The sequence below is a fragment of the Salvelinus namaycush genome, chromosome 4 (genome assembly GCF_016432855.1).
Source record: "Salvelinus namaycush isolate Seneca chromosome 4, SaNama_1.0, whole genome shotgun sequence".
Classification (NCBI taxonomy): domain Eukaryota; kingdom Metazoa; phylum Chordata; class Actinopteri; order Salmoniformes; family Salmonidae; genus Salvelinus; species Salvelinus namaycush.
The window spans coordinates 12,692,508-12,830,435 of NC_052310.1; the positions used below are offsets into that span (position 1 = coordinate 12,692,508).

Genomic DNA, 137,928 nt, shown 5'->3' on the forward strand with positions numbered 1-137,928 from the left:
GTAAACAAGGAACAGGTGTAACTAATAAGACAAAACCAACAGAAAAGGGAAAAGGGATGGTGGCAGCTAGTAGACCGGTGACTACGACCGGCGAGCACCTCCCGAACAGGAAGAGGAGCCACCTTCGGTAGGAGTCGTGACAAGTTGAAACATTTTAGCTAACCCTAACCCTTTTCCTAACCTTAACCTAATTCTCCTAACGTGCTACCATAAGTATCCTAACCTGCTGCGTAAATTATTCTAACCTGCTACATAAATTGTAATCTGACAAAAGCTGTATCCCATTTAGTCGCAATGAGAGTGGTAATAGCAACAAACACAAAACCAGAGTTAGGCTCACAGCACCCTTGGAAATGATGCATTGTGGGAGAGAAACTCTTCAAAGACCATTGCAAGCATCTGTCATTTAAAGTGCATTAGGATTTTAGGGTATTCGATCAATCCATTACAAACAGCACATGGAAGTGATTATATTTGCTTTTGGATTCCAGTACGATGCCATGGAATGGATGAGCATTCCAGAATACTGACGTAGACATTAGGGTTCTCAGAATCATGCAATAACATTAATGGACATAACATACTGTAGGCGTATGCCTGGCCCTTACCCAGACCCAGACCATCAACAAATCAAGGACTGCAACCCCAAATCTTTAAACTGAACTATGATAACCTTTGCTTTCACTTCATCACTTTCCCGGCTGTAAATTCAACTTCTGAGGATCCTATTAAAAACAATTACACTGCACCAAGCATCTATAGTGGCTTTTGTTTTACGTAACCAGATTGTTGAACATTGATAGTCTGGCAAAGGAAAAATCAATGATCAAAGAGCATGCAATTGCTTTGGGCATCTTTGAATTTCCACAACAATTATTAGGCCTAGTCCAGTGCAGTACTTAAATCTATACAACTCAGTTATATGCAGTGGAAATGAATGGGTAGGCGATGCTACTATAAGAGCAAAAGTGTATTTCCATTTTTTCTTTGAGCAACTGAATGAAGCAATGTATGATCAGTTTGAAATGAACTCAGGGTACATTCTGATGCTCTGACATAGCCTCAGTAACAGGGCGGGTGGAGGAGGCATATGTACTGAACCCTCTGCACGTCAGTAGAGCCCACCCATCCCCTGTCTTGTTTATATTGCTACAACGTGTTGTTGCCTTTATAAACTCTGCAACATCACAGAGGGAGTTACAGCAGCTTTGTTGTCTGACAGCAGTAGACTAACGAAGCACAGTTTAGTGAAAAGCAACTGACATTTATTTTCACATTTATGCAACGTTTATTATTTATGCAGATAAAACATTTTTGTAGAAACGTTTGAAAATTCGTTTTTTGACAACATTGCATTTTTTTTCAATTTAATATTTAACAATGTTTTGGTCGGTCATCTGCGCAACTTTTCTCCTTGCTCCTTTAGTTTGCGAGGCAAGAACCAAGCGATATGTCATCGGCTGTCCAGATAAATGTGACAAATCTCTATGTCCCCCGATCCCTGCGGACTGCATGGCCGGCGACATACTTGACCAATGCGACTGTTGTCCGGTCTGTGCGTCCGAAGAGGGTGAGGCATGCGGCGGCACAGGGAGATTAGGGGACCCGGAGTGCGGAGAGGGCATGGAATGCTCGATAACGGACGGAATTGGGGTGTCCGCCACAGTGAGGCGTCGGGGCAAAAGCGGTGTGTGCGTCTGCAAAGGTTCGGACCCGGTGTGCGGCAGTGACGGGGTGTCCTACCAAAACATCTGCGAACTGAAGAGAGTGAGTAATCGGGCTCTGAAGCTGCAGCAGCCACCGATCATCTTCATACAGAGAGGAACCTGTGGCAAAGGTATTGGAATTCAACACAATGTATAACAAATTACTGGTTGTCTTGTTTAAAAGCCTCAGCAAGTGCAATATTGTGCGTAAACCCATAATGTATAAAAGGTGTAGACCAAATAGAAATAATATTATCCATTGAATTGGTCTGCGTTGAAATGTCATAATTGTTTGCTCATTAAAACATCCCATCTCCCGAAATAACATGTTACCGAGTTCAAATGGATCGGTTTTACTGTAGCCTAGCACAGTGGCACAGCCAGTATGTCCCAACATGTATAACAATCACACCCAACACATTTACCAGTAGCCTACGGTTAAACCAGATAGAGATTTTGTGTCATACATGTTTATCACAAGGATACCATATTTAACAAATATCTTAATTTGTTGGTTAATAACACATTTTACTTGCAGTTTGATTGACATTTCAATGGTGTGCCTTCGTGGCTGTTTAGGTTTTCTTCCCTGTCCATGTTATTTTGACTAATCAACCGGTATGGGCTTCACATGCCGACCTGGACATAGTAAACATACATTTGGGTCACTCCAATTAGTATGATATGTTACATTTCGTATAGTATGTATTAATATGTGGACGTCCATCATCCATGTCGTATGATATGTTACGAATTGCAATTCTTACAATATGTTACACATTTGCAAAATGTAGGATATGTTGCTAATTCTAACTTGTTGTAGCTAACGTTATCTAGGTGGCTAAGTGGCTAACGTTATCTATCTATTGGTTAACGTTAACTAGGTTAGGAATTAGGTTAAGGGTTAGCCAACATGTTTGTTGCAAAGTAGTAAGTAGTTGCAAAGTTGCTAATTAGCTAAAATTGTCCTTACGAGATTTGAACACGGAACCCTTGGGATGCAAGACGTTTACGTTACACGCCTACCCATCCACCCCAACCAACTGCCCTACTTTAGTTTTTGCGTGCAAGGCTTTCAAGGCTTTCTTGGGAACTTGGTGTATGCAGTGTTAAATAAATACGGTCTTTCTGCTTCTGGGATGTGTATAGTTGTGATGCTTGGCCTCAAGGTACACATTGAAAACACACACACTCACACAGCTATGAACACACCATTCACACCTGGGTCATTCTGTGCCAGCCAGCTTTCTGCTACAGTACACTCTTGGAAATAAGGTGCTATCTAGAACCAAAAAGGGTTCCATCGGCTGTTCCAATAGGAGAACCCATTGAATAACCCCTTTTGGTTCCAGGTAGAACCCTTTTGAGTATCCAACTCCTGCTACCCACTCATCACTCCCTCATTCTTCTCCTCCTCCTCCTCCCCCCTCTCCCAACTTTTGAACACAAAACTCCCTTCCAGATTTTGGGACTCTGTTTAGCACCTTCAGATCAGAGGACTGGCTTACCTTGATACCTTAAAAATAGCTGTTTCACTCAATAACTGAGGACAGGATCGTTCAGCACTGAGTGAGGTTTCCAGGAGTTTCAGCCAAGCCAAAGATATGGTAGAACTCTCAGTCATAAAGCCATTACATGAGCTGCTCTCACCTATGATAGCATAGCATCTGTAGCTCATGAAGTCAGTCGATTGTATAACTTCTAAACAGATCAAGATCTAGGTCAAATTCTACAGTCGTTGAGCCATGTTTTGTAGACCCGTTTCGTCATGAGGTGACTTGTTCCATATGTACTGTATATGTGTGATTGACAGGCATGGATATAAAATCAACTAAACTCTGTCAGTAGAAAGTAAATGGAATGGTGTCTTAATACCTTTTGAATGGAAAGAAGTGTGAATGGAATCTCTAACAATAAGATGTTTTGTTGCTGGAGAGGTTCAAATCAAATTTGAGACATGTTTAGTTAATTGGTAGCTAAGTTAGTTAATACTATGTTAATACCTGTTTATTTATTTGCTCTTGATGATGCTCAGCTCTCTGTATGAGTGACATGATGGAGAGTGCTGTGACGAACTGCTCCACAGCTGACAGTGACAGACAGTGACAGAGCACAAGCTGTTCCAGACGACTGTGTGATCTCGCTCTCTGTAGCCGATGTGAGTAAGACCTTTAAACAGGTTAACATAAGACCTTTGAACAGGTTAACATTCGCAAGGCCACAGGGCCAGATGGATTACCAGGATGTGTACTCAGAGCATGCGTTGATCAGCGGGCAAGTGTTTTCACTGACATTTTCAACCTCTCCCTGACCTAGTCTGTAACACCTACATGTTTCAAGCAGACCACCATATTCCCTGTGCCCAAGAACGCCAAGGTAACCTGTCTAAATGACTATCACCCCGTAGCACTTGCATCTGTAGCCATGAAATGCTTTGAAAGCCTGGTCATGGCTCATGTCGACACCATCATCCCAGACACTCTGGACCCACTCCAATTCTCATACCCCCCCAACAGATCTACAGTTGACGCAATCTCTATTGCACTCCACACTGCCCTCTCCCACCTGGATAAGAGGAACACTTATGTGAGAATGCTGTTCATTGACTACAGCTCAGAGTTCAACAGTTCAGAGTGCCCTCCAAGCTCACCACTAAGCTCAGGACCCTGGGACTGAACACAACTTCCTCTGCAATTGGATCCTGGACTTCCTGACGGGCCGCCACCAGGTGGTGAGGGTAGACAAGAAAACATCCGCCACACTGACCCACAACACGGGGGCCCCTCAGGGGTGTGTGCTTAGTCCCCTCCTGTATTCCCTGTTCACCCACGTTTGTGTGGCCGCGCACAACTCCAACACCATTTGCACGATGGTGGTAGGCCTGATCACCGACTACGATGAGACAGCATACAGGGAGAAGGCCTGAGACTGGGCAGTGTGGTGCCAGGACAACAACTTCTTCCTCAACGTTAGCAAGACAAAGCAACTGATCGTGGAGTACAGGAAATGGAGGACCGAGCATGCCCCCATCCATATCAACAGGGCTCGGTGTTCCTCGGTGTCACTAAGGAACTAACATGCTCCACACACACCAACGCCTCTTTCCCCTCAGGAGGCTGAAAAGATTTGCCGTTGTCCCTCAGATCCTCAAAAAGTTATACTGCTGCACAATTGAGTGCATCTCGACTGGCTGCATCACCGCCTGGTATGGCAACTGATTGGCATCCGACCACAGGGCGATACGGAGGGTAGTCCATACGGCCAAGTACATCATTGGGGCCAAGCTTCCTGCCATCCAGGACCTCTATACCAGAGCACCGTCTAGGTCCAAAAGGCTCCTTAACAGCTTCTACCCCCAAGCCATAAGACTGCTGAACAATTAATCAAATGGCTGCCCGGACTATCTGCATTGACCCCTCCCTTTGCACTAACTATTCTGACTCATCACATACGCTGCTGCTACTGCTTATTATCTATCTTGTTGCCTAGTCACTTTATTCATACCTGTATGTAGTTATCTACCTCAATTACCTCGTGCCCCTGCACATAGACTCGGTACTGGTATCCTTGTGTATATAGCCAAGTTATCATTACTCATTCCTTGTGTTATTATCATTCTATTATTTTAAAGATTTTCTCTCTGTATTGTTGAAATGCCTGTAAGTAGGCATTTACAGTTAGTCTACACCTGTTGTTTACATGATTGGATTTGACCATCGCTCAGACAAGTGCAAACATTGCTTCGAAGCTTGTTTTTTCCATACCCTTTCAAATGTAAGGAGCTCACAGCAGGTTAAACATTAGTTTAGTGGTGAGCATGGCAGCCAAGGTGCACAAGCACACTCACATAAACTCACTTGAAGTCTGGGGTTGAGCTTTGGCAACGTCAAGACGTCCAACATCATATTGGATGAGACAGAGTCAATGTGTGTGTGTGTGTGTGTGTGTGTGGGGGGGTGTGGGTGTGGGTGTGGGTGTGGGTGCGCGTGTGTGGTAGTCAGAGGGTCCAGCCTGCAACCCATTGCCACCCAGTGCCTTCAATAGCGGGAGAGGGGGTAGCATGGAAGAACTCCTAAGTAACTGATGTCAACAGCACCATGGGAATAACAGCGGATGCTTGATTAAAATACCCATGGGCAAACATGGACACTCTTGTCACATGAGTGGGGAGGGCTGGGTGGTTGACAGACATTGTTGCTATGACCAGGGCACTAGCCCACCAGAGGTTGTGGTCTATTCTGAAACGTGATAGCCTGGTCTAAATCCTCAGGTATTTAAATGGACTCACAGATTCTGCAAGAAACCCCTCAATCATGCAAAACTGTTGCTGTAGTCAAATAAAGAAGAACCTATCGAGGAAGATCTATTCCACAGTTGTCTTTGACCATGTTTACAGTATTAAGACATAACACTTCCTGCCAGCCTCTGTGTCTCTCTCTCTATGTACTCACTTCAGATTGTGAGAGGGGCCAAAGCAGCCTGACAGACAGTCAAGCCAAGCACCCCTTGTCATATAGCTGATGGACTCATCAGGAAACCATCAGTGGGTAAGAATAGACAGACAGGCCATGGCATGCCCCATAATCAGGAGATCCACTTGGCAGAGAAACCCACATCTGTAAGGTTAGAGGGCTATTATTTTCTTGCTCCACGTGATACAATTTCAATTGGGGTGTGTGTTTGTTTGTGTGTGTGTGTATTTGTGCGTGCATGTGTGTGTGCCTGTGTGTGCCTGTATCTGTTCAATCATGCTATAGGCTTTCAGTGCACAAAATAGATGGTGTGACTGATAGTGATTAAGAAAGATAGAGAGTCCTCAATTTATAACTGATCTTTTGACCTTTTATCAAAGCAGAAGTATTTGTATGTGATTTGATTGAAAGACATTTTACATGGCGTGCCTGAGTGCATGTCTCTGTATGCAGGTCAGGTCGAGTGAACTCTCTCCTCTCTCTTACTCTTTTCGGCAACATGATGAAAGAATTATTACATAGAAGTTGACTAGTCATGATGGTGGAGGCTGGATCTGGAAATATATAGACTGCTATGCCACTTCTCTGGGTGGTTTGAGGTCTGTGAAAGTCCTTATAGCCTTAGATAATATTAATGAAACAAACACAGACTAGGCTGTCATAACCTGTTGAATTGATGTTGCCAGAATCTAATATGCCAATCTATACTGAACAAAAATATAAATGCAACATGTAAAGTGTTGGTCCCATGTTTCATAAGGTGAAATAAAATATCCCAGACATTTTCCATACACACAAAAAGCTTATTTAGCAACAATTATTTGTACAAATTTGTTTACATCCCTGTTAGTGAGCATTTCTTCTTCGCCAAGATAATCCGTCCACCTGACAGGTGTGGCGTATCAAGAAGCTGATTTAACAGCATGATCATTACACAGGTGCAACCTTGTGCTGGGCACAATAAAAGGCCACTCTAAAATTGTCACACAACACAATGCCACAGATGTCTCAAGTTTTGAGGGAGCGTGCAATTGGCATGCTGACTGCAGGAATGTCCACCAGATCTTTTGCCAGAGAATATAATGTTAATTTCTCTACCATAAGCCGAGGCACATACATCAGCTGTATGTGACCAGGCGAAAAAACCTTTCCAAGCAAAACCATATCATAACCGCTACACACAGCCTACATCGTTGTCACCATATTAGCTAAAGTAACATCATAGTCAGCATAGCTAATAGAACTAACGCGTTAGTAACTCTGCTACAATCATGCAGTAACGTTAGTGAACAGTCAGTAAGCAGTTACCCTGGCGGGCCCCAGGGACGATACATTTGTCAAACCAAAAGCTTACCTTGACTTGGAAGAGTTCCAGTGTTGTGTTGGAAAGTCATAGCCAGCTAGTTAACATAGCATCCCTCTGTTTGAGAAGGGTGTTTCACTAGGCTACACTAGCTAGCTGCATTTTCTAGCTAAGTAAGTGAATATGAAAGTTTAAAAAATATGACAATCTCTCTCACTCTCTATTTCTCTCTTGCTTCTCTTTCATTTTGGAAGTAATTAACTTCGTCAAAACTGTTCAACTACTGTCTTTCTTTCTCTTTGAATCAACTACTCACCACATTGTATGTACTGCAGTGCTAGCTAGCTGTAGTGTATGCTTTCAGTACTAGATTAATTCTCTGATCCTTTGATTGGGTGGACAACATTGCAGTTCATGCTGCAAGAGCTCTGATAGATTGGAGGACGTCCCCTGGAAGTTCTCATAATTATTGTGTAAGTCTATGGAAGGGGGTGAGAACCATGAGCCTCCTAGGTTTTGTATTGAAGTCAATGTACCCAGAGGAGGAAGGAAGCTAGCTGGCCTCCGGCTACACCATGGTGCTACCCTACAGAGTGTTGTTGAGACTACTGTAGACCTTTGCAAAATTGTGTGTCTTAATCAATTATTTGATGACATGAATATATTTAGTATAGTTTTATCTAAAAATGATAACTTTTTAAATGTTTTACAATTTTTATTTGTATGAAATTCACTGAGGAGGATAGTCCTTCCCTTCCTCCTCTGAGGAGCCTCCACGGGTCTCATTGTGAATGTCCATGATGTTGTGGTTGGGGTGATTGGGAGTGCTCAGCCCAGTTCAGCAGCCCATCTGCAGTGCATTATTGTTGGAATGTAAGATAAAAGGGGGAAACACCAGTTATTGTTTTGCCTATCATAGGTTGTGTGAGACCAAACCACACAACCTATGAGAACTCTTTTGTCAGTTTGCGAGGTGGGTTGGAAAGATGCTATTTATAGAGGGAGGAGATGGAGGATAGGCCTAGGGATATTCTTTGACTGGACCGACACAGACCCAAAGGGAGGAGGTGAAGGCGTAATTGCACATGTTTTGCACGCACTGCAGCTGTTCCATAACCAAAGGTTGCGCAAGGTAAAGATCAAGTGTTATGGTTATAAAACTTCAGATTTGAGTCACTTCCTGAGTTTCATAAGCTCAGTGAGGAGATCAGAAGATCTTCAGCTGGACTGACCATGCAGTACAATACGGAGCCTCAAAGCAGATGTTCCAATTTCCCTTTTTTAGATTCAGCTGAGTTCTGTCCCTCGCACTACCGATCTGGATGTTATCAATAGAGAATATGCTTATGTTTATACAGTATAGTGATGATAGGAGGTCCCCTGCGCTCTTTAAAGCTCCTTTATAAGAGTATAGTGTAGAGCAGTGGTTCCCAAACTTTTTATAGTCCCGTACCCCTTCAAACATTCAACCTCCAGCAGCGTACCCCCTCTAGCACCAGGGTCAGTGCACTCTCAAATGTTGTTTTTTTCCATCATTGTAAGTCTGCCACACACACACTATATGATACATTTATTAAACATAAGAATGAGTGTGAGTTTTTGTCATAACCCGGCTTGTGGGAAGTGACAAAGAGCTCTTATAGAACCAGGGCACAAGTAATAATATAATAATAATCAATAATTTTAACTTTATTTAACCATCTTACATATAAAACCTTTTGTTCATTGAAAACGGTGAATAACTGTATCGGCTGTCATATTCGTTCTCCTCCTCAGACGAGGAGGAGCATGGATCGGACCAACACGCAGCGAGGTATGTAGACATAATGATTTATTAAATGAAGACGAACACGAAAAAAACACTTGGAAAATTACAAAACAAAAAACGACGTAGACCGACCTGAACATAAGAACTACATAAACACGAAGAACGCACGAACAGGTACAGACTAGCACAAACGATACAGTCCCGTGTGGTAACAAACACTAACACGGAAGACAATCACCCACAAACAAACAGTGAGAACAGCCTACCTTAATATGGTTCTCAATCAGAGGAAACGTCAAACACCTGCCCCTAATTGAGAACCATATCAGGCAACACATTTAACCCAACATAGAAACACATAACATAGACTACCCACCCAGCTCACGTCCTGACCAACTAAACAAAGTTAAACAAAGGAAAATAAGGTCAGGAACGTGACAATAACTCACCACAGGTTAATGAGAAGGGTGTGCTTGAAAGGATGCACATAACTCTGCAATGTTGGGTTGTGTTGGAGAGAGTCTCAGTCTTGAATAATTTTCCACACACAATGTGCCTGTATTTAATTTTCCTGCTAGTGAGGGCCGAGAATCCACTCTCACATAGGTACAGTGGGGAGAAGAAGTATTTGATACACTGCCGATTTTGCAGGTTTTCCTACTTACAAAGCATGTAGAGGTCTGTAATTTCTATCATAGGTACACTTCAACTGTGAGAGACGGAATCTAAAACAAAAATCCAGAAAATCACATTGTATGATTTTTAAGTAAATAATTTGCATTTTATTGCATGACATAAGTATTTGATACATCAGAAAAGCAGAACTTAATATTTGGTACAGAAACCTTTGTTTGCAATTACAGAGATCATACGTTTCCTGTAGTTCTTGACCAGGTTTGCACACACTGCAGCAGGGATTTTGGCCCACTCCTCCATACAGACCTTCTCCAGATCCTTCAGGTTTCGGGGCTGTCGCTGGGCAATGCAGACTTTCAGCTCCCTCCAAAGATTTTCTATTGGGTTCAGGTCTGGAGACTGGCTAGGCCACTCCAGGAACTTGAGATGCTTCTTACAGAGCCACTCCTTAGTTGCCCTGGCTGTGTGTTTCGGGTCGTTGTCATGCTGGAAGACCCAGCCACAACCCATCTTCAATGCTCTTACTGAGGGAAGGAGGTTGTTGGCCAAGATCTCGCGATACATGGCCTCATCCATCCTCCCCTCAATACGGTGCAGTCGTCCTGTCCCCTTTGCAGAAAAGCATCCCCAAAAAATGATGTTTCCACCTCCATGCTTCACGGTTGGGATGGTGTTCTTGGGGTTGTACTCATCCTTCTTCTTCCTCCAAACACGGCAAGTGGAGTTTAGACCAAAAACCTCTATTTTTGTCTCATCAGACCACATGACCTCCTCCCATTCCTCCTCTGGATCATCCAGATGGTCATTGGCAAACTTCAGACGGGCCTGGCCATGCGCTGGCTTGAGCAGGGGGACCTTGCGTGCGCTGCAGGATTTTAATCCATGACGGCGTAGTGTGTTACTAATGGTTTTCTTTGAGACTGTGGTCCCAGCTCTCTTCAGGTCATTGACCAGGTCCTGCCGTGTAGTTCTGGGCTGATCCCTCACCTTCCTCATGATCATTGATGCCCCAGGTGAGATCTTGCATGGAGCCCCAGACCGAGGGTGATTGACCGTCATCTTGAACTTCTTCCATTTTCTAATAATTGCGCCAACAGTTGTTGCCTTCTCACCAAGCTGCTTGCCTATTGTCCTGTAGCCCATCCCAGCCTTGTGCAGGTCTACAATTTTATCCCTGATATCCTTACACAGCTCTCTGGTCTTGGCCATTGTGGAGAGGTTGGAGTCTGTTTGATTGAGTGTGTGGACAGGTGTCTTTTATACAGGTAACGAGTTCAAACAGGTGCAGTTAATACAGGTAATGAGTGGAGAACAGGAGGGCTTCTTAAAGAAAAACTAACAGGTCTGTGAGAGCCGGAATTCTTACTGGTTGGTAGGTGATCAAATACTTATGTCATGCAATAAAATGCAAATGAATTACTTAAAAATCATACAATGTGGTTTTCCGGATTTTTGTTTTAGATTCTGTCTCTCACAGTTGAAGTGTACCTATGATGAAAAATTACAGACCTCTACATGCTTTGTAAGTAGGAAAACCTGCAAAATCGGCAGTGTATCAAATACTTGTTCTCCCCACTGTATGTGGTTGCAAAGGGCATCAGTCTTAACAGCGTGATTTGCCAAGGCAGGATACTCTGAGCGCAGCCTAATCCAGAAACCTGGCAGTGGCTTCTGATTAAATTCAATTTTCACAGAACCGCTTGTTGCAATTTGGATGAGGCTCTCTTGTTCAGATATCGGTAAGTGGACTGGAGGCAGGGCATGAAAGGGATAACGAATCCAGTTGTTTGTGTCGTCCGTTTCAGGAAAGTACCTGCATAATTGTGCACCCAACTCACTCAGGTGCTTCTCTATATCACATTTGACATTGTCCGTAAGCTTGAGTTCATTTGCACACAAAAAATCATACAATTATGGAAAGACCTGTGTGTTCTCCTTGTTAATGCAGACAGAGAAGAGCTCCAACTTCTTAATCATAGCCTCAATTTTGTCCCGCACATTGAATATAGTTGCGGAGAGTCCCTGTAATCCTAGATTCAGATCATTCAGGCAAGAAAAAAACATCACCCAGATAGGCCAGTTGTGTGAGAAATTTGTCATCAAGTGAAAATGATGGTCAGTAAAGAAAACTTTAAGCTTGTCTCTCAATTTAAAAAAACATGTCAATACATTACCCCTTGATAACCAGCGTACTTCTGTATGTTGTAAAAGCGTTACATGGTCGCTGCCCATATCATTGCATAGTGCGGAAAATACACAAGAGTTCAGGGGCCTTGCTTTAACAAAGTTAACCATTTTCACTGTAGTGTCCAAAACGTCTTTCAAGCTGCCAGGCATTCCCTTGGCAGCAAGAGCCTCTCCGTGGATGCTGTAGTGTACCCAAGTGGCGTCGGGAGCAACTGCTTGCACGCGCGTTACCACTCCACTATGTCTCCCTGTCATGGCTTTTGCGACATCAGTACAGATACCAACATGAGCAGCAGCTACGTTTAGCTACATACGGTCCGTTAATGGAATTCCCGCGAGAAAGTAACAGTTAATATGATTGGATGTTAATTATTTGACTAGGCTACCTATATTTGACATTGTGTTGTTATTTTGCTGAACACTAGATGGTTTAATTTTATTTTTGGCAATGAAACAAGGCTGCTCAGGCGAGAGAAAAAAACTCACCCAAATGTATAGCCCAGTTGGAAAATATAAATGGATTGCATTGCGCGTACCCCTGGGAGTTTGGGACTTTACAGAGTGTAATATATATATGTACATGCACAGTATAGTGCTTAGACTTTGAGCAAACATTTTATACAGATAGATATGCCCACTGTTCCAGTCCAAGCCAAAATAATCCTTTTCCTACCCAGAAGTATTTGGAAATATTTCGGGGCTTGTGGCAAATATATAACTGTAACGGTTGTCCTCCTCCTCTTCGGAAGAAGAGGAGGAGTAGGGATTGGACCAAAGCGCAGCGTTGTTATACGACATGATGATATTTATTAAAGTAAAGACGAAACACGAAAATACTTCAACAAACTACAAAAACAAATAAACGAACGTAGACAGACCTGAACTAGAGAACTTACATATACACGAAGAACGCATGAACAGGTACAGACTACACAACGAACGAACAAACTAAACAGTCCCGTGTGGTGCACAGACACAAACACGGAAGACAACCACCCACAAACAAACAGTGTGAACAACCTACCTTAATATGGTTCTCAATCAGAGGAAACGTAAAACACCTGTCCCTGATTGAGAACCATATCAGGCTAAATGACAATGAACCTAAACATAGAAACACATAACATAGAATGCCCACCCCAACTCACGCCCTGACCAACTAAACACATACAAAAACAAGAGAAAACAGGTCAGGAACGTGACATAACCCCCCCCTCAAGGTGCGAACTCCGGACGCACCACCAAAAGTCTAGGGGAGGGTCTGGGTGGGCATCTGTCCACGGTGGCGGCTCCGGCTCCGGACGCTGTCCCCACACCACCATAGTCACTCCCTGCTTCCGTATCCCCCTCTCAATGACCACCCTCCAAATAAACCCACCTAAATTAAGGGGCTTCACCGGGATAAGGGGCAGCACCGGGATAAGGGGCAGCTCCGGACTGAGGGACGACTGCTCCGGACTGAGGGACGGCAGCTCCGGACTGAGGGACGGCAGCTCCGGACTGAGGGACGGCAGCTCCGGACTCGCTGACGGCTCTGGCTGGTCATGGCTCGCTGACGGCTCTGGCTGGTCCTGTCTGGCGGAAGGCTCTGGCTGATCCTGTCTGGCGGAAGGCTCTGGCTGATCCTGTCTGGCGGAAGGCTCTGGCTGATCCTGTCTGGCGGAAGGCTCTGGCTGATCCTGTCTGGCGGAAGGCTTTGGCTGCTCCTGTCTGGCGGAAGGCTCTGGCGGCTCCTGTCTGGCGGAAGGCTCTAGCGGCTCCTGTCTGGCGGACGGCTCTGAAGGCTCATGGCAGACGGGCGGCTTTGCAGGCTCAGTACAGACGGGCGGCTTTGAAGGCTCAGTACAGACGGGCAGTTCATGCGGCGCTTGGCAGACGGACAGTTCAGACGGCGTTGGGCAGGCGGGCAGTTCAGGCGCCGTTGGGCAGACGGGCAGTTCAGGCGCCGCTGGGCAGTTCAGGCGCCGCTGGGCAGACGGCAGACTCTGGCCGGCTGAGACGCACTGTAGGCCTGGTGCGTGGTGCCGGAACTGGAGGTACCGGGCTAAAGACACGCACCTTCAGGCTAGTCCGGGGAACAACAACAGGGCACACTGGACTCTCAAGGCGTACTATAGGCCTGGTGCGTGGTACCGGCACTGGTGGTACCGGGCTGAGGGCACGCACATCAGGGCGAGTACGGGGAGAAGGAACAGTGCGTACAGGGCTCTGGAGACGCACAGGAGGCTTGATGCGTGGTGCCGGAACTGGAGGCACTGGGCTGGAGACACGCACCACAGGAAGAGTGCGTGGAGGAGGAACAGGGCTCTGGAGACGGACTGGAAGCCTGGTGCGTGGTGTAGGCACTGGTGGTACTGGCCTGGAGCGGGGAGGTGGCGCCGGAAATATCGGACCGTGCAGGCGTACTGGCTCCCTTGAGCACTGAGCCTGCCCAACCTTACCTGGTTGTATGCTCCTCGTCGCCCGACCAGTGCGGGGAGGTGGAATAACCCGCACCGGGCTATGTAGGCGAACCGGGGACACCATGCGTAAGGCTGGTGCCATGTAAGCCGGCCCGAGGAGACGCACTGGTGGCCAGATATGTAGAGCCGGCTTCATGGCACTTGGCTCAATGCTCAATCTGGCCCGGCCGATACGAGGAGCTGGTATGTACCGCACCGGGCTATGCACACGTACAGGAGACACCATGCGCTCTACTGCGTAACACGGTGTCTGCCCGTACTCTCGCTCTCCACGGTAAGTACAGGGAGTAGGCGCAGGTCTCCTACCTGACTTCGCCACTCTCCCTTTTAGCCCCCCCCCCCAAGAAATTTTTGGGGTTTACTTTCGGGTTTCCAGCCACGTCTCCTACCTGTCTCCTCATACCACCGATCCTGGTCTTTCGCTGACTCCATCGCCTCCCGAGAGCGGCGATTCTCTCCCACCTTAGCCCAGGGTCCTTCTCCGTTAAATATTTCCTCCCAAGTCCACGAGTCCTGGTTTTTTGGCCGCTGCTGCTGGTTCCTCTCACGCTGCTTGATCCTTGTGAGGTGGGTGGTTCTGTAACGGTTGTCCTCCTCCTCTTCGGAAGAAGAGGAGGAGTAGGGATTGGACCAAAGCGCAGCGTTGTTATACGACATGATGATATTTATTAAAGTAAAGACGAAACACGAAAATACTTCAACAAACTACAAAAACAAATAAACGAACGTAGACAGACCTGAACTAGAGAACTTACATATACACGAAGAACGCATGAACAGGTACAGACTACACAAACGAACGAACAAACGAAACAGTCCCGTGTGGTGCACAGACACAAACACGGAAGACAACCACCCACAAACAAACAGTGTGAACAACCTACCTTAATATGGTTCTCAATCAGAGGAAACGTAAAACACCTGTCCCTGATTGAGAACCATATCAGGCTAAATGACAATGAACCTAAACATAGAAACACATAACATAGAATGCCCACCCCAACTCACGCCCTGACCAACTAAACACATACAAAAACAAGAGAAAACAGGTCAGGAACGTGACAATAACCCTGTATGTATTTGATGTTTCCCAGGCCAGGAGAATCCAGACAGTCTGCGCCACAGATACAACTTTATTGCTGACGTGGTTGAGAAGATTGCTCCTGCTGTGGTTCATATTGAACTCTACCGCAAGTAAGAACCTCTCTTCTCTGCATCACATTCACACACACGCACACACACACAAAACAACACACACACACACACACAAACCAACACACAGAAATATCGAACATGAAAAAATACTACAGTGTATACTGTAATATTTACTGTAGTATACTGTAGTATTTCCAGTTTACTATAGTATACATACTGTAGTAAAAAAAGAGCAGTATATACTGTAGTTTTACTGTCATGTTTTTGCAGACTGTAGTATGGTATACTGTAGTATTTACTGTAGTGTTTTTGCGGACTGTAGTATGGTATACTGTAGTATTTACTGTAGTGTTTTTGCGGACTGTAGTATGGTATACTGTAGTATTTACTGTAGTGTTTTTGTGGACTGTAGTACGGTATACTGTAGTATTTACTGTAGTGTTTTTGCGGACTGTAGTATGGTATACTGTAGTATTTACTGTAGTGTTTTTGCGGACTGTAGTATGGTATACTGTAGTATTTACTGTAGTGTTTTTGAGGACTGTAGTACGGTATACTGTAGTATTTACTGTAGTGTTTTTGCGGACTGTAGTACGGTATACTGTAGTATTTACTGTAGTGTTTTTGTGGACAGTTGTTTACTGTAGTGTTTTTGTGGACTGTAGTACGGTATACTGTAGTATTTACTGTAGTGTTTTTGCGGACAGTTGTTTACTGTAGTGTTTACTGTAGTCTTTTTGGGGACATTACTGTACTGTTTGCTAAAGTGGTTTTGTTTTATTATCTTTGACATAGAGGTGTGGTCTTTCTCCTACTGGAGAAGTACTAAAAGAGCTAATGTGCCATAACCTGTAGGTAGGACTGGGTTCTGAACGGAGAGGTCAGAGCTTCTGCTCTTTTCTATATCCTTTAGGGAACACAATATATGGTGTATACTTGGCATAAAGGTTTCACACTTATGGCACAAATTAGGGTTGTGTTTTTGTCGACTGTAGTGTTTTTGTTGACTTTTCTGTAGTATTCACTACAGTGTTTTTTATTGTGGATACTACTGTAGTATTTACTATAGTACTCTACAGTATACTACCAAATGCTATATTACGTACTACACATGATCGAGGGATACAACAGTGTGTAGTATACTATTCTACAGTATACTACAGTTTACTACAGAATTCTATAGTAAGTGCTGTAGTATTCTATAGTAAACTGTATTTTTGTTTGTGGGATGGCCAGGTTTGACAGACCAAGCACACACACACACACACACACACACACACACACACACACACACACACACACACACACACACACACACACACACACACACACACACACACACACACTCACACTGACCACAGTAGAACAGGTACTGTATCTCATGCGGTTTTTCCCAGTAAAAGTTAAAGAAAGTGACCAATTTCACTCTAAGGTATATAGGAGTGGATGGAGTGTTAGACAAGTAACGTTATAGACCTATATTAAACACTGTAGATCTCCCACCAGATCTCCTGCCTGTCACAGCTGTGTACATAGTTGTCTGCCTGACTCAGGACCTTGTATAAATTGTTTACAAAGTTGATCCTGCTGTTGCTATGAGGACACAAACAATCTCCCGCCCTACTGTTGATAAACACATCATCAGGTTATTCATTCAAGGGATCTTTAAGAGGGGCTTTGAGCTAAATGGTATACAGTATGTTTTGCAGTACCATCTGGTCTTCTGCTCATGGACGTGGATTTACAGATATTGCAGAACATATGCTTTGGCCGATTTTCTGAAATTCTTCTACTACAGGACATCACAGAGCTTGGTTGCAGGCACTTCAAACAGTCTTAGGTGGAACAGTTTTAGGTGAAAACCAATGAAGGATGTTTCCCCGTTTCCCTGTCTCGCTATCTTTCACCCTGTCTCTCTGTCTCGCACCTTTGTCACCCTGTCTTTCTGTCTCACCCTCTGCCTCCCTGTCTCACCCTCTGTCTCCTGTCTCTGTCCTCTGTCTCCTGTCTCTGTCCTCTTCCCAGGATGGTATTCTCTAAGCGGGAGGTGGCGGTGGCCAGTGGTTCTGGCTTTGTAGTGTCAGAGGACGGCCTGATCGTGACCAACGCCCACGTGGTGGCCAATAAGCACCGGGTGAAGGTGGAGCTGAAGAGTGGCGCTACCTTCGACGCCAAGATCAAAGACGTGGACGAGAAGGCCGACATCGCCCTCATCAAGATCGACGTCCCGGTAAGCCCTGTTACCTCTCTCCAAGCCTCTCTTCTTCAGCAGTCTCTGAATGCACTGGTGCTTCTGTTTACCTCAACCTCCCTTTTCTCTCTCTTTTTCACTCCCTCCTTCCCTATCTCTCTTTCACTCTTGTTCTCTCTCTCTCTCTCTCGCCCTCACTATCTCTCTCCCCCTCTCTCTCTCTCTCTCTCTCTCGCTTTCTCTCTGAGATGATACCAGAGAACAGGAATGTGATGGAGAGATTTTAACAGTGGCTCTGAATGGTCAAGACAAATAACATCAGTCTTTCACAGATTGTCATTCATCTGCTCACACAGACTGGATTAATTTATGGCTGACAAATCCCTGCATGAAAATACTTTTTCATATCATTCTTGGTGCCGGCTAGGTTTAATTTGAGCTAGGTCAGATCGTTGAAATAGGACACCTCAGCAACAAACATGATGAATTGTGAGAATGTGTATCTGTGATAATAGGGTCGTTTTTTTGGTATGATTTAGATTGAATGAACAGTTTTTCATCTTTGGTCCAGTTTGTTCTAATAACTAGGGGTCAACATTATGTTTTATATGGCTGCTTCTCCCTACTATTACCAAAAGAGTAATCACCCAGTTGAGGGTTAGAGCTGTTTGGGTGTCAAGGAGGAAAATGTTCCTCTGTGTGTGTGAACCAGTCCCAGGCTTAGTTCCAATGAACTAGTCCCAGAAGACTGAAGACTGGAGGAAGTGTGTGTGTGTGTGTGTGTGTGTGTGTGTGTGTGTGTGTGTGTGTGTGTGTGTGTGCGTGCGTGCGTGCGTGCGTGCGTGCGTGCGTGCGTGCGTGCGTGCGTGCGTGCGTGCGTGCGTGCGTGCGTGCGTGCGTGCGTGCGTGCGTGTGTGTTTGAAGGGGTGTATCTAGAGCATAGGGTGTCTAACTCCCCTACACTGGCCAGCTCCTGTGCCACGTTACTGTGAGTCCTCCCAGACAAGCCTCTGGCTGACTCCTGGATGCTGCTCAATAGCGTGTCACGTTTTATGTGATTTGCAACTGAAAGTGTCAACATTATAAATCCACTTCTGAAAGGTTTTATTGTTTGTCTCTGAGCATAGACAGTGTATTTTTACTTCCATAATGACTTCAAGTCATTATAAGTTAGAAACCTAAATTGTCGAAAGTCATTAAACCGACAATTACACTGTAATAACCTCACCAAAAACACAAAGAGAACCCTTAGGAGGGAATCCAAGGACTGACGGACCCCTTCCAGACAGAGTGGTCAAACTCCCTGACCCTGTCTTGGAGTGTGAGGTGGAACGATTACACTGCGTTGGTGTAATGGCGGAGGACCGTCCTCAAAGCGGAGTGGGAGCAACACTGATGTACTCCTGCGAGGCATATAGCTGCATGTGCTGTGGCTCGCTCGCTGCTCTGTTTCCATTGCGTCAAAGGATGAGTCTGTACAGGCTTTGACAGACAGTGAAGAGAAATGGTCTCCTGTTGGCAACAAAGACAGGATTCTGTTTCTCTGTTTCTCTCCCCGCTCAGTGACTTGGAGCCCAGGAAATCTTAAGTCTTATTACATACAACCGGGAAGAACTATTGGATATAAGTTCAACGTCCGAAGTGGATCCTCTGTTCGGACCACCACCCAGGACAATGGATCTAATTCCAGTAGGCGATCCAAAACAACTACGCCGCAGAAGGGGCAGACGAAGCGGTCATCTAGTCAGGCTCCGTAGACGTGCACATCGCACACCGCTCACGAGAATACTACTAGCCAATGTCCAGTCTCTTGACAACAAGGTAGACGAGCAAGGGTTGCCTTCCAGAGAGACATCTGAGATTGTAACATTCTTTGTTTCACGGAAACATGGCACTCTCGGGATATGTTGTTGGAATCGGTTCAGCCACCGGGCTTCTCCATGCATTGCGCCGACAGAGATAAACACTTCTCTGGGAACAGGAAGGGCGGGGGTGTATGCTTTATGATTAACAACTCATGGTGTAATTATAACAACATACAGGAACTCAAGTCCTTTTGCTCACCCGATCTAGAATTCCTTACAATCAAGTGCCAGCCATTTGACCTACCAAGATAATTTTCGTCAGTTATAGTCACAGCTGTGTACATTCCCCCTCAAGCAGACACCAAGACGGCCATCAAGGAACTTCACTGGACTATATGCAAACTGGAAACCATACATCCTGAGCCTGCAGTTATTGTAGCTGGGGAAATCCACAAATCCGAACACGACGCCATCTTGCTCCTTCCGTCTTATAGGGAGAAACTCAAACATGATGTACCATTGACGAGAACCACTCAACGCTGGTCCAACCAATCGGAAGCCACTCTTCAATATTGTTTTGATCACGCGGACTGGAATATGTTCCCGTCAGCCTCAGAGAACAACATCAACCTATACGTTGACTCGGTGAGTGCGTTTATAAAGAAGTGCATTGGAGATGTTGTACCCACTGTGACTATTAAAACCTACCCTAACCAGAAATCGTGGATGGATGGACGCAAAACTGAAAGTGCAATCCACCGCATTTAACCATGGAAATAGGTCTGGGAAAATGTCTGAATATAAACAGTGTAGCTATTCCCTCCACAAGGCAAACAAATAAGCGAAATGCCAGTACAGAGACAAGGTGGAGTCGCAATTCATCAGCTCAGACATGAGACGTATGTGGCAGGGTCTACAGGAAATTACGGACTACAAAAAGAAATCCAGCCACGTCACGGACACCGACGTCACGCTTCCAGACAAACTAAACACCTTCTTTGCCCGCTTTGAGGATAATACAGTGCCACCGTCGCAGCCCACTAACAAGGACTGCGCCCCCCCCCCCCCCCCCCCCCCCCTCCTTCTCCGTGGCTGACGTGAGTAAAACATTTAAACGTGTTAACCCGCGCAAGGCTGCTTGCCCAGACGGCTTCCCTAGCCTCGTTCTCAAAGCATGCTCAGACCAGCTGACTGGTGTGTTTACGGACATATTCAATCGCTCCCTATCCCAGTCTGTTGTCCCCACAAGCTTCAAGATGGCTACCATTGTTCCTGTACCCAAGAAGGCAAAGATAACTTATCTAAATGATCTGCAATCGCCATCACACTGCACACTGCCCTATCCCATCTGGACAAAAGGAATACCTATGTAAGAATGCTGTTCATTAACTACAGCTCAGCATTCAACACCATAGTACCTTCCAAGCTCATCATCAAGCTGGAGGCCCTGGGTCTCAACCCCGCCCTGTGCAATTGGGTCCTGGACTTTCTGACGGGCCGCCCCCAGGTAGTGAAGGTAGTAAACAACATCTCCACTTCGCTGACCCTCAACACTGGGGCCCTACAACAGTGCATGCTCAGCCCCTTCCTATACTCCCTGTTCACCCATGAATGTGTGGCCATGCACGCCTCCAACTCAATCATCAAGTTTGCAGACGACACAACAGTAGTGGGCTTGATTACCAACAATGACGAGACAGTCTACAGGGAGAAGGTGAGGGCACTCGGAGTGTGGTGTCAGGAAAACAACCTTTCACGCAACATCAACAGAGGATCATGGACTTCAGGAAACAGCAGAGGGAGCACCCCCTATCCACATTGAAGGGACAGCAGTGAAGAAGGTGGAAAGTTTTAAGTTCCTCTGCGTACACATCACAGACAAACTGAAATGATCCACCCACACAGACAGCGTGGTGAAGAAGGCGCAACAGCGCCTCTTCAACCTCAGGAGGCTGAAGAAATTTGGCTTGTCACCCAAAACCCTGAAAAACTTTTACAGATGCACAATCGAGAGCATCCTGTCGGGCTGTATCACCGCCTGGTACGGCAACTGCACCGCCCTCAACCGCAAGGCTCTCCAGAGAATAATGCGGTCTGCACAACACATCCCCGGGGGCAATCTACCTGCCCTCCATGACACCTATAGCACCCGATGTCACAGGAAGGCCAAAAAGATCATCAAGGACATCAACCACCCAAGCCACTGCCTGTTCACACCGCTACCATCCAGAAGGCAAGGTCAGTACAGGTGCATCAAAGCTGGAACTGAGAGACTGAAAAACAGCTTCTATCTCAAGGCCATCAGGCTGCTAAACAGCAATCACTAACTCAGAGAGGCTGCTGCCCACATTGAGACCCAATCACTGGCCACTTTAATAAATGGACCACTAGTCACTTTATACAAATCACTCTAAATAATGCCACTTTAATAATGTTTGCATATCTTACATTACTCATATCACATGTATATACTGTATTTTATACCATCTATTGCACCTTGCCTATGCCGCTCGGCCATCGCTCATCCATTTACGATATGTACATATTCTCTTTCACCCCTTTAGATTTGTGTGTATCTTGTAGTTGTTGGGGAATTGTTAGATTACTTGTTAGATATTACTGCACTGGCGGAACTAGAAGCACAAGCATTTCGCTACACTCGCATTAACATCTGCTAACCATGTGTATGTGACCAATAAAATTGGATTTGATTTGATCTTGTATTGACTATACTAGATGGTTGATGATAAAGTAAGTACTAGATGTTGACATGACTGTATTATAATTATATGGATTGCTTGGGATATATCCTGTACATGTCTAGGTTTCCGTGAACTTTAGAGGAAGCCTGGAAATCAGTGGTAAATGACTGATCCTCTGTGACAGGAATTACAGTCCTCCATTGCATAGCTTATTGACAATGATCAAACATGTTTTCGGGAGTGCATTAATATTTTCACTGATGCTATCTGCACACTATATAATTATGGCCCTTAGGACTTGGCTGAGGAAGTTCACTAATTGTAATGCTTGGATCGGCAGGGGCTAAAGCTGATATCAGAGGGGAATATGTTTAAGGCTTGTAGAGTGCATAGGGCTCTATTTTAACAAACCTAACGCTTTGAACACACCTGACAGCGTAATTGCATTTTGGCACACCAGAATTACATTCATTTCCAATGAAACGCTGCGTTTGCCTTGCAGCATTGCATTGCAGAGGCAGTTGCAGTGTGTTCGGTGTGGTGCATACGTTGGATTTATCATTGGAAATAAATCTAATTCTGGTGTACTAAAATGCAATGATGCTGTCGGTGCGTTCGAAGGGTAAGCTCAGGCGGTAGGGTCATAGGTTCAGGGGTGTGTCAGAAATATTTTAGCTATTTTCCCTGTCACCATTGTCGACGCACTTGCTGGCATTGGCGCGAAAGGGATGGGTTGATGAATAAACAAGTTGTGAGTTTGTCGAGGCTTGGCCCCTCACTGGCCAATCAGAACGTGTTCCATGGCGAAATATGTGGTTGCTTCAGGTTGTGTATTTACGTTATTTTATGTATTGCCTTGGAATCAGTTCCAAGGTTAGTCAAATGGTTTACAGAAACAAATTAACAAAATGTAGACCTTTCCCATCTTTGCTAAATAAATGAACTTGAACCCATTTGCAGACCATATTGTTCTAAGTAATTGCGTGGTTTCAATATAATTCCCACTGATATAGGGGCTAGGCCTACTGTAAATTGATTTATGGCTCAGCAGGGACATGCCAAACGTTGTCAATAAACAATATTAAATTAATTAATTATAAGGGCTAAAAAGAAAACATATATTTATAATCAAATTCTAAACAAAACGAAACAACAACTTGTTTTAAATAGGCTATGTCACACTTACAGGCACCATAATCTCTCCCCGTGGGCATATACTATTAAAACAACATAGACTATGGAGGCTTTTACACACACCAAAACGGGACCTGCATGGCTAAAATAATGTGGGCTTGCCTACAATGCATAGATAAAAAGGGAATGTCAGCTCAAAGTTTTACTCCTCTTAAACTTGATATTTTATTAAAGCTTTGGTGATTAAGATTTATTTCCAAGCGGTCTCAGGAGCCAAACCCTTTATTGACAGTCTTGACTACTACGTGATTGCATTGGGCAGACAAAAAAAGCCTTAATTGAGAGGAGGCTATGCTTGGTTTTTAATCAAATAAAAGGGGGAAAAGTCTTAGTCTTTCATGTTTCTAAATACGAAGTATACAGGCACCAAAAGCACGCCAGGCTACTCTTGTTCTTTGTGTAGGGCAGTGTGCGTCACGGCTGGATAGGCTACGTTTCAGCTGTCAAAATCCATGACATAACCAACTGCGTTACCGCTAAAACCAGCTTTTGGTTGGTCTTAAATATCCCTATGAACGCTGCCTGAAATTAGCACATTGGATCATGTTTTTAAGGACACATCTCAAATATTTCCACCCGCCCATCTGAGCGCAAGCAAGCTGATATAAGACAGGTAAATTGCCGAATCTGGTGTTAGGGCGCCAGTTTTTACATGACGAAATTGCAAACTAACGTGCGTTTGACACTAGCGCCGCCTTAACACCAGACGAAAATAGAAAATGAGCCCATAGATTTGACACCTGTTGTGCTGTTGAAGTTCTCTATCGAGGACAAATAGATACTGCTTGGGGAAATGTGTCCATCTTGAAGTGTCATTAAGTGACTACCTATGGATGAGTCACATGCCAACGCTATGTACAGTTCTGTCAAACCACAGGAGCGCCATAGTTAATCACAGTCCACACAACAAGAGAAGCCATTGTTTTTCTGGCTGGGGCTCTGTGTTGTGGTGGCTGGGTTTTTATGTAGTTCGTGTTGTGAACTGATGTGCTGTGCCATTGGAAGACAGTTTACACATACACAGACCTGTCGTATCTCAGTCTTATGCTAGACACCTAAACCAATATTATGCTCTCTTGCTATTCTAAAAGATTCCAGTCTGTGCGGTGTGTTTGTTCAGCAGAAACACAGCAGAGTCTAGATTTGGTTGTCATCCAACATGGATTCTATGGGCACAAAGGACCATTGATTATATTCCCTCAATGCCGCCAAAGCGTGGATGATGGAAAAGAGCTGTTACTGCATCCATAAGAATCCATTGTTTACATGCTCGTTAATAAAGCATCTACATTGAAAAGTCAGTGAAGGGGACCTCAGCTGACCTTTTTATTCTCCTGGACCTGAACAGTACAGAACATTTTCCTGGAGCCATGCTTCCTGCATACAGGAGGATAAGGTCCCCAATTGTGCTATAACCACAATCTGGAGGGCATTTGTAACAGTTTAACTTTACGTCCGTCCCCTCGCCCCGACCCGGGCGCGAACCAGGGACCCTCTGCACACATCAACAACAGTCACCCACGAAGCATCGTTACCCATCGCTCCACAAAAGCCGCGGCCCTTGCAGAGCAAGGGGAACCACTACTTCAAGGTCTCAGAGCAAGTGACGTCACCGATTTGAAAGGCTATTAGCGCGCACCACCGCTAACTAGATAGCCATTTCACATCCGTTACACATTACCCCGTCATACTGAATGAACTGCCTTGAGATGTATTTTACAGTAGTAGTACGTGGTATACAACTTCTTCAAATCTATCAAAGTACCGCTGTCCAATTCCCCTCTTAAGACCTGTTTTTATGAAGGTTGTTGGAGTAGTCAGATGTACTGTAAAGAGGAAGGTCCTGGCACCATTTGGTTCACAGGTGGAGGCTTGATACTGTAAGCATTAATGTCAGATAAGGTCACGAAGAACTTGTTTCTACTGATCAGTAAAGAGATGCTGCCTAACTCTGTCGTCCGAGTTAACCATCTTTTACACTGCTACTGTTGACAATGATAGCCTGAATTATAACTTGGGATTTGCGTGCGTTACGCAACTAGTTTTCACATTAATCATTCACTGGTGTCAATGAGATTTGACAGACATCAAGTTAGGATTCGGTCTGAAGACCCAATTGAGAAATGTTGTTGAATCTTCTTGACGGAGACAGAGTTGTCTCAACACCCCGCACTGATGGAGGTGAATCAATCCAAACATTTGGATAGAGTAAACAAGCGTTAGGTAAACGAAACAGATGTTTAAACTCTACCATTCAGCTCTCTCTCCATCCAGCAGATGTTGCATTTTTTATGTTCCATGACTAATCCAAAACCAAAGAGCAGAGAAGGAGCCGGCCCATCCCAGCCCATAGGTAGACCCTTCATACCTGTGGTTTGATCCACCTAGTCGATTTGTGCCAATCAAACAAGAGTACAAAGAGAGAGATGGAATTTTCTAAGTGGAGAGACGCTACCTGGCATCAACAAAGTCATCACTCATCCTTGCATTCTTTCATGACGTGCAGTAAGACATATCCAAACTAGGTCCAAGCCTGCACTCTGTTACTTAAGAGTACATTTGCAACATATGTGTTATTCAATTGGAGAAAAGTAAACTGGACTGGAGTCTGTTAGACAAAAGAGAGTCACACTCTAGTGGTGCAGAACAGAGATGAAAGACAATATATGTCTTCGCCGGCATTCCCAGGCTTGTGTTTCTTTCTTGGCTCTGAATTATGTTATTTTTGCTCCCTCAGGGACATCCCCGATTATAAATCTCTGGGATACGATGTATTTCCAATTCCTAATGGTTGGAAAGAAGGAGGCAATGTGTGTCGTTCTCAGTAAGCGACATTACTTCTGTCTGCATAGATTTGCTATATCTCTTAATAACCGGAAAGAAAGTGACATGGTAAGTTTGTCTAGAACTGTTAAGTCCACTGTAACAACCAGTAGAGCTCTGAGAAGGAGCCCTGTGACCCAGGGCTGGCTAACTGGCCCAGAATCAGGTCCTGAAAACGTAATCCATTAGTCTGAGGGTTTGAGTATGATTTACTGAGCTTGTCCCTGATCTAAGAACAGCCAGTCACAAGCTTCCCCTTCTGCCTGAACTGAACATTGACATTCTTGTCAAAATCTGGGTTTGATTAGCCTTTATTGGAATGGGTTATATATATACACGTGCGTGTTAGTCTTTATCTCATCCTTTCCCCTTTTCAGCAGCCTCAGAGGGCATTTGTCATCCGTTTAAAGCTGGTGCAGAAAGACCACATCAACAGAGAGGGAAATGGTGAATCACTTCAGATGCTCATACTTGCTATGGCCAGTGCCAGAAAGGAACCAGCCAAAGAAAACACATTCTCAAGTCCAATGGCCCCATTTCTCAAAGTTAGCCCATTTTCCCATTTGTCTTTCCTCAGACAGAAGATAGCCAAACCAGGGTGACCCCTTAGGAATGTCCAGGTCAGTCACAGTCACGGATCCTGTGGACTCAAACGATTGTAGAGACACGGAAAATGTCACCAAATGCAATTCCTTGCCTTCAGAAAAGCCAACTTGGCTATGGTGTTATCAGTCTTTTCCCAATATTATATCGTACACTTATAGGTTTAGAGTTATGAGAGACTTCGATCGTATTTTCTCACCATGTTTGAATGCTAGAGTATCTCAATGTGAAGAGCAACTCTGGCCTGGGGGACAGGAAGGGTTGTTACACTACAGGAAGTGGAATAGGTATTTGTGGGTCTGTACACTCAGCTGTGGCCTGAACAGATACAATCAATCAATCAATCAAATGTATTTATAAAGCCCTTCTTACATCAGCTGATGTCACAAAGAGCTGTACAGAAACCCAACCTAAAACCCCCAAACAGCAAGCAATGCAGGTGTAGAAGCACGGTGGCTCGGAAAAACTCCCTAGAAGGGCCGGAACCTAGGAAGAAAAAGAGAGAGACAAAAAAAAGAGAGCGAGAGAATTAGAGAGAGCATACTTAAATTCACACAGGACACCGGATAAGACAGGAGAAATACTCCAGATATAACAGACTGACCCTATCCCCCAGACACAAACTATTGCAGCATAAATACTGGAGGCTGAGACAGGAGGGGTCGGGAGACACTGTGGCCCCGTCCGACGATACCCCCAGACAGGGCCAAACAGGCAGGATATAACCCCACCCACTTTGCCAAAGCACAGCCCCCACACCACTAGAGGGATATCTTCAACCACCAATTTACCATCCTGAGACAAGGCCGAGTGTAGCCCACGAAGATCTCCCCCACGGCACGAACGCAAGGGGTGGGAGCCAACCCGGACAGGAAAATCACGTCAGTGACTCAACCCACTCAAGTGGCGCACCCCTCCTAGGGATGGCATGGAAGAGCACCAATAAGCCAGTGACTCAGCCCCTGTAATAGGGTTTGAGAATCCCAGTGGAGAGAGGGGAACCAGCCAGGCAGAGACAGCAAGGGCGGTTCGTTGCTCCAGTGCCTTTCCGTTCACTTTCACACTCCTGGGCCAGACTACACTCAATCATAGAACCTACAGAAGAGATGAGTCTTCAATAAAGACTTAAAGGTCGAGACCAAGTCTGCGTCTCTCACATGGGTAGGCAGACCATTCCATAAAAATGGAGCTCTATAGGAGAAAGCCCTGCCTCCAGCTGTTTGCTTAGAAATTCTATGGACAGTAAGGAGGCCTGCGTCTTGTGACAGTAGTGTACGTGTAGGTATGTACGGCAGGACCAAATCGGAAAGATAGGTAGGAGCAAGCCCATGTAATGCTTTGTAGGTTAGCAGTAAAACCTTGAAATAAGCCCTAGCCTTAACAGGAATCCAGTGTAGAGAGGCTAACACTGGAGTAATATGATAATTTTTGGGGGTTCTAGGCAAGATTCTAGCAGCCGTGTTTAGCACTAGCTGAAGTTTATTTGGTGCTTTATCCGGGTAGCCGGAAAGTAGAGCATTGCAGTAGTCTAACCTAGAAGTGACAAAAGCATGGATTCATTTTCTGCATCATTTTTGGACAGAAAGTTTCAGATTTTTGCAATGTTACGTAGATGGAAAAAAGTTGTCCTTGAAACAGTCTTGATATGTTCGTCAAAAGAGAGATCAGGGTCCAGAGTAACGCCGAGGTCCTTCACAGTTTTATTTGAGACGACTGTACAACCATCAAGATTAATTGTCAGATTCAACAGAAGATCTCCTTGTTTCTTGGGACCTAGAACTAGCATCTCTGTTTAAAAGTAGAACATTTGCCGCCATCCACTTCCTTATGTCTGAATCACAGGCTTCCAGGGAGGGCAATTTTGGGGCTTCACCATGTTTTATCGAAATATACAGCTGTGTGTTGTCCGCATAGCAGTGAAAGTTAACATTATGTTTCCGAATGACATCACCAAGATGTAAAATATATAGTGAAAACAATAGTGGTCCTAAAACGGAGCCTTGAGGAACACCGAAATTTACAGTTGATTTGTCAGAGGACAAACCATCTACAGAGACAAACTGATATCTTTCCGACAGATAAGATCTAAACCAGGCAAGAACTTGTCCGTGTAGACCAATTTGGGTTTCCAATCTCCAAAACAATGTGGTGATCAGTGGTATCAAAAGCAGCACTAATGTCAAGGAGCACGAGGACCGATGCAGAGTCTCGGTCTGAGGCCATTAAAAGGTAATTTACCACCTTCACACGTGCAGTCTCAGTGCTATGACGGGGTCTAAAACCAGACTGAAGCGTTTCGTATACATTGTTTGTCTTCAGAAGGGCAGTGAATTGCTGCGCAACAGCTTTTTTTTTAAATGTTGAGAGGAATGGGAGATTCGATATAGGCTGATAGTTATTTTATATTTTCTGGGTCAAGGTTTGGCTTTTTCAAGAGAGGATTTATTACTGCCACTTTTAATGAGTTTGGTACACATCCGGTGGATAGAGAGCTGTTTATTATGTTCAACGTAGAAGGGCCAAGCACAAGAAGCAGCTCTTTCAGTAGTTTAGTTGGATTAGGGTCCAGCATGCAGCTTGAAGGTTTGGAGGCAATGATTATTTTCATCAATGTGTCAAGAGATATAGTATTAAAAAACTTGAGTGTCTCCCTTGATCCTAGGTCCTGGCAGTGTTTTGTAGACTCAGGACAGCTGAGCTTTGGAGGAATACGCAGATTTAAAGTCCGTAACTTGCTCTCTAATGATCATGATCTTTTCGTCAAAGAAATCCATGAATTTATCACTGCCGAAGTGAAAGCCATCCTCTCCTGGGAAATGCTGCTTTTTAGTTAGCTTTGCGACAGTATCAAAAATACATGTTGGATTGTTCTTATTTTCCTCAATTAAGTTGAAAAATAGGATGATCGCGCAGCAGTGAGGGCTCTTCGATACTGCACGGTACTGTCTTTCCAAGCTAGTCGGAAGACTTCCAGTTTGGTGTAGCGCCATTTCCGTTCCAATTTTCTGGAAGCTTGCTTCAGAGCTCGGGTATTTTCTGTTTACCAGGGAGCTAGTTTCTTATGACAAATGTTTTTTGATTTTAGGGGTGCGACTGCATCTAGGGTATTGCGCAAGGTTAAATTTAGTTCCTCAGTTAGGTGATTAACTGATTTTGTACTCTGACGTCCTTGGGTAGGTGGAGGGAGTCTGGAAGGGCATCTAGGAATCTTTGGGTTGTCCAAGAATTTATAGCACGGCTTTTAATGATCCTTGGTTGGAGTCTGAGCAGATTATTTGTTGCTATTGCAAACATAATAAAATGGTGGTCCCATAGTCCAGGGTTATGAGGAAAAACATTAAGATCCACAACATTTATTCCACGGGACAAAACTAGGTCCAGAGTATGACTGTGGCAGTGAGACATGTTGGACAAAACCCACTGAGTGGATGATGGATCCGAAAGCATTTTGGAGTGGGACTGTGGACTTTTCCATGTGAATGTTAAAGTCACCAAAAATGTGAATATTATCTGCCATGGCTACAAGCTCCAATAGAAATTCAGGGAACTCGGTGAGAAACACTGTATATGGCCCAGGAGGCCTGTAAACAGTAGCTATAAAAAGTGATTGAGTAGGCTGCATAGATTTCATGACTAGAAGCTAAAAAATTGAAATTTGCTATTGTGAATGTTAGCAACACCTCTCTGCCTTTGCGGGATGCGAGGGGAATGTGGTCACTAGTGTAAGCCATGTTTCAGTCAGGCCAATCACATCAAGATTATGATCAGTGATTAGTTCATTGACTTTAACTTCCTTGGAAGTCAGGGATCTGACATTAAGTAGCCCTATTTTGAGATGTGAGATATCACAATCTCTTTCAATAATGACAGGAATGGAGGAGGTCTTTATTCCAGTGAGATTGCTAAGGTGAACAGCGCCATGTTTAGTTTTGCCCAACCTAGATCGAGGCACAGACATGGTCTCAATGGGGATAGCTGAGCTGACTACACTGACTGTGCTAGTGGCAGACTCCACTAAGCTGGCAGGCTGGCTAACAGCCTGCTGCCTGGCATGCACCGTATCTCATTGTGGAGCTAGGGGAGTTAGAGCCCTGTCTATGTTCGTAGATAAGATGAGAGCACCCCTCCATCTAGGATGGAGTATGTCACTCCTCAGCAGGCCAGATGGTCTCTGCCGGTCCATATGGAAGCAGAGACAGAATATTGTATGTGTGTGTGTGTGTGTGTGTGCGCCCACGGCTAAAGGTTAATAATGAGAAGTGAGGGAGAAAAAGTATGGTGCCCTCTTTCCTGGCAGGAGACCGTAGCAGTAGAAGATTAGTAGAAGCATGTGTGATTGGCCTTGAATACAGACTGGTGAATCTGTTGATACCTTTACAGTGTTGTTCATCCCAAATGGAAACACAAGCTGCTTCTCAAATGGACTAATTTGGATGTCTGCAAACAATTTGACACTGGACATTATAATTTCTCATCTAGCTCTGGATTTATTGTGTGTGTATAAGACACTGCTTTTATTGGCAGTCACAGTCCTCTTGTGTGTGATATACAGTATATTTTATTTTTTTAATAATACTTCAGCATTTATCAGTACTGAGCAAACAAGTCTAACTCTCTTGGTGATCTGACTGTTCAGTCCCTATTGACTCAGGTACACACAGACCAAGCTGACACACACACAAGCAGACAGGCACACACACACACACTGTGCCAACAGGTGCCTCGTCAATCACTCTAGCAGCAACAGACAGCAGCCCTGAGTAGTGGATCCTTCCTGCAGACGGCTGCCAGGTCTGACACTCCCCTCTGCACCCATTATCCCCCCCGTTCCCCCCTGATGTTTACCTCTCTGACAGTCTGGTCATTTCCACTGGCACACACAGGCCTGTCTCTCACCGTTCCACACTGGCACTGTATCAGAGGGCTCAGCAGCAAATATCATCCCAGTCACTGAGAGCTGACAAGGTATCCTATTAGCTTAGGAGCGCAATGGAAACTGGAAAGTCAAGGAAACGTTAGGATGCATCATTGCATCAAGTCTAAGATCCTGTTACATCGAGACACACTCAAGGACAGACAAAGCGAGACTAGTTTCACTGCCCTGCATCCTTGCAGAAACCGAGCACCGATGAAGCTTCTGTTTTAATCAAATGGCCACCTGGACTATTTACATTGACCCCCTTCCCCCCTTTTTTTTTTACACAGCTGCTACTCGCTGTTTATTATCTATGCATAGTCACGTGTACAAACTACCTCGACTAACCTGCACCGCCACACATTGACTCGGTGCCGGTACCCCCTGTATATAGCCTCGTTTTTGTTATGTCATTTTATTGTTACTTTTAATTTTTTACTTTAGCTTATTTAGTATTTAGGATGGAAGAGGAGGGTGGAGGGGGTAGAGAAGGGTGGAGGTGGATGGAAGAGGAGGGTGGAGGGGGTAGAGAAGGGTGGAGGTGGATGGAAGAGGAGGGTGGAGGGGTAGAGGAGGGTGGAGGTGGATGGAAGAGGAGGGTGGAGGGGTAGAGGAGGGTGGAGGGGGTAGAGGAGGGTGGAGGTGGATGGAAGAGGAGGGTGGAGGGGGATGGAAGAGGAGGGTGGAGGGGGTAGAGGAGGGTGTAGGTGGATGGAAGAGAAGGGTGGAGGGGTAGAGGAGGTTGGAGGGGGATGGAAGAGGAGGGTGGAGGTGGATGGAAGAGGAGGGTAGAGGAGGTTGGAGGGGGATGGAAGAGGAGGGTAGAGGAGGTTGGAGGGGGATGGAAGAGGAGGGTGGAGGGGTAGAGGAGGTTGGAGGGGGATGGAAGAGGAGGGTGGAGGTGGATGGAAGAGGAGGGTAGAGGAGGTTGGAGGGGGATGGAAGAGGAGGGTGGAGGTGGATGGAAGAGGAGGATAGAGGAGGTTGGAGGGGGATGGAAGAGGAGGGTGGAAGAGGGTAGAGGGGGCAGAGTTGTTACTGGGAGATGGGTGATCTGATAATGCATCTGTGAGTACAATACCATGGAATGCAAAAAACTGCCTGCCTCTCACTGCCCAGAGAAAACTGGGTCACTCAAGCCCACGTCCTTATCTCACTAGACTAGAGTGATGTGCTCCAGGTGCTGGAAGTAGTATACAGAGTACTGTGCTGTACAGGAGTTGTTTTCCTCCAGAGGTATAGTAATCCTGACTTGAGAAATCTTTTCAGTAGCTTGGGCTGTTCTATTGTTCTGATCTACAGTGCATTCAGAAAGTATTCAGACCCCTTTTACCACATTTTGTTACGTTACAGCCTTATTCTAAAATTGATTCAATTGTTTTTCCCCCCTCATCAATCTACACACAACACCCCATAGTGCAGAATCAGACGTTTTGAAGGTTTAGGCATTGATTCTGAATGGTTAAGTTCTGCAACACTCTAGCATAACCCAAGCCTACTTGATGGCAATAGCGCTCACTGTTGCCCTTAGTGGCCAGTTTTAAAGTAATCTCCTCCTTACCTGGACAGACGTCTAATTTCGCAGTGGATCTTGAGCGACCAGTGTGACAGATAACCTGCTGACTGCTGGATGGCAGACAGACACACTGACACTGTGTGCCAAAAGCCCTTCCTCCCAGTCTGTCCCATTCCATCCACCTGACCGCCTTCCTGGAATGTGTCAGTTTATCCCATTTCCAGCCCATCTGGTAGAGTGCTTAGGGCTGTCAGCCAGGGAGCGGCCTGCTATTCCTGTGTATGGCCTGGATGTCAGGTCTGGATTCCTGGAGCACTGAGCCCAGGGTAGGGGGCCAATGGTTCCTCTCCCCATATACCTGTGGCTGTATCCCCATGACCCATCGCCACATCCTGCCCCCCCTGCCCTGTCCCGTCCTATTAATATCTAGGTCTGGTGTAACCCAGCCATAGTGACAACTGTATAGCTCTTATCCATTCTCCTGTCATTGTTGATGGATTTTGTCTATTGTAGATTGTGTCAGTGAGATGGATGAAGTGGGAATTCATTGCCTTGATATCGTTTCATAAAGCATGCAGAGTATGCAGACGTCAGTCCATATCGTCACTTCCTCTCAGTAGATTTACGGAACGCTATGTTGACCCCCATATGTTTGTTGCTTTTCAACTGGCGCCCGTCGTGCATAAACAAACAGGATGTAACAGAGGTACTTCCGACATGTCTCAAAAGAGGGGTGGTCTTGTTACCGTAGATACTGAATGTACTGTAGCTACAGCTAGTACTGTATCTTCATGCCAACTGTTTCTGTTCAGAATGCACTCTATAGAATACACATCTTGACTGATCTGAGTCCTGTGTCTCTGTGTTTAGATGAAGCTGCCGGTGCTGCTGCTGGGTCGTTCAGCTGACCTCAGGCCTGGTGAGTTTGTGGTGGCCATCGGCAGCCCCTTCTCCCTGCAGAACACGGTCACCACAGGTATCGTCAGCACCACCCAGAGAGGAGGCAAGGAGCTGGGCCTGAGGAACTCTGATATGGACTACATCCAGACGGACGCTATCATCAACGTGAGTGATACATCCACATCATCAGCACACACACACAAGCAGCTGTCACACAGGTTATTTAGTTGTGGAACAGTTATTTGTGAAACATGTAGTTGTGGAACACAGCTGTCAGTGCAGGGCATTTAGTTGTGGAACATTTAGTTGTGGAACATTTAGTTGTGGATATTTAGTTGTGGAACACAGCTGTCAGTGCAGGGCATTTAGTTGTGGAACATTTAGTTGTGGAACACAGCTGTCAGTGCAGGGCATTTATTTGTGGAACATTTAGTTGTGGAACATTTAGTTGTGGATATTTAGTTGTGGAACACAGCTGTCAGTGCATGGCATTTATTTGTGGAACATTTAGTTGTGGAACATTTAGTTGTGGATATTTAGTTGTGGAACACAGCTGTCAGTGCAGGGCATTTAGTTGTGGAACATTTAGTTGTGGAACACAGCTGTCAGTGCAGGGCATTTATTTGTGGAACATTTAGTTGTGGATATTTAGTTGTGGAACATTTGTTGTGGATATTTAGTTGTGGAACACAGCTGTCAGTGCAGGGCATTTAGTTGTGGAACATTTAGTTGTGGATATTTAGTTGTGGAACACAGCTGTCAGTGCAGGGCATTTAGTTGTGGAACATTTAGTTGTGGAATACAGCTGTCAGTGCAGGGCATTTATTTGTGGAACATTTAGTTGTAGATATTTAGTTGTGGAACACAGCTGTCAGTGCAGGGCATTTAGTTGTGGAACATTTAGTTGTGGATATTTAGTTGTGGAACACAGCTGTCAGTGCAGGGCATTTAGTTGTGGAACATTTAGTTGTGGATATTTAGTTGTGGAACACAGCTGTCAGTGCAGGGCATTTAGTTGTGGAACATTTAGTTGTGGATATTTAGTTGTGGATATTTAGTTGTGGAACACAGCTGTCAGTGCAGGGCATTTAGTTGTGGAACATTTAGTTGTGGAACACAGCTGTCAGTGCAGGGCATTTAGTTGTGGAACATTTAGTTGTGGAACACAGCTGTCAGTGCAGGGCATTTAGTTGTGGAACATTTAGTTGTGCAACATTTAGTTGTGGAACATAGCTGTCAGTTCAAGGCATTTAGTTGTGGAACATTTAGTTGTGGAACACAGCTGTCAGTGCAGGGCATTTAGTTGTAGGAACATTTAGTTGTGGAACACAGCTGTCAGTGCAGGGCATTTAGTTGTGGAACATTTAGTTGTGCAACATTTAGTTGTGGAACATAGCTGTCAGTTCAAGGCATTTAGTTGTGGAACATTTAGTTGTGGAACACAGCTGTCAGTGCAGGGCATTTAGTTGTAGGAACATTTAGTTGTGGAACACAGCTGTCAGTGCAGGGCATTTAGTTGTGGAACATTTAGTTGTGGATATTTAGTTGTGGAACACAGCTGTCAGTGCAGGGCATTTAGTTGTGGAACATTTAGTTGTGGAACACAGCTGTCAGTGCAGGGCATTTAGTTGTAGGAACATTTAGTTGTGGAACACAGCTGTCAGTGCAGGGCATTTAGTTGTGGAACATTTAGTTGTGGATATTTAGTTGTGGAACACAGCTGTCAGTGCAGGGCATTTAGTTGTGGAACATTTAGTTGTGGAACACAGCTGTCAGTGCAGGGCATTTAGTTGTGGAACATTTAGTTGTGGATATTTAGTTGTGGAACACAGCTGTCAGTGCAGGGCATTTAGTTGTGGAACATTTAGTTGTGGATATTTAGTTGTGGAACACAGCTGTCAGTGCAGGGCATTTAGTTGTGGAACATTTAGTTGTGGATATTTAGTTGTGGAACACAGCTGTCAGTGCAGGGCATTTAGTTGTGGAACATTTAGTTGTGGATATTTAGTTGTGGATATTTAGTTGTGGAACACAGCTGTCAGTGCAGGGCATTTAGTTGTGGAACATTTAGTTGTGGAACACAGCTGTCAGTGCAGGGCATTTAGTTGTGGAACATTTAGTTGTGGAACACAGCTGTCAGTGCAGGGCATTTAGTTGTGGAACATTTAGTTGTGGAACACAGCTGTCAGTGCAGGGCATTTAGTTGTAGGAACATTTAGTTGTGGAACACAGCTGTCAGTGCAGGGCATTTAGTTGTGGAACATTTAGTTGTGCAACATTTAGTTGTGGAACATAGCTGTCAGTTCAAGGCATTTAGTTGTGGAACATTTAGTTGTGGAACACAGCTGTCAGTGCAGGGCATTTAGTTGTAGGAACATTTAGTTGTGGAACACAGCTGTCAGTGCAGGGCATTTAGTTGTGGAACATTTAGTTGTGGATATTTAGTTGTGGAACACAGCTGTCAGTGCAGGGCATTTAGTTGTGGAACATTTAGTTGTGGAACACAGCTGTCAGTGCAGGGCATTTAGTTGTAGGAACATTTAGTTGTGGAACACAGCTGTCAGTGCAGGGCATTTAGTTGTGGAACATTTAGTTGTGGATATTTAGTTGTGGAACACAGCTGTCAGTGCAGGGCATTTAGTTGTGGAACATTTAGTTGTGGAACACAGCTGTCAGTGCAGGGCATTTAGTTGTGGATATTTAGTTGTGGAACACAGCTATCAGTGCAGGGCATTTAGTTGTGGAACATTTAGTTGTGGAACACAGCTGTCAGTGCAGGGCATTTAGTTGTGGAACATTTAGTTGTGGATATTTAGTTGTGGAACACAGCTGTCAGTGCAGGGCATTTAGTTGTGGAACATTTAGTTGTGGATATTTAGTTGTGGAACACAGCTGTCAGTGCAGGGCATTTAGTTGTGGAACATTTAGTTGTGGATATTTAGTTGTGGAACACAGCTGTCTGCGCAGGGCATTTAGTTGTGGAACATTTAGTTGTGGATATTTAGTTGTGGAACACAGCTGTCAGTGCAGGGCATTTAGTTGTGGATATTTAGTTGTGGAACACAGCTGTCAGTGCAGGGCATTTAGTTGTAGGAACATTTGGTTGTGGAACACAGCTGTCAGTGCAGGGCATTTAGTTGTGGAACATTTAGTTGTGGATATTTAGTTGTGGAACACAGCTGTCAGTGCAGGGCATTTAGTTGTGGATATTTAGTTGTGAAACACAGCTGTCAGTGCAGGGCATTTAGTTGTAGGAACATTTAGTTGTGGAACACAGCTGTCAGTGCAGGGCATTTAGTTGTGGAACATTTAGTTGTGGATATTTAGTTGTGGAACACAGCTGTCAGTGCAGGGCATTTAGTTGTGGAACATTTAGTTGTGGATATTTAGTTGTGGAACACAGCTGTCTGCGCAGGGCATTTAGTTGTGGAACATTTAGTTGTGGATATTTAGTTGTGGAACACAGCTGTCAGTGCAGGGCATTTAGTTGTGGATATTTAGTTGTGGAACACAGCTGTCAGTGCAGGGCATTTAGTTGTAGGAACATTTAGTTGTGGAACACAGCTGTCAGTGCAGGGCATTTAGTTGTGGAACATTTAGTTGTGGATATTTAGTTGTGGAACACAGCTGTCAGTGCAGGGCATTTAGTTGTGGAACATTTAGTTGTGGAACACAGCTGTCAGTGCAGGGCATTTAGTTGTGGAACATTTAGTTGTGGATATTTAGTTGTGGAACACAGCTGTCAGTGCAGGGCATTTAGTTGTGGATATTTAGTTGTGGAACACAGCTGTCAGTGCAGGGCATTTAGTTATGGAACATTTAGTTGTGGATATTTAGTTGTGGAACACAGCTGTCAGTGCAGGGCATTTAGTTGTGGATCATTTAGTTGTGGAAAATGTTGTTGTGGAACACAGCTGTCAGTTCAAGGCATTTAGTTGTGGAACATTTAGTTGTGGAACATTTAGTTGTGGAACACACAACAGTAGCTCCCCCTTATTTTCCCCTTTAACCTGAATGTTGTTCCTTTTCAGTATGGGAACTCTGGCGGACCCCTGGTCAATCTGGTAAGATATCATTTCTTATTGATAAGAATTACATCTTTCAGAATGGTCTTAAAGGTCCTATTCAGCCATTTTTGTCTCAGTATCAAATCATTTCTGGATAACAATGAAGTACCTTACTCTGATTGTTTTCAGTTCAAATGGTCAAAAATATACTAAAATAGCTTCTTAGCAACGAGCAATTTCTCAAGCAAGAATTTAGCTAAAACGGTCTGGGAGTGGTCTGAGTGGGGAGGGGAAAGCTGAAAATGTGCTGCTATTGGCAGAGAGGTTTGGAAGTCTCTTTCTTATTGGTCTGCTAACTAATTTGCCACCTGGTGATGTCACAAGGCAGGCCAAAACTCCATCCCACCAAAACAGGCTGAAATTTCAGGCGGTCTTTTCAAACAGCTTTTTAAACCATAAGGGCATTATCATCATTTTCGCAATTTCACAGTGTTATTCCAACCTCATAGTGTGGAAATATATATAAAACACAGGAAATCACGTTTTTAACTGCACTGGGCCTTTCATTGTAAATCTATGACAAATCTGGAGGATGTATTTGAATAATGTGTGTTGTTTCTGTCTTCAGGACGGAGAGGTGATTGGGATCAACACACTGAAGGTGACAGCAGGAATCTCCTTCGCCATCCCCTCAGACAAGATCCGTCAGTTCCTGGCAGAGTCCCATGACAGGCAATCTAAAGGTACAGATTACCAATCTAAAGGTAGGGCTGTGACGATTATGGAATTTTGGGCTAACTAAATTGTCACGCAAATGACCACGGTTATTGTAATAGTTGTCATTTTTTTCAACAATTGTTTTGAGCTTGTGATGCATCATAAATGAATGCATCTTTGAAAATTACCAATGACATACCTAATGAATATAACTCAGGTTTGGTGAAACCCCTGTTTAAAAAATATAGATATTTTGACTGTGCTGTTCTGCTCATAAAACCAACTTTACCCTCTTCATGTATAAAATAAATAAGTACAAATAAAATAAACAAAACTGCTATTGGGTTAGTTTTATCTACTTGAAAATAAAGTTTCAAAATATATATATACAGTGGGGCAAAAAAGTATTTAGTCAGCCACCAATTGTGCAAGTTCTCCCACTTAAAAAGATGAGAGAGGCCTGTAATTTTCATCATAGGTACACTTCAACTATGACAGACAAAATGAGAAAAAAAAATCCAGAAAATCACATTGTAGGATTTTTAATGAATTTATTTGCAAATTATGGTGGAAAATAAGTATTTGGTCACCTACAAACAAGCAAGATTTCTGGCTCTCACAGACCTGTAACTTCTTCTTTAAGATGCTCCTCTGTCCTCCACTCGTTACATGTATTAATGGCACCTGTTTGAACTTGTTATCAGTATAAAAGACACCTGTTCACAACCTCAAACAGTCACACTACAAACTCCACTATGGCCAAGACCAAAGAGCTGTCAAAGGACACCAGAAACAAAATTGTAGACCTGCACCAGGCTGGGAAGACTGAATCTGCAATAGGTAAACAGCTTGGTTTGAAGAAATCAACTGTGGGGGCAATTATTAGGAAATGAAAGACAAACAAGACCACTGATAATCTCCCTCGATCTGGGGCCCCACGCAAGATCTCACCCCGTGGGGTCAAAATGATCACAAGAACGGTGAGCAAAAATCCCAGAACCACACGGGGGGACCTAGTGAATGACCTGCAGAGAGCTGGGACCAAAGTAACAAAGCCTACCATCAGTAACACACTACGCCGCCAGGGACTCAAATCGTGCAGTGCCAGACGTGTCCCCCTGGTTAAGCCAGTACATGTCCAGGCCCGTCTGAAGTTTGCTAGAGAGCATTTGGATGATCCAGAAGAAGATTGGGAGAATGTCATATGGTCAGATGAAACCAAAATATAACTTTTTGGTAAAAACTCAACTCGTCGTGTTTGGAGGACAAAGAATGCTGAGTTGCATCCAAAGAACACCATACCTACTGTGAAGCAGTAGGTATGGGGGTGGAAACATCATGCTTTGGGGCTGTTTTTCTGCAAAGGGACCAGGACAACTGATCCGTGTAAAGGAAAGAATGAATGGGGCCATGTATCGTGAGATTTTGAGTGAAAACCTCCTTTCATCAGCAAGGGCATTGAAGATGAAACGTGGCTGGGTCTTTCAGCATGACAATGATCCCAAACACACCGCCCGGGCAACGAAGGAGTGGCTTCGTAAGAAGCATTTCAAGGTCCTGGAGTGGCCTAGCCAGTCTCCAGATCTCAACCCCATAGAAAATCTTTGGAGGGAGTTGAAAGTCTGTGTTGCCCAGCAACAGCCCCAAAACATCACTGCTCTAGAGGAGATCTGCATGGAGGAATGGGCCAAAATACCAGCAACAGTGTGTGAAAAACTTGTGAAGACTTACAGAAAACGTTTGACCTCTGTCATTGCCAACAAAGGGTATATAACAAAGTATTGAGATAAACTTTTGTTATTGACCAAATACTTATTTTCCACCATAATTTGCAAATAAATTCATTAAAAATCCTACAATGTGATTTTCTGGATTTTTTTTTCTCATTTTGTCTGTCATAGTTGAAGTGTACCTATGATGAAAATTACAGGCCTCTCTCATCTTTTTAAGTGGGAGAACTTGCACAATTGGTGGCTGACTAAATACTTTTTTGCCCCACTGTATATAATCTCCCCCTCTTAAAATGCATGTATTAAGACGATTTTGGCCATTTATTTTTAAGTTTACGGTTATTGTCGGTTAGACCAGGGTTTCCCAAACTCAGTCCTGCCCCCCCGATTATTGTGCCAGACCTATCTAAAGTTTCATGGTTTTGACCAGGTACTGCATATTGAATTGTCAATGTTTATCACCATGTGCATGCTAATGCATCATTTATCCTCTTTTCTTTAGGGAAATTATCAACAAGTAAGAAATATATCGGTGTGAGGATGATGACTCTCACACCAATGTAAGTTTCAGCCAGCCTGGTTCATCTTGTAAATGAAATTCTTCCAAATACCTGCGTTACATTAAACACATCTCTGTTTTCATTGGTTCCTTTCCCATAGGCTTGCAAAGGAGCTGAAGGAGAGACAATCAGACTTCCCCGATGTTACCTCAGGGGCATATGTCATCGAGGTCATCCCAAAAACACCAGCTGAGACGTAAGTAGTATCTAGAACCTGAAAGGGTTCTTCGGCTGTCCCCATAGGAGAACCCTTTGAAGAATAGGTTCTACGTGGAACCCAAAAGGGTTCTACCTGGACCAAAAAGGGTTCTCCTACAACCCTTTTGGAACCCTTTTTTCTAAGAGTGTACTGAAAACAGAACAGTTAAAGTCCTCGACCTTAGATTAGGACAGGAGCATTTAATGACTCATTTGGTAGTTGGCGAAGTCTCCATCCCTCTCATAAAGGTTGCTAAGAGTTCATTGTCGTCTACTCTTAAAATTAGACTGGCCTCATAGCACAATGAATTAGCATTTCATGACCACATAAACAGCATGATAGAGCAGTCTATCTACAGAAGGTTATTCATTCCTACAGAATGCACTCTCTGTATATTTTTTGTGGCCACATAAAATTATTTGTGCTGAGGCGGTGGTCTCCCACTCAAGGAAATGAATAGCTTTCTTTTTGTCTGGTGGGGTTTGTGGTACCAAGGTTAGCAAAATGGTCTTAGATTTTTCAGAGACCATGGTCAGATTTAGTTTCTCACAGTGTCTAACAAGAATGTTACTGCCTCTGTAAGTTCATTTAGCTTTTTTTGGAATGGGGAAAACTCCCTTCTCTCAAATAAAGAGGCTATATTTATATTCTGTGGAATGAGAGATCTAATGGTACACTGCTTATAGAGCCTAACATACTTTATCAGTAAAGCGCATTTCTTTTTTGCTACATTCCCCCCTCTCTCCTCCACAGAGGTGGCCTGCAGGAGAGTGATGTCATAATCACCATCAACAGCCAGCGAATCACCTCGGCCAGTGACGTCAGCAGCTCCATCAAGAGGGAAGACACGCTGCGGATGGTGGTCCGGCGGGGGAACGAGGACATCATGCTCACCGTCGTCCCAGAGGAGATTGACCCTTGACTTCTCAGCAACCACGAGCTGGTTCTCAGTGTTGAAAATCACGGACCTTAAACCGGGTGTGTCTGGAGCCACACCCTACCTTAGAACCTGTAACTACTAGTGTCTCCCCCCCTCCACTACCCTCAAACTACAGAGGTCTGTGAGGCCCACACCTAACCCTCTGGGAGCTCAAATATGTCCAGGTTAATAAAGACATATTTTAGCACCCCTGCTAGTTTTTTAGTATTATTTGTCCTCATGTATGAGTCAAAAAGATACTTCCACACTCATTGAAATTGATTATTGCCATCACGTTTGTTTTTATACTCTATTAACGTAACGTAACGTTCCTTGCACAGAGAACCCTCCTCAGTCAGAGAGAAGAAGTGAAGGGTGTCCTTAATCTGGTTTGTTGTTGATATTGTTGATGTTTTTTAATTGTATGTTTTGACCACAATTTCACAGAGGGAATAAAATGGTTTTTAAAAAAAGTGGTGTTCCTTACTGATATGAAAATCCTAACGCTGACTGCATTAATGTTGATGGTTGAACTATACACATCTAGTAAAGGCCAGTGTACACATCCAGCTTGGCTGCTCTATGCACAGACTGGGATTATGACCATGGCATGGTTATGGTTTGGATCATAAACTCAGCAAAAAAAGCGTCCTCTCACTGTCAACTGCGTTTATTTTCAGCAAACTTAACGTGTAAATATTTGTATGAACATAACAAGATTCAACAACTGAGACATACACTGAACAAGTTCCATAGACATGTGACCAACAGAAATGGAATAATGTGACCCTGAACAAAGGGGGAGTCAAAATCAAAAGTAACAGTCAATATCTGGTGTGGCCACCAGCTGCATTAAGAACTGCAGTGCATGGACTGCACCAGATTTGCCAGTTCTTGCTGTGAGATGTTACCCCACTCTTCCACCAAGGCACCTGCAAGTTCCCGGACATTTCTGGGGGGAATGGACCTAGCCCTCACCCTCCGATCCAAAAGGTCCCAGACGTGCTCAAAGAAAGATGCTCAGGGTCCCTGCTCATCTGCGTGAACGTGCCTTAGGCATGCTGCAAGGAGGCATGAGGACTGCAGATGTGGCAGGGCAATAAATTGCAATGTCCGTACTGTGAGACTTCTAAGACAGCGTTACAGGGAGACAGGACGGACAGCTGATCGTCCTCGCAGTGGCAGACCACGTGTAACAACACCTGCACAGGATCGGTACATCCAAACATCACACCTGCAGGACAGATACAGAATGGCAACAATAACTACCCCAGTTACACCAGGAACGCACATCCCTCCATCAGTGCTCAGACTGTCTGCAATAGGCTGAGAGAGGCTTGACTGAGGGCTTGTAGGCCTGTTGTAAGGCAGGTCCTCACCAGACATCACCGGCAACAACGTCGCCTATGGGCACAAACCCACCGTTGCTGGACCAGACAGTACTGGCAAAAAGTGCTTTCACTGACGAGTCGTGGTTTTGTCTCACCAGGGGTGATGGTCGGATTTGCGTTTATCGTCGAAAGAATGAGCTTTACACTGAGGCCTGTACTCTGGAGCGGGATCGATTTGGAGGTGGATGGTCTGTCATGGTCTGGGGCGGTGTGTCACAGCATGTCAGAGCTTGTTGTCATTGCAGGCAATCTCAACGCTGTGCGATACAGGGAAGACATCCTCCTCCCTCATGTGGTACCCTTCCTGCAGGCTCATCCTGACATGACCCTCCAGCATGACAATGCCACCAGCCATACTACTCATTTTGTGCATGATTTCCTGCAAGACAGGAATGTCAGTGTTCTACCATGGCCAGCGAAGAGCCCGGCTCTCAATCCTATTGAGCACGTCTGGGACCTGTTGGATCGGAGGGTGAGGGCTAGGGCCATTCTCCCCAGAAATGTCCAGGAACTTGCAGGTATATATATACACACTACCGGTCAAAAGTTTTATGTGGGAACTCCTTCAAGACTGTTGGAAAAGCATTCCAGGTGAAGCTGGTGGAGAGAATGCCAAGCGTGTGCAAAGCTGTCATCAAGGCAAAGGGTGGCTATTTGAATAATCTGAAATATAAAATCTATTTTAATTTGTTTAAAACTTTTTTGGTTACTACATGATTCCATATGCGTTATTTCATAGTTATGATGTCTTCACTATTATTCTGCGATGTTGAAAATAGTAAAAATAAAGAAAAACCCTTGAATGAGTAGGTCTTTATATATATATATATACACTGAGTGTACTAAACATTAAGACCACCTGCTCTTTCCACAACATAGACTGACCCGGTGAATCCAGGTGAAAGCTATGATCCCTTATTGATGTCACTTGTTAAATCCATTTCAATCAGTGTAAATTAACGGGCGGAGACGGGTTATTGTGTACGTTTGCCATTCAGAGGGTGAATGGGCAAGACAAAATATTTAAGTGCCTTTGAACGGGGTTTGGTAGTAGGTGCCAGGCGCACTGGTTTGAGTGTGTGAAGAACTGCAACACTGCTGGGTTTTTCATGCTCAACAGTTTCCTGTGTGTATCAAGAATGGGTCCACCACCCAAAGGACATCCAGCCAATTTGACAAAACTGTGGGAAGCATTGGAGTCAATATGGGCCAGCATCCCTGTGGAACGCTTTCAACCCCTTGTGGAGTCCATGCCCTGACAAAAGAGGCTGTTCTGGGGACAAAAGGGTGGGTGCAACTCAATATTATGAAGATGTTCCTAATGTTTTGTACACTCAGTGTATATACTGTATATATTTCAGTCTCTGACATTGCTCGTTCTGATATTTCTTCATTTCTACATTTTTCTGGATTATGTGTGTATTGTATTTGTATTGCTAGGTATTACTGCACTGTTGAAGCTAAAAACACAAGCATTTAGCTGCACCTGGGATAACATCTGCAAATCTGTGTACGCGACCAATAACATTTGATTTGATTTGCAGTAAAGGAAAGACACAGACAGAATTAGGTCATCTCTCAAGCCATTGGTCATCTCTTACATTTTATTATGGTCATCCATACAGCGGGGCAAAAAAGTATTTAGTCAGCCACCAATTGTGCAAGTTCTCCCACTTAAAAAGATGAGGCCTGTAATTTTCATCATAGGTACACTTCAACTATGACAGACAAAATGAGTAAAAAAAATCCAGAAAATCACATTGTAGGATTTTTAATGAATTTATTTGCAAATTATGGTGGAAAATAAGTATTTGGTCAATAACAAAAGTTTATCTCAATACTTTGTTATATACCCTTTGTTGGCAATGACAGAGGTCAAACATTTTCTGTAAGTCTTCACAAGGTTTTCACACACTGTTGCTGGTATTTTGGCCCATTCCGCCATGCAGATCTCCTCTGGAGCAGTGATGTTTTGGGGCTGTTGCTGGGCAACACGGACTTTCAACTCCCTCCAAAGATTTTCTATGGGGTTGAGATCTGGAGACTGGCTAGGCCACTCCAGGACCTTGAAATGCTTCTTACGAAGCCACTCCTTCGTTGCCCGGGCGGTGTGTTTGGGATCATTGTCATGCTGAAAGACCCAGCCACGTTTCATCTTCAATGCCCTTGCTGATGGTAGGCTTTGTTACTTTGGTCCCAGCTCTCTGCAGGTCCTTCACTAGGTCCCCCCGTGTGGTTCTGGGATTTTTGCTCACCGTTCTTGTGATCATTTTGACCCCACGGGGTGAGATCTTGCGTGGAGCCCCAGATCGAGGGAGATTATCAGTGGTCTTGTATGTCTTCCATTTCCTAATAATTGCTCCCACAGTTGATTTCTTCAAACCAAGCTGCTTACCTATTACAGATTCAGTCTTCCCAGCCTGGTGCAGGTCTACAATTTTGTTTCTGGTGTCCTTTGACAGCTCTTTGGTCTTGGCCATAGTGGAGTTTGGAGTGTGACTGTTTGAGGTTGTGGACAGGTGTCTTTTATACTGATAACAAGTTCAAACAGGTGCCATTAATACAGGTAATGAGTGGAGGACAGAGGAGCCTCTTAAAGAATAAGTTACAGGTCTGTGAGAGCCAGAAATCCTGCTTGTTTGTAGGTGACCAAATACTTATTTTCCCCCATAATTTGCAAATAAATTCATTAAAAATCCTACAATGTGATTTTCTGGATTTTTTTTCTCATTATGTCTGTCATAGTTGAAGTGTACCTACGATGAAAATTACAGGCCTCTCTCATCTTTTTAAGTGGGAGAACTTGCACAATTGGTGGCTGACTAAATACTTTTTTGCCCCACTGTATATCCTCAGCGAACTGCTTAGGGTGCGACATTAAGTATCATGTGAATTAGCTACAGTATGAGGTGATTTATATATAGGGAAGGATCCATTACGTTAACTTGTGGAATAGACACCGTCTGGAATGCAGTTTCAACCAGTCAGCATTCAGGATTAGACCCACCCGTTGTATAATACGTAATAATCAACAGTATCCTTTCCGTTACATGTTCTTTGGGTTCGAAACCTAGATAGAAAACATGACCTCACTCTTACCTTTCAAGCGTCCCAAATGGCACACCATTCCCTATGTATTGTGCACTGCTTTTAACCAGGGCCCTTAGGGATATGGTCAAAAGTAGTGCGCGATATAGGGAACAGGGTGCAATTTGGGACGCACACACCGTGTGACATCAGTTACAGAGGCCTCATCGATGAAATGTTTGGTTAATGTACTGTAAAGGATAAGCTCAAGGTTTCTAGAAATACTGTAAATGTCCCATTAGTCAAACTAAGTGATCTGATAATGTAATTCCCATGTGTTAGTGGGGATGTAGACTACCCCCTGAAAGGCTACAGTTACAGTGTAGATGAACGCTAAGGATGTGATGAACATGTATTAATAATAGAGACTAGTTTACTGGATGACTCATCCATCCAGGTTAATATCAGTGTCGGGCTGGGGCCAAATGAGAATACGTTGTGCTAACTAACAATACAATCTATCTGCAATATTAAAACTAAGAGTACAATAAATCTGAATTATGTCGATCTGTGAAGGGCTTCTTACTGACAGGCCCGAGGCCATACTTTCACTGTTGTATTCAAATCATTAAAATATTGATTGCTCTGGGCTTGTATTCATAAAGCCTCTCAGAGTACTGACCTAGGATCAGGTCCCACCTGTCAATGCCGCAACATGGTCACACATCTAAAAGGCTAAACTGATCCTAGAGCAACACTCCTACTCTGTGACATACTGTATGTTACAAATAGAGTATTAATTTCCAAGAGCACACAGACATAGTAGGCTACAGTACTGAAATGCTGTGTTGATTTTTCCCCACTACATAAAGATCCTAATACAACAGGTTTTGATTAGTTCCCTTCATTGCCATGCAGAGTAGCAGCACCAGCAGTTGGATAGCGTTGATACAGTTGGTACCACTCTACATGCTTTTCTTAGTGAGCGTACTAGGACCTGCCCTTTGCTCACAGGAAGCGGTGCCCTACTTCTGCCTGGCCGGGTCCAGTCAACCAGCACTGACCTACAGCGCTGTAGTTCGAAGCAGTCTGAAGTATACATGTCTAGTCTACAGATCCTGGAGGAAAACACTGGACCACTCTGTAACCTGGCCCAATGGATGAGTGTAGAATGATCAGGAGTGAGGACAACACAGACAGACATCATCCAGGGTTGTTAAAGCAGGCAGTGGCAGCCGTCACATGGTGTCTCTGCCACTAAATGTTTTACTGTGTCTGTGCCCAGTGGGATTCAACTGTTTCCATCCAGTTTGATGCATGATCATGATTTATATAAAGGATGATTGTTCTCAGACAGTTATTTATTGATTTAGCTGGTACTGTAATCCACGCCAAACATCCAGCACATCATTCTGGTAAATTCATGTTTCACATAATCCTTCAAATATTTAGTCAGCTGAGCTTTTCCCAGAAAGATCAGCCCGGGGTGTGGTGACCTGTTCAAGGATGCAGCAATGGAGTCCTCTGTAATGTAGTAATGGAGTCCTACCAAAGACACCAAACCAACGGCTCCACCTAGTGCTTCTCCTTTACCAACATAAACATTTCATGTTTTACATTACAGAGGAATGAATATGTTTAGCAGGTGTGGACTGGAGAGCAGGTTGTGTTAGATTCTTATTTTTTTACCCTTGCACAAAAAATAATAAACATATTCTGTAGTTTTGTTACAGTATAAATAGATTTATTTTCACTCTTGATCATACAGTGCAGTTATTTAAACCAGTCTGTTAATACACAGAATATGAAAGGGAGTCAAATTTACAACAGTCAGACATTATTTTACAAACGTGCACAAGTGGTAAAACTACAGTAAAATAAGCAGCTTGTCTCTGGGGAGTTGGGTTATTGGGTGTGGGTTATTGGGTGCGGGTTATTGGGTGTGGGTTATTGGTCGCAGCCAGTGTAGGGGCTGTGCATGGGGCTGGGGATAAGGTAGGGGCTGGAGTCAGTGGGGGCTAGGGCTGGGGATAAGGTAGGGGCTGGAGCCAATGCAATGGGCTAGAGTCAGTGGGGGCTGGGGTAGGGGATGAGGCAGGGGCTGTGGCTTGGGTAGAGGCCGGAGTTGGGATGGAGTTAGTGCAGGGCCTGAGGCTGGTCAGGCGTGGGTGCTGTGGTCTTGAGGTGGTTAAGGGGAAGAGCCAGGGTCTGCAGTAAGGCCGTTTCCAGGCGCAGCTGCATGGCATCCAGTCTCTGGTCCATGTGTTCCATCAGCCTCCTCTCCATCTCGCCCAGATATCTCTCCAGAACCTGCTCCAGCCCTCTGCAGCATGCATGCTCCTGCCTGCAAGACGATCCATCACAGAATAGGTTTTCATAAGAATTAAAGTACCTCCCTTTGGTGCTGTCGCCCTCCCATGATAACATTGCCCTTGAACATATCCTCGCTATCCTCACAGGTTTCACTGGACCGGGAGTTTTCCCTGACAACAAGACCTGTACGGTCATACAGACAAACCATACTCAGACATTTCCTGGAACATAAACAGACACACCACAATGCCACCAGAACCATTACCAAACCCATTACCAGAACCATTACCAAACCCATTACCAAACCCAGACAGACATGGTCAGCCCTGACATCCTCCATCCACTTGACTCCTAACCACAACATCTGGACTCCATTCTACTCCAACCACATCATGTAAACATTCAGAGGGAGTTTTACATTGTAGTTAGACCCACCACCAGTCATCATACTCACCGCGGGCCGTTGGATGTCTTTGAGGCATCCTCGATGCGGAGCTGCGTCACCTGCCCACACACACTCTGCAGCATAGGGAGCAAGTCTGGGCTGATGCATGGCCTCCGTCCTCCTGGCTGGCCGTTAAGAAAGGGTGACATCATGTCTGCCAGGCCGGTGTGAGTATCGCAGGCTGCACGAGACTGGGGCCATGGATCTGAGGAGGCAGAGTCAGACATCTCGTCTGGCTGGAGGCTAGTGTTGACTGAGGGGTGTTGAATGTCAGCTGGAGCTGAAGAGGGTCCGTTAGTTACTTTAGCAAGAGCAGAGAGAGCCCCACTGCTCATGAGGAGGGGCAGAAACCCACTCAGTGAGTCAGCTTTGTTCTGGAAAAAAATACCAAAGAGCTTGATTTACCATACAATACAGCGATTGTCTTCTGTGTTCTCTGTTCACTAGTCTTGAGCTTCTCGCTATCTGTCAGCCATCTTGGTGGGTAGAAGAATGAACAATACAACACAACACAATACAATAGAGCCAGTGTCTCCTGTGTAATTTCGGCCTGCGTAATTTTCCACTGAGGTTTCTATTGACTTGTATTGGTGACTGTGATGCTTTGACGTCAGCGGAGAACCCACCTTCTGCTGAAACTGGACCATGTTCATGAGGCTCTGGGCCCCCGGTGAGAGGCTGGCACCCATCTCCTCCACCATGGACTGCACACGGAGCATGTCGATGCTGGGCCCCAGGCTCAGAGAGCAGTCCACAGGTGTCAGTGTCTGTAGGCCCATCACGACCCGAGCCACAGCCACGCTCCCTCGCCCACCAAGAGACAGCAGCTGAGAAAACGCAGAGGTTAGCCCAAGAAAGGGCCCCACCCATAATAATCCTAACTAGACAGGTAAAGGGGATGAGTCAATGGATTTCATGTTGACAGAGACATTGCTATGTGCTAGTAGAGAATAAACAGGAACGGACTGAAGTAGTAACAGACACTACTGTTGATTTGAAAGCTGTGGTTGACATGCATACCTTCACCTCACATGATGCGGCAGGGGACTCCAATATTAAGTGTTTCCTGTAGAAGGGTCCTCTCTCTGCACTGAAAAGCATTTTTTTTTTTTATTTTAAATAAAGACGTACCACATTACACCCAATTATGATACTGTAACCATTTTTTGCTTTAAAATGTATGCCAAACAAAAAACATGAATTTCTAAGTTTAACAAAACCATACAACTCTATGCACAAGGAATGCTTTTAATAATTTACTCAGAAATGTTTATAAAAAAAACATTTACTGGACAAACTGTGCAGATGCAAAGTTTGGTAACAGAATTTCTGTCAAATCTGTCCGTTTTTTTATGTGACCACGCTTCCCAAAAACGTAAATATCTGCTCTGGATTAAGTTTAAAAAATGTCTGCAGAAAGAATGGTGTGTCAGCTATGACATGACAGCTTAACTTAAAAAAAATAAAGTGAGTTACTGAACTACAGTGAAATAAATTTACACCCAGTAACAGAATTGCAGTAATAGAATTTCATCATGGGTCCCTGATCTATACTACACAGAAATGCATAATTATGGATAAGAATGTCATTCTCTTCATGGTGATGTGTCATGTACAGGTACACAAAAGGTAGAAATAAGCAATACTCTCCTTTTCATATTTGGTATTATTCTACACACTAGCTATTATTTACATATATTCCCTACATATATTATATATACACACACTACCGTTCAAAAGTTTGAGGCCACTTAGAAATGTCCTTGTTTTTGAAAAAAATGCAAATTTTTTGTCCATTAAAATATCAAATTGATCAGAAACACAGTGCAGACATTGTTAATGTTGTAAATGACTATTGTAGCTGGAAACGACTGATTTATAATGGAATATCTACATAGGCGTACAGAGGCCCATTATTAGCAACGATCACTCCTGTGTTCCAATGGCATGTTGTCAGCTAATCCAAGTTTATCATTTTAAAAGGCAAAATGATCATTATAAAACCCTTTTGCAATTATGTTAGCACAGCTGAAAACTGTTGTTCTGATTAAAGAAGCAATAAAACTGGCCTTCTTTAGGCTAGTTGAGTATCTGGAGCATCAGCATTTGTGGGTTCGATTACAGGCTCAAAATGGCCAGAAACAAAGAACTTTCTTCTGAAACTCGTCAATATATTCTTGTTCTGAGAAATGAAGGCTATTCCATGCGAGAAATTGCCAAGAAACTGAAGATCTCGTACAACACTGTGTACTACTCCCTTCACAAAACAGAGCTAACTGGCTCTAACCAGAATAGAAAGAGTGGGAGGCCCCGGTGCACAACTGAGCAAGAGGAAAAGGACATTAGAGTGTCTAGTTTGAGAAACAGACGCCTCACAAGTCCTCAACTAGCAGCTTCATTAAATAGTACCCGCAAAACACCAGTCTCAACGTCAACAGTGAAGAGGCGACTCCGAGATGCTGGCCTTCTAGGCAGAGTTCCTCTGTTCAGTGTCTGTGTTAATCTTAATCTTTTTATTGGCCAGTCTGAGATATGGCTTTTTCTTTGCAACTCTGCCTAGAAGGCCAGCATCCTGGAGTCACCTCTTCACAATTAGCCTTTTAAAATGATAAACTTGGATTAGCTAACACAACGTGCCATTGGAACACAGGAGTGATGGTTGCTGATAATGGGCCTCTGTATGCCTATTTAGATATTCCATTAGAAAATCAGTCATTTCCTTTTTCTATATATATATAATATATATATATTAGTTAAAAGTTTGGTGTCACTTTGAAATGTCCTTGTATACAGTGTAGACATTGTTAATGTTGTAAATGACTATTATATATATATATATATATATCCATACATACACACCTGTCAGGCTGTGTGTTGGGGTCTCTTTCCCCGCGACAGGTGCCACAGTAGTCCCCAGCCTGGGAGTAGACCTCGATTGTGCGGGCCTCGCTGGTCACCAGCAGGCTGGTGATGAGGGCAGGGCAGTGGGGTGCACAGCACAGGGTGATGACACACGGAGACCCCTCCTCTACCTGCTCCAGGAGCACTGGAACACACCTGAGGACAAACAAGAGAGTGATCAAAATGTCAAAGGGTAGTATTTTTATTAAGAAAATCAAGGATTTTAATATCAGTGCTGTAACTATTCTAGAGAGTGGAAGTTAGTCTAGATAGCTAGTTATGACAGTCTGGGGCTTCCTGGAACGTTTCAATTTGAGTTAAGGCATGCATAAACCGTTTAGGTGTGGTCATTTAAAGGTTGACGAGGTCACTGCGGTATGGGAATGTCTGTCAGTGGAGAAGATGATAAACAAGGTGTCTTACCCGTTTGGTGTGTCTCTGTCGATCTGACTGATGTCAGTGTTGTTACTTGACTCTACTGGGAGAAGGATGTCAGAGAATTGGCGCTCCTGTGATTTGCAAGCCCATGACGTGTGCCCGTTGACAGGTCCATCTTTGCTTGTGCTCACGTCAATACTGGCCATGATGATTATGATGATGGCCGCTTTCCCTAAACGTAATACCTATCTGGCCTTGGGTAGCTAACTAGCTAGCCAAATGGACTAGTAAAATACAAAACAGATTCCTCTTCTACAGCACAGTGACGTTATGAACAAATGCTGGGGCAGAAACAGTTATTTCAGTCACACTGTTAGTTTGTCTATGCCAGCCGGTAACCGTAAAAAAACATCAAGCAATCCTATCGACTCTCAAGGAAATGCTAGCTAACGTTAGCATGTTAGCTAGCATACAGGCTTGGGTCAATGGATGGAAACGTCAGTTAAAACGCTACAATTCATACCTTACATCAACCAATCGTTTTAGAAAGCATATCTGGCGACCAGACGACTAACTAGCTAGCAACTTCGATGAAAGCACGGCTTGTTTATGATGTTACACCACCAATGAAGCACTTCTGGGTTACGCTTTTTTCCCTTCTGTGGATCGGTTTCTACTAAATAGCACAGCCACTAACTCAAAATTGGCTTCAGGCCGATCGTTCAAAAATCATAAAAACAAATTCATTTTTGGTCTTAATTTAAGATTAGGGTTAGACATAATGTTAGCCGTGTGGTTAAGTTTAGGCTTAAAATTAGATTTTAGAAGAGAAATTGTAGAAATAGGTCGGAATGTATGACTTTGTGGCTGTGTTGACTAGCGACGACCCTGTGGATCTTCTACTTCTGTGTAACGCCTTTCTTCCTTCAAAATAAGAGTCCAAACCAGTAGACTGTAAAAATTAATAATGATAGTAGTAACCATCCAATTACAAATATTAATTATTAATTAATGGTGACATTTCGTGGATGAAAAACAAAAACATTTCTATTAAAAACAACATTTAAAAACAATGGAAAAACAACTAGCCTTAAACATGTTATTTATTTTCCCTCTTTAGTTTTTTTTTAACATGAAAGACTGACTGGAGTAGTTTTGAGTGAATTTACCATAGACATTAAAACCAGGGCACAGATTTACACAGCAATACTGTATTTCACTCACTGTTTAAATCCAACCGCCAGGTGGCGACATTCACCATCCTGTATAATGGCAATAAAGAGAAAATGGAAACCGGTACATAAACCTACCAGTTAACCGCAGCCCAGTTCAAAATACCGAGGATTTTGAGAAAACAGCGGTGGCATTCGACGTGGGGATTTGAACCCTCTTCCGAAAGAAATGCTGAGCGGAATAAGGTACCGAAATATGTAATTGATGTTCTAAATTACTGCATGATATTGCTCACTGAAGTATTAGAGGAACGTTACAGTCACTATGACCATTCGTTTTGGTCTGCTGCATCCCTCTCTGAAATAACACCTTGATGTTACCGCTAATTTACATTGTAAAATTGCCAGTCACATCGTTGTTGCAAATTTAACAATACATTTGAGTTATTTTAATTTTATCGCAGCTGATATTTGGCCTGCTGTAGTAGGAACAAAATGTGTTAAGGTATAAAAAAAAGTTTTGTGTCGCAGCTGGAGTAAAATTTTGCTATGCGCAGAGTTTATTATTTTTTAATCTCCTTAGTATTTATTTACTTGCTACGTGTGACAGTAACATGTTGCTGGAAACAATTGGTAGATACATTGTTGCACATCTTCCGCTGACAAAGATTTCTTCACATGTTGCAACGCCGAGAATGTTGGCATTTCAAGAGTAGATAATTGCCTAATTAGAATGTACAGAAACATATCTGCAAGCCCATTAAAAAATGTGTTAAAACATTAATTTGCAGTTAACTCTAGTTTTTGGCAGTATGGTTTACTCCAAGGCTAGGAAATCTATTTTGATGGTGCTCCCAAAAATCCCTGCGATGGGGGGGAGGGGCATGTACGTGGCAGTCTTGTCTCCCTGAATTATACTCCCTGGTTTGAACCTCTCCACAATTGTAGGGTCCTTGCTGTCTGGGGGCCTTGGGACGTCCATACTCTCCATTGAATTTAAAATGTATTATATAACAATTACACTTTATTTTAGTGAACAGTAATAGCAGGCACAGATGCATCACCTCTGCATCTCCTCACCAGTTTTCTTAATCTAATAGCTCTTTGTAGTCTTGTTGGGTCACATCTCACACATTCCTGACCTTTTGATGAAACACCTACTTTCCATTGACCTAGATAGGGTTGGGTGATAGGTCATCTGCCCTGGGCCTCTGTTCACCTGTTGCACATCTGTTTCAAGGGTACCTACCTATCCAAAATCAAATCCAGACCATCATAAAAGGAAATGAAGCTCATTGGCCTATTTATTTACAGCACCTACTGCCAGCCGTTTGTGTACTCTCCCAGGTATTTGATTGCTCGTTGTAAATAGCAGCCCAAAAGGGAAATCAAGCCTTTCCCTTCTACCTCGGCCCCCGCCCCCTCTGCCCCTTGCTCTCCTTGGGATGCAGCTGCTGCTCTCACTGTCCAGCTTGTACTCTGTCATCCTAAAGCCTCAAATGCCCTCTGGTCAAATGGAGTACTGACCTCTTAGCTAGACATATAGTTAAAACATGTTTTTTATAGACAAAGTCATTTAAAATCCCCGCTTTGAGTCTATGAAGTGTTGTTTTTTAGCAGCGTGGCTGACACAGTAGTAGTTGTGTAAAGAACAAAGGCCTTGTGAGAGCAGTGAAAAGGGCCATGCAGGGTGCGTGAGCCAGCAGTGGCTGTATATTCACTTGGTGCGTGCAGACTCGGTGGGTTCTGAAGGCAAGTCTGGCAAAGCTGTATCCCCTGTGTGGGCAACACATTTTCACAAGCTTCTGCTCAGCCACTTAGCATGCCGAGACTCGCAGAAGTATTTTGATTGCAGCTGTTAGTTTCATAAAAATATGTCTTTCAGAAGTTTCCTGTCATGAGATCATCAGTGGATAGTGTGTCCAAGTGCCCGAACATCTCACAGGTATTAATATGATATGTAACGGACGAGCAACTCATCTACCTCGTTTTGCAGACCCCTGTGCGGCAGTGCAAAGATGGAGTTGAGGGGAGTCTGTTATGTGTTGTTGACCTGTCTATTCTACACGTCCTCTGCTGACAAAGATTTCTTCACTTCCATCGGTAGGTTAAATGTCCTCTCATTTCATGAACATCTCTCTATTGATCCCTTTATTCAGTAGTTTCATCGCTTCCAGCCTGTCTTGGTCACAAACATTGGCTTGAACGGCATTGCTCCCTTTGAAAAATGTTGTTTATCACCGACATGAACATTACAAACATGTCTACAATGTTGAACGCATAGAAGAACTAGTACAACTTTTGACCCCTATGTGTTTCACTGTGTTCCCTAGGTCAGATGACCGATCTGCTGTACACAGAGAAGGACCTGGTCACCTCTCTGAAGGATTACATCAGAGCTGAGGAGGACAAACTAGAGCAGGTCAAAAAGTGAGAGGAGAGCCCCGATGCACAGGCAGTCTCTTTATATCTCTCCATCTGTCTCCCACAGTCACAGGCTCTGGCAGGTTATAAAGTGAGAGCCCCAATACCCAGATAGCTACTCTCTCGCTCTTGGTTACGTTGCTCTCTCCCACAAGGCACCATGCTATAAAGACTGTCAAAGAGAGGAATGTACGTCACAGGAGGTTGGTGGCACCTTAATTGGGGAGGATGGGCTCGTGGTAATGGCTGGGGCGGAATCAGTGGACTGGTATCAAGTACATCAATCGCATGGTTTCCAGGTGTTTGATGCCGTTCCATTTGCGCCGTCCCGGCCATTACGCTGAGTTATCCTCCCCTCACCAGCCTCCGGTGGTGTACATATCCTGCTTCACGACACTACCTGTATCTGTAACATGTCTTTAGAGGGTGTCATATTGCCATGTCTCTAGCTTACAATGGGCCTGGCTAACCAGAGACCTAGTTTCTCTGGCTATGAAGATGACACAATAAACCAACAGGGTGTGTCACGTGCAGGACATGATGTAACTGTTCTCTTTTTTTGCCTTTCAATGCTGCTGATGGATGTGTGTGTGGGAGTTTATACATGAGTTCATATATGAAGTTGCATGTCATATGTAAACGTGCATCTGAAAATGATTCACTGTTTGCTTCTGAGTCACTTGTTTTTCTTTCTTTATTAGTCACGTGCACAGGGTACAGTGAAATTCGTAAGTTCCAACAGTGCAGGTCAAGAGGAGTAGCCTATATTGAATGCCTTTTCCCTCCATGGTGTGTCCAGGTGGGCTGAGAAGCTGGATGTGTTGTCGGCCACAGCCACTCAGGACCCAGAAGGCTTCCTGGGCCACCCGGTCAACGCCTTCAAGCTGATGAAGAGGCTCAACACAGAGTGGGGAGAGCTGGAGAACCTGGTCCTCAAGGACATGTCTGATGGTTAGGGTTACTCATACGCCTCTATTCTAATGACTGTAAATGCTATGTTACCACATAAAGATTAAATTATTGCTAAGTGCTAATTGACAACTTAATAACATTTAAAAAACAATATAATCAGTCATATAATTGGGCATTTTTAGCAATCACTGAGGTGATGGAACAGGGTCTGTTTCTACAGAGATGAATGAAATAACTGAAGTGCATATAGATGACGGCCTCCATGCACTTACCACATTCCTCGTTTTGCTAAGTTCACCGTATTGTACGTTGCTCTCCAATATTTATTGTTTTGTATGCATGTTCATTAGCAGAGTACACACAGTCCCAATTTCAGCTTCAGAGTAGATTGTGCTGATTTATTGGCACATTGAACCATGTAGTGTGCCGTAGTTTAACAACTCAGCGGATAGTGCTAAAACTATGACGTCATGCCATTGTTCTCCAAGCGTCTTTTAGCATCTATACCACCCTGTGTGAAGATGGTAGAATTGATGTTCCTAACCATCTTTCCTTCCCATACTCCAGGGTTCATCTCTAACCTGACCATCCAGAGACAGTACTTCCCCAATGATGACGACCAGACGGGGGCAGCCAAGGCCCTGATGAGGCTTCAGGACACCTACCGGCTGGACACACACACCATCTCCTCAGGGGAGCTTCCTGGTGAGTGGGGCTGGGAGGTAGAGGCTTAGGGCACGCTCACCATCTCCATGGGGGAACTGCCTAGTGAGGGGCAGGCAGGGAGAGGCTGGCTAGGGGCTTAGGGCATGCGGTGGGAGCTTCATACCAAGAGTGGATTAGCAGCGGACGTGTTGCCGGCAGAGGTTATGTTAGAGCTTCAGTGATGGCTGCTCCTACTGTTGCAGGGGGAAATCGTGCACCGTGCTCACCACATGCAGTGGAACACCCCATTTAGTCCACATGGATGCTTGAAATGCCATATAAGTGAACTGCATGCAAATGCTGCTGAGATGGAGATGTGTGTGTCACTCTGCACATGTTAACATCTACACACAGGAACCAATAAGGATGTCGCTATGAGCCCTATGACAGTGGAGGACTGCTTTGAGCTGGGGAAGATCGCCTACTCTGATGCCGACTACTACCACACAGAGCTGTGGATGGAGCAGGCCCTGAAACAGCTGGACGGGGGAGAGGAGTCCAGCGTGGACATGGTAACCATCCTAGACTACCTCAGCTACTCCATCTACCAGCAGGGGGAGCTAGAGAGAGCCTTGGACTACACCAAGAGACTACTCAAATTGGGTGAGTGGAGACTGCTGTAGTACTTGTACATTATGTAACGCCAAGGGCCTGTTTGAATACTTTTGAAATTGATACTTTGTGTCTGAATCTATAACTGAAAACGGGGTTACCTCCCTATGGCTTTCACCAGTCCAACCTAGTCAGATTACTGAAATATATTTTTAAGTACTGTCACCCAAGTATGTGTATGATATTTGTTTTTCATGTCTTGATTGTACTGCGCAGGACAATACTGAGTAGACTCATCTTCTGTCCTAACCGAGTCTGTTGTGTTTCTCAGACTCTGCCCACCAGCGAGCCAACGGAAACCAGAAGTACTTTGAGTACCAGCTGGCCAAGCAGAACAAGGTGGAGGAGGAGGAGGGCCAGAAGGAGAAGGAGAAGAGAGAGCGGGAGAAGAGAGAGGCATCTGACAAGAAGGGCAGACCTGCAGACTACCTGCCTGAGAGGAGGAAATATGAACAGCTGTGTCGTGGCGAAGGCATCAAGATGGTGAGAGCCACTAACTGTACCACAGGAGGTTGGTGGCACCTTAATTGGGGAGGACAGGCTCATGGTAATGGCTGGAGCGGAATTAGTGGAATGGTGTCAAATACATCAAACGCTTGGTTTCCATGTGTTTGATGCCATTCCATTTGCTTTTTTCCAGCTATTTATTATGAGCCGTCTTCTGCTCCGCAGCCTCCACTGAACTGTACTAACCAGTGGCTGGTGGCACTTTAAATCGGAGGACAGACTCGTAGTAATGGCTGGAATGGAATAGATGGAAAGGTATCAAACACATGGTTTCCATTTTTTGGATCCCATTCAATCCTTTCCAGCCATTACTATGAACTGTCCTCCCCTCACCAGCCTCCACTGGCTAACACACACACTCTGCATGCACAGCTTCTAATGGCTGTGTATTTTAACTCCTAGTCCCCTTGAAAGGCTTTATTTGAATACATTTATACACTGCAAATTGACCTCCACTAAGCCCAGAAATATGTTTTAGAGTGTGGGGGGAGCTCGGGTGGCCCTATGGATCATGTATGATCTGTATCCCTCTCTTCCATCTGTCAGACCCCGCGTCGCCAGAGTCGTATGTTCTGTCGTTACTCTGACAACAACCGCCACCCCCTGTACGTGCTGGGTCCCGTCAAGCAGGAGGACGAGTGGGACCGCCCACGCATCATCCGTTACCACGACATCCTCTCCAACAGCGAGATCGAGAAGGTCAAAGAGCTTGCCAAACCCAGGGTGAGTTCAAAGTTCAACCTCCGGGGGAAGACTGGGTCTGGCGTGTGGTTTTCCAGAATTATAATAAGCATAATTTTTTGGGGGAAATGATGCAACCTTAGGTGTGGTAGATGTTAGAATGTGTCTAAGATGCATGCTGCCGTAAGAAGACTGGGGATGCCCACCCTGCACGAGGACCTAACTGTGTTCCCGTGTGTGTGTTTATTTGTTACACACTGGCTGGATAATAGCAACATCCCATTTGTTTGGTACATAGAGTAGTATTTGATAGCAGTTAGAACTAGAAGTGAGTTTTGACTCGGCAATGAACATCAACTCGAAAGGTCATAACTGAATCGAGTGGTCATAGCTTCATATCAACACATAACTCAGACTTTTGCATGAATCGTGTATTAATGTAAATGATAGAGATCCCTAACTCAAGCTAGAGTTCAGCTCTTGGAGAGGGTAAGGGGGCCCAGCAGGGGGACACAGCACAGACTTAATGTAGCCTCGTAGTGTATGTGGGTCCAGCAGCCAGTCAGTGTGTAACAGGGATTGTCCCTGTAACCCGTGTCCTCTCTGCCGGTTGGCTGTTGGCTCCACAGCTGCGCCGGGCCACCATCTCCAACCCCATTACTGGTGTACTGGAGACCGCCCACTATCGCATCAGCAAGAGGTAAGACCAGCAGGCAGGGATGGGCACAGCGCTGTACCCCTCCGCACACCGCATCCTCTCCCTCCGCTTGGGCAGGAACCTTGGCAAGAGCACAACAGCTAATCGGGAACTCTGCAATTTAAGCGTAGAGGGATTATAACGGATTTTAAATTGACAGTTTGTATGTTTGGGGAAATATTGCCTGAACAAGTAACATTCCTGTGAGATGGTAGACACTTTGGGTATATTGGAAGCTAGGTTGATTTTGAAGGTATAATTCAGTCCCTCTGGGCTCTTGCCAAGATGTCCCGCCACTGCTTTGATCATAACAAGAGGGAGGAACAGGAGACCAGTACCTGCTTGTTATGATGCCATTAACAGTAGTCGGGGTGCGACCAGGCCAGTTTTATAAATTCTACCTTTGGTAGCGTCTCATTTAAGTTTTGGCTGTGACCATTACAAGTTGCAAGTCATGTACTGCAATGGTTTTAGACCTGATGGTCCGCATGCCCTGGCCTAGCGTCAGTCTGTCTCTCATACAGTTGCTTGATCATTCAGTGATGTCTCTATCTCTCCGTCTCTCCTCTTCCTCTGTGTCTCTGTCCTCCTCACTGTGATCTGTGACTGTAATGTGAACCATCCGGGATACTAGCTAAGGCGTACCACTGTGCATGACCCCCAAACTGGGAAACTCACTACAGCCCATTACAGAGTCTCCAAGAGGTAAGGGGTCAAAGGTGACGGAGAGGGGCCTGCATGAGGCCCTGTCTGCCCTCCTCATCCCTACCTCTCACCCCCTTTTGTGAAACTTTACTTACGGATACACCTACCTTTCCACCTCTCTCCTCCTGCTGCAATGACATCACTTCCTCTCCTCTCCAACCCATCAGATCGACATGACAACACAATCCATGCAGTGGCAAACGGCTGTTTTTCCTACTCTTTTTCTTTGAAAACAGGAGTTTTTCTGTTATCTGGGTGCAGGCTCTAGCGCATCTTACAGAATGATGTTTCAGTGTACGGGTGGAATCTCCTCTTGTAGAAAGGGGTCTGCCTGCCTATTTGTTCCCTTCAAGCCTGATTAATGTGGTGTGGCTATAGAGCGCCCCCTTGTGGAAATAGATTAACTGCAGTTGACCTGCTCAATGTGTTTATGAATTATCTTAGGGGCATTTAGTTATCAGGGTTCTCGGTTAGGCTCTAGATTATTCTTCTTGTTAGATGAATGGTTTAATTAAGCACTCTGATACAGAAAACGTTTTTGTAACCATACAGCTTATATAGCAGCTGATAGAGTATTTATATCTAAGGATGTGAGCCAGCATTCTGGCCGGACTCTAATGACAGTACTTCCAACATAACCCTGTCATCCAGTGAGGACACTCGCACATGTATACTTCAGAATTAATAGATTGAGGCAATTTTTAAGGCATTTCCTATTCATCTATTCATCTAACATTCATGTTAAATGAGGGAGTGTAAACAGCGACTGAGACGTGGGCCTGTCTGACTCAACATGTTTTGAAGTGAGGCTTGGCCCCTACCCAATGAAAGGATGAGATCTTGGTCTCCCCAGTCAACTCTGCTCCCTGCTGGACACTTACCAGCATCTTCTGTTACTCCATAGCTTTTCAATCTATATTTATACATTTCAAACAGCAAGGTCTGTAACAGAGGGACAGAAGGGACTGGGGTCTATTTGTTTAAATGAATAGCCCAAACTCATAAATGGTCACTTCCTCATAAATGCCCCCAACTTCCTTGGTGAGAAACGGTTCGTTTTTAATGTTTTTGCCCTGAGACTGGATAAATATGGAGTTCTCTTTCACCTGTTTCAACAAGCCTGTTTCCTTCTCCTACAGACATAGGATCTTAATTTGAGCCAGTTTGCTACAGCAAGAAAACAATTCTGCAGCAACAGGAAATGTGAATTATGTGGATCATAATTGTAGGGGTCGATGCATTTTTCGTAAGGGAAAATCAAGTCTTCCGAAGCATTTTTAAACCTCAAATGCACTACACGTTTTACATTTCCTGTATTGCAGGAAAGCTCTCCTGCAACAGGGTGATCAAATTAAGATCCTACATCTGTATACCCCTTCTAACCTAAAGTACTACCACATGCTGTCCATGCTGCTATCTTAACTGTTAACTGTGGACACACTAATCTAGAATAACATTTTACAGCTGCCTGACTGCAATTTTGATGCTAAATAAAGATGTATTTTACTACTCTGAAACTCTCCGTCTCTCATCACAGTGCATGGCTAACTGCCTACGAAGATCCAGTAGTGGACAAGATAAACCAGCGCATTGAGGATATCACTGGCTTGAATGTCAAGACTGCAGAGGAGCTACAGGTAACACAACCGAACATCAGGGTGGCTGAGGGACTTTAGTAGGACTGGAGCACTGGCAGGAGGGGATACCCTGGCAGTACATCTGTGTAGTTTAGCAACCAATGATGTGAATATACACTGGCGGGTAGGAGGAGCGTAGGGCCAGTAACCGAAAGGTTGCTGGATCGAATCCCCAAGCTGACGAGGTAAAAATCTGTCGTCCTACCCCTGAGCAAGGCAGTTAATCCACTGTTCGCCGGGCGCCGAAGACGTGGATGTCGATTTAAGGCAGCCCCCCCCCACCTCTCTGATTCAGAGTGGTTGGGTTAAATGTGGAAGACACATTTCAGTTGAATGCATTCAATCGTACAACTGACTAAGTATCCCCCTTTCCCTTTATACAGTATGCCTATTATAGCAACTGTATAAAAACTCAGTGCAAGCAATGAATGCAAAAGGAATCAATTTTACTGCTGTTTTCTACTTAGGAAGAGCCTACCAAAGTACTAGACGAGTGTCTCTAATGACAACACAGCATCTGTCACTGAGTTTGTCCTCTGTTCATCTCTCCTCAGGTGGCAAATTACGGCGTGGGCGGGCAATACGAGCCCCACTTTGACTTTGGACGGGTAAACAAGGCTTCTCTTTCTATTCTGGTCAGGGAACTATGACCTTTATGCTGTATGACTGAGAGCCAGTGGGTGACTGTTGATGGCTGGCACACGTGCATCAGCTGTTGCTAGTGGGTTCATATGTGGATGGCAGTTTTTCCTTGACTTCACTGTTAGTGTTATTGAACCTTTGTGTATGTTCCATGTCTTTGTAGAAAGATGAACCGGATGCATTTAAGGAGCTGGGCACCGGGAACCGTATCGCCACCTGGCTCATTTACGTTAGTATTAAGCAATTCACTATTTCAGCTCTAGTTCATAGATGTGGATACAATTTTGGGTCTTCCATTTTACCCATGTGTAAATCTAATTTCAAAGGTTCCATTTAAAAAGAAATGGGTTTCGATTAGGTTGGAAAAAAATAAAAAGCTCTCGTATTAAAGTGGTATGATGCGATGGCTTGACGAGGCTCTCTGTTGCAGATGAGTGACGTGCCTTCAGGGGGAGCCACTGTCTTTACTGATGTGGGAGCTGCAGTGTGGCCCAAAAAGGTGAAACACACAGCTGTGGTGTTCACTTTGAATAATTGTCCTGTTAAGTGCGTGATGGGGTTTATTTATTTGTCATGTTGATGCTAAATAAAGAGCTTTGTGTATGTGTAAACTTTTCAGGGAAGTGCAGTGTTCTGGTATAACCTGTTTGCCAGTGGAGAGGGTGACTACAGCACGCGGCACGCGGCCTGCCCAGTCCTAGTGGGCAACAAGTGGGGTGAGCCGACCTGTCTCTCATTACATCCTATTTCCAACACCCTGAGAACTTCAGGTCTGCCCCGAGGGCAGTGATACGGTTGTGTCAGGTCCGCTAACGGTTTGCTGCAGCAGTTAACAGTGGGTACTTGTTGGTCATGTCCTCCTGACTTAGTTTCCTCTTCCTTCTCCAGTGTCTAACAAGTGGATGCACGAGCGAGGCCAGGAGTTCAGAAGACGTTGCACTCTGAACGAGTCAGAATGATCAAACGGAATACGCTTTTCTCCTCTCATCCCTCTTCCTGGACCCTCCTGACTCTTGGCTCTGTGGGCTGTGAAGTGCCCTCTGACCTCTCGTCCTGCTCTCCAAAACTCAGTGTTCACTGAGGCTCTGGCTGCTCATGTGATGTCACATTTGTTTGTAGTTGAAGTGTGTGTGAGTGGTTCACCAGTGGGTCCGAAGCGCTTCGCTCCCAGTCTGTGCCTTCCGTCATGGGTTTTGCACAGCTGTCTTAACCTGAGGAACTTTTTTTATTTCATTCTCACCCTTAACAGGGACTTTGATACAAGATACTAAGTTAATTAGAGCAAGCAACACAGCTGCTTCTCCCTTTCAACTTCCTACACATTACATGTTTTGGTGTGCACTACTCTTTTCCTCTACCTGAAACACTCCTTTGAACCATCACTCCAATCCCTTCCTCCACTCCTTTGAACCATCACTCCAATCCCTTCCTCCACTCCTTTGAACCATCACTCCAATCCCTTCCTCCACTCCTTTGAACCATCACTCCCTTCCTCCCCCACTGCTTCCCAGCACACAGATGACCGAGACCAGTTATAAATGCACTGTCACTGTCCCCCTCTCCCTCATCAACAGGTCAGAATCAGATGACCCCACATATCAGACCTTCAACTTCAATGGGGGGACAACCCAATGATCCTGTAATCAGGGGTTGATGTTGGCCAGAGCCACAAAAATGGATGTTCTAACAGGTGTCGGGTTGGACTGGGGCTAGATAGAGGGCTCATGGGAAGGATGGAGGTTTATTGGTTGGTTGCACTATGACAATCAGGGTTAGTTATTAGGATGATACTATATGCAGGCCAGGCTTCTAAATTATGACCGTTGTAGTTGTTTATGCGCCTTAAAATGTGGCAGTACTACCTGAGGTATTCGATAGGAAAGCATCAATGTGAGGGCAAAGACTTGTTCTAATATTACCATCAAAAAACATTAACATGCTTAGAGTTTTACACAGTACAGTATGCACAGGGTCTGGGCTATTATCACACTTGGGGCAGGTCTCAGAACAGTGACTATCTAATACAGTGTTTGATCCCTATTGCGGAAGGCAATGTTTGCATTCATGGTAAATGCTGCATATATCTACAATGCCATGTCTGCCACGGGGCAATAGCCCTGAGGTCATTCACTCCAGGGCAAACATTACTGCTGCACAGATAAACACTGACATTCAAAGCCACTGTGTCTGAGTCCCTCTGTTCCTCCCGTCTCTCCAACTCCTCTTTCTGCCTTGGTGAAATACAGCAGTCTAAGTGCTGACTCATCCGTTTTGTTACAGAAGCAAAGCTCCTACCTGATCATTCATTGGTCTGATAATCAAAGGATTTCATCATCTCTGAATGAAAGATGGTGCTAAGAATCAATAGGATTATTAATCCCATGCATCACTCCACAGTTTAAGCCTATGCTGACCCTGGGAAATCTGTTAGAGAATGTGGCTATATACACTCCAAAGCAGAAGAGGCTGGTGGGAGGCGATAGGACGGCTCATTACGATGTCTGGAATGGAAACAACGTGAGCCTATCCTCCCACCAGCCCCCTCTGCTCCAAGGTGCAGTCCTTATTTTATTTGAAATGTAATAATGGGATGTGTGGCCAGATATTGTACATGTGAGATTTAATGTTTTCTAAATAAATAAGTGTTCACTGAAGACTACAGTGTGAGCGAGTCAGTGTGACATTTGTCCAGACCAGACTCAATTGACTGGAACTGCAGAAGTATTCCTATATTACCTAGGGTACAATATTCATACCAACCAAACCCTGAAGCAGTTCTGGGGAAAAAAATATGGTATCTATTTTAATCTCTCCATGATTTGATAGAAAAGGCAATTTGTTAACTAGATTACAGAAAAGGAGTAGATGATTTTGGAGTGCAGAAAGGTGGTGCTGGCCACAGCCCTTCACTGTAATAGAAGGCTCTGTGGTAGTTGGCAGCTCAAGGCAGGGGCATCTTGTAGTCTGCAGGGTGGTTTCCCTCCCGGAGCTTTCCGAAGCAGCCACGTATCAGATCTACTGCAGTGTTGACCGTGGAGCTGATCTCATCCTCTGTCTTGCCTCTCTTTGGGTTCACCTCCACCATGTCCACTGCAGACAGCATCCCTGTGGAGACGAAACACAGCTCAACACACACTTGACTGACCACAGACACATTGGAGCAGCCTCTACTGTGTGTGAGAGACCTCTCACCTGTCTGACAGATGTGCTCTGTGATGTAGATTCCCTCTCTGTAGGTCAGCCCTCCCACTACTGGGGTTCCTGTGGCCGGGGAGATGGATGGGTCCAGGGCATCGATGTCATAGCTCAGATGGATGGGCTTCTTCACCCTGTTAAATCAAATCAGTGTTTTGCCAGCAGAACACGTCAATGCCCAATATTCACATTGATTTATCAGTGTCTGATGTAGTCTACCATTAATAGCAAGAAATTAAAACAAAATTGTTGCGGTTATACTTTGAGAAGATGTAGTCACACGTCTCCTCCATCACTTTGGATATTCCAAGGCGATCCACCTCGGTCATGGAGTAACCTTTGATACCCAGCAACATCAGGATATGGCTATAAATGGAAGAGTTTGTTTTAATTCTTCAGTAAACAAATGGATGTAGTGCAAGGTTATATAATACGATGTATGAGTCAGAATGAGAGGCAAAAACATACTGCTCTTCTGGGTCCACGTCTCTCAAGCCAATGTAGACTATGTCTTTGGCTGATACACATGGCTTTATCCAGGAGAAGTTGGGCAGAACTGGAATCTAATCAAAGAAAAGGAGACAAGTCCGCATCTAGAACTGTAGCTCACACCCATGTAGAATTTTGGGGCAGGCAGGTAGCCTCGTGGTTAGAGCGTTGGGCCAGTAACCGAAAAGGTTCCCGGATCGAATCCCCGAGCTGACAAGGTAGAAATGTGTCATTCTGCCTCTGAACAAGGCAGTAAACCCACCTGTTCCCCGTTAGGCCGTCATTGTAAATAAGAATTTGTTCTTAACTGACTTGCCTAGTTAAATAAAAGGTTAAATTAAATATATATTGTCACCACCTAAAATGTAAACATAACTGATATGACTATTCTCTATCAACATTTTTCCTTTTAAAATCAATTCCTAAAAAATGTATGATGACCAAGGACGTGCACAGGAAGAGGAAGTCTTACAGTAAATCCTCAAAACTAACTGACATTGCACAACTGTGTAAATACTGGTATTGCGAATACCAAGGTGTGGCTGATCTAACATTTTCAACTCTGTTGCAGGGCAAAACAACCACATTTTTTATGGTACAGTATTTTAAATATTAAACCTTGGGGATGCCTTTGCGGGGAATAGGATAGAGAGATCACCTTGGAATGCAGTTCATGGATGAGGTAAGACATGGGCTGTCCGTGGATATTGCCTGTAGGGGAGGTCAGGGGTGTGTTGATGTCTGCATGGGCGTCCACCCATACCACACTGAGGTCCTTCTTAGCTGCTGCATGCCCCTGGATCGAGCCTATCGCCAAACTGGACACAATCATGAGTGAATTCCATATCATATAGTCAGGAAAAACACCCTGCCCACAATCCTGTGAATTTTGGCTGGTTGTTGACACTGGGCTCTTGCTCTAATATGAGTGGATATGACACACACACCTGTGGTCTCCTCCCAGCATCACACAGGTGTGTCCGTCATTCTTCACGGCGTGGACGGCAGCAGACAGACGTTGGTTGGCGCTGCCCACCGCTCTGGGTCTCTTCACATTGCCTATGGGCTCATCGTTGGCCACCTCCTCAAACGTCACGTTGCCATAGTCTTTGACTGCACAGCCTGCGGAGGATGAGATTGGGCAACACAACAGTCACCAAAGGAAATGTATTAGTCAATGCACTTACAGTAATCTGGTGTCAAAATTAATCAAGGAAGAAGCTCTCAATGCATCACTTTGAAAAGAAAAGCCACACACTCTCATTAATAAGGTATCAATGGATCACCATAGTAATTACAATGTACCAACTCATTCCATGGAGGGCCTAGCGTCTGCCGGTTTGGTTTTTCCTTACAAGTAAGACCTAGGCAACCAGATGAGGGGAGGTCCTTACTAATTTAGTGACCTTAATTCATCAATTAAGTATAAGAGAGGAGCAAAACACCCGCAGCCACTCGGCCCTCAGTGGAATGAGTTTGACATGTACATGTTATAACCTAGTCCCCTCAAACTCAACTCTGGACCTCGAAGCCAGTTCCACTGTATTTTCATTGTTCCCCTCTAATCAGGCCCCGTGTGGCTCAGTTGGTAGAGCATGGCGCTTGCAACGCCAGGGTTGTGGGTTCGATTCCCACGGGGGGCCAGTACAAAAAAAAAGTATGAATGTATGTACTTGTAAGTCGCTCTGGATAAGAGCGTCTGCTAAATGACTTAAATGTAAAATGTAAATGTAAATTTAGACCTGGAACACCAGGAGTGTGCAATTAATTAGCAGGTAGAATAGAAAACCAGCAGGCTCCGGACCTCGTCGGGCAGGCCTGTGCAACTCCAGTCCCCGGGGGCCTGATTGGTGTCACACTTTCCCCCCAACCCATGCAAACACAGCTGATTTAAAATAATTGCATTCTAAACTGAAGATCATGATTAGTTGATTATTGGAGTCAGGTGTGTTAGCTGGGACTGGGGCACAAGTGTGACACCAATCAGGGCCCCGAGGACTGGAGTTGCCCAGGTCTGTCAGAGTTGAATACCCCTGACCTAGTCCTTGCCTCTAAGCTTATTTGCAATGTAAAACAACTCCTCCATTTTGCCTAGATGCAAAATGTTGAATCCTCCCCATTTTGCCAATGCAAATGAGCTCTCTCGAAGTTTAAATAAATTACTTATTTTACTGTGTTTGTTACTATGTTAGTGATTGAGATGTCTGTCTGCTATTCTCTCTATAGAGCACACAGACAGGCTAAGCATTGACAGAGCACTTGTCCCCCCCAAAGTGCCCTCAACTGTTGCTGGTGGGTGAGTGAGTGAGCACACTTTCACTGGCATGCATACTGTGTGCAGGAGGCTACCATTGTCATAACCCAAACACACAGACACACATGGAAGGGGGAGTTATGCAAGGTCAGGAGAGCTAGGCCTATCAGATCCCTTGTGCTGTGTGCCATGAATAAAACAGAGAGGGTGCCTAGGATGTCTCTGATCTCACGTGATCACACACATGGGCAGAAGCTGACACGGGGACACAGACAGACAGATCTTGCTCACGTCTTAATCCATTTGGATCACACAGATCCCTCAGTCCCTCTCCTGCCTTCCCAGGAAGACTTCTTATGACTAAACACTTCAGAGGACAGGTCAGTCTCACTGGTAGTCTTTCCAAAGGACATCACTCCTGTCGGTGATACGCTGGTCATGATCTCAAGTTTAAGTTCAGGTGTATTTTTCCCCAAAAGGATTCTCTTTGTACCCTAGCCTATGTTTTGTCACTCATTCATATGGTTCAGAACTGCCCTGGAATTTAAGCAAAGGAGGCTTGTGTGAGGAGCTATAGGAGGATGAGCTCATTGTAATGGCTGGAATGGAATTTATGGATCTGTATCAAATACGTCAAACATATGGAAAACACATCAAACATATGGAAACCCCCACATTGACTCGATACAGGTACCCCTGTATATAGCCTCGTTATTGTTATTTAATTGTGTTACTTTAACAAAAAACTTTTATTTTGTCAATATTTTCTTTACTCTTATTTTTCTTAAAACTTAATTACTGGTTAAAGACTTGTAAGTAAGCATTTCACAGTAAGTCGCACATGTGACATTTTTTATTGATTTGATTTGTTTGACGCATTTGCTCCATTCCAGCCATTACAATGAGCCCGTCCTCCTATAGTTCCTCCCACCAGCCTCCTCTGAATTGAATGTGGCCATGGAAAGTAAATCATGCTGTTCGCTTGTGTAAATGCTATTGTCATTTGACACCAGGTTTCAAACTGATCCCCAATATGTTAAATTATTTCTCTCAACACTTCTGCCAAGCCAAGTAAAACAAAATGTTAGATATCTGGAGACTGATCTTAGAGAGATCACTTACTCATTTGATCAAATCAATAGCTTACAGAAAACAGATTGTAAACAGATTCCCTTCACTGTACATGATCTATTTTCACAATTTTATTCAGCGCAAGTGTCTTAATTTCTGCACTGTAGCTACCTATAGCCTATATTACATAATGAGTGTAAAACGCAATATCAGGACGTCACCTTGCGCTCTGAGCTTTTCCACCAATCCGGCGGAGCGAATGAGGTCTGGTCCTTTCTCCACACCATCCCTCGGCTGCAATAGAGATAGATTAATAGGACTGTGTATTACAGCAACACATAATATAGCACAAATGTATAGTTTATTGTATCTGAACGGTAGTATATTAAGCCTATTCGATAACATATCGAATGGTATACCTATCAATAGCCTATAATAAATTACAGTACACACCTGTCCTTTTGAAAAAGGCGCTCCAATAATTCCAACTGAGTGATGATGACTTCGCTTATAAATTCGGAAGGCGAGTTGCAATCCTCTCGAGCTCTTTATAAGGACCATTATCCTGTGTCGGGACACACAGTACAGGAGCACATAAGAGCTGCGCAGGAGTTGCTTATACTATCAAATTGTTCACTGAAATCAAAAGGCGCACCACCAGTGTGACGACACACCGGCGTGAGCGTGGTACAGTAGCCTAAACCCAATTGGGAGCCATGTCAGCTGTATGGCTCGGGTCTAGAGGTAAAAGTTTCGGCACCGCCCCAGCATCTTCAAGGGTTAGCGGCTTTGTTCCACTCGGAATTAAAAATTGCATAACCTAATCTTCCGCCTTGTATTTCACACCGGGGATATGGCCTATCTTATTTACAGCAATAGCCATTTGCTTTCCAAACAGTTTTTCAGCGATTGAATTTTTAAATATTGCGATATGCCCGGCTGGATCTCTGCTTTTCACATACAGTCGCAACTCAACAATCAACTCTTTTGGTATTTGCGCGCGCTGCCCAAATTGCGGACCCTTCCGACTGTAGGCTTTGCGATTTAAAACAATCCACACCAGTTGAATTCGGCGCATGTGACAAATAGTATATATATATTTAAAGAAGCTAGTGATCCTCTGTGGCCAAATTATGCTTTCTGGTTTAGTGGCCAAGTAAGAACGAATTTATTTATGTCTGTATAGACAGGATAAAGCTAATTAGGCTATATAACTTTGGCAATTCAATTTACTTTAGGGAAATCTTAGCTTACCTTATGGACACGCCCCCTATGCTTTTTAATGTGGTATAAACCCAGTCAACGTTTTCATCTGATTGTCAAACAATCGGTTATTAACAAATGCGCTCCTATAGGCTACCCGCGTACGTTCGTCCACTCATTATTTCAGCATCCAAACCCGAAAAGTGCACTCGCCTCGGTCTCGGCCACCCTTGTTCGCCTTGACAAAATGTAAGTGTTCTCCTCCAACCACAACGCAATTTGGAGCGTATATACCACCCGGCATCCAGTCAATTCACAAAATGTTCATTCGGCTGAAATGCTGTAATAGCCTATAGTTTTTTGGGCATGTTGTATTAATTGCGATAGGCTCATGTTTTAACCGTATGGCGTACCACACAATTTTTTCCGGGGCGGCATTCCTGACTGTACCGCCTTTCACCCCTATACATATGGTTTTGTTACATTGTATGAAAATGTCATGAGTTAAATAGTTGCCATAAAAAAGCGTTTCATTATGGGAAAACAGAAATAACAAAAAATATCAATATATTCCTATTCTCATTCCCACATGATACATCTTTGGCTAACCGTTTATTATCCTATTGCTTGAGATCCATCCTACATGTACCAGATATCGATATGAATGATTGAGGCAGGGTTGACACATGGTTCTGGGAAACAGATCATGGCTAAACTGGGGACAGGGGCTGAGGCTCAGGGAGGTATTTAGTCCCAGGGTCCTTAGCTCAGTCATGAGTTGAGGGCACTATGGTGTTGAACACTGAGCTGTAGTCAATGAACAGCATTCTCAGGTAGGTGTTCCTTTTGTCCAGGTGAGAAAGGGCAGTGTTGAGTGCAATAGAGATTGCATCATCTGTTGGGGCGTCTGTTGGGGCGTTATGCAAATTTGAGTGGGTCTAGGGTTTCTGAGATGATGGTGTGGATGTGAGCCATGACCAGCCTTTCAAAGCACTTCATGGCTACAGACGTGAGTGCTACGGGTTGGTAGTCATTTAGGCAGGTTACCTTGGTGTTCTTGGGCACAGGGACTATGGTGGTCTGCTTGAAACATGTACACGTTCTGGTAATCCGCCTGGCCCTGCGCCCTAGTGAATGGTTAGCAGTTGATGTTATTCTTCAATAACAAACCCCAAAGCAAATGAGAGAAAAATAGATTTATTTGAGAAGGACAAATCGTAGATGTTATGCTGGGAGATAGATGTTCAGTCTCCCCTGTCCTCAGCTTTTCTCCACAGAACAAAGGAACAGGATGACATTTCTAACCCCCCCCACCCTAGCCTGGGGTTGACCAATCAGAAGTCCTTGCAGTACAACTGGGCCAATGGCCAAATAACAAGTATCCTGCTCCAGACTCAATGCACAGACCAATGAAAACGTGGCTCACATAGCTCTGAGTACAGGACTGACATTCCACAGATTCTAAACAGCTGTTCAACTGAAGACCAACTATTTACAGTGACAATTCCCTATTGACCATCAGTACTCTCGTCCTCTGCATTGTGTATTTATCTTCAAAATATTCTTAGAATGTTGACCTGTTTAAAAGGTCTTACTCACATTGGCTACGGCGAGCGTGATCACAGTTGTCCGGAACAGCTGGTGCTCTCATGCATGCTTCAGTGTTGCTTGCCTCGAAGCGCGCATAGAAGTCTTTTAGCTCATCTGGTAGGCTTGTGTCACTGGGCAGCTTGTGGCTGGACTTCCCTTTGTAGTCTAATAGTTTGCAAGTTCTGCCACATCCGACGAGCATAGGAGCCGGTGTAGTAGGATTCAATCTTAGTCCTGTATTTACGCTTTGCCTGTTTGATGGCTCATCTGAGGGCATAGCAGGATTTCTTATAAGCATTCAGGTTAGAGTTCCGCTCCTTGAAAGCGGCAGTTCTACCCTTTAGCTCAGTGTGGATGTTGCCTGTAATCCATGGCTTCTGGTTGGGGATGCACTTATTGATGAAGCCGGTGACATATGGTATCCTCGGGATGAGTCCCGGAACATATTGCAGTTTGTGCTAGCAAAACAGTCCTGTAGCTTAGAATCTGGTCATTTGACCACTTCCATATTGAGCGAGTCACTGATACTTCATGCTTTAGTTTTTGCTTGTAAGCAGGAATCAGTAAAATAGAATGGTCAGATTTGTCAAATGGATGGCGAGTGAGAGCTTTGTACACGTCTCTGTGTGTGGAGTAAAGGTGGTCTAGAGTTTGTTTTCCCTCTGGTGGCACATGTGACATGCTGGTAGAACTGAGTTTGCCTGCATTAAAGTTCCCGGCCACTAGGAGCACCGCCTCTGGATGAGCATTTTCTTGTTTGCTTATGGCTTTATACAGTCGGAGTGCCAGCATCGGTTTGTGGTGGTAAATAGACAGCTACGAAAAATATAGATAAACTCTTGGTAAATAGTGTAGTCTACAGCTTATAATGAGATACTCTACATCAGGTGTGCAAAGCCTTGAGACTTCCTTAATATTTGATTTCGTGCACCAGCTGTTATTGGCAAATAGACACCACCCTTAGACTTACCGGAGGCAGCTGTTGTCTTGCCGATGCACGGAAAAACCAGCCAACTGTATATTATCCGCATCGTCGTTCAGCCAAGACTCGATGAAACATAAGATATTACAGTTTTTAATGTCCCGTTGGTAGGATAGTCTTGAATGGAGCTCATCCAGTTTATTCTCCAATGATTGATTGTACATTGGCCAATAGGACGGATGAGGCGGGTTACCCACTCGCCGACAAATTCTCACAAGGCACCTGAACCTAAATCCCCTATATTGGCATCTGTTCTTCATACCGTTAGGTTATAATTCTCAGTGTAAAAAACTCAGACATTATGAAAGCGTAACCAAGTTTATTCTTCCCAGAGGATCAATACAGCTGCATTAGACAAAAACATTTTTCACATAAGCACTGATATTTAACCGTTCCTCATAGGCTGAATCTCCTCCTACCCATCTGTACAAACATCATTCTTTACTGTTAGGCAGAACACTAGTGATACGGGCCATAAACTTTTATTTCTCCCTTAAGGTGACCTGACCTCAATCTCCCTCCATCACTGATCCATGGCTCTCTCCCCTTATCAATGCCTGCCACATGTAATCGCTTCCCTGCACTCAACACATTCCAAGCTTAATTGCACACTATATACCTTCCTCCTATAACCATTAACTTCTGGTGTAGGCCCTCTAAACCTCAGCACTCCATCAGTGACATGGATAAGTATATTTTCATATTCTCAGAACCCAACAATACGAATGACGGGGATTTGGGCCTGGTCGGGTATCTGGAGTAAATCCTTTACATTCGACTCGTTAAAGAAAACAAATATTTGTCCAGTTCGAGGTGAGTTGTCGCTGTTCTGATATCCAGCAGCTCTTTTCGGGAATAAGAGATGGTGGCAGAAACATTATGTACAAAATAAGTTAAACGTGAAAAAAAAACAAATAGCACAATCGGTTAGGAGCTTTTAAAACGTCCGCCATCTCCTCCAGAGCCATTCTTTCACAAAATGGTGGCCATCGACCAAGAAACCCAACTACCCTAAACACATCAATACGTAGCTTCCATTACCCAACCCTGGTATTAACCACTTTCTTCACCCACCTTGGAGGCACATTAGAGGGAGGTTTGCATTCTGCCAAACCATACATTATGAACAACGCTCCTTTTTAGCTACGCTACAGGCAAAAGAAAAAAATGTGCAAGCAAAAGTTTGCTATCAAATTATAGCTATAGATCATAATACAATATGCCCATTTGAAGAGGTTTTCCACATCTGTTGAAGTGGAATGAAACGATGTTGCACAGAAAAAAAGGTGGACAAACAGGCGGACAGGTCTTAATATGCTAACATTACAAAACAGTACAACAGCAGAGATAGAAAACAGGTTGTGTACAAGTTATGACACAGTCAACCTACCCTACATGAGTTCAGGAAGGGGACAGTCTCTGGCAGGAGGACCATGTAGTCCTCCCTCGGATTAGTTAGGCAGCTCCAGCAGCATCAGCAGGGCAGAGAAACGCACCTGACGGGAGAGGGGACAACACAGTCACTGGATGATCACTCCTGGTCCTGGAGAGCTGCAGGTGGGTTTTTGTGCCGACCCAGCACTAACAAACCAGCTAATCGTGGTCTTAAAGGTCCAATGCAGATGTTTGTATCTCAATATCAAATAATTTCTTGGTAACATTTAAGTACCATACTGCAATTATTTTAAATAAATAAAAATATTATTAGAAAACATTTTTTTTAAAGCTTCTTCGCAAAGAGCAATTACTTAAGCAAGAATTTAGCAAGGATTGTCTGGGAGTGGTCTGAGTGGGGAGGGGAAAACTGAAAATTAGCTGTTATTGTCCGAGAGGATTCGAACTCTAGTCTATTAACTAATTTACCACCTGGTGATGCCACACTGGAAGGCCAAAACTCCACCTACCAAAACAGGACGAAATTATAGGTGGTCTTTTCAAACAGCTCTTACCCTAAAAGGGCATTATCATTTTCACTATTTAACAGTATTATTCCTACCTCAGTGTGGAAATACACTGCCCCAAAAAATAAAGGGAACACTAAAATAACACATCCTAGATCTAAATGAATGAAATATTCTTATTAAATACTTTTTTCTTTACATAGTTGAATGTGCTGACAACAAAATCACACAAAAATTATCAATGGAAATCAAATTTATCAACCCATGGAGGTCTGTATTTGGAGTCACACTCAAAATTAAAGTGGAAAACCACACTACAGGATGATCCAACTTTGATGTAATGTCCTTAAAACAAGTCAAAATGAGGCTCAGTAGTGTGTGTGGCCTCCACGTGTCTGTATGACCTCCCTACAACGCCTGGGCATGCTCCTGATGAGGTGGCGGATGGTCTCCTGAGGGATCTCCTCCCAGACCTGGACTAAAGCATCCGCCAACTCCTGGACAGTCTGTGGTGCAACTTGGCGTTGGTCGATGGAGCGAGACAGATGTGCTCAATTGGATTCAGGTCTGGGGAACGGGCAGGCCAGTCCATAGCATCAATGCCTTCCTCTTGCAGGAACTGCTGACACACTCCAGCCACATGAGGTCTAGCATTGTCTTGCATTAGGAGGAACCCAGGGCCAACCGCACCAGCATATGGTCTCACAAGGGGTCTGAGGATCTAATCTCGGTACCTAATGGCAGTCAGGCTACCTCTGGCGAGCACATGGAGGGCTGTGCGGCCCCCCAAAGAAATGCCACCCCACACCATGACTGACCCACCGCCAAACCGGTCATGCTGGAGGATGTTGCAGGCAGCAGAACGTTCTCCACGGCGTCTCCAGACTCTGTCACGTCTGTCACATGTGCTCAGTGTGAACCTGCTTTCATCTGTGAAGAGCACAGGGCGCCAGTGGCGAATTTGCCAATCTTGGTGTTCTCTGGCAAATGCCAAACGTCCTGCACGGTGTTGGGCTGTAAGCACAACCCCCACCTGTGGACGTCGGGCCCTCATACCACCCTCATGGAGTCTGTTTCTGACCGTTTGAGCAGACACATGCACATTTGTGGCCTGCTGGAGGTCATTTTGCAGGGCTCTGGCAGTGCTCCTCCTTGCACAAAGGTGGAGGTAGCGGTCCTGCTGCTGGGTTGTTGCCCTCCTACGGCCTCCTCCACGTCTCCTGATGTACTGGCCTGTCTCCTGGTAGCGCCTCCATGCTCTGGACACTACGCTGACAGACACAGCAAACCTTCTTGCCACAGCTCGCATTGATGTGCCATCCTGGATGAGCTGCACTACCTGAGCCACTTGTGTGGGTTGTAGACTCCGTCTCATGCTACCACTAGAGTGAAAGCACCACCAGCATTCAAAAGTGACCAAAACATCAGCCAGGAAGCATAGGAACTGAGAAGTGCTCTGTGGTCACCACCTGCAGAACCACTCCTTTATTGGGGGTGTCTTGCTAATTGCCTATAATTTCCACCTTTTGTCTATTCCATTTGCACAACAGCATGTGAAATTTATTGTCAATCAGTGTTGCTTCCTAAGTGGACAGTTTGATTTCACAGAAGTGTGATTGACTTGGAGTTACATTGTGTTGTTTAAGTGTTCCCTTTATTTTTTTGAGCAGTGTATATATAAAACAGGAAAATTACATTTGACTGCACTGGGCCTTTAATGATTAGTTGAATCAGATGTCTGTTGGCACTAGACTGGGACAAAAAGCCAGAACATCATGCCACTCTTCAAGACCAGACGTGGAGAATTGATGAAGAGAACAAATATCAAAGATATCCAGAATCCAACTTCAGGATCAACATCAGCTGTGTGTACAGCCTTCTCATGTCCCAGATATCTCACCTTGGCCGAGCTGTGTCGTGTCTTCAGCAGGATCTTGTAGTTGAGGGTCTACCACCGAGTGTCGTCTATTACGGCAAAGCAGAAGTGGCCCACACACAGCACCAGGTGCTTGGTGACTCTGGTCTGGTAAACCTCTTCTCCACCTTGGGTGTTCTCCAACTATACACAGACAGTTATACACCACTGCTATAGGGGGGTAATGGGGGATCACAAGAACAGATTAGAGCATTGGGACATGTGTAAGGCATCCATATTAGGAAGTCTCTCAGTTGTAATGGTGGCCATGTTTGTGGATGAGTCCTTTATTAAAGTAATGTGAGGGAGAGGGGAGGCTGACCTGATCGACCAGAGGGGTCATGAGGGCATTGGCTCTCTCCGTGCTGACGAAGCGCTTTGTGTCATACAGGCAGATCTTATGGAGGCAGTCCACTATGTACTCCAGCAGCGGGCAGCTCTTCTCAATGTTGTCCTCTGTGTCGAAGAAGGCTTCGTCTGAACAAGGGAAGGAATGCATGATAAGAGAAAAAAGGAGCGAAAAAGATTGCCTTGCGTTTATCCTTCACATTTGTTATTGAGAACCAGCAGTGAACCTGGAAAATCCCCATCAAGCATGACTTTTGTTTTACAGCAAAGCCAAACTAATCCAGACCCTTTTTTATAACTCTTAGATTAACAGACAGTGTGTAACCACACAGGAGAGAGAGCAGAGACGCACCTGTCTTTGTGATGTTGGTCTGGCGGAGCAAGTCCGAGAAGGGCTTGACCAGGTGACCGGCGAACAGGATGGAGAGCCCCTAGGGGTTAGAGCCTGTCTGCCATGCTGTCCGACAGGCGGTCCTTGGCTGTGCTTTCAGTCATGCCCCAATCGAAGAGCTGCATTGGGACCAACAGATTTTAAAAATCATGTCTCTAGCAGATAAAAGTTGCAGTTACACTGTGATCTATGGCTGTTGTGAATCAGCTTACCGTCAAAAAAAACAACATACATAACTGGTAGTTGGGATCATAAGGACTCTTACTTTGAAGAACAGTGGCCTGAAGGAGACTTCAGACAGCTTCATGACCAAGGCCAGGAGACAGTCAATTAGATAGCCCTCCATCTCCTTAGTCTTCTCCAGATCACCCTGCAAACCAAACACAGCAGTCAAAACAAAGCGATGACTTTCGGACAAAAGGTCATCAATTCATGGGACAGAGAGACAGACCTGGCAGTGTTGGGCCCGGAAGTCCAAAGAAATCAGGAAGGTCGTGAACTCTGATTGGTGGGAGGTCAGCTGATCCTTCTCCATGTGACCAACCTGCTCTTTCAAGATGCCCATCAGGGGAACAAGCTGGCTGTGTGAAAATGAAACACTCATAATTGTACCAAATCAATACCGTACATGACCACACAGTGTGAACACGTTATCCATTATGTATTTACTCCATCCTTACATATCACACAGGCTACTGCAGGTTAGGCACCACATACCTGTTTGGAGTCCATCTTATTCTAGTACTTTTTCGAGGGTTGGCAGCAGGACCCTGGGAGGGAACCTTGGTGGCCACGGTGGTCCTGAGGGAGGCCAGTCACACGGCCAGCTGTGGGGTGGTGGTGGCCTTCTCTGCCACCCGCCTCAGTCGAGCCACATTACGCTGTTACACCGGCACAAATTCAGTATAACACGTTCCATTAGATGTATTATGTAAAAAAATAAATAAAAAAACAGAAGGATGTTTGTGTATGGTATAGTAGACGTTACCTGTAGCGGTGTCCTATTGTCCCGGTTGATGAAGTGAGGCAGGGTCTCAGTGACGCGTTGCAGGGCTGTGACGGCACTCAGCATGTAGACCTCATTAGCAGAGAGGAAAGAGGTGATGTCTAGAGTCTGCAGCACTGCAGGCATCAGCCTGACAAAACAGGAGGAGGGGAAGGAGACTACGGTCACCAACAGTGACTAGTATACCTATGGTGTATTATGTGTCAATATTTTTGGGGACAACCTGACAAGTTCTATTCAAGTGTTTGTAGGAAAATATGAAATATGAGTAATTGAGCTGCCAAATGCACTGGTCTGAACTGTGCTGCCTGTATCTACTGTAAACACAGAAATGTAGTCTGTGTACCTGGGTAGTTGTGGGATAGCGAGGGCCTTCACAGTGCTGGCCACCTCCTTCATATATACACACACACGTTCAAAAGTTTGGGGTCACTTAGAAATGTCCTTGTTTTTTAAAAAAGCACATTTTTTGTCCATTAAAATAACATCAAATTGATCAGAAATGCAGTGTAGACATTGTTAATGTTGTAAATGACTATTGTAGCTGGAAACGGCTGATTTTTAATGGAATATCTACATAGGCATACAGAGGCCCATTATCAGCAACCGTCACTCCTGTGTTCCAATGACACGTTGTGTTAGCTAATACAAGTTCATCATTTTAAAAGGCTAATTGATCATTAGAAAACTTTCTTCTGAAACTTGTCAGTCTATTCTTATTCTGAGAAATTAAGGCTATTCCATGCGAGAAATTGCCAAGAAACTGAAGATCTCGTACAACGCGGTGTACTTCTCCCTTCACAGAACAGCGCAAACTGTCTCTAACCAGAATAGAAAGAGGAGTGGGAGGCCCTAGTGTCTAGTTTGAGAAACAGACACCTCACAAGTCCTCAACTGGCCGCGTCATTAAAATAGTACTCGCAAAACACCAGTCTCAACGTCAACAGTGAAGAGGAGACTCCGGGATGCTGGCCTTCTAGACAGAGTTCCTCTGTCCAGTGTCTGTGTTCTTTTGCCCATCTTAATCTTGTCTTTTTATTGGCCAGTAAGATATATGATCTACAGACAATTCCTTCAACCTCATGGCTTGGTTTTTGCTCTGACATGCACTGTCAACTGTGGGACCTTATATAGACAGGTGTGTGCCTTTCCAAATCAGGTGCTCCAATCAAGTTGTAGAAACATCTCAAGGATGATCAATGGAAATAGGATGTACCTGAGCTCAAGTTCGAGTCTCATAGCAAAGGGTCTGAATACTTAGGTAAATAAGGTATGTTTTAATTTCTTTATAAATTTGAAAAAATGTCAAATAACCTGTTTTCGCTTTGTCATTATGGGGTATTGTGTGTCGATTGATGAGAACATTTTATTTAAATACATTTTAGAATAAGGCTGTAACATTAATCAAATGTGGAAAAAGTCAAGGGGTCTGAATATTTTCCGAATGCACTGTATTATGCTAACCAAAACTCCATATAATTAACATCCATAGCTTATTAGATGAGTGGAAGTGAGACAATGGGACAGGTCGTAGCTATCCAACGTCACTGACCGCTAGTTCGTTGACTTAGTGGTGTTGTTGATGATCTGAAAGCGCTAGGCGTCGTCCAGATGTGATGTTGGCGCCCATGAACGTGAAGATGGCCTTAATGATGTGCAGGACTTTATCCTGGAAAAGGATGGGGCGGAGTCAAGAGGTCATTGGGAGCACACTTGACTGGAAAAAGCTATCTAATAGCTGAGAAATGGTTCCGTGATGGCTGAGAGATGCTCCATGTTGAACTCATCCAGCACATCTGTGTGTGGAGGACAACCATAGTCAGTCACACACACACCCCCTAAAAGCCTCGGGGGTGCTCCTGGGCTAAAGCAGGGTCTCTCCGTCTCTTCACCTTTGCTGACGGGTCCTCCGTCGGGGGAGAGCTTCTGGCAGATGTTGAACAGACATGGCCTACATGCTTGGCGTACTCTAGGTTGTCTTGCTCCACGGTTGACGTCTCCAGGCACCTGAGTGGCCAGAGAGAAACATCACTTGGTCTATGTCCCAACATCCATTGTAGTATTCTAAATAGTATGCTAGTGTAGGTAACTGGACACATGGCTGGCCTAGCTAAGGCCAAGGCACTGAGAGACAGCATGGCTGGTTGTACCTAAGAGAGGATGCTGAAGAGAGCGGGAACTAGCATCTGAGGCCTCTGCAACTTCTTCTTGTGCTGTAGCAGCTCTAGGATGAGAGTCACCCTCTCCCAGGACACAGCGCCCTCTTCTGGCACTGACTGAGAAGTGTCCTGGCCTTCCTATATAAAAGGCACAGAAACACAGTGACTCAAGTCAAATTGCATTGCAACCATTGAGGTTATTGTATCTAGCTAGGTCTTATTGTAGGCCCAGTTAGAGTAGATGTTCCTCACCTCGGCAGCATCTTGCTCCTGCGGGTCTAGCTCATTAGCCACTAGCATGCCGTCCACAGCACTCTACAGTGAGAGGATAGCATTAGCATCTAGTGTGGTGCTAGTAGATGCAGTATGCAAAGGTTCCTCCTCACCCGTTTGAAGACACTGACAACGGTCTGGGCACAGACAGCACTCCTGCTCTCCACCAGCAGGTCAAACCCCCAGGAGTCTCTGCTGGACCTTCTCATCTCACAGGGCTGAGTAGAATGCCTTGGTGATGTGACAACAACAGGGTCATGTTCAGTATGAGCAAATGGGAGAAAACATTTTGAAACAGATTATTATTTTTTTTAAAGAGTGTTGTCATTGGAGAATTTTCTGAACGTTTTATTCAATTTTTCTGTTTTGTTCCTACAATATTGGAAATAAGTAGCATACAGATATTGCATCACAGAGTATGCTGCTACAGTAGCGTACCTGTTATAGGGCGATGATCTGGAAGCAGGGGATATCAGGGTAGGGTTTAGACACCGTGCCCAGGGCCTCGATGAAGAGCTCCATGCAGGCCTGGTCCTTCACCAGGTGGTGGGGGGCTGCCTGTTCATTGTACTTCCCTAGGACCAGCTGCATGAGCAGGGCCTTTGTCCTTTAGAATGGTGGGTTTCTCCGGCCCGCTCTGCTCCAGCAGGCTCCGGCATTAGAACAGACGGCACAGACTGAGGAGAAAAGGAGACAGGAATATAAAATATATGGCTTTACAAAAACCACCAACACCCAGATAAGAGCTCCCATATAAAGAGCCCTCCGAGTTTTTTCAATCTTTCATATTCCAGCAAGGACTTCTTAAATGTCTGTTGTCACTCCCTGTCCACTCACCTCTCCCAGAGCCCTCAGTATGGTTTTGGAGGTGTAGGCAGGGCAGCTGGCCACCTGGACACTGAGCTCCTCCAACCCCACTAGCAGGTCTTGTCCCAGGCCTTGCCTGTCCCTGTTACAGCCTCCTCATAGAACTTCCCCATGGCCTACAGAAACACATTGATTTGGAAAGAGTGTGTATAATAACATTTAATATCAATATAAGACAAAATAGGTGTGTGTTCAGGATTTATTTTGATACTTTGTACCAACAATGCTTAATTGAGAATACAAATGAAGTATTCACTTGTGTCTCACCCTCACCCACCTGTTGATGTTGGGGTGAAAGGGAGAGCTGTCCACCTGGGCCAGGGTCTGTAGGGTGGCTGTGGCTGTCCTCCTCACCTCACAGACAGAGGAGCTCAGACAGGCCAGCAGGGAGAGCACCACTATGGAGGGAAGAAACATTTACAACTTTGTTACTAATACTACAGCCACTTGTTGAAATGTCTTCTACTGCAGTGATTGTGAGCACATGGGTTTTATTACACCGTCACAGAGCAGGCAATAAGCTTAACGTACCACAATACTGTAGACAGTTCTCTCACCCCCAGACCACTGATAAACCCCAGGTCATTTTCAGACTGTGCCAAACTCTACACATGAAATACAATAAAATGATCCATGTCTGGTAATGTAATATAGATTACACCAATAAGGCTACCTGGTGATGAGCCCGATGCCAGCAGTGTGAGGGTTTCCCCTGGCTGGGCGCTGAGGAGGGCGCTGCCCACAGAGGGCCTGGGTCTGCAGGATGGCATTGATCTTACAGTCCAGCTGGTCTCCTAGGTTACTGCCGTAGCCTCACACAGGAACTTGAAGAGCTCCAGGGGATCACTCAGGTGGACCTGGGACAAATGGAGGGGTTTGAGGAATGGAATAATGTGGACAAAGTGAGACAGTTGATCATAAAAACGGGAGATTGCTTTGTTTCGCCTACTTCCAAACACTCTGTACCTTACATTGATTATCATCATCATCCTCATTGTTATATTGTAGCATACCTAGAGGAACGATGGACTATCCTTCGAGTGAGTTGAGTGAAGCATCCGTCTGTGCACTGAAATCCAGTGTGTAACATATCAAGTTTCAGTACCTAGAAGAGTAGCGTCATCAGGGCCCTGAAGCTGGCTGCAATGGGCCCCTGGCTTGCCCCAGTGACGATGACATCAAACATACGACACAGCAGATGGCGGTAGCAGCACGTGTTGCTGTCCAGCTTCTCTGGGTTCCACCATGACTCACTTGACAGGAAATCCAGAAAGGAAGCAAGCCGTCTGTCAGCCTCTTTCCTTCTTACTCAGTGTGTGACCAACTGGCTAAAGTAACTGGTGATATCCAGGCCTTTACTTGAACATGATGAAAAACAATATGCAGCCAATTGCTTTCAAAAAAGGAACATTTTTGAAGGAAGCGTTGTGGCACTTGAGGCTGGATAGGAGTCCTCTAAGCAGTGACACCAGCAGCACCCCATACGCCGTCTCTCTGCCCTACCCTCTACAGGTACTCTTCCATGAATATCCTCCTGCTGCAGGCAACAAGAGGAAAAGATGGTAAACCATTTCAGACCAATTTCAACAGTACAGAAAAGCATACAATGGGTTAAGGAATTGGAGGATGAAAATCGTAGAAAGACGTAACGTAAATATCCCAAAAGGAAACTTCTGATTTATGTAGTTGTACAAACTGCCACTCACCTGAGGCATGTCTTTCTGGGTAAGTTCCAGTATTGCAGGCTCTAGCAGGGAGTAGACACACTGGGCAGTGTGGAGGTGCTGGGTCTCACTCATGTCCCCCAGGCCCTGCAGTAAGGTCTGGCTCAGCACCATGAACACTGCCCTCTCCCGCAGGCTGCCCCGCTACCATCCCAGCCAGCTAGAAGACATGCAAATGAGGTCAAGGGTGAGTTGTGTTACTTATGACAATTTCCTCTTGAAACCAGCATGTTAATCCAAATTTCGAGCCGCAAAAAAGGGATATTACCTGAGCTAGGTCGCGGAGATCCAAAAATCATCATATCAGTTTCAGGAAAGCAAGGCAGGTTTGTTTCAATGGTACTTTGGATACGCCAACAAATGTTTACTAATCACTCATAGCATTGCGTTTGAGAAGGGGTCCATGTTAGACAGGTTCTTGGTCAGTGTTGAGATGCTGGTTGGCTGAGAAATCCTCTCCATCACGTCGTTGAGTGCTGAGAGCAGATATAGGACGTAGTTAGTACACAGACAACCTTAGTGTCAGGAAGTCAATAATCCTAACAAGCAGAACTTTATATTAGTGGCAGCGAGTTTAGAGTATACCTGATCCCTCTATTTACAAAAGTTTCCTCCATAGCATTCTCAGTAAGCCATTTCCAAGTGTTATCAAAGACAAAAAAAAGACTTTTATTGTGAAACTCCATGTTCTTATGTGTTTACCATGGGCCCAGCCCTGAGTGCGGTGGTGCTGGTTTAAGAGGGTGGAGACTGGGCCACACAAGTGGCCGTCTGGGGAGTCGGGCAGGGCCGAGGTGACCACAAGGAAGGGCAACAGATCCCCTACGACACGAGCCCTCAGGTCAGAGATCCCCTCAACCAGTCTGGGTTCCTCCAGAACCCTCACTGCCTCCTTCGACTGTGGACACCTATGAGGAAGCACATGGAACCCATTCACTATCATACTATGGATATGGAGATATCTGGGGAATTGATGTACATTTCAATCAGGTGAGAACAGTACTAACCAGTTCCCAGCCTTTGAGAGGTCTACGCATGGAAGCAGTGAGTAGACATGAAACAGTGTCCTCTGGATCAAGAAAGAGCTGAGGAGGATATATAGGATGAATTAGGTTTAATCCTAGTAGATTCCAATATGAACGTACCTTAAAGTCTGATGTTCCAGCCACTCACCTCCAGAGCCTTCAAAGCTGCAGCCACAACCTCGGGACGTCCTCCTTCATGCGCTCCAACAGAGCCTCCTATAGGAAGGCCCGGTCAAAGCCCTACTGTCTCGAGGTGACAATTCCCAATAGCTGTTCCACAGCCGTGTGCCTCAGGGAGGGGAGCGGGTGCTTCAGGCTCAGCAGGAGGGAGTTGTCTCGAGTCCCTGAGGATCTGCAGCCAAAAGACAGCAGAGGGTAAGAAAAAGGAAGAATCACATAATGGCTTTGAGGAGGGTGAACTGATCCTATAGTTAGTCAGATGCAGGTATAGCACTGCTATTCACTAGGCTTAGGCAATATAGCGTTTATACCGGGATATTTAGAAATACCAACGGAATTATTTTTTAATACCGTAAAAATAATTACGTATTTTAAATGTTTTGGGTTGGGGGCACCCCCGCCTAGCGAGGGCTGCATGCTTCACCACTGTTTATAACTATAAGTTAAGTATAACTATAAGAAATCTAAGATGTGTCAAATAAATTATATCCAGTGCAGGCTTCGGTTATGCATTTGGTTTGCTAACTTGCTAGCTAAGTGTCTAGATTTCATGATCAATCTTCTTGGTTAGAGCAGAGACATTCAATCCCCTCTTGGATCAAGATCCCTGTTGCCTCAGTTTTTTTTATAGCTCCCCTTGTGTGCACATTTGGTAATACTGTATACCCCGGTATGGTACAAAAGACGGTATGAAGGTATGAACATCTGGATACTGTTGATAATGGGATATGGAGAAGGGTGAGCCGGTCAAGGATCGATTCAGACAAGGTGGTAAATTGTATGACAAGCGACAGTTTAATTTAAGAGTAAAGATATCTGGTACAAGCGTATACGGACTCGTTCATTTAGCTCATAAGGAACCTCCAGAAAAAGCCCAGATAACAGAGTGCATAGACATTTTATACAGCACAGAAAGTAGGTTGAGTCTGGAAGTTCTGGTCCTTTGGTTGGTTCTGGACAGGGTGTTGTCTTCTCAGATTGGTCCTGATGAGCTGGGCGTCATCCTTCTGAGTCTTGCAGCAAAAGTTCTTTGTTACCAAATGTTCAGCTAAGCAGGAGATTTTGTGTGTGCGTAGATGTTCCCATTTTAATCAGTGTTTATGAAAGGTTTATGTCAGCCCTCTGTCCTTGGGTATGTGTGTGTCTTATTATCTCGTGAAATGCAGACCCAAGCACCCTTTTCTTATCAGTGTTTATGAAAGGTTTACGTCAGCCCTCTGTCCTTGGGTGTGTGTGGGTCTCAGTATCTCCTTATGAGTTTGTGAGAAACCCTGTTTTGAAAGAAGTTAGTTATAACAACGTAATAGCAATATGCTTGTGTTAATTTAAATGGTATTTATTACAATACCACACAACCCTCTACTCACCAGTGCTGGAGGTGACAACGGCGTGAACCAGGTGAGGCAGCAGGTAGCACAGTAAGGGTGGACGCATGGAAAGAGAAAATCACGTGAAGTTGGGCAGTTTCCAGAATTTTCTGAATATGCCTGCAGAAATGACTAGCAGGTCAAGATGAGGCTCTGTGCTTGATACTTGAGGAAACATGGAGATGTAAAGCAGTGTATTGGGTTTACCTTGATTGACTTAGTGACCAGGATGTAGAGGAAACCCATGAAGCCCAAGTCTTTGTAACAGTCAGTGATTAGGGTTCGTCTGGCCAAGGGAACTCCTGGTTTCTGTCAGGAAATCAAAATATATTGATCATTGATAATATATGATATGCCATTTAGCAGACGCCTTTATCCACAGGGACATAATCATAAGTGCATACCTTTTACGTTTGGGTGGTCCCGGGAATCGAGCCCACAATCCTGACGTTACAAGCGTCATGCTCTATCAACGGAGCCATACAAGACCATTGATGACATGCTGATCATGTAATGAAAAATAATAACAAATCTGTCAACTTCCAATAGTTATGTTCATAAATCATATAACAATTACCTGAAGCCCCTCCAGCCAATTCCATAGGTTAGTGGGGTCCTTTAACTGAATGACTGACAAACACCTTAGTCTCGTAATAAGGGCAAAACACAGGAAAGCAGGCTCTCCCCATTATACAGGTGGATGTGGAATCTGAGGGCTACAGGAAAGAAATACCAGTAGACAAAATGTCAACCTATTTTCAGTCTACATTAAGCTTTCATAGCAGTGAGACAACTTCAGTTCTCAGAAGTACTAAAAACAACCCCTCTGACAAGTTATCTTTGGGGGGGGCTGTGTATAAGCCACTCTATGCACTTCTGGGCAGGCTTGAGCAGGAAGTATGGAGACAGCCGTGTGAGAAACAGTAAGATGCCTGCGTCCAGTTTCTCGTTGACCTCCTTGGACTGGACACCGCGCTCCAGGCACACCGAGGCTTGGCTGAAGAGGGTCTCCTGGAACTCACTGAACGCAAGCTCGATGCTCAGGAGTTCCTCAAGCCCTGTGCACCCTGGGAACATGCAGGAGAAAAGGCAGTGGTAAGGAAAAGCAAGACATTAACAGTAGGCACATCAACTTACAACATTCTTCTTCTGTGGATTTTATGGCAGACTACAACCCAAAAAGGTGTATTGCCGCCACCAACTGGACAGGATTGGGGGGGGGGGGGGGGAAACAAGGTTAAAATAAAACCCATGTGAGATGGTTTTCCCTAACTTAATCCACCAAAAATAAAACAATAAAAAAAATTACAAAACCAAAACCCACACTTCTTCCTTCCTTTCAAATCTCCATATCTCCCTTCTATGACCTGAGAGGGTGGTACATCTTGTGTCAATAGTCCATGCATCCCCTCCGTCAAAAACTCTGAGTCCCACGGGTACCGTTCTGCCTCATCCACAATTCTATCTATTTTCCTGGACTTCCTCTCCACCTTCGCAATGGCATTAATCACCATAGCTATAAAGGCCACAAAGTCCACCTTCTTAATCTTTAACATTTCTTGGTCCTGCTGTTGAACGGCAACCCCTCCAGCCTTCCGTGAAGGCCTATCCACCACCATGGACTCAGGAGCACCACTCAAACTCTCAACCCTTTTAACAGCTGCTGCAAATGAAAAACTCTGGACAGCCCTGACTTTGGCCTCCTCATTCTCTTTCACCCTTGTGGGGCATTCCAAAGACGTGGCTTCATGGTTCCCACCGCAATTACAACATGTGTGAGGATTGAAAATATGCTTGGCCTATAATGGGGGTGTCTGTGTGTGTGTGCTGGAAGTAACATTTTGCCCCAGATAGTGTGCTGAGAAGCTGTGGTTAACCTTGAGCGGGAACAGTATGTTTTCTATGCAGGTGTAAATAGCTCAACAATGTTGCAGAACCGTCTGTGTTAAGTGAGGACACGAAAAGCAGGAACCAAGCTTGTGTGACCTCAGTGTCTTGGGTGTGGGCGCGTAATCTACACAGCAACAGCGTCGGACAGTTGGAGCGCCAGCGGCTGGGACCAGCCTGTGCGCCAGCGATAGGCTGAGTAAAGTCTAAACCACACTTAGCCTCTACTCTGACAGGCCAGCTCAGAAGCGGGAACTAACTCGTCAGAAGTATATTAGATGAACTTTGTCAGGAAACAAGTCAGTTCTCTGTTCTGCCCTGCATGGTGATACAGAGAACCCGTATATACGAAAATTGCATTTACCATTTATCGCTTGAGTTTAATAAAAATACTTAAAGTATATTCGGTGACTCAATCACATTTTATCCTGATACCAGATTTGATTGACTCAACCCTTTACACATCTCACATTTTCAAAACTTTTAAAACACATGATATTATCTTTTCAACAACTTGGACATCTCGGCTTCACCCTTCTGCACTTGAAACATGTCCAAAAGTTTTACAGTCACACTTAGTCTTGGAACCAATAATCTGACTTTGTAGTTTATATATCCCAACTGCACTGGAGTAGGGAGAGACCATATCAAAAAACAAAAGAACAGAACTTTTTCCTCATTCACCACACGATTCATCCGACAAGCATCAATCACTCCAGGAATATTTTAAATCTCTGCAACATCGACTTCCCACGAAACGCCATAAATTACCACCTTGACAGTTGCACTTTTCGGGCGAGACGCAAAACTAGCTCCTTCTGATCCAAAAGAACGAAATGTCAAAACATGCCCGCCTCTCGTAAAACTCACAGCATTCACTTTACCCAGCACTCTCTCCACCAGTTTGGATATCTCAAATGGTTTCTTCAAAATTGGTAATCCAGCCTGCTGCTCCTAAAACATACTCCTACAAGATAAGGGGCATTTCCATCACTGTATGCTACTTTGCTCCGTTTCCTATATTCAAATTCTCCTTGATTCCCCGCCATTATATTTACGCTCCACATCAGCCATCTTTTCAGCCGGCTGCCAGCCTAGCCTATGCTAGCTAATAAACTTCCAGCTTTGACAACAGTAGTTATTCGCTACTACATTACTCGGGCCAATTCTAACGGTATTTTATTTCCGATTCACGAAATGTACTTCAAAATCAAAGTGGCCAAACCACAACCATTGTCTATTTCTTAAGTTAAAAAAAAAATATATATATATATATACTATATTCAATGTAGTGAAAATACACAGCAGTCATTTTAGAATCTTCAAATAACATAAAAAGCTGTTGTCCGTGTAGATAAGAAAACAAAAGCACCGTGTTTTACTCCAGTCCAGGGTGGCGATAAAGCACCAGTGAAGTTTATTTACCGCCTCCATAAAACATCAGAAGAATATATGTTGGTCAGTCACCGAGGTCCGCGAAATAGTAGAGATTAGAGAAATGTCGATAACCTTACTCTTGTGAGATATTTTTAATTAATTTTTCATGGTTATACTGAGACTCACGTGTAAATGAAACGTTACTTTGGTTTGTAAGGATTCAGAGATTAGTTTTATTTTGAGAGCCTGCCACGCATCTTTGTAATGCTACTGTTCTGAGAAATCACTGCGCATCACCTGTCTCATCAGCCCAGCCAGGTAAGTGGAAACATCCAGTCTTTTTTAAATTTTTATGTTCACCTTCATTAACCAGGTAACGTTAGGCTAGTTGAGAACAAGTTCTCATTTACAACTGCGACCTGGCAAAGATATAGCAAAGCAGTGCGACACAAACAACAGAGTTACACATGGAATAAACAAACATACAGTCATTAATACAATAGTCTATATACAGTGTGTGCAAATGAGGTAGGATAAGGGAGGTACGGCAATAAATAGGCCATAGTGGCGAAATAATTACAATATAGCAATTAAACACTGGAGTGATAGATGTGCAGAAGATGGGTGTGCAAGTAGCGATATTGTTGTTTGACAGTTCATTTTTCGCGGGATTCCGCCCACGGCAAATTACCATTGGGCGTGAGGCTCTCAGCCTCCCTTGAACATTGCGCTGATTGAGGGAATTCGATTATATGTCCGGGGTGCCACGGTGTAGGAGATTGTATCGGGTGAAAATTGATTGCATTCGTTTTTGAACCGGGCTGCCTTCCGGGTGTGGGCCAGGGCGGCGTTCAGTAATTTTTTCTTTCTGGATAGTTCAATTGAACGGAAACGGTGCTGTACTTAACGACCAGTTGAAACACTGGAAGGGGTTGGGTTGGTAAACCCTGGCAGCATGGCCACTTCCCTTTTATGGCAACGCATTGCTTCAAGCCACACCCACAAAACGAGAGCAAACGTAGTCACTTTAAAAACGTACAACGACGTTTTGGTGAAACGTGTCGTTCAGTACTAACCATTCTACAACATAGCAAACGTTTACGCGAACTGGACGCAGGTGCCCTGCTCTGGTCGACGTTGATGTCGGCTCAAAACAAAAGTGATGTAGGCTAAGAACGTGGAGTAATGAGTTTATTTTCATATAAACGATTTAACTGTCTCCCCAAATTAAGACTAGTCTGGAATTCAAAAATATGTTATATGGAAAAGAGGTGTATGTTTCTTTATGATGCACCATTCAGCCTTGACAACATGGCCGAGCTCGCAGATTACTGTTCATTATTTACTGTTCATCACTCACTGTTTTTAGTTATTCACTGTGTATTTATTCCTTGTCACTATTTTCTTTCACTCTACATTTTTGAAAAATAACATGTTAGTAAGGATTTCACTGTTAGCCTACACCTGTTGTTTATGAAGCATGTGACAAGTCACATTTGATTTCGATTTGAGAAGGGAGATGCTCCACTTTTGCCCATAGACTGGTGCACCGCGGTTCAGCTTAATCGAACTCCCTCGCTGATTGGTTCAAGTTTGAAAAGGCTACTGAAGTGACATTTGACATTCTCCCTTCACAATTTACCAAAGATGGTTGTGTGTAGCTACATGAGTTGCAAATTCTGGAGGAAAGAACAAGCAACACTAGTAGCTATTTCTCACACTTTGTTGGGGGTTAGACATTTTGGAATTAAGATTTTTAATGACTGGAATTTTAACAGTTCTTGTGGCCACTTTTAATCCTGAGGGATAGATAATATTTTGATTGGGTAGTTTTAGGCCAGCGGTCTCCAACCTTTCCTAGCATGAGCGCTACTTTTTTTTAAATGAAACATGTCGGGAGGTACAATTTTTTTATTTTTTTCTAGCTTTCAAATAGGCACATTCTTCTCTTTTATCCCCTGCAACTCTTCCCCCATTCCTTGGTGTACAAGTGAAAATAGTGCACTGTTCTGTCAATATATCTGCTAAAATAATGGTTAAAAAACAGCTCTAAGGGGGGCCCAAAACAATCTGATTTTTTTTTCCGTAAATTGTTTTCTCAGTTTTATTTTAAGGTTAACATTCATTTTTTATAAATCACTCTCAAATGTACAATTGTTCATAGAAACAATGCAATTGGATGTTTTGTGTCCAAGTCAATGGTTAAATCCCGTAAGTCTTTTTTTTTTTTTAGGTCTGGAAGAAAATGTGACTTTTTTTTGTATAATCCCCTTCTAATTGTGCATCTGGCCCTTTTAATTGCGAGTCTAGTGAGTGCTGAATGTGCTGTCTTTGCCGGTCTAGCAATGGTTCTTTCTGTACAGCTGCTGCTCATTTTATGGCAAAGTTAGCAAATTACAAGTAATAGATACAAATTATATACTTACTCATGATATACTTCTGCCAGGTAAGCCTACTTTGCAGCAGTGGTGTAAAGTACTTAAGTAAAAATGATTTGAAAGTAGTTTTTTGGGGTATCTGTACTTTACATTACTATTTATATTTTTGACAATTTTTACTTTTACTTCACTACATTCCTAAAGAAAATAATTTACTTTTTACTCTATACATTTTCCTTGACATCCAAAAAGAAAATGGTCCAATTCACACACTTATCAAGAGAACATCCCTACCTCCTCTGATCTGGCAGACTCACTAAACGCATGCTTTATCTGTAAATTATGTCTGAGTGTTGGAGTGTGCCCGTGACTATCTGTAAATAAAACAAGAAAATTGTGCACATTTGCTTAATATAAGGAATTTGAAATGATTTACAGTGCATTCGGAAAGTATAGAGACACCTTCCCTTTTTCACATTTTGTTACGTTAAAGCCTTATTCTAAAATTGATGAAAATATTTGTTTTACTCAATCTGCACACAACACCCCATAATAACAAAGTGGAAACAGGTTATACATTTTTGCAAATTTATGTAAATGTTTTTATTTTATTTTTTATAGGTATTCAGACCCTTTGCTATGAGACTCGAAATTGAGCTCAGGTGTGTCATGTTTCCATTGATCATCCTTGAGATGTTTCTACAACTTGATTGGAGTCCACCTGTGGTAAATTCAATTGATTGGACATGATTTGGAAAGGCACACACCTGTCTATATAAGGTCCCACAGTTGACAGTGCATGGAACAGCAAAAACCAAGTCATGAGGTTGACGGAATTGTCCGTAGAGCTTGGAGACAGGATTGTGCACAGGCTTGGGGAAGGGTACCAAAACATTTCTGCAGCATTGAAGGTCCCCAAGAACACAGTGGCCTCCATAATTCTTAAATGGAATAAGTTTGGAACCACCAAGACTCTTCCTAGAGCTGGCTGCCTGGTCAAACTGAGCAATTGGGGGAGAAGGGCCTTGGTTAGGGAGGTGATCAAGAACCCAATGGTCACTCTGACAGAGCTCCAGAGTTCGTCTGTGGAGATGGGAGAACCTTCCAGAAGGACAAACATCTCTGCAGCACTCCACCAATCAGGTTTTTATGGTTGAGTGGCCAGACGGAAGCCACTCCTCAGTAAAAGGCACATGACAGCCCGCTTGGAGTTTTAACCTTTAACTAACTAGACAAGTCAGTTAAGAACAAATTCATATTTTACAATGAAGGCCAAACCCTCCCCTAAACTGGACGATGCTGGGCCAATTGTGTGCCGCCCTATGGGACTCCCGATCACGGCCGGTTGTGATACAACCAAGGATCGAACCAGGGTCTGTAATGATGCCTCTAGCACTGAGATGCAGTGCCTTACACCGCTGCGCCACTCGGAAGCTCCACTTAAAGGACTCTCAGACCAGAGACTCTCAGACCATGAGAAACAAGATTCTCTGGTCTGATGAAACCAAAATTGAAGTCCTTGGCCTGAATGCCAAGCGTCACGTCTTGAGGAAACCTGGCACCATCCCTACGGGGAAGCATGGTGGTGGTAGCATCATGCTGTGGGGATGTTTTTCAGCGGCAGGGACTGAGAGACTAGTTGGGATTGAGGCAAAAATGAACGGAGCAAAGTACAGAGAGATCCTTCATGAAAACCTGCTGCAGAGCACTCAGGACCTCAGACTGGGGTGAAGGTTCACCTTCTAACAGGGCAATGACCCTAAGAACACAGCCGAGACAACGCAGGAGTGGCTTCGGGACCAGTCTCTGTATGTCCTTGAGTGGTCTAGCGAGAACCTGGACTTGAACTCGATCTAACATCTCTGGAGAGACCTGAAAATGGCTGCAGCGATGCTCCCCATCCAACCTGACAGAGCGTGAGGATCTGCAGAGAAGAATAGGAGAAACTCCCCAAATACAGGTGTGCCAAGTGTGTAGCGTCATACCCAAGAAGACTCATGGCTGTAATCAAAGGTGCTTCAACAAATTACTGAGTAAAGGGTCAGAATACTTATGTAAATAAGTATGTAAATATATTTCCCTTACATTTTTTATACATTTGCAAAAATGTCTAAACCTGTTTTTGCTTTGTCATTATGGGGTATTGTATGTAGATTGAGGGGGGTGGGACCAATTCAATCCATTTTAGAATAAGGCTGTAACGTAACAAAATGTGGAAAAAGCCAAGGGGTCTGAATACTTTACGAATGCACTGTAACTTTGCAGTCAACTTTGGCATTGCAGCTTCTTTTTGTATTTTTTTCAAGATTTTATTTAGTTGTAAGAATTTTTTAAGAAATTGCTCTTACATACCCACATTTTCTTGTAATTTATTTAATGAAAGAGAGCCATTATAATACATATGCTCAAAATGTATGATGCCACTTTGGGAACAGGACTTAAAGGTATTTGTCTTTAAATGCTGGAGATAATGTTGGGTTGTTCCAAAAAGGAATGCCTGGCGCTATGGATTTATTCCGTTTCATGAATTTATGTACGTTTTCCCGAATTTGAATGAAAATCATTGGGTTGTCTTTTTTCTGTAAAGCCTTGGACCAACCCAAAATAGTGAAATAAATATATATAAATATTTATTTATTTATATGGCATTACATTTATGGCTTCAATACTCCTCCAAGCACAAGGATAGTGTGCTGCCCATTGTTTAAGTGAAGACAGTTGTGTGGCCCAGTAATACATTTTCATAGGAGGCAGTCCAAGACCTCCAGCTTTAATGTAAGTGTAAAACATTAAATTTGGCTCTTGTTCTTACCATTCCAAATAAAATTGGAGAGTAGGCCATTTATTTTCTTACAGAAGTTGGATGGAACTGAAACTGGTAAGGCTTGGACTAAATGCATCAACCGTTGTGATATGTTCACCCTACCTAACATAGAAATGGGAAGAGTTCTCCATCTCTGAACATCGGATTGAATCTTATCTAGTAAAGGAGAGTAGTTGATTTTATAGGCCTCCTCCAAATTGCTTGGTATCAAAACACCCATGGCATGTGCCTTTGTCCATTTCCACTGAAATCTACTTTCCATGTTTGAAAAGTCAACTGAAATTATTCCCACTTTCTAATTTTCTCCCAATTTACTTTGAATCCTGACACAGTACCATACGTGTCCAACAGTTACAAAAGAAATTATGACATAATGTTCTGGTTCAGATAAATACAGTAAAATGTAATCTGCATACAATGATATCACATGTTGTTATCCACCAATCTCTATTCCCAGGATTGAGCAATGGGTTCTGATTTATTGATGCTAGGAGTTCCGTGGCTAAAGAAAATAAATAACTGGACAGAGGGCATCCCTGTCTTGTTCCTCTTAACTTAAATGGAGCTGAGATTAGTCCATTTGTACTTCTACCTGCTTTGGGGGATTTATACAATAGCTCAATCCAGGAAATAAATACCAGACCGAACGTGTGTGTTTTTTTTAAAGACTGCCCTCAAATATGCCCATTCCACTCTCGAATACTTTTTCAGCATACAATGATACTGCCACTTTTGGAAAGTTCAAGTTCCTGGTAAGAAGAAATCCTACTCCTTATTATCCCTGTTTGATCTAAGTGAATCAAGTTTTTTTTATTACACTGAACAAACATTAATGCAACATGCTACAATTTCAATGATTTTACTGAGTTCATTTCAGGAAATCAGTCAAATGAAATAAATTCATTGGGCCCTAATCTATGGATTTCATATGACTGGGAATACAGATATGCATCTGCTGGTCACATATACCTTAAAGGTAGGGGTGTGGATCAGGAAACCAGTCAGAATCTGGTGTGACCACCATTTTCCTCATGCATCTCCTTCACATAGAGTTGATCAGGCTGTGCCTGTGGAATGTTGTACCACTCCTCTTCAATGGCTGTGCGAAGTTGCTGGATATTGACGGGAACTGGAACACGCTGTCGTACATGTCGATCCAGAGCGTCCCAAATATGCTCAATGGGTGAGTATGCATGCCATGGAAAAACTGGGACATTTTCAGCTTCCAGGAATTCTGTACAGATCCTTGCGAAATGGAGCTGTGCATTATGCTGAAACATGAGGTGATGGCAGCAGATAAATGATACGACAATGGGCCTCAGTGTAACGGCTGTCGTCTTCCTCCTCGTCTAAGGAGGAGAAGTTTGAAGGATCGGAGGACCAATGCGCAGCGTGGTAATTGTTCATCTTATTTAATGAAAGTGAACAACTCAAAATACAAAAACAACAAAGTGAAAACCGAAACAGTTCTATCTGGTGCAGACACACAAAGACTGAAAACAACCACCCACAAAACCCAACAGAAAACAGGCTACCTAAATATGGTTCCCAATTGGGGACAATGAATGACAGCTGCCTCTGATTGAGAACCATATCAGACCAAACACAGAAAACCAACACAGAAATAGAAAACATAGATTACCCACCCAACTCACGCCCTGACCAACTAAAACAAAAGACAAAACAAAGGAACTAAGGTCAGAACGTGACACACAGGATCTCGTCACGGTATCTTTGTGCAGTAAAATTGCCATCGATAAAATGCAATTGTGTTCGTTGTCAGTAGCTTATGCCTGCCCATTCCATAACCCCACCATGGGGCACTCTGTTCACAACATTTAAATCAGCAAACCGCTCACCCACATGACTCCTTACATGCTATCTGCCAGGTACAGTTGAAACTGGAATTAATCTGTGAAGAACATACTTCTCCAGCATGCCAGTGGCCATTTGAAGGTGAGTATTTGCCCACCGAAGTCAGTTACAACGTCGAACTATAGTCGGGTCAAGACCCTGGTGAGGATGAAGAGCACGCAGGTTAGCTTCCCTGAGACTGTTTCTGACAGTTTGTGCAGAAATTATTTGGTTGCGCGAACCCAGTTTCACCAGCTGTCTGTGTGGCTGGTCTCAGACGATACCCGCAGGTGAAGAAGCTGGTTGTGGAGGTTCTGGGCTGGCGTGGTTACACATGGTCTGTGGTCGTGAGGCGGCTTATGGTAGAGAAATGAACATTCAATTCTCTGGCAACAGCTCTGGTGGACATTCCTGCAGTCAGCATGCCAATTGCACGCTCCCTCAACTTGAGACATCTGTGGCATTGTGTTGTGACAAAATTACACATTTTAGTGGCCTTTTATTGTCCCTAGCACAAGGTGCACCTGTGTAATTATCATGCTGTTTAATCAGCTTCTTGATATACCACACCTGTCAGATGGATAGATTATATTGGCAAAGGAGAAATGCTCACTAACAGGGATGTAAACAAATTTGAGCGAAATAAGCTTTGTGTAAAAATGTATTTTATTTCAGATCATTAAACATGGGACCAACACTACGTGTTTTATTTTTGTTCAGTGTACTATTTCTATGCGAAAAGCCAATACCTTAGCAATTAATTTATAATCCACATTCAAAAATTAAACTGAGCGGAAGGTTCTGCAATGACAATCCATCCTTATCTATCTTTTTTAAATTGGGTGATTGTAGCCAAACAGTGATTGGGTAAGTACATTTTTCTCTAGAGCTGCTGTTAGCATATGTAACAGGCTTTAGTGATTTGGGATAAAAGTGTCTGTAAAATTTCACTAGGAATCCATCATCACCAGGAGACTTCCCATTTTGTAATCTAGCTATAATTCAAGCTTCAAAGTGTTCAACTGTTGAAGGGTGTCTACATCTCTATTTAATCTGCGTTTTCTTTCTAAATCGTGAATTCTGTAATTGTATTTCTCATTCTTTATTGGTCTTTTTTTTATGTGAAGAGTAAGACCTGATACAACCTCCTCATATGCTTTTAAGAGCTTCTCAGACAACAGTTGGGCATACTTCATTATAGACATGTTTTTGGAAATAAATGTAGATCTGTGTGGTGAGATGAGGTAAACTCTTCGGTCATTTAAAAAAACTGCTGTATGTAAAATATTGTGCGCTAAAGCTTGGAAAATAAATGTGACATGTTTCTTTCCAACATGAGGGCTGCTTTCGTAAATAAGTTAAATCTGCTTCGTGTTTTGTTTCCTTGCCTAAGAAGTATCGTGATACTGGTATCGGCCCTAAAGATCTATTTAGCATTTTCGGGAGTTGGACCATCGATTAACCCTAAAATTTGTGATAGACCAAGAATGGTTGCCTGGTTACCCAGACTCATTGCTCCGGCGGAACGCCACACCACGCTCGTTTGTTTCTTCACCGCAATTTGACTCCGCCCCCCTGACCCTTATAGAACGCAAACCCATTCGAACCGTCTGATTGGGTCCAGAAACTGATGGGTTGGGCCAGAACACACGTGGGTAAAGCAACGTTTTGAAAATGTCATTGCCTTTTGATACTGGTTAGAGATACTGGTCCAATCGCTGATTACTTTGTTTTGTACAATCCTGCTTGTCACCACAAACAATTTTAAATTATGGCAGACTGAAGTATGTAGCGAATGATAGAGCAACGGAAGAATTCAGTGTGTCAGGCAACGAGAATGGCATTGAGTTATTCTGTCTTGTACTGTTACATGCACACAATCAATATTGTGAATCATCAGAAATATAATAGTTTGGTTTAAGGAAATTGCCAATCAAAAGAAACGTTATACCACAGCCACCATGTAATTTTTGGAAGCCTATACGTGAAAACTATTTCTAAATTGCATAATTTCAGTTTTTCTGAACTCCCTTCCCTCGCGGAGAAGAGGGACGCTTGCGCCAACGCTGGAACTCCGATTTAAACTGCTTATTTCGATTATAACCTTAATAAGCAGAGTTATGTAAACTTAACTCTGCTTATTAAGGTTATAATCGAAATAAGCATGACTACTGCCATAATCAGTTTAATATCAAATTATTATTAGTGTGCATGTAAACATACTCACTATGTTTTGGAATCAAGTAACCGTCATATGTCATGATTGAATGTCTGTTTCAGAGGTGTTCACGGGTCCAGGTCCAAATTTCAAACTTTTCCCTCAGGGTCTGGTCATGTTTGTTTGTCATTGGGTCTATGTAACTACAGCCGAATGGACCTGACCACTGCTCTGCATAGCCTATGAATTGACTTATAGAAGGCCTAGCCAACATATAAAGACCTATTCGTTAAACAGAGAGCATTTTTTTTTTTTTTTTTTGTCACTGGTCCATTAGGGTACGGATCGGGTCTAGGTCTTGTTGTTGTCGGGTCCGTCCGGGTCTGATTGTCCTGGGGTCTGTCCGCGTGCAACTTTTTGGAGCTGAGAACCTCTAGTCTGAACTATAACCAACTTGGTGTGTGTGCAGGAGCTGATGGGTAAGAACCGTGACAAACATGTCTTGTACTTTTTTCCCTGAGTACGAGAGGAAGAGGGACTGCTGTACCCATCAGCCTGGTCTCACTGCAGCTGTCCTGGGCCTGGCTCCCCTGGCCCAGACCCCAGACTGGGGATTTGGGTGAGACTGCTGAGTACTCACTGCTGTCCCACGGAGGGGCATAGAGTGCCCCTAGCAGGGGGCAGGAGGGGCAACAGACAAAGCAGCGGAAAGCACATAATTGGCTCTGCCAAGGCCCTCTGTAATCCTGTCAGCTTAATTTAGGGCATGAATAGAAAGACATGGAGGGAAATAACCGGAGAGCAGGGTGATTTGTTGGGTTTTTTACATGGGCAAGGGCCCTGGAGAGTTTCTCCTTTCGTTTATGAGATCATATTAGATAAGCTCTGGGACACTGATGTGGACACTGGGAATTGTCAGGGACCTCAAGATATGATACTTAGGTGTCGATACGATATGTATTGCGATACGATCATGTTCCAAACATATTGCTCACCATGTCTGCTGCAGAGCAACAAGAGACAGCCATGAAAATGAGTTTTGATCAGTCATGGAAATAAGTGTTAAACAAATTGGCTCTCTATTTTTGAAAAAGTTATGGAGGAAAACATTTTTGGGGTGTTTTGGTGCAGGTACAGACTACTAGTGCAAAAATAATATTGCAATACAATATATCATAAAAAAGAACATCCCAATATGTAACTTTTTTGTGTTTTTTTTCACGATTCTTTTTTTGTACCTAAGGACTGACATCACTCATGTCAAAGTGCATAATTCATAGATTGGTGTAATTGTTTTGTAGAGACAGGAGGAGAGGATAAGGGAGGGGGGAGTTTAATCTCTAATAGGCTTGTCTATCGCTGGCAACAGGAAGTAAACACGAAGCATTGGCTACATACAGTATTAAGTAGTGTTAAGTTGCCTGATCGCCCCTGTCTCGCGTGAGTGTCTGTGATGTTTGTCTGCTTTTCCCTGGGATGAGCGACGGTGACGAGAGGTGGACTCTGGAGAGCTGGGTGATGTGGGGGGGATCTGTATGTATCATCCTCTTTCATTATGTTCTTTGTCTGTGCGCTTGCCTATTTTTAGACAGCAGGCAGGGTTACTCCTGTTTGCTCTGTGTGTGTGTTTTATTATAGAGATTAGGTTTCAGGCTGTAATAGCCTGTCATGCATTGTTATATGGAAAGTTACCGTTACGTTGTACTACCGTTGTGCTATTCCCAACTGGGACTTCAGTTAGCCCAATGATCGTTTCTTCTTATCAGTCGCGTGTACAGATTTAGAAACGGTTTCAAAGGCGAACAATATGAATGCCAGAGATTGTTCCTTGAGAGATGGCAACAACAGTTTTCTTTTTTTTCTTTTTCTTGGCAGGGCTATGTTGAGCATAACTCATCTCTGTTGAAATCTGGGCCAACTCTGGGCAAGGAATATGGGAGAAGTGTGTCTATAGCAGCTGCCAGTAGATGTAGGTCCCCAACTCTTGCTGTAATATCACCATGTCTAGAGAAGGCCCCAACATGTGGCCTCATTTCTCTTCCTGTGTTCTTTACTGTGATGGGGGAGCATCAGTGCTCATTTCCTGTCAAACCAGCCCTGTGTGGTGACAGGGGAATAGAACAACCGCAGCCTCAGCTTAAGCTTTGCACTACTAGCAGAGGGTGACAGTGCCATTACGTTAAGATGTTTGCTGCCATTGGGGAACAATTGCGCCTTCCATGCTTTGTCTGCATGCTAGAGGAAGAGGAAGTTAAATACTAGGATCTATTTTGGTATTTTTGCGTGACGTATGATTTTAGAATTAGAATCATTGATGTTGCCAATCAAATGATTCACTGTTGCTTAGAAAATGAAATGTTTATTATATGAATGTTCATCTAAATGCATTCCTGTCTTTTCGTCCTTGTTTTCCCAGCTCTAGCTTCTTAACAACAGCCCTGGGCTTTGAGAAGGAGCACAGGATCACTCCAGTGTTTTCGAGTCTCCCAGGATGTCTCGGCGGAGCCTGCGTCTGCACACTATCACTGGTCTCTATGGCGACGACAGCCTAGACTCTAATCTGAACCACAACGTGTACCATGGTGCTTCCTTCAGCGCAGGAGGAGCCAGTCGCAGAGAGTCCAAGTAAGTGATGCTGCTGCTGCCCTGGGGTTCCTTCTATGGATTTGGGCCTGTGTGTGACTGTTGTCTAATCTGACTGTTCACTTCTTCCTCTCCCAGGGGATTGAAGAGCAGGAGGTCTCAGCAGCACTCTGTCTCCTGCTCCCAGTCTCTGCTCTGCACCACGCCCCGTAAGAGCCAGCATGGCTCCCAGCAGCACAACAGCAGCGTGACCGCCAGTGACGCCTCCATGCTGGACAAGTCGTGCATCCAGGAGCGCACGCTGGTCGGCAGCTTCTGGGGTTTGGATGAAGCTTCTGAAGATAAAGGTCTTTTTTCTTTTCTTTTTTTTTTACGACCTTATCGATCACAATTACTTGTCATGCTTGAGACATCAGTGTCTTGAATGGATTCCTTTTAAAAGGGCCAATTTTGTGTTTCATTATCAAATCTGTCTGTGCGTTACAGAGCGGACCATGACGGTGGACCACAGTATGTGTGGGACCAACGGAGACATTAACTCTGTACAGACCCAGACCTCCATGGTGAACGGTAGCTTCTGTAAGGACTTCCCTATCCCCTCGGACAGACATGAGGCTCTAAGCACCTACTCCTCGTCCTCCACTGGTGCCTGCTCTGCCACCAGCTACCAGGCCCTGACAGCCCCCTCTACGTCCCCTCCCTCCATGGTCTACGCCAGGGACAAGAGCCGCAAGCACAAAACGGGTGAGAGCCAAGTACAATAATATGTATGCGCTCAGTACTGCATGTGTTGTATCTGGGAGTGTTTTTCCTTCCAATTCCATTTGAAGGCATATCATCCACAGTGTTTTTTTTTTTTGTTGTCATTGCTGATGCACAAGTATGTCAATTTTCATTTTCTTACATTTGACATTCATTGTGATTTTGTGCATTTTCAATAAAGTTGAATCGATTTGATTCAGGTCTGCTGGTGTCCGTCTCAGACACCTGTGTGCGTGTGAGCAGGAGGGCAGCAGCCTCTGTGGCATACGTCTTCTCACTGCTCTTAAAGAGTGTACTGATGAGGACACACAAGAATGGAGAAGGTATCAGCTTCTGCGCCGGCTCTGCTTCTTGCTGTCTTTACAGCGCCAGCATTGCCTTTCACTCTCTCTCATATCTGCCTTGCAGCGTCCCACTTTTGTGTCATAAATAATGCGGATAGCGGATAATTCAATGTTTTAGGTGGGTCTCAACTTTTTCCTGCATTCTTAACAGCGGCGTAGTGCTGAGATAGGCTACCACCACATGATTTGCATAGGCTGTCAGGAAATCTGACAATGCTTTGCTAAAGTGCAACATAATCATACAATCTGGATTATTGGCCCCCTTTTTCTCCCCAATTTCGTGATTACGATCTTGTCTCGTCGCTGCAACTCCCCAACGGGCTCGGGAGAGGCGACGGTCGAGTCATGCGTCCTCCGAAAACATGACCCGCCAAACCGTGCTTCTTAACACCCGCTCGCTTAACCTGGAAGCCAGCCGCACCAACGTGTTGGAGGAAACACCGTTCAACTGACGACTGTAGTCAGCCTGCAGGCACCCGGCCCGCCACAAGGAGTCGCTAGAGTGCCAAAGAAATCCCCCACAGGCGAAACCCTCCCCTAACCTGGACGACGCTAGGTCAATTGTGCGCCGCTCAATGAGACTCCCGGTCACGGCCGGTAATGACACAGCCTGGGATCGAACCCCAGGCTGTAGTAACACCGCAATGCAGTGCCTTAGACCGCTGTGCCACTCGGGAGGCCGGATTATTCCCTTTTTTAATATCCTCTGTCTCTTTCGGTGGGCTGTGGTCAGTATTAGACACCAGTCTGCAACATAGCAGGAGGGCAGCTGCTTCCACAGTGTCTGTAGTGACTGGGCTCATACAGGCTGCTCTGCTGAAGATGGGCAGTGGGGGCAGGAAATGTGTTAATGGAGGTATTCCACTTTGCTTTTTTAAAGGCTGAAAGATTATTCATCGGGGTTGGGCATCCACAAGTCAGGTGTTGCATGATTTGCATGGGACTGTACTTAGTTGTCACTGGTTGAAACTTGATGTTATGAATACCCCTGCTTGCAATCTCTTGCACTGTACTGAATCTGCACTGACACTGGAGGTTGCAGTGGCTGTGTGAATGACCATGGTGGCTCTCACTGCTGACTGACTAACCTAAAACTCCTCGTCACCTGCTTCTGACTGTCCTCTATCTTTCTCAACAGGGGGACAGAGGCTGACACTAACACAGCTTTTCCTGCCTACAGCTTTCTCACTCCTTTTAACATCACTCCACCTTCCTATTCGGGTGTTTGTATGGCACTTTTACCCCACAGATTTCACCCTCTATCTCCCAAACAAATGGGCTACCTTCGCTTTGGCTATTGCCCTGGTGACATGCAAATTCGCTCTCTCGGCCTGCGTTCAGGTGAAGAAAGGGAAAGAGGGATGCTCGACCGATATGTAGCTGTGCTAGTTTTTATCTGATTTTCTTTCTTATTGGTTGCAGCTCTCTCCAGCTACTGCGGAAGCATGCATGTGAAGGAGTTGGGGACTGACGGGAAGCGCATGAATCTGATTGGCTCTCTGTGTGAGTAACTGACCTCCACACCGATATCTTTGTTTGTGCATGAACCCTTGACTATGTACTACAAGGCGATGTGTTTTCTGTGAATAATAGAAGAATGTGAGTTGGTGTGATTTGTCATGTAAGCCTATGTAACCTTTGTGACGACACACACCTGCCACCTACTTTTTGTTAGTGTACTCTTGGTAGAGGATATGTCAGTCGCACAACTGAATGCATTCAATCAGAGAGGTGCTGCCTTAATCGACGTCTTCGGCGCCGGGGAATAGTTGTTGTTGTTGGGAGGTTAACTGTCTTGCTCAAGGGAAGAACGGCAGATTTTTCAACCTTTGCCGGCTCGGGGATTCGAACCATCAACCTTTTGGTTACTGGCCATGAGCTCTTAACTGCTAGGCTACCTGCCTTTTTAGCCTGCCTCTCTCTCAAAACATTTTTATTTTCATGTTTAATTTCTGCCTTTGCTGCTCATCCACCCTGCTGATGCTAATAGGTGATGACTGCAAACGGAAGCAGCACGCAGAGACACACGCAACCTACACCACATGGGCCTCCCGGTCACACCACGTGTTGGGAGCACTGTGGCTCGCTGCTGTTTACACAGGTTACCTATTAATCCAGCAAACTCTGGCCTATCCTGATATACTTGAAACGAGTTCTACATTTAGTCCTTATTTTACTGTTGTATGTAAGTAGATGAAGTTATGTTTTGGTCCCCAGGCTCAAGTGTGTTGTGGGTTGGGCAGGAGGCAGGCTCAGCTGTCTGGGCCGTGATGAGGAGGATGCTGTCGGTTCCCTGGTTGGCAGTTAGGTCCCCAGGTCATAATTTTGCCGTGTGTAACCAGCCTCCAGATACACCCCTGCATGATACCTCCTAGTCCTAGTCTCCCCATGGCTAGTTTGTGTGTCTGCCTACCTAACGTGAAACCCATTAGAATGGTGGCTTGGAGTATATCTATCTCTCTAACCTTTTCCCATTTAAGATGACTAACTGCCGTTTAACATTCTTACCTGTCTCATTTCCTTTGCGTTTCGTCATTTCTAATTCACTGCTCTATGCGTTAGGCTAGGAAACTGCAGAGACTGTCTGCAGAAGTGATCCCCCCTCTGCCTGCTGCTTCCGTCTCTGTGGGCATTTTAAAGTTGGTGCCAAGAATGGGAGCGATTTGTCACACTGTACAGGAGTTTGATTGGAGTGGTGCGATTTGCTAAAGCTGTGCTCTCCTTGAAAAAGGCTCCTCTCTGCTGTACTGTGCATCTACGCTGACAGAGAACACTTTTGCTCAGCCTTCTTTATCGCCTCTGTCTGTACTAACTAACCCCGTAACCTGTTGCACTGCATTTATGTCCTTGCCTCTTACCTCATCTGGTGAATGTACTTGATTCTCTAATCCTTAGTGCTGTGTTTACGTGCCTCGTCTACCCCTCCCGCCTCCTGAAGAACGCTCACTAATCTGCTCCCTGTCTGTCTTTGTGTGTACAGGCAAGGCAGCGACGGGGGTCTTCTGGTGGCTTGGGACTGGATGGTACCATCTGGTTACCCTTCTCTCTCTGCTCAACATCTTCGTCTTGACACGGTGAGTCTCTTGGGCCTGAGAGTAATACTCAAGGAACCGGTAACTGCCCAACTAAAGGAAACGCCAACATAAAATGTACTCAAGTGTTTCCATTATTTTGGCAGTGACCTGTATGTGGTAGTGGATGGAGCTCCATAATATGTGATCACACTAACAAGTGTTTTTCTGTTGTCGTAGTTACCCTGCCAAGCTCCTCAAACTCCTGTTGATTTTGCTCCCATTCCTCATCCTACTGGGTGAGTAGCACCGCTCTCGGTGTCCATCCCAAAGCTCTCATGCTGCTTATCCATAGTACTGAACAATCACCCACTGTGACCTCTTCCGTCTCCTAAATCCTCCGTTCTCGATGTTCTCCCAGCTCTGTGGCACTGGGGTCCGTCCAGCCTGCTGTCTATATTTCCTGCCGTTAACGTCACTGAGTGGAGGACGGCCTACCCCCTCAGTTTCACCTCTGCCCAAGTCCAGACCAAAGACGGGCAGTCCACCATGACTCCACCACCACTACCACCAGCTGTCTCACAGGTAGGAGGGGTGTTGATGCACGTATTCAATCAACCATTATATAATTGTCAGCTTCCTTAAGACCTTCCAATTCTATGGATAAGGCCTGATACTCTGTATAGCTGACCTGACCCCTATCCCCCTCCCCTGTATGTGAACAGCCAGGCAGTGTGGCCGTGTCTGTGGACTCCGAGCACCTGGCCCAGTTGGAGCAGAGGCTGGCCCAACTGTGGGAGAAGGTGGAGGGAAGGGGCCAGAGGCAGGAGCAGCAGCACGGAGAAGTGCTGGGTCTCTACCATTCTCTACGAGAGCAGCTGGACACCCAGACGGACAGGGACGGCATGGGGCTGTGGGTGTCTGGCCTGCTGGAGGAGAGACTCACCCTACTGAGGAGAGAGCTGGAGAAGGATGCAGCACTGCAGAGGGAAGAGGTGATTCTCCAGGTTGGATAGTCAGGGGTCCATTTCAGGGAGCAGATAGTAATTGTGCTTGTAATGAAAAGTAAATGAGTATATAATTTGGTCCGCTTACTTGGGTAACATTAAAAAAATATATATATATATACTTTATTTTTTTATTTTTTTACCTCTGCTCATTAATCTCTTCCTGTGTTGTGCAGGAGCAGGATGTGATGCTCATTAATCTCTTCCTGTGTTGTGCAGGAGCAGGATGTGATGCTCATTAATCTCTTCCTGTGTTGTGCAGGAGCAGGTTGTGGTGCAGCAGCAGGGCCAAGAGTCTCGTCTTGCTCAACTAGAGGTTCTACTGCAGACACTGGCTGCCAAGACAGAGGTACACATCCATAGATCCTATACTACGTTCTATGTATAGCCCCCGTCCCCACAGAAGGCCTTTTGCCCTCACTGTAAATTAGAATTTGTTCTTAATCGACTTGCCTGGTTAAATAGAGGTAAAATATTTTATATAAATGTACAGACCTTACTGTAGAACCTGTATAAAATGTATTTGTTGTCATATATCCATGTTATGTTGATGATGTCTTCAGGAGGTGCAGAGGAGGCAAGTTGAGACTGCCAGTGCCACACCAGTTCCTGCGCCAGTCACGTGAGTTCAGCACACAACCCTTTGCCTTTGGATTGTAATAGTTGAATGAAATCACGAGTGGTGTTTAATATTGCTCCCTGTGTGTGCCCTTCGATTGTGGGTGTGGACAGTGAGTCCCATGATGCCTTGCTGGCGGAGGTGCAACGGCTGGAGGCGGCACTGGGGAGCATTAGGCAGGACCTGCAGGGGGTGATGGGATGCCAGGGCATGGGTGACCGCTTGGACAAACTCCATGACATGGTGAGTTGCTTGCGCTCTCTCTCTCTGTTCTATACATGCATTGCTCCAGTATGTGCCTTTCCAGATGGCCTCTTCCATTCCTTTGAATAGCTGGTCCTGTATAGACACTCAATATTATATCTGACTGAATCTCAGTATAATATTTTTTCCTGAAGATCTTTTATATAAATCCGCTCTGTTGACCCTTGACCTCTGTGGTTGTGACAGGTGTCTGAGCAGGTGTCTCCCCAGGTGAGGCGGGAACTGCGGATCCTGTTCTATGGCAGTGAGCAGGCCGGAGATTCCGAACCCGGGGAGAAGGAACTCCCTGAGTCGCTACTGCAGTGGCTTTCTGAGCGTTATGTGAGCGGGGCCGACCTGCAGGCCTCTCTGGCCTCCCTGGAGCTCAGCATCCTGCAGAACGTGAGCCTGCAGCTTGAGGAGAGCAGGGCCAGGCAGGAAATGCTCAGCACTGAGACTGTCTCTCAGACCGTGATGCACACTGTTGGGGCCGGGATGTCCGAGGAGGTAGGTTGTTTGATTTTGGCGATTTTGTGAAGAAAATACATTTGTCGTTTTTGTTGGTTGAATAATTAGTTTTTGTAGTTTTATCCCCCTTTTCTCCACAATTTTGTGATATCCAGTTGCGGTCTTGTCTCATCGCTGCAACTCCCCAACGGGCTCGGGAGAGGCGAAGGTCGAGTCATGCGTCCCCCGACCCGCCAAGCTGCGCTTTTTAACACCCGCTCGCTTAACCCGGAAGCCAGTCGCACCAATGTGTCGGAAGAAACACCGTTCAACTGACAACCGATGTCAGCTTGCAGGTGCCCGGCCTGCCACAAGGAGTCACTAGAGTGCGATGAGCCAAGTAAAGCCTCCCCCAGCCAAACCCTCCCCTAACCCGGACGATGCTGGGCAAATTGAGCGCCGCCCAATCGGACTCCCGGTCACAGCCGGTTGTGACACAGCCTAGGTCACGGCCGGAAGAGACGCCGCAACACTGCGTTGCAGTGCCTTAGACCGCTGCGCCACTCGGGAGGCCATATATACTTTTTTAATATTGTTTTAAATTAGATTCAGTGTTTTGGTGTTCTAAATGACTTATTTCTTGTCTGTCTGCATTATTCCAGTTCCTCACCCAACAGCTCTGTTCCCCTCTTGCTCCTCCAGCATGTGCAGCTGATGGTGAAGAATGCTCTGAAACTCTACTCCCAGGATCGGACTGGCCTGGTGGATTACGCTCTGGAGTCTGGAGGTAAAGTTTCACAGCTGTTGTGGTGGCGGGGTATGGAGACCTACGTTGACTGTTTGTCTACTGCCTATTATTTAGAATGATCTGTTTTGGCTTTGTACAGTACACTGTTTCTGCTGTGACTGGCTTCAGCTATGCCCTCGTTGTGAGGATGGCTGACATTTGTGTACGGTCGTGAAAGTGACATCATGGCTACGTGTGTGCAGGTGGCAACATCCTGGGCACTCGCTGCTCTGAGACGTATGAGACAAAGACGGCACTGATGAGTCTGTTCGGCCTCCCACTCTGGTACTTCTCACAGTCTCCTCGCGTGGTCATACAGGTACGACTCAAGTCACCACACGAGACTAGTCTTTGTTTTGATGGCTTGGTGATTTTTATTACATTAATGGATTATATTGGGAGAGTTTTAGTTCCTGATACTGCCTAGCCAACCCATTCATCCACTGGTCTGATCAATGCTCTCTCTCTCTCTTCTACTGCAGCCTGACGTCCATCCAGGGAACTGCTGGGCGTTTCAGGGTTCCCATGGTTACCTGGTGATGCGTCTTTCCATGAGGATCGTGCCCTCTGCCTTCTCATTGGAGCACATCCCCAAAGACCTGTCGCCAACAGGCAACATCGACAGCGCCCCGCGCCAGTTTAACGTCTATGTAAGCCACACTGCTTACCCAATTTAACATTTCACATGTTGGTTATTACTGTCTTTACAAGCCATTCAGAAGAACACCTAGTAGATGCTCAAGTCAGTCACGTTTACTGTGAATGTGCTCTGGTGAAGCAGTACTGATTGACACACTTACTGCTGTGGCTCTCTGCTGTTTTCTAACTGTGTCGTCGGTTTCCAGGGTCTGGATGATGAATACCAGGAGGAGGGTAAGCTACTTGGCAGCTATACCTACCAGGAGGATGGGGACGCGCTACAGACTTATCCCGTCACCGTAAGTACACTTCAACACTGCCTCAACGGGCTTGATTGGTCAGATGTAGATGTTATGTAAGTAGTCCACATGCAGTGTTCGGGAGTAGTGAACTACATGTTGTTTAACTACATTTTGCAGTAGCTTGGTGGTAGATGAACTTAATTCAAATCTTGGTGTTTTTTTTCAGGAGTTAGTTATACTGCTACACAGCAAAAAAGTAACTAACTATTGGAACTACACACTGTTTTTGCAAAAAGAAATATGCAAGAATGTCCTTTTTCGCTATCAGACCTTCCTAATTCTCACTTGAAAACACATTTTTGTGTTTAATAGGCTCAATTACACATTGTGTTAAAATCTGATTCCAGAGTGATCTGTTCTTGCAATTGTTCGTCTATGACATTTCAGATTTAGATAGATTATCATATCACAAAGTAGCTTGGATGTAGTGAACTACTGTTTCAAAGTAGCTTTAGTTAAGTCAACTACAGTATATTTAGCTTGCTTTAGCATCTTAAGTAATTGGTAGTTTGGTAAACTATGATTTCAGAGTAGCTTTCCCGACACTGTCCACATGGCATTTATCTCTAGCACTATTAGAGATGGTGACTTGGCAAGTTATAGGTCTTGCTACTTGAGTGTAAACTGAGTGTCCTTTGCTATCTATCCACAGGAGGAGAACGATAAAGCCTATCAGACCATTGAGGTTCGGGTGCTGTCCAACTGGGGACACACGGAGTACACCTGCCTCTACCGTATCAGAGTGCACGGTCAGCCCAGTATCAACTGATGGCACAGAGCAGACCACCCTGCCTACATTTGAATGTTCTGCAGATGACTGGAGGTATATTATGCAAAAATTTATTGGATGACAATCAGTGCTTTACTACTGGTTGAAAAATGTTTCAAGTACATTTTTCTCAGTCTATTTAGACATGAGCTATACGTATTCTGAGACCAAACTGGATTATTGCGTGTTGAGCCCCTTCTCGCACATGGTTAAACCAGGTTTTAACATGTTCTCTTACGAATAATGTGAACGTGTACATTTTGTCAATAGTATACATTTTGTCAATAGTATGTCATTTTAAGTCTACTAATGTCAAATGCTTTGAAAGATGTATATGCTGCAGTTATTAAAATGTTGATTTAGTTTGTTTTTTAAAGGGAATTACTGCTCAAGTAAGTTAAGGATATCTTGCACTGGTCCCTTCAGCCACAGAAATCAGGCTTTGACCATTAACCTTTTATCGATAATCTAAAAGTGCCCAGTTGTAAATCTCATTATTTATTTGTTTGTCCCGATTTACTGATTTAGCAATCTGTGTAATATATTTTGTAAAGGCTTTTCAGACTATTTGTAAAATTGGCTTGGGACTATACAGGTGGTTTTTTTAAATATAATTTTATTTTTGTCTTTTGTAACTTGTAAGAAATGTTCAAATAAAGACCTTCATTTCCAGTTGTTGTAAAGTAACGGTCATTGATTTTAAAAAGTATTTTTGCTTTTTTTAAAGAACTTTGAAAGGAAATGTTAGGCTGAGAAGTTTTAAAAAATGTGGCTGTTTTGTTTTATCATGTCCCACAGGCACAGCTTGGTTAAAGTCTGATTCTCCACCCATCTTCCTGAAGTGTGCCCCCATTCACACAGATTCTGACCCATCATGTCCAGTCCAGTAAATGGCAATAATGCTATATGGACAGTTTTTATATCCTAGACTGAACAGAGAAAATGCTCGGTGCATAATTCTCAAATGCAGCAGTCCCTAGTCGTAGCTTGTCATCTGGGGTTGAAGTATCTCTCGCCCAGTAGGGGTCGCTATACTCAACAATAAGGGAGGGGCAGCAGTAGCAAAGAGTAGCTATATTCTCTCACAGGAGCTGCTCAATGAACACGACTCATGCTGCTTTTTGACTGTAACAGCAGTGTTACACTAGTGTATACACCCTGATTTTTATACTAGGGAAGTGTTTCCATATCTAGGGCTGAGAGGTGAGGACTTGTGAAGAGCAGGATCAATAACTGCATAATCAAGACCGTTGCTTGTTGGGAAGGTGTTAACCGTCGAAGATGTAAACCCATGTTCACAGTAAGCCATTGTTATGTAAAAGCATGCTGAAAAGTACCAGTGACCTAACCTTGGCTCCAAGTCAGAGCAGGTCTGCTGGAACCATGACATAGTGCAACCTGGACTCCGGGGTAGACATAACATAGTCAACGAAAATGCGGGGCACTGAAATTAGTATATGTTACGTTTGGAATGGTATTCATTTGTGATGTCCGTCCATTTCGTATGATATGTTACGAATTATAATTTATATGTTATATATTGCAATTTGTACAATATGTTACAAATTTGCAATGTGTATGATATGTTACGAATTACAATTTGTTGTTCCTAATGTTAGCTCGGTGGCTAATGCTAACGTTAGCTAGGTGGCTAATGTTAGCATTGTTAGGTTAAAGGGTTAAGGTTGTGGATGGGTTAGCTAAGTAGTTGCAAAATAGCTAAAAAGTAGTGAGTAGTTGCTAAAATGCTAAAGTTGTCTGTTATGAGATAGATTTTAACTCGCAACCATTGGGTTGCTAGACGTTCTTCATACACCCACCAACCCTACTTTCGTTTAAGTAACCTGTCTTATGTAACCACACCAAAGGTAACATGATACTAATTTGAATTTGAGACATGGCCTGCATACATGGAAACAAAAGTCTGAGCCTTCTGGGTTAAACATTGGGGCAGAGAGGAAGAGGCGAAGCGAGAGGGATAACTGGGCCCAAAATCTGTGTTCTCCAGCAGGTGACGTTTTTTCCGCTCACCAAGCGAGGAGTTTTTGTATGGAGGTCAATGAGAGTGTTGAATTTAGTTAACAAAAAATGAATGGCTTAGTTGCTATGTGTGGCTTATTTGATCAAATAGAAGTTTCATGTTTAGGTTGTTACGAGTGTACTGATGTAAGTAGGACATGTGACATCCTGGCAACTTTGAGAAAAAACACTTTATATCTGAGTTGTGCCGATTGTTCACAGCGTGTCTGCCCTCTCGTTGACTAGAATGGTTCCACCTGATCTTGCCGGCTCCAGACAGCCATCCATTTTTTAAGACGCTTATTTCATTGTTAGACTGGCCACTTGAGTATCTAGTCAATACTGTATATTAGATCATCTGTTACGGGTAAATCCTCATTGGAAATGCGCCATCAGTGGACCGGTGATGAACTCATGAACTACAGCATAGACATTCTAGCCTAACCACAATAAGCTTTTTGTGATATAATCTTTATTGAGGCGGTGATAAAATATACTATTATATACACTGTATATTCTATACTCTTATAATATTGACTGAGCTATGCAGATGAACCCAGACACTCTGGTATTGACTGAACCTTTGAACTCTTGGGATATTCTGGACTCTGATATTAAAGATGCACTATGCAGAAATAGCTCTGCCATTTCCTGGTTGCTAAATTCTAATAGTTTAATATCAGTTTATGTGACAAAACAAGCAAGTATAATATAGAGAATAATTGTACTATCTAAACTATCTGAAATATATATATTTTTTAAACAAAAATATTGTATTTTTAGCGGTTTGAAGCTGGTGTACAAAACCGAAAGTAAAAGACTCAAAAAACAAAACATGGAACAGATCTACCGCTTCTTAGACTTGCTTTCAATGAGCATTACAGAACTATAATAAACATGCGCATTTGGTTGGGTCGCCCAAAAAGTTACATATTGCAACTTTAATATTGAGGGTTATAATGTGTTCAGCGCTGACAGAGAGGGTAGAGGTGGTGGAGTGGCCATTCTTATAAAACATATTTTCTCTGTTTCTTATTAACTGAAATCCATTTACCTCTGCCAACTTTTTTTGCTACTATCTTCAAGCCTTTGTCTAGGGAAAAATGTATCCATAACTATTATACGGGTCTATCGTCCTCCCTCGGCTAACCTTTGTGCACTTGAGGAGTTAACTAGTTGTCTTCTTTTACTAAATCAGAAGTTATTATCCTGGGTGACCTAAATTATGATTGGTAAATGCAGGCTTCAGACAATCTAAAAGACGTATAATGATGAAAAACCTGACTAAACCTAAACCAGCTGGTGACTAAGCCTACACGGCCAACCCTAAAGATCCTTCAAAGTCAACTCTGATTGATCTTATTTTAACAAATACACCAGAGAAATATACATAGTATACAAAACATTAAGAACACCTACTCTTTCCATGACATAGACTGACTAGGTGAAAGCTATGATCCCTCATTGATGTCACATGTTAAATCCACTTCAATCAGTGGAGATGAAGGAGAGGAGACAGGTTAAAGAATGATTTTTAAGCCTTGAAACAATTGAGACATGGATCGTGTATGTGTGGGCAAGACAAAATATTTAAGTGAATTTGAACAAGGTATGGTAGTAGGTGCCAGGCGAACCTGTTTGTTTCAAGAACTGCAACGCTGCTTGGTTTGTCACGCTCAACAGATTCTCGTGTGTATCAAGAATTTGTAGAGTCCATGTTCTGACGAATTGAGGCTGTTCTGGGGTAAAAAGGGAGGTGCAACTCAATATTAAGAAGCTGTTGCTAATGTTTGGTATACTCAGTGTGTTTCTACTGGTGTCTTCACGCAAGACACTAGAGACCATTACCCAGTTGTTTGTGTTAGAGATGTGAGAATACAAAAATCTGAGCCATGTGTCATCACAAAGAGGCTATTTAAAAACTTCAGTGAACAGGGTTTTTTACATGTGATCTTGATGATATTTCCGCTATCCCTGAACCTGATTCAGCTTTCAGCCTTTTTGCAGATGTCTTCAATACTATTGTGGATAATCATGCTCCCTTGAGATGGTTTGGGATGAGTTGGACCACAGAGTGAAGGAAAAGCAGCCAACAAGTGCTCAGCATATGTGGGAACTCCTTCAAGACTGTTGGAAAAGCATTCCAGGTGAAGCTGGTTCAGAGAATGCCAAGAGTGTGCAAAGCTGTCATCAAGTCAAAGGGTGGCTACTTTGAAGAATATAAAATATATTTTTTATAAAACACTTTTTTGGTTATTACATGATTCCATTTGTGTTATTTCATAGTTTAGATGTCTTCACTATTATTCTACAATGTGGAACATAGTAAAAATAAACAAAAACCCTTGAATGAGTAGGTGTGTCCAAACTTTTGACTGGTACTGTATGTATTCATGTTTGCTGACAATTCAATCAATCAAATGTATTTATAAAGCTCTTTTTACATGAGCAGATGTCACAAATTGCTTATACAGAAACCTAGCCTAAAACCCCAAACAGCCAGCAATGCAGATGTAGAAGTACAGTGGCTAGGAAAAACTCCCTTCAAAAGACATGAACCTAGGAAGAAACCTAGGCTCTGAGGGGTAGCCAGTCCTCTTTTGGTTGTGCCGGGTGGAAATTATAAGAGTACATGGCCATTAAAAGGCCAGATAGATGTTCAAACGTTCATAGATGACCAGCAGGGTCAAATAATAAACACAGTAGTTGTCGAGGGTGTAACAGGTCAGTACCTCAGAAGTAAATTTCAGTTGGCTTTCCATAGCTGAATACTCAGAGGTCGAGACAGCCGGTGCGGTAGAGAGGGAGAGAGCGAGGGCGAGAGAGGGTCGAAAACAGCAGGTTGGGGACAACGTATCACGTCCAGTGAACAGGTCAGCATTCCATAGCCGCACGCAGAACAGTTGAAACTGGAGCAGCAGCACGACAAAGTAGCACATCTGGTGAACAGGGCCAACCAGGCAGGATATAATCCCACCCAGTTTGCCAAAGCACAGACCCCACACCACTGAAGGGATATCAACAGATCACCAACTTACTACACTGAGACAAGGCTGAGTATAGCCCACAAAACTCTTGTCCACCACAAGAACCAGAGGGGACGCAAAACCGGACAGGACTACACTCAATCATAAGACCTACAGAAGAGATGAGTAAAAACTTAAAGGTCGAGACCAAGTCTGCGTCTCTCACATTGATAGGCAGACCATTCCATAAAAATGGAGCTCTATAGGAGAAAGTCCTGCCTCCAGCTGTTTGCTTAGAAATTCTAGGGACAATAAGGAGGCCTGCGTATGGTGACCGTAGCGTACGTGTAGGTATGTACGGCAGGACCAAATCGGAGAGATAGGTAGGAACAAGTCCTTGTAATGCTTTGTAGGTTAGCAGTAAAACCTTGAAATCAGCCCGAGACTTAACAGGAAACCAGTGTAGAGAGGCTAGCACTGGAGTAATATGATATAATGTTTTTGTTCTAGTCAAGATTCTAGCTGCCGTATTTAGTACTAAGTGAAGTTAATTTAGTGCTTTATTCAGATAGATGGAGAGTAGAGCATTGCAGTAGTCTAATCTAGAAGTGACAAAAGCATGGATTAATTTTTGGGAAAAAGTTTCAGATTTTTGCAATATTAGGAAGATGTAAAAATCCTGCCCTTGAAATATTCTTGATATGTTCGTCAAAAGAAAGATCAGGGTCCAGAGTAACGCAGAGGACCTTCACAGTTTTATTTGAGACGACCAAATTTAATTGTCAGATCAAACAGCAGATCTCTTTGTATCTTAGGACCTAGCACTAGCAGCTCTGTTTTGTCTAAGTTTAAAAGTGAAACATTTGCCGCCATCCACTTCCTCATGTCTGAAACACAGGCTTGTGTCGTCCGCATAGCAATGAAAGTTGACATTGTGTTTCCGAATGACATCACCAAGAGGTAGAATATATGGTGAAAACAACAGTTGTCCTAAAACCTTGAGGAACACCAAAACTTACCATTGATTTGTCAGAGGACAAACCATCCACAGAGACAAACTGATAACTTTCCGACAGATAAAATCTAAACCAGGCAAGAACTTGTCTGTGTGGACCAATTAGGGTTTCCAATCTCTCCAAAAGAATGTGATCGATGGTGTCAAAAGTGGCACTAAGGTCTAGGAGCACGAGGACAGATCCAGAGCCTTGGTCTGACGCCATTAAAAGGTAATTTACCACCTTCATGAGTGCATTCTCAGTACTATGATGTGGTCGAAAACCAGACAGGAGCGTTTTGTATACATTATTTGTCTTCAGGAAGGCAGTGGCAACAGCTTTTTCTCACATTTTTGAGAGGAAATGGAGATTCGATATAGGCCGATAGTAAAAAAAATAAAAAAAATTGGCCTTTGCAGGAGAGGCTCTACGGAGTTTGGTATACATCCAAAGGATAGGGAGATGTTTATTATGTTCAACATAGGAGGGTCAAGCACAGGAAGTAGCTATTTCAGTAGTTTAGTTGGAATAGGGTCCAGTAGGCAGCTGGAAGGTTTAGAGGCCATTAATATTTTTGTGAATGTGTTGAGAGATACAGGATTAAAAAATCCTATGTCCTGGCAGTTCTGGGTATTACGAAAAGGTTAAATTTAGATCATTGATTAGGTGGTTAACTAATTTTTGTACTCTGAAGACTTTGGGTAGGTGGAGGGAGTCTGGAAGGGCATTTAGGAATCTTTGGGTTGTCAGAGAATTTATATCGCAGCTTTTGATAATCTTTGGTTGGGGTTAGAGCAGATTATTTGTTGCGATTTCAAACGTAATAACATGGTGGTCCGATAGTCCAAGATTATGAGGAAAAACATTTAGATCCACAATATTTATTCCACGGGACAAAACTAGATCCAGGGTGTGACTATGGCAATGTGTAGGTTTGGAGACATGTTGGAAGTGATTGAGTAGGCTGCATAGATTTCATGACTAGAAGCTTAAAAGGCGAAAACGCAGTCATGTTTTTCCCGTAAATTCAAATTTGAGGTCATACATTTTAGCAACACCTTCGCCTTTATGGGATGTGCAGGGGGATATGGTCACTAGTGTAACCAGGAGGAGAGTCCTCATTTAACACAGTAAATTCAAATCAAATCAAATTTTAATTGTCACATGCGCTGAATACAACAGCACCTTAGGGTGAAATGCTTACTTACAAGCCCTTAACCAACAATGCAGTTTTAAGAAAATACCCCCCCAAAAAGTATGAGATAAGAATAGCAAATAATTAAAGAGCAGCTGTAAATAACAATAGCGGAGCTATATACAGGGGGCACCGGTACAGAGTCAATGTGCGGGGGCACCGGTGTCGAGATAATTGAGGTAATATGTACATGTAGGTAGAGTTATTAAAGTGATGACTATGTATAGATAATAACAGAGAGTAGCAGCAGAGTAGAGGGGGGGGGGGGGGCAAATAGTCTGGGTAGCCATTTGATTAGCTGTTCAGGAGCCTTATGGCTTGGGGGTAGAAGCAGTTTAGAAGCCTCTTGGACCTAGACTTGGCGCTCCGATACCGCTTGCCGTGCGGTAGCAGAGAGAACAGTCTATGTCTAGGGTGGCTGGAGTCTTTGCCAATTCTTAGGGCCTTCCTCTGACACCGCCTTGTATAGAGGTCATGGATGGCAGGAAGTTTGGCCCGGTGATGTACTGGACCGTACGCACTACCCTCTGTAGTGCCTTGCGGTCGGAGGCCGAGCAGTTGCCATACCAGGCAGTAATGCAACCAGTCAGGATGCTCTCGATGGTACAGCTGTAAAACCTTTTGAGGATCTGAGGACCCATGCCAAATCTTTTCAGTCTCCTGAGAGGGAATAGGTTTTGTTGTGCCCTCTTCAGAACTGTCTTGGTGTGCTTGGACCATGTTAGTTTGTTGGTGATGTGGACGCCAAGGAACTTGAAGCTCTCAACCTGCTCCACTACAGCCCCGTCGATGAGAATGGGGGTGTGTTCGGTCCTCCTCTTCCTGTAGTCCACAATCATCTCCTTTATCTTGATCACGTTGAGGGAGAGGTTGCTGTCCTTGCACCACACAGTCAGGTCGCTGACCTCTCTCCCTATAGGCTGTCTCATCGTTGTTTGTGGTCAGGCCTACCACTGTTGTGTCATCAGCAAACTTGATGATGGTGTTGGAGTCGTGCCTGGCCGTACAGTCATGAGTGAACAGGGAGTACAGGAGGGGATTGAGCACGCACCCCTGAGGGGCCCCTGTGTTGAGGATCAGCGTGGCAGATGTGTTGTTACCTACCCTTACCACCTGGGGGTGGCCCGTCAGGAAGTCCAGGATCCAGTTGCAGAAGGAGGTGTTTAGTCCCAGGGCCTTAGCTTAACGATGAGCTTTGAGGGCACTATGGTGTTGAACGCTGCACTGCAGTAAATTAATAGCATTCTCACATAGGTGTTCCCTTTTTCCAGGTGTGAAAGGGCAGTGTGGAGTGCAATAGAGATTGCATCATCTGTCTATCTGTTGGTGCGGTATGCAAATTGGAGTGGGTCTAGGGTTTCTGGGATAATGGTGTTGATGTGAGCCATGATCAGCCTTTCAAAGCATTTCATGGCTACAGACGTAAGTGCTACGGGTCGGTAGTCATTTAGGCAGGTTACCTTAGTGTTTTGGGCACAGGGACTATGGTGGTCTGCTTGAAACATGTTGGTATTACAGAGTCAGACAGGGAGAGGTTGAAAATGTCAGTGACGACACTTACCAGTTGGTCAGCGCATGCTCAGAGTACACATCCTGGTAATCCGTCTGGCTCTGTGGCCTTGTGAATGTTGACCTGTTTAAAGGTCTTACTCACATCGGATGCGGATGGCGTAATCACACAGTCGTCCGGAACAGCTGATGCTCTCATGCATGTTTCAGTGTAACTTGCCTCAAAGCGAGCATAGAAGTTATTTCGCTCGTCTGGTAGGCTCGTGTCACTGGGCAGCTCTCGGCTATGCTTCCCTTTGTAGTCTGTAATAGTTTGCAAACCCTGTCACATCCGAGCGTCGTAGCCGGTGTAGTAGGATTCAATCTTAGTCCTGTATTGAAGCTTTGCCTGTTTGATGGTTCGTCAGAGGGCATAGCGGGATATCTTATAAGCTTCCGGGTTAGAGTCCCACTCCTTGAAAGCGGCAGCTCTACCCTTTATCTCAGTGCGGATGTTGCCTGTAATCCATGAGGACGGACGTCCTTGATGCACTTATTGATAAAGCCAGTGACTGATGTGGTGTACTTCTCAATGCCATCGGAAGAGTCCCTGAACATATTCCAGTCTGTGCTTTTTCCCCCTGTAGTTTAGCATCTGCTTCATCTGACCACTTTTTAATAGACCGAGTCACTGGTGCTTCCTGCTTTAATTTTTGCTTGTAAGCAGGAATCAGGAGGATAGAATTATGGTCAGATTTGCCAAATGGATGGCGAGGGAGAGCTTTGTACGTGTCTCTATGTGTGGAGTAAAGTTGTCTAGAATTTTTTTCCCTCTGGTTGCACATTTATCATGCTGATAGAAATTAGGTAAAACTGATTTAAGTTTCCCTGCATTAAAGTCCCCGGCCACTAGGAGAGCCGCCTCTGGATGAGCGTTTTCCTGTTTGCTTATGGCGGTATACAGCTCATTGAGTGCGGTTTTAGTGCCAGGATCGGTCTGTGGTGGTATGTAGACAGCTACCAAAAATACAGATGAAAACTCTCTAGGTAGATAGTGTGGTCTACAGCTTATCATGAGACACTTAACCTCGAGACTTCCTTAGATATTGTGTACCAGCTGTAGTTTACGTATATGCATAGGCCCCCGCCCCGTGTCTTACCAGAGGCTGCTGTTCTATCCTGCCGATATAGTTAATAACCCGCCAGCTGTATGTTCTTAATGTCGTTGTTCAGCCACGACTCGGTTAAACACAAGATATTACAGTTTTTAATGTCCCGTTGGTAGGATATACGTGCTTACAGTTCGTCCCATTTATTTTCCAGCGATTGAACGGGACGGAAGGCAAAGGCTGATTAGTTACTCGTCGCCATGATCGTCACCTGATCCTCACAAGGCAAAATCTCTGTTTCCTTCTTCAGCGAATGACGGGGATCTGGGCCTGGTCGGGTATCTGTAGGGTATCCCTCCCGTCCGACTCATTGAAGAAAAACTCTTTGTTTAATCTGAGGTGAGTAATCGCAGACTTGAGCCATGTTTCAGTCAGGCCAATCACATTAAGGTCACATCAAGGTAATGATCAGTGATTAGTTCATTGACTATGACTGCCTTGGAAGTAAGGGATCTAGCATTACATAGTCCTATTTTGAGATGTGAGATATTATCACAATCAGTGGCGACCCGTCATTCATGGCAAGCCCCACCTGTTTAGCAAAAAAGCAAATATATAGAGATATTTTATTGCCTGTTTTGCATGTTATTTTGGCATTAATACTTGTCCCATATCAGTTTGCAAACAATTTAAAAAAGCTTCATACAAACATGGTCTCTTTTTTACTTTCTTGAGTAAGGCAGCTCCAAAATGCAGGTGTTTCATCCTAGCTCAGTGCTTTCTGTGGTGGTGGGGCAGCCAGTGGAAAATACGGAGCGTAGTGGTTGGTAATGTTCTCTAGTTGCGTAGTGATTGGCTCAGTGTTTTGCCACTCATGGGGACACTACGTCACCGCAAAATCTATGGAGAGAGCTCGAAAATTGAAGCCCCTTGAGTGCTGCCATAGAGTTACATTATAAGTGCCCATCCAAGAAGGCTCAAGGTCATTGGCCACAGATAAAATGATGTCAAATCACATTATATCTACCGTAGCTTTGATGGACTGAGGCCTCCCGAGTGGGGCAGTGGTCTAAGGCACTGCATCGCAGTGCTAGCTGTGCCACTAGAGATTCTGGGTTCGAGTCCAGGCTCTGTTGCAGCCGGTCGCGACTGGGAGACCGATGGGGTGGCGCACAATTTGCCCAGCATCGTCCGGGTTAGGGGAGGGTTTGGCCGGCAGGGATTTCCTTGTCCTATCGCGTACTAGCGACTCCTGTGGCGGGCCGTGCGCAGTGCACGCAGACACAGTTGCCAGTTGTACAGTGTTTCCTCCGACACATTGGTGCGGCTGGCTTCCGGTTTAAGTGGACATTGTGTCAATAAGCAGTTCGGCTTGGTTGGGTTGTGTTTCGGGGGACGCCCGGCTCTCGACCTTCGCCTCTCCAGAGTACGTACGGGAGTTGCAGCAATGAGACAAGACTGTAACTACCAATTGGATACCATGAAAAAGGGGTATAAAAAAAAAGCTTTGATGGAATGATCTGGTCAACATCATACTTTCAAAATCTTATCTAGCAAGCTAGACAAGCAGTCATCATCATGAATCACGTCGACAATCTACTGGCAAATCCTTTTCAATCCTTGTCATATGAAGAGAAAGTATAGATAAAATGTATCCGTGCTCATCGGCCATTGGACAAGTTCAACAATGAGTGGTTTGGAAGGAATCAGTGGCGGTTAACTGCAAGCGTTACTAAAGCCAATCACTAGTGTGCTATTCAGTGGAGTGGGATGTGGTCCAAGTCTGGGTGTAAAAGGGTCTCTTTTCCAAGCTTAAAAGGATAAACATTCAAGCTGTCAATCCAGCATGATTTCTGTCGGGTTCAAAACAACTGGAAATTTGGAACTGGGAAATCTCAGACTTCAGGGAGTTCAAGACACCTGGGAACTCAGAAAAGAAGAGCTCAGACTGGGAAAATACGTTTTGAACGGTCATCCAACTCAGAATTCCAAGTCGGGAACTCAGGCCTCTTTCTAGAGCTCTGACCTGAAGATCACTGATGTCATGATTCAACCTTGTTTTCCCCCCCAGTTGTCTTGAAAGCACCATAAATCCAGAGAATGCCAGACCTTGATGACAAAATTTGGCCAGAAGGACAGCCGCACAACCTTCCTGTTCAAGTGAGCAAGGCACAACAAGGTGAGTCCAAAAATGTATTGTATGCTGCTGCATAAATGATGTAATATGCCAGGGAGATATGTATACTGTAGCTAAGAAAGTAATAGTAAGTGTATGTTGTGTAGTAAGCTGTTAGCAGCCTATGTGCCTCACCCTAATAATTTGGTCCCTTTCTCCCTATAGCCTGTTTTAGAGAAATGTAATCATCGAATATTGTAAGAGTTTTCATTGTCTGCTTATATGCCCCCTTTATTTATCCTACGGTTCTGACTTGGTGTACAGGGAGAATACTGTAAGAACAGCCCATGTTCTGAATTCTGTTGCTGTACATTTCAAAAGTGCTGAACAAATAGTTATATTGACTATGTCCGTCCTAGCTCGCTCATTATGTCTTAATCGAAATTACGGATTGCCTCTAATCTGCTCGTTGTCCCCTTATGCCATAGTTTGTACATCCTAATTGTCAGTAGAAACCACATTTGTTTAAGCAAGTCAGCCATATCAGCTATGTTTCGTTTTTTTAAGGCAGTAAATGAGGCTGAATGAACTGTTTTGGTGCCAGACAAGGCTCCACTGATAACCAGGTGTAGCAGTGGTAAGGATTCAATCCATGGTGCTGAAAAGAAAGCTCCGCTGTTGGGACAGTTTTATGTAGGCCCTAACAGTTTGTGGGCACCGTTTGAAACCGTTACAGTGCAATTCATGTATTGTTTAGTGTTGTGTTGTGTAGTGGCTTTGCTGGCATCTAAACATTTTTTTGTTTGTTTGCCCCACCAAGATTTACATGCTAAAATCTCCACTGATCACAATCTCTTTCAATAACGACAGGAACGGAGGAGGTATTTTATCCAGTGAGATTGCTAAGGCCAACACTGCCATGTTAAGTTTTGTCCGACCTAGACCGAGGCACAGACACTGTCTCAATAAAAAGTTGAGCTGACTGCACTGACTGTACTAGTGGCAGACTCAACTAAGCTGGCAGGCTGGCCGGCACCCTATCTCATTGTGACCGTAGATGAAAAAACAACAACATTTGATCACATAAAAAAGGTAACTGTAATAAAACGGTGAAAATGTGTAAACGCAAAATTAGTGAAATGAAAGTGGCCTAACTTTAGCAGGGACTCTTGTCACTAACGCCCCAGACTGTATTTGCTAGTACCTGACTTGGATGTAAACAACACAAGGTCATAGCCAAAGATACAGTATTTATAGATTTCCTTCAGGGAACGCCTCCTCTGTTAAATGCGCATGTGCACAAACCTTGGACTCCTTCTAAACAACGCTATTTTTTAAGACTTTGGCAAAGCGTCAAGTCTATAAAACTTAATGCATTGTGTTCGTAACAGATTTTAGTTTTGGGAACAGAAAATGTATTGAGATCAGATGTTTCATCGATGAGAAAATTTGCAGAATGTCGACACAGTTTCACCCAGTTCCATCCTCTCCCACGACCTGCCACTGGACTTCCTCTCTCTACCATATTTGGTGGTGAGAAAACGTTCTGAACGGATGCTTCAGCTTTATAGCCTTTGTGGCGTGTCTGTGTTGCCCATTCTGTCTGTGCCATAGCTAACTACGGCAAGTAAAATGGGTCAATGCTAGGTATTTTTTTTGTACCCGCTTTCTGCACTGTCAGTGTCAACGTTTGGTTGTTGGGCCGAGTTGCTGGGAACAAACAATAATGATGTCGGAGCAGGAGGCTCTGAAGTGCTCCAATGCAAGAAATCGTGGAGGAACGCAGCGGGTTGAAGGGAAACTGCGAGCCAGTGTTGAAAAGGGAGATTACTATGAGGCTCACCAGATGTACAGAACCTTATTTTTTAGGTAAGAAATTTCAATTTTCGTTAGCCCGGTGAGATTATTAGTTCGCTTTTGGGCCTCCCCTTTCCAGACCGTTCTGCTTGTTAACCTTGCTGCCTACATTTTAGTGTATGATTGGTATATTCAAGGTACTGCCCCACCCACTAGGGTCAGTCCTTCTTTTTGTTTGGACAGTTTTTTGCGTCAATCACTCCAAGTCACAAAATGGGACACAGCATGCGAGCTAGCCTAGCTATTGTCGCAATATACGCTAGCTAGCTAGCCAGTTCATCTCGTTTTTCTAACTAGTTACCAATAAGTGTACGTTTTTGTTTAGTAAAGATACAGTTCACTGACCTGACACACTGATAATCAGACTGTCATCTCCAGCCCAGTAACAATCATGTCAGATACAAGTAGTAGCTAACGCTAGCTGGCTATCTCGCTAGCTAGAGTGTGTGTAGTTAGCCAACGTGAGCAAGCTAGTTTGTTTTAGCTAACTTACATGTCCTAACCAGCTAACGTTAGCTAGCTAGTCGTCTTTGCTACACATGCACAATCAATTTAGCTATGGGTGTTGGTATTGCCCATGGTTCCTAACCTTCCATCACTATTTTAATAGCGATGGTGTCATCAGTCATTGGGTGTAATTCATTCACTTACTGTTGTACTTCAATGTTTTTGACTGTCATGACAGGTAGCCTAACTTCACATGAGAACTGTGTGTGCCTAGTAACTGACAGTTAACTGTGATTTACTGTCGTGTATTGAGAAATGTTGGTCCAGTGACTGAGTATTACTTTTCAGCCCTCGTTATTAGGCAGGGGGACTACCACACTAACATCCATACTGTCACTCGGCTGATGTAAAAAGGGCTTTATAAATGCATTTGATTGATACTGTCACTTGCTTAGCCTGGTTTGAATTCAGTTTGTCAGTGACATGACATTTGCCATCTCTGTTTGACACAGGTATATTTCACAGGCAAAGCACACCGATGCCAGGGAGTTGATGTACAATGGCGCCCAGCTCTTCTTCAGCTACAACCAGGTATAAGAAGTCATGACGCTGGGGCATTTGTTGCATTTCTGCCATTTTTGTGACATTGGCTATAGCAATTTTAATTATCCACAGCTGAACAGTTGGGAGTTCTGTGGCAAATTACAGGTTTTTGTCATTCACAGCTTAACAGTGCTGCAGACCTGTCAATGTTGGTGCTAGAGTCTTTGGAGAAATCTGAGGCAAAGGTGGAGGACGAAGACTTAGGTGAGCTAACGTGTGTGTGTATATAATGAATTGTAGTTAAACAGTATAAACACAGTTAGTGTCAGTGTGCCGTAGTCGCTGTGTTAAGCTCCTCTGGGTTGTAATTTCAGAGCACCTGGCTAAGCTGTTTAGTTTGATGGACCCCAACTCCCCAGAGAGAGTAGCATTTGTGTCCCGTGCACTCAAGTGGTCCACAGGTGGCTCGGGGAAGCTGGGCGCCCCCAAACTGCATCAGCTCCTAGCAGTCACCTTGTGGAAAGGTATTCAGTAGAAAACTCTGAACATTAAACTGCAAGGATATCATTTTCATGTTTCCCTGAACAGAGGTTGAATATGATATAATTATATCTGTTTAGAGCAAAACTACAGTGAGTCTCGCTACCACTTCTTGCACTCCTCTGATGGAGAGGGATGTGCCCAGATGCTGGTGGAGTACTCGGCGCAGCGGGGGTTTCGCAGCGAGGTGGACATGTTTGTGGCACAGGCCGTCCTGCAGTAAGTCTCTGTCTCCCTGCACCCTGATCCGTTTTCAATCTGTCAACAAAAGCTGCTTGTTCTGCTGTTTAATCGCTTGTTCACCTCTGCCCCTCCCTCTTCCTGCTCAGGTTCCTCTGTTTAAAGAACAAAAACAGTGCGTCTGTAGTTTTCAGCACATATACACAGAAACACCCCTCAATAGAGAAGGATCCTCCCTTTGTGCAGCCCTTGCTCAACTTTATCTGGTTTCTCTTGCTGGCAGTGGATGGGTAAGGCCTTATTTATCCAACTACCAAAACCTTCAGGGAATAAAACACATTGTTTTTCCAGGTTCTCATAAATGTGCCTCAACTTTTTGTGTTCTCCTCTGCAGAGGAAAATTAACCGTGTTCACGGTGCTATGTGAGCAGTATCAGCCTTCCCTGAAGAGGGACCCTATGTATAATGAGGTGAGCTTGACCCTTTAATGAGTGTTCCTCATGTAGCATTGTAACTCGGCATGGTGTCTAATGATTTTCCCCCCCTTCTCCTGTTACATTGACTGCCTGCTGCATCAGTATCTCGACAGGATAGGACAGCTTTTCTTCGGGGTGCCACCCAAACAGTCTTCATCATATGGTGGATTGCTAGGTAAGTGCTTGTGACTGTCATCTCTTAAATACCAGGCATGAACTAAGCAGTATTTTTGCAAACTCATTCTGATCACCATTGAAAGCTGCGTTGGTGAAACGGTATGTTTGTGTTTCATTCAAGTGTGTTCTGTATCTGTCAGGAAACCTGTTGAACAGCCTGATGGGCTCAGGTGAGGATGAGGAGGGAGAGGAAGCACAGGAGCACGGCAGCCCCATCGAGCTGGACTGAGAGCACAGGGTAGTGCAAGGCTGACCCCCCCTCCACATCCAACAAGAACCTGAACAAAGAGCAGGCCAAACTATCCCCCTCAGCACTGCCTGGACTGCGCCAAAATGCAAATTCCTTTCGTTTGAGTTATGTTATAATTGTATTTTTTTTGTAGTTTTTGTTTCTTAGTTTTGGACAATTTTCTGTGTAGGTTTGTTTCTTTAAAAAGGATAAGAGAGCAACTGCAATCCTTCCTTCCCTGGACTTATTTTCTCTCATCCACAGGGACAGAAAAGATTCAACAATGGCTGCGTATTCATTTCAGTCATAGTTCAACTCGTTAAATAACACGTCAGCCTGGGATACAACAACAACAAAGAAACCCTTTTCATTCTAGGGAGTGCTGCATTTTCTCCTCATACCATGCATCTTCCACAGGTGCAGGTAGTAATTTGTATTAAATAATTACTATAAACAACTTGTAATGTGGTAGCTGCATGGTGTAGAGAGACGTACCTGTCAGGCATCGTACACCTGGCTGAAAGCTAAAGCCGGACTTGACCACTACTCATAATCCATATGGAAGATTACGTGTGTTTAAGTAGACGGGTAGATGGCACCTCATGGTAATGGCTCGAGTGGAATGGTATCAAACACATGGTTTCTATGTGTTTGCCATTCCATTAGTGCTGTTCCAGCCATCATTAGGAGTCATCCTACCCTCAGCAACCGCCACTGGTAAATGGGTATGCTCAGGTCATATACCTGGGTGGGTGTGTGTTAAATGTGTTTGGCATGCTCATGTGAATGTGAATCCGTTACGTTGAAGTCTTCTAATACATTGCCACCCCCCGATACATTGTCAGATTGAGTTGGTGACTGCGCTATTTTGTCGGTCCAGATGTTTGACTGAGACCAGAAAAAACTAAGAAGATTTAAAAATACTAAGATAAAAACAAAAAAAATCCCAGCCTATTGTGGAATTATATTGTCGATATCCAGAAGCTTAATTATTAATCTCACAGGGTTTGGTTTAAATATACCCCAGTATCCAACATGAAGACTCCTTTTACGTGTATAGAGAGAGTATACAGTGGTTGTTTAAGCCAGTTCTTTGACATTTTCCACTGCTAACTTACTGTATGTGTTTTGGGAATTTCTTGAATTCATGTTTAAGAAGAGTGGTGAAAGGTCTTAGGGGTTCTTATCTATTTTGGAATTATAACTGCTATAAATATTCTCACGTGACTCTTCCAAGCTAACAGACACATCCTTCAGGTATTGTTATTATAAAGTTACATCTTTGATAATAGCCATGATGTCCATAAGTGTTACTACTTTAACATGTCATTTTGCAGACATTTTTATCCAAATCTACTTAGTCATGCGTGCGTACATTTTACGTAAGGGTGATCCCAGCAGTAGAACCCACTACGCTGGCTTTTCTAGCGTGTTGCTCTACCAACTGAGCCACAAAGGATCACTACAAATATCTCAGCTTAAAAAAATAAGTTAATACCATTGGTTACATCATTATTCAATGCACTAACTCAACAAGATCAGTTGCCTGGATAGCATTAAAGGCCTGCATATATATTATTCCTCCTGGTGTGTGAGTCGTATGTACGGTAATGCGCAGAATATTTAGGGAATGCTACCGGAGTTGAGGGGTATGTGTGATCAAAGGCTTTTTAGACAGACTGGGGCTCTGGCAAGCAAGCCAGCATGTTGAACATAACATTTGGTTTTTGATAATTTCATTTGAATGCAAATGGGGGTTGTTTGCCTTTTAAATGATTCACTAATTGAGTAAATAAACACAAATGGTGATAGCTTCTCTGTCCTGTCTTTTTAAAGAGTGCTGGGCTTGAATGAGTTGGTTGCTTTCAGAGGAGCCAAAACAAATACCCCAATATCACGATTTAGTTTTTTTCAATCATGTATGTTCAGACATTATTATAATAATATGGAGAAACGTCAGTTCAGTAGAAATACACAAGTATACAATCATTTGAAATGGAGTAAAGTTTAACGGCACTGTATGAATCGGTTATCTATAATGTTAGTTTATGGTGTAGTAAGGAGCTTTTCATATCTAGGATCAGTCTAGACTTGAAGAGGGAATGTCATATCAATCTGGCAATTAATTGATCAATTGATGTAACTTATTGGCTGGAGGCAACCAACCTAGTTTACTAGGTCCAAATGAAATACTGAAAATGTTAAATCTGTAAGTGTACAGTCCTCCAGGGGCCTAGTTGACACCTAGTGGGCACTAAACAGATGCAGTTTTAAGGTGAGACAATCCCTACAGGGGATGTACAGTGTCTTCAGAAAGTATTCATACCCATTGACTTATTCAGCCTGAATTCAAAATTGATTTAAAAAAAAATTGTCTCGCCCATCTACACACAATACCTCAGAATGACAAAGTGAAAACATGTTTTTAGAAATGTTTGCTAATTTATTGAAAATGAAATACAGGTATCTAATTTACATAGTTATTCACACCCCTGAGTTGATACTTTGTAGAAGCACCTTTGGCAGCAATTACAGCTGTCAGTCTTTCTGGGTAAGTCTCTTAAGAGCTTTCCACACTTGGATTGTGCAACATTTGCCCATTATTTTCTAAATTCTTAAAGCTCTGTCAAATTGGTTGTTGATCATTGCTAAACAACCATTTTCAGGTCTTGTAGATTTAAGTCAAAACTGTAACTAGGCCACTCAGGAACATTCACTGTCTTCTTGGTAAGCAACTCCAGTGTAGATTTGGCCTTCTGTTTTAGGTTATTGTCCTGCTGAAAGGTGAATTAATCTCCCAGTGTCTGGTGGAAAGCAGACTGAACCAGGTGTTCCTCTAGGATTTTGCCTGTGCTTAGCTCCATTCCATTTATTTTTTATCCTGAAAAACTCCCCAGTCCTCAATGATTACAAGCATGCCCATAACATGATGCAGCCACCACTATACCTGAAAATATGGAGAGTGGTACTCAGTAATGTGTTTTATTGGATTTGCCCCAAACATTACACTTTGTATTCAGGACAAAAAAGTTAACTTGCTTTACCACATTTTTTTGCAGTATTACTTCAGTGCCTTGATGCAAACAGGCTGCATGTTTTGGAATATTTTTATTCTGTTCAGGCTTCCTTCTTTTCACTCTGTCAATTAAGTTAGTATTGTGGAGTAACTACAATGTTGTTGATCCATTCTCAGTTCTCTCCTATCACAGATATTAAACTCTGTAACTGTTTTAAAGTCACCACTGGCCTCATGGTGAAATACCTGAGTGGTTTCGTTCCTCTCCAGTAACTGTGTTGTAGTGACTAGTGTATTGATACACCATCCAAAAGTGTAATAACTTCACCATGCTCAAACAGATATTCAATGTCTGCTTTTTTATTTTTTACTCATCTACCAATAGATGCCCTTCTTTGCGAGGCATTGGAAAACCTCGCTGGTCTTTGTGGTTGAGTCTGTGTTTGAAATTCACTGCTCGACTGAGGGACCTTACAGATGATTGTATGTGTGGGGTACGGAGTCATTAAAAAAAATCAAGTTAGACACTTATTACACACAGAGGGAGTCAATACAACTTATGCGAGTTGTTAAGCAAATCATTACTCCTGAACTGATTTAGTTTTGACAAAACAAAGGGGTTGAATGCTTATTGACTCAAGACTTTTCAGCTTTATATTTTTTATACATTTGTAAACATTTTGAATAACAATTCCACTTTGACATTATGGGGTATTGTGTGTAGGCCAGTGACAAAAAAAATCTAAATGTAATAATTTTAAAATTCAGGCTGTATCACAAAATGTTAAAGTCAAGGGGTGGGAATACATTCTGAAGGCACTGTAGATGTATGGGACAGGGGATGTAGTTGATGACCTCAGGTCCTAGACTGCAGGGTGAGGTGTTGAACCATGTCTGGCTGCTGGGCCTGGCGCTTGATGAATTCTAGTGTCCTCACCTGTCAAGAAAAAGAGGGCGACTAAGAAATAAACCATATTCTGTGTTGTGTATGTAGAGATAGTGAATATCTCTCCATGTTTTGTTCTTGCACCTAAAACTGCCTGTGTTTTACTCACGGAGGTGCGTGTGTGGCTCAGATTCCACAGGTTGAGTTTGTTGTTACATAGCTCCCCATGAGCCAAGAGGCAGCCAAACAGAGAGAAGGCTAGACTACCATGTCTACGAACACTCTATAGCACAAAGAGGAAGAACAGGAAGGGATAAGAGAGGACAGTTAAGTAAAACATGTTCTATGGAAAAATACAAAGAACATGTATAAGCAGCGACTTTGACTCCAATGATTCTTTCATTTCACTTTATCTCTATATTTCTAAAGTCTACTCTGAGAAATCAATATCATATGGTCCTCTGTAGCTCAGTTGGTAGAGCATGGGCTTGCAACATCAGGATAGTGGGTTGGATTCCCAGTACCACTCGTACTTGGTTAGAGCGTTGGGCCAGTAACTGAAAGGTTGCTGGATCGAATCCCCAAGCTGACAAGGTAAAAATATGTTGTTCTGCCCCTGAGCAAGGCAGTTAACCCACTGTTCCCCTGGCGCCGAAGACATGGATGTCGATTATGGCAGCCCCCCGCACCTCTCTGATTCAGAGGGGTTGGGTTAAATGCGGAAGACACATTTCAGTTGAATGCATTCAGTTGTAGAACTGACTAGGCATCCCCCCTTCCCATGACTGTAAGTTGCTTTGGATAAAAGGGTCTGCAAAATGTTGTTGTTGGCCTAAATGGCATAAAGTACCAGTCAAAAGTTTGGACACACCTACTCATTCAAAGGTTTTTCTTATTTTTTTTACTATTTTCTACATTGTAGAATAATAGTGAAGACATCAAAACGATGAAATAACACATGGAATCATGTAGTAACCAAAAAAGAGTTAAACAAATCAAAATATACTTTATATTTGAGATTGTTCAAAGTAGCCACCCTTTGCCTTGACAGCTTTGCACACTCTTGGCATTCTCTCAACCAGCTTCATGAGGTAGTCACCTGGAATGCATTTCAATTAACAGGTGTGCCTTGTTAAGTTAATTCGTGGAATTTCTTTACTTAATACATTTGAGCCAATCAGTTGTTGTGACAAGGTAGCGGTGGTATACAGCAACAACAAGGGAGGGGTGGTATACAGAAGAAACTACAGTCCATCATTACTTTAAGACACGGTCAGTCAATCCGGAACATTTCAAGAACTTTTAAAGTTTATTCAAGTGCAGTTGCAAAACCAAGGAAACCTGGCACCATCCCTACGGTGAAGCATGGTGGTGGCAGCATCATGCTGTGGGGATGTTTTTCAGCAGCAGGGACTGGGGGACTAGTCAGGATCGAGGCAAAGATGAAAGGAGCAAAGTACAGAGAGATCCTTGATGAAAACATGCTCCTGAGTGCTCAGGACCTCACTCGCAAATGCTTCACAATGTATTTCTTTGTAGGCTATATCCTTAAAATAATACGCCATACCATCTGGTTTGCACTTAGTGGGACTATCATTTGTTTTTCAACAGGACAATGACCCAATACACCTCAAGGCTGTGTAAGGGCTATTTGACCAAGAAGGAGCGTGATGGAGTGCTGCATCAGATGACCTGGCCTCCATAATCACCCGACCTCAACCCAATTGAGATGGTTTGGGATGAGTTGGACCGCAGAGTGAAGGAAAAGCAGCCAACAAGTGCTCAGCATATGTGGGAACTCCTTCAAGACTGTTGGAAAAGCATTCCAGGTGAAGCTGGTTGAGAGAATGTCAAGAGGCAGAGGGTGGCTACTTTGAAGAATCGAAACTCTAAAATATGTTTTACATTTTTTTGGTTACTACATGATTCCATAATTGTTTTTCATAGTTTTGATGTCTTCACTATTATTCTACAATGTAGAAAATAGTAAAAAATAAAGAAAAACCCTTGAATGTGCAGGTGTGTCCAAACTTTGACTGGTACTGTAGATAGTGCTGTGGTGAGACAAACCCTGACTAAAACAGCAGTCTTATGGGAGTGGCTCCCCCTCATCACACGGCTTGTCTCCATGGCCAGCTGGTTCACAGCCTGAAAAGAAGACAATAAGTTGAGTGCATATACAGTATGTGCTCTATGTGTAACCTTTGGAAAATTATTACAACGTTTAACTAGATCGATATCAACTGTCAAAAGAAGTCGGTTTGTATTGCAATTACAGAACTACACACAAGTTAATTAAGGTCAACCATGTCTAGGTGTCGCATGTATGTATGTGCACACACACAGATAAGACGATGTCGATAAGGGCTTATGAGGGGGTATGGTTGGCCCCTTGGCTGTTCTCACATGGAGGGGGGGTCACTGTCCGTCAGCCTTGGAGATGCAGGAGGAGAAGTAGTGCGGACCCAGAGGAGGGGTATTCAGTCAGACACTCACCATGCGTATGAAGCCATTGATCAGTAAGGCCAGAGATCTATCTCATCCTCCAGAGTCAGCGCACTAAAGGACACAGAGAGAGTAGGGTCACTTTATAACACACCCACCCACAGTTGACTATTTACTTTACAGAGTCGTGCATGGTCTTGCAGATGTGCAGTAGAGCATTGAGGATAACAGGGTCTCTAGTGTGCTCCTGTTGGTCTCTGAAGGGACAGACACAGACAGACATTCGGGATAGACACATGGATACATGCACAGAAGCAAACTGAGTTCACATAGAAAAGAGCTGAAGAGATATTTAGCTTGGGTGTCATTAGCCACTTAGCATGACATCAACCAAGGTGTTGCCTAAACCAGACGTACTTGATGAAGACGTCCATGATGGAGAGACACACCTTCACCCTGACGCTGTCCTTCTGGAACATGTCCACGAAGGGAAGGAAACGCTCCTAAGGGAGAATCATAGAGAAACTAGTTAGATCGATCCACTGACAAACACAAGTGATTGTGTGAGACTGGAGAATATCAAACCAAGTCTTACCATGGAGAAGAGGATAGAGAAGTCATGAAAGTAGGTGAGGGTCTTCCTTATCACGGACTGGAACTGAGCATAGGCATCCTCAAAGGCATGATCCGGCATAATGTGCTTGATGATGTCAGAGAGCACAGTGTTGACCTCACGTTTTTGAGAGAAAGAGGAAATAAGGATTATACTAGCATGAATCATTTGGAGACCCTGATGCTTACAACTCTTTCATTGGCAGTCTGTTTTGGAATGGATGGCCAGTAATAATCTGGTCCTGAACATCTCTAAAACTAAGAGCATTGTATTTGGTACAAATCATTCCCTAAGGTCTAGACCTCAGCTGAATCTGGTAATGAATAGTGTGGCTGTTGAACAAGTTGAGGAGACAAAATTACTTGGCGTTACCTTAGATTGTAAACTGTCATGGTCAAAACATAGATTCAATGGTTGTAAAGATGGGGAGAGGTCTGTCCATGATAAAGAGATGGTCTGCTTTTTTGACACCACACTCCAAAAAGCAAGTCCTGCAAGCTCTAGTTTAGTCTTATCTTGATTATTGTCCAGTCATGTGGTCCAGTGCTGCAAGGAAAGACCTTGTTAAGCTGCAGCAGGCCCAGAACAGAGCGGCATGTCTTGTGCTTCATTGTAATCAGAGGGCTGATATAAATACTATGCATGCCAGTCTCTCTTGGGTAAGAGTTGAGGAGAGACTAACTGCATCACTTCATCATTTTAGAAGAAACATTGTTTTGAAAATCCCAAATTGTTTGCATAGTCAATTTACACACAGCTCTGACACACACACGTATCCCACCAGACATGCCACTAGGGGTCTTTTCACAGTCCCCAAATTCAGAACAAATTCAAGCGTACAGTATTATATGGAGCCATTATTGCATGGAACTCCGTTGCACCTCATATTGCTCAAGTGAACAGCAAACCTGGTCTCAAAAACAGATAAAGCAGCACCTCACGGCACAACGCCTCTCCCCTATTTGACTTAGATAGTTTGCGTGCGTGCATTGATATGTAGGCTACTTCATATTTTGTGTGGACCCCAGGAAGATTAGCTGCTGCTTTTGCAACAGCTAATGGGGATCCTAATAAAATACCCACAGTGAAGTGACGACAGGTGAACTCCACCCTGATCTCAGCACAGTTGATGTAATCCTGGAATAAGAGAAGGTAACATTTACAACCTGACCATTTGTCCATGTGCATCACCAAGCATGTCTTCATCGTCTAATAGGGTTATTATTTGTTGTGCACCTGTGTACTGCGCACTTTGGTGATGACCTTATTATATAGAGCCAATCCTAAATGTATTTTTGATACTGTCGCAAAGCTAACTAAAAATCCCAAAGAGAGGATGGCTTTCACTTCAGCAGTGATAAATTCAACTTCTTTGATGAAAAGATCATAATCATTAGAAAGCAAATGACGGACTCCTCTTTAAATCTGCGTATTTCTCCAAAGCTCAGTTGTCCTGAGTCTGCACAACACTGCCGTGACCTAGGATCAAGAGAGACAATCAAGTTTTTTAATACTATATCTCTTGACACATTGATGAAAATAGTCTTGGCCTCTAAACCTTCAAGCTGCATACTGGACCCTATTCCAACTAAACTACTGAAAGAGCTGCTTACTGTGCTTGGCCCTCCAATGTTGAATATAATAAACGGCTCCCTATCCACCTGATGTGTACCAAACTCACTAAAAGTGGCAGTAACAAAGCCTCTCTTGAAAAAGCCAAACCATGACCCAGAAAATATTTTAAAAACTATCGGGCCTATATCGAATCTCCCATTCCTCTCAAAATTTTTAGAAAAAGCTGTTGCACAGAAATGCAATGCCTTCCTGAAGACAAACAATGTATACCAAACGCTTCAGTCTGGTTTTAGACCCCATCATAGCACTGAGACTGCACTCGTGAAGGTGGTAAATTAACTTTTAATGGTGTCAGACCAAGGCTCTGCATCTGTCCTCGTGCTCCTAGACCTTAGTGCTGCTTTTGATACCATCGATCACCACATGCTTTTGGAGAGATTGGAAACCCAAATTGGTCTACACAGACAAGTTCTGTCCTGGTTTAGATCTTATCTGTCTTTGTGGATGGTTTGTCATCTGACAAATCAACTGTAAATGTAGGTGTTCCTCAAAGTTCCGTTTTAGGACCACTACTGTTTTCACTATATATTTTACCTCTTGGTGATGTCATTCGGAAACATAATGTTAACTTTCACTGCTATGCGGACAACACACAGCTGTACATTTCGATGAAACATGGTGAAGCCCCAAAATTGCCCACCCTGGAAGCCTGTGTTTCAGACATAAGGAAGTGGATGGCGTCAAATGTTTTACTTTCAAACTCGGACAAAACAGAGATACCTAGTTCTAGGTCCCAAGAAACAAAGAGATCTTCTGTTGGATCGGACAATTAATCTTGATGGTTGTACAGTCGTCTCAAATAAAACTGTGAAGGACCTCGGCGTTACTTTGGACCCTAATCTCTCTTTTGACAAAAATATCAAGAATATTTGACTTTCTGTCCAAAAATGATTCAGATTAATCCATGCTTTTGTCACTTCTAGATTAGACTACTGCAATGCTCTACTTTCCGGCTACCTGGATAAAGCACTAAATAAACTTCAATTAGTGCTAAACACGGCTGCTAGAATTTTGACTAGAACCAAAAAATGTGATCATGCCTCAGGACTACCTGGCCTTATGACTGCTTGCTGTCCCCAGTCCACCTGGTCGTGCTGCTGCTCCAGTTTCAACTGTTCTGCCTGTGGCTATGGAACCCTGACGTGCTACTTGTCCCAGACCTGCTGTTTTCGACTCGCTCTCTCTACCTTTGCAAATATTGCAGTGTGTTTGTATTAATGCAGGTCAATCAATCAATCAAATGTATTATATAGTCCTTTTTACGTCAGCCGATGCCACAAAGGGCTATACAGAAACCCAGCCTAAAACCCCAAACAGCAAGCATTGCAGATGTAGAAGCACGGTGGCTAGGAAAAACTCCCTAGAATGGCAGGAACTTAGGAAGAAACTTAGAGAGGAACCAGGCTCTGAGGGTTGGCCAGTCCTCTTCTGGCTGTGCCGGGTGGA

The 137,928-nt window shown here is 44.1% G+C and overlaps 6 protein-coding genes, 1 non-coding gene and 1 pseudogene across 16 annotated transcripts; 4 read left to right on the forward strand and 4 right to left on the reverse strand.

Annotated features, from left to right (window-relative positions):
• The first annotated feature begins 1,192 nt into the window (after nucleotides 1-1,192).
• Nucleotides 1,193-42,913, forward strand: LOC120045445 (serine protease HTRA1B). Its single transcript, XM_038990329.1, has 9 exons — nucleotides 1,193-1,837; nucleotides 15,629-15,728; nucleotides 17,715-17,919; nucleotides 34,309-34,503; nucleotides 38,370-38,402; nucleotides 38,974-39,088; nucleotides 41,295-41,352; nucleotides 41,453-41,548; nucleotides 42,305-42,913. The coding sequence occupies exons 1-9, from the start codon at nucleotides 1,381-1,383 to the stop codon at nucleotides 42,471-42,473; spliced, it is 1,428 nt and encodes a 475-aa protein (XP_038846257.1). The 5' UTR covers nucleotides 1,193-1,380; the 3' UTR covers nucleotides 42,474-42,913.
• A 5,713-nt stretch (nucleotides 42,914-48,626) lies between these two features.
• On the reverse strand, nucleotides 48,627-53,796 carry c4h10orf88 (chromosome 4 C10orf88 homolog). The gene is made up of 6 exons (XM_038990330.1): nucleotides 52,971-53,796; nucleotides 52,506-52,703; nucleotides 50,667-50,736; nucleotides 50,273-50,473; nucleotides 49,656-50,020; nucleotides 48,627-49,232 (listed from the first exon to the last, which is right to left on the reverse strand). Exons 1-6 carry the CDS (start codon nucleotides 53,129-53,131, stop codon nucleotides 49,025-49,027), a joined length of 1,203 nt encoding a protein of 400 aa, XP_038846258.1. The 5' UTR covers nucleotides 53,132-53,796; the 3' UTR covers nucleotides 48,627-49,024.
• A 348-nt stretch (nucleotides 53,797-54,144) lies between these two features.
• On the forward strand, nucleotides 54,145-66,278 carry LOC120046163 (prolyl 4-hydroxylase subunit alpha-1-like). Of its 3 annotated transcripts, XM_038991172.1 has the most exons (16): nucleotides 54,145-54,343; nucleotides 56,094-56,200; nucleotides 56,431-56,527; nucleotides 57,321-57,472; nucleotides 58,001-58,138; nucleotides 58,493-58,741; nucleotides 59,022-59,233; nucleotides 59,804-59,980; nucleotides 60,568-60,638; nucleotides 61,275-61,340; nucleotides 62,878-62,977; nucleotides 63,532-63,585; nucleotides 63,783-63,848; nucleotides 64,050-64,118; nucleotides 64,239-64,335; nucleotides 64,508-66,278. In XM_038991172.1, exons 1-16 carry the CDS (start codon nucleotides 54,327-54,329, stop codon nucleotides 64,576-64,578), a joined length of 1,743 nt encoding a protein of 580 aa, XP_038847100.1. In that variant the 5' UTR covers nucleotides 54,145-54,326; the 3' UTR covers nucleotides 64,579-66,278. The 3 variants fall into 3 exon arrangements, with proteins under 3 accessions (XP_038847100.1, XP_038847099.1, XP_038847098.1); XM_038991171.1 differs by lacking the exon at nucleotides 60,568-60,638 and having other exon boundaries at nucleotides 54,146-54,343; nucleotides 61,270-61,340; XM_038991170.1 differs by lacking the exon at nucleotides 61,275-61,340 and having other exon boundaries at nucleotides 54,147-54,343.
• Nucleotides 64,859-72,180, reverse strand: LOC120046165 (arginase-1-like). The gene is made up of 9 exons (XM_038991173.1): nucleotides 71,883-72,180; nucleotides 71,082-71,193; nucleotides 70,850-70,922; nucleotides 68,251-68,425; nucleotides 67,962-68,121; nucleotides 67,283-67,377; nucleotides 67,076-67,180; nucleotides 66,812-66,948; nucleotides 64,859-66,724 (listed from the first exon to the last, which is right to left on the reverse strand). The coding sequence occupies exons 2-9, from the start codon at nucleotides 71,187-71,189 to the stop codon at nucleotides 66,561-66,563; spliced, it is 1,017 nt and encodes a 338-aa protein (XP_038847101.1). The 5' UTR covers nucleotides 71,190-71,193; nucleotides 71,883-72,180; the 3' UTR covers nucleotides 64,859-66,560.
• A 3,454-nt stretch (nucleotides 72,181-75,634) lies between these two features.
• Nucleotides 75,635-100,263, reverse strand: LOC120045367 (annotated as a pseudogene).
• LOC120046886 lies at nucleotides 83,736-83,860 on the reverse strand. Its single transcript, XR_005476869.1, has one exon. It is a non-coding gene; the product is annotated as a small nucleolar RNA ACA64 (small nucleolar RNA).
• Nucleotides 100,217-112,222, forward strand: LOC120046166 (SUN domain-containing protein 1-like). 7 transcript variants are annotated; one of them, XM_038991177.1, is made up of 22 exons: nucleotides 100,217-100,516; nucleotides 101,913-102,006; nucleotides 102,454-102,662; nucleotides 102,759-102,967; nucleotides 103,107-103,364; nucleotides 103,583-103,705; nucleotides 105,149-105,229; nucleotides 105,717-105,827; nucleotides 105,944-106,042; nucleotides 106,707-106,800; nucleotides 106,978-107,036; nucleotides 107,159-107,322; nucleotides 107,463-107,744; nucleotides 108,007-108,093; nucleotides 108,308-108,366; nucleotides 108,477-108,606; nucleotides 108,814-109,113; nucleotides 109,756-109,840; nucleotides 110,044-110,159; nucleotides 110,323-110,490; nucleotides 110,686-110,778; nucleotides 111,434-112,222. In XM_038991177.1, the coding sequence occupies exons 3-22, from the start codon at nucleotides 102,529-102,531 to the stop codon at nucleotides 111,548-111,550; spliced, it is 2,769 nt and encodes a 922-aa protein (XP_038847105.1). In that variant the 5' UTR covers nucleotides 100,217-100,516; nucleotides 101,913-102,006; nucleotides 102,454-102,528; the 3' UTR covers nucleotides 111,551-112,222. The 7 variants fall into 7 exon arrangements, with proteins under 7 accessions (XP_038847105.1, XP_038847102.1, XP_038847108.1 ...); XM_038991176.1 differs by lacking the exon at nucleotides 100,217-100,516 and adding an exon at nucleotides 101,466-101,570; XM_038991174.1 differs by lacking the exon at nucleotides 101,913-102,006.
• Nucleotides 112,223-124,953: 12,731 nt separating this feature from the next.
• On the forward strand, nucleotides 124,954-129,698 carry LOC120046167 (Golgi to ER traffic protein 4 homolog). 2 transcript variants are annotated; one of them, XM_038991182.1, is made up of 9 exons: nucleotides 124,955-125,307; nucleotides 126,255-126,333; nucleotides 126,468-126,549; nucleotides 126,660-126,809; nucleotides 126,906-127,044; nucleotides 127,155-127,295; nucleotides 127,400-127,475; nucleotides 127,584-127,656; nucleotides 127,799-129,698. In XM_038991182.1, the coding sequence occupies exons 1-9, from the start codon at nucleotides 125,165-125,167 to the stop codon at nucleotides 127,885-127,887; spliced, it is 972 nt and encodes a 323-aa protein (XP_038847110.1). In that variant the 5' UTR covers nucleotides 124,955-125,164; the 3' UTR covers nucleotides 127,888-129,698. The 2 variants fall into 2 exon arrangements, with proteins under 2 accessions (XP_038847111.1, XP_038847110.1); XM_038991183.1 differs by lacking the exon at nucleotides 126,660-126,809 and having other exon boundaries at nucleotides 124,954-125,307.
• Nucleotides 129,699-137,928: the final 8,230 nt, after the last annotated feature.

Excerpts from the sequence above, each read along its gene's own strand:
- LOC120046166 (XM_038991177.1), top strand. The coding sequence starts at position 102,529 with ATGTCTCGGCGGAGCCTGCGTCTGCACACTATCACTGGTCTCTATGGC. Across the intron at positions 105,230-105,716 it reads GAATCTGATTGGCTCTCTGT|GTGATGACTGCAAACGGAAG; the intron begins GTGAGTAACTGA and ends TGATGCTAATAG. Across the intron at positions 110,779-111,433 it reads TACAGACTTATCCCGTCACC|GAGGAGAACGATAAAGCCTA; the intron begins GTAAGTACACTT and ends ATCTATCCACAG.
- LOC120046165 (XM_038991173.1), bottom strand. The coding sequence starts at position 71,189 with ATGGTCCTTATAAAGAGCTCGAGAGGATTGCAACTCGCCTTCCGAATT. Across the intron at positions 70,923-71,081 it reads CGCCTTTTTCAAAAGGACAG|CCGAGGGATGGTGTGGAGAA; the intron begins GTGTGTACTGTA and ends TCTCTATTGCAG. Across the intron at positions 67,378-67,961 it reads TCCATGAACTGCATTCCAAG|ATTCCAGTTCTGCCCAACTT; the intron begins GTGATCTCTCTA and ends TTCTTTGATTAG.
- c4h10orf88 (XM_038990330.1), bottom strand. The coding sequence starts at position 53,131 with ATGGCCAGTATTGACGTGAGCACAAGCAAAGATGGACCTGTCAACGGG. Across the intron at positions 50,474-50,666 it reads CCGCATCATGTGAGGTGAAG|CTGCTGTCTCTTGGTGGGCG; the intron begins GTATGCATGTCA and ends GCGTTTTCTCAG. Across the intron at positions 50,021-50,272 it reads TGGTCCAGTTTCAGCAGAAG|AACAAAGCTGACTCACTGAG; the intron begins GTGGGTTCTCCG and ends ATTTTTTTCCAG.
- LOC120046167 (XM_038991182.1), top strand. The coding sequence starts at position 125,165 with ATGATGTCGGAGCAGGAGGCTCTGAAGTGCTCCAATGCAAGAAATCGT. Across the intron at positions 125,308-126,254 it reads TACAGAACCTTATTTTTTAG|GTATATTTCACAGGCAAAGC; the intron begins GTAAGAAATTTC and ends TGTTTGACACAG. Across the intron at positions 127,476-127,583 it reads GGGACCCTATGTATAATGAG|TATCTCGACAGGATAGGACA; the intron begins GTGAGCTTGACC and ends CTGCTGCATCAG.
- LOC120046163 (XM_038991172.1), top strand. Across the intron at positions 60,639-61,274 it reads CACTATCGCATCAGCAAGAG|GCGTACCACTGTGCATGACC; the intron begins GTAAGACCAGCA and ends ATACTAGCTAAG. Across the intron at positions 64,336-64,507 it reads CCTAGTGGGCAACAAGTGGG|TGTCTAACAAGTGGATGCAC; the intron begins GTGAGCCGACCT and ends TTCCTTCTCCAG.
- LOC120045445 (XM_038990329.1), top strand. The coding sequence starts at position 1,381 with ATGTTTTGGTCGGTCATCTGCGCAACTTTTCTCCTTGCTCCTTTAGTT. Across the intron at positions 15,729-17,714 it reads CATATTGAACTCTACCGCAA|GATGGTATTCTCTAAGCGGG; the intron begins GTAAGAACCTCT and ends TCCTCTTCCCAG. Across the intron at positions 34,504-38,369 it reads AGACGGACGCTATCATCAAC|TATGGGAACTCTGGCGGACC; the intron begins GTGAGTGATACA and ends GTTCCTTTTCAG.